Source organism: Arvicola amphibius, chromosome 2 (genome assembly GCF_903992535.2).
Source record: "Arvicola amphibius chromosome 2, mArvAmp1.2, whole genome shotgun sequence".
NCBI lineage: Eukaryota > Metazoa > Chordata > Mammalia > Rodentia > Cricetidae > Arvicola > Arvicola amphibius.
In genome coordinates this window covers 106,266,489-106,406,666 of record NC_052048.2, presented here as the reverse complement: position 1 = coordinate 106,406,666, position 140,178 = coordinate 106,266,489, and the positions used below count along the sequence as shown (strand labels likewise).

Here is a 140,178-nt window from a genome sequence, read left to right as displayed (position 1 = left end):
AGTTTTTTCCACAATGCTTACATGCATAAGGTTTTTCTGCACTGTGGTTCCTTTCATGTTTGTTACAATTACTGGGTTGGCTGAAGGCTTTTCCACAATGCTTACATGTATAAGGTTTCTCTGTGCTGTGGCTCCTTTCATGTCTGTTACGATGACTGGGGTGGTTGAAGGCTTTCCCACAATGCTTACATGCATAAGGTTTCTCTCCAGTATGGATCCTTTCATGTTTTCTAAGATGACTGGGGTGGTTGAAGGCTTTCCCACAATGCTTACATGCATAAGGTTTCTCTCCAGTATGAATTATTTCATGAAAGTTTCGAGATGTAGGACTGTTGAAGTTTTTTCCACAATGCTTACATGCAAAAGGTTTCTCTCCAGTATGAATTCTTTCATGAATGTTTCGATAAGAAGAACGGGTGAAACTTTTTCCACAATGCTTGCAGGCATAAGGCTTTTGTCCAGTGTAACTGCTTTCATGACTGTTATGATGATTGAATTGGGTGAAGGTTTTTCCAAAGTGTATAGAAGCATAAGGCTTCTCTCCTGTGTGAGTTACTTTATGTTTCTCAAAACATGTTGCATATTTAAATGTTTTGTCACATTCCCTACAAAGGTACCTTTTCTTTTCAATATGACATTTTTCATGGTTGGTAAGGTCACTGGAATCAATGAAGGATTCTTCACAGACATTACATACAAATTGTTTCTTTTTTCTATAGGTTCCTTCATCATTCTGGCCAGATGAACATCTCATTAAGACATCCTCATTGAGTTTATTTTCAGTCTGAGTTCTCTCCTGAGGCTGATCAAAACAGAGACTCCTATAGGCTTCATTACATTGTTGAATTTTACAGGGTTTCTCTTTAGGAGAAGTTTCAAGTACTTGAAGTGATTCAGAGTAACTGCTCTCTTTCCAATGTTTCTGATGTGTAAAAGCTTTTGCCACAGCTCCCTTATACAGTTGTGGTTTCCCTCTAGTTTTTTGTCTAAGATACTCAGGTAAGGATAAATGACTGATAATGTTTCTTACATGTAATGGAGTCTGATGAGCTCTCACTCTGGAAGGCAGGTCTTTATTGATCATACTGTCTGGAATAGATTGCTGGTTTTTATCACACTCAGTATGACATTCATATCTATGGTGTTTCTCAATCCCCTGAATTCTGAAAAAATGAAAAAACAACCAATACTTTAGCCAAGAGAAATATTGGAGGCTCGCCTGTGTGGAACACAACAATACTATCTCAGAGGGAATAGAATAATGGTTTCAATGTCAAGGACAATATTTATGATGTGGAAAGACCCTGCCATGTGTGAAGAAGTAGAGTACCAACTTAACTTCTTTAAGAATTATGAAGAAGCTGTATCACAGACTTGGAGGTTAAGAACAATTCTTAATCTTTAAGAAAACCAGATTTAATGACAAGTATTCATGTGAAAAGCTCACAAATTCTGAGACACTTGATATTATGGATGTCTTGCATTTTCTACCGTCCACAAATGTTTTTGGCAAATATGTTGTAAAAAATATAAGTCAGATAGAACGATATATAAAATAATTAAGAGAAATGAAAGGAGTGAACAGGAAGGAAAAAGTCCTGGTGTTTGTAGAATAATAACAAGCATATGAAGTGGTGTACCACTGTGGCATGTCAGCATTCTAAATACTCGGCCAGTGTGGGTTGGTCATCAACTACACCCATCTATGGTCATAGGATAGGGTCCCTCAACTGAGAAAATCCCTCAATCAGATTGGCCTGGATACAAAATCCACTAGAAACCCTTTTTCCTGGGCTTAGTCTCACATGATATATTTGTGATATTAATAGATTACACACAAGAAATACACAAATATTGAATGTCACAATTCAATGATGCATTACAGGAATTTCTGTAAAATTATTATTTTTTTACTTAGGTATATTTGGAGCATGTTCTCAGTTGTCCCTTGAGTCACAAAAGCATAACAGAAATTATTTTCTTCAGAATATAAATTACCCCATATTTCTGCTGACATCTGTAGAGTCCTCTTCAATATTTTCTTCTAGTGCTTTTTCTAGAACAAAATCCAGAGAATACATTATGACCCATTCATATTCAACATAAAAATTATTGCAATCTAGTTCTTATGATATGGGTATGCACACTAAATTCACCACATTTTCACTTCAAGAATTCAATACCAAAATGACATGCATAAGCAGGACACACAGCTCTTTACTGACTGAATAAGCAATGGGAGCATGTAGTACTTTTTACCTATGGAGATCAGGTTCAAAAATGTTTCCTTCATCACATCTCTGCAGAGCTTCTTTTGACTAGAATCCAGCAATGCCCACTCTTCTGAGGTGAAGTTCACTGCCACATCCTCAAAGTTTATTGGCTCCTATGAGTACATATATTAATTAGGATGTTTATTTTCACTGACAGACCAACAGGATACATAATCATCTTGCATGTAAGTTTCTGAAGAAATCTCTAAATTATTATATAAATAGAATTTATTGAAGAATGTCCATGGGATGCTATCTTGATTACTTGATGACCCACTGTCTCATTTACTATTCCTTAGTGTGTCACTCACTAGCAGCTTCACTAACTTCTGAATGGCTCAGTGGTTAACAGCACTAACCGCTCTTCTAGAGATTAAGTTCAATTCCCAACAAGCACATGGTGGTTCACAATCACCTATAATGGAATCTGAAGAAAAACAACTAAACACACTGAGCCAAAACTAAATAAGTTATTTAGTAGATGATCCAAAGTCAGAAATGAAAAAGCCTACCTAACAGACATTGATTGGGAAGGTTCCTTGGGAAAAGACTTGGTCAGTAAGTAGAGAAAGGGTTATTACTGTGGTATTATCATCAAGAACATGACTTCATCCTGTTTTATCAGAGTACTTGAAATAAACATGAATATAAAAACTGTGGAGTATTTTGATAGAGAGACGGAATGTGAGCAAGCTAAATTTCTAAACAAAATGAGGAGTTGAAATTGACAACAAGATTAGTACTATGTACCCAGACAATAATGAAACAGATAACATGGGGAAAACTTTGCACCCTTGAAATCTAAACCACAGTCTGAATTTAGAGACAAAACATATAAAGGACCAGTGAAAGAAATACAGTTTGTCCCTGAATCTAGATCCACATCTGTCCCTGATCTACTGCACATGAAACCAACAAATCTCTGAACAGAAATCCAACCAATCCCTGACCACTTAATCTAGCAAATCTGAGCTCAAGAATTTTCAGTTCCAACCAATTCCTATCCTTAAAATCTACTCCTTGGAAAAACTCCACCCCTAGAAAGGAAGAAGTCAAAGTACCATTATTTGCAGATGATATGATAGTATATACAAGAGTCACCAAAAATTCTACCAGGAAACTCGTGCAGCTGATAAACACCTTTAGTCAGGTGGCTGGATAAAAGATGAACTAAAAGAAGAAGAAGAAGTTGCTCTTTTATACACAAATCATAAACAAGTTGAGACACAGATCTAGGAACTAGCACCCTTTACAACAAGATCAATTAATCGTGATGTAACTCTAACCAAGCAAGTGAAAGACCTGTACAAAAAGAACTTCATGTCTTTCAAGAAAGAAATCAGAGAAGATATCAGAGGAAGGAAAGATCTCCCATGCTAATGGATCAGTAGGATTAACTTAGCAAAAATGGCCACCTTGCCAAAATCAATCTATACAATCAATGCAATCCCCACTAAAATCCCAGCTTAACTTATTCTTACCTACTTTGAACGAAACATGCTCAAGAAGTTCTACAAAAAGCTTGCAGAAAACCAAACAGACTGGATCAAAAAATAAAAGTCACCTCCCCACATAATAATCAAAACACTAAACAGACAGAATAAGACGTTACTCCCAGAATGCCTAAGGCAGAGGAAGGTGAGCTCTGAGTTCAAGGCTAGCCTGAACAACACAATGAGTTCCAGGACTACAGTGTGAAACACTGTCACAAAAAAAAAAAAAAAAAAAAAAAAAAAAAACCCAAACAAAGAAAATCAGGAAAGAAATAATGAATTAAAAATAAAATGAAAGTCAACATAACTACATACACACAACAGTAATAAATGTATTCTAAATATAATCAACACTCAAGTTAACTTTCAAAAAAATCATTATTTAGAAAACACACTAATCTTTCTCTCAGATAAACATTCTAAAGTTTCCCGACTGGATAGAAATTACTTTCTCTGCAAAAATCAACTCTCTGAGATTAAAATAAGAAATGAAATATTAGTATTTTTCTCAGGTACTGCAAAACTGTAAATTACTAAGAATTGACACTCCTAACCCTTTCTGTTTAAAACAGCCTACAGCAAAACAAGAAGCAGCAACAGAAATGCAATGCCAATTTGATTACACTCTTGGCCAGTCTCACTGGCATTTAAACATTCTGCAAATTTTTACAATTGTAATTTGGGCCTCACTGCAAACAAGTAAAATGTGAAGCAAATTTAAATTTCTCTGTCTTCAGACCTGAAATTTTGAAAACTAAAGTCAAGAGAAAAAAATCTCCTACAATATTGTTGTTAAAAAACAGGGGGAAGCGGGGGTGGAGAAAAATAAAAAAAATCAGAGGATTTCTGTAGGACCCAGCCATGATAAGCTCAATATGAACAGATCACCTAAAGGAAGCTCTTTACTTCCAACCATTATCACCTGCCAGAGTAGGGCTCAGCCATTGATAAGTTTAATGGGGCCTGAGTTTCAGTAGTTTACCGGAAAGAAGTACCTGGTTGCAGGAAGGACCATAATCTAAGATTACCTGAGCACCACCCAAGAACAGACCATCCAAAGGAAATGCCCAACATTCCAAGCACTGTTGGAACAATTTCTTTTTTAAAAAAAAATATTTATTTATTTATTATGTATACAATATTTATTCTGCCTACTCATATGCCTGCAGGCCAGAAGAGGGCACCTGACCTCATCATAGATGGTTGTGAGCCACCATATGGTTGCTGGGAATCGAACTCAGGACCTTTGGAAGAGCAGGCAATGCTCTTAACCGCTGAGCCATCTCTCCAGCCCTGAACAATTTCTTGATAGGACTGGATTCTCCTCTTTGTGGAGCCTTCTCTAACAGGGGTGTGGGGGACACACTTTGGGATGATCAGGTCGGGGAGGGGAGAAAAGGAGAGAAAAAAGAACTTCAAAGTGATGGAGGGAAAATCTGAGGGAAAAATCTAAGTCAGTACAAACAGAAGCACAAGAGAAGGAAAATGGCACAACCCACCCCAGGCCCTACACATAATCCCCTGGACTCAGAATTACCAACCGCCAGTCATGCAAAATCTGTGTAGCACTGGTTCGCTGGCAAGACCTCACCCACGAGTTCTGGAGAAAACATGGGGTGAGCAGTAACTGGAGAGAATTAAGACTGAGGGTGAGGAGATACAACCTTTATTCATTGATTCTGTCACTGTAAAGACAGAAATTATAAAAAACCTACATTCTCTCTTCAAAAGGCAAAAGGAAAGAATGACAGAAAGCTGTACAAATTTGTCTTCTTATACCACAGCTACCATAACTAATGGGTTGTATTAACTTCAAACAATTGAAATTTGGTTACTTATAAAATAGTTCCACAATATCTGTGAAGATTATGCCCTGTGGTAGAGTTTTCTGAAATTACTATGGGATTCAGCTTGCTTCTGGTTGCTGTGATAAATGCCACACTCAAAAGTAACACAGTCTAAGCAATGGTTTATTTGGCTTACACTTCCATGTCACAATCTAACACTTTAGAAAAGCCAAGGCAGGAAGATGAAACTATGGAAGAAGCTGAGAAGAGGTCTCCTGTTGACTGGATTATGATTAGATTAACTTTCTTATTTAGTTCAGGACAACCTGGGAAGGGATGGTGCTGCCCACTGTGTACTAGCCCATCAATCAAAAGACCCCTCACGGACATAGCCATAGGTTCCTCTGATCAATACAGGCCTAAAATGAAGCTCACTTCTCCAAGATGATGCAAGATTTTGTCAGGTTGGCAATAAATTTTACCAGTACACTCTGACACCAAACCCATTCATTTCTTGAAGCCTAAGTTTCAAATACGGAGTTTGCAACCATTTACTTTTGACACCCTAAAGACAACGAGTTATAAAAAACACTTTATACAGCTAACAAGATCACTACTCATTTCCACCATGCTTTCATTGTCAGAGACTGAACTAAAGTACATGTCTCCTCTGAGTGACAATCGGTTGTCCTGTGACCTCCATATTTATGCTGTGACACACATGTGCCTAAATTTACATTGACATGCATTCTCATCCTCTCGCCTCCCCTTCCATCACCTCTCACAATATTAAAGGAAAGGAGTGAATTATCCTTACAGTTGGCTCACTGTAGGAGCCAGAGACTCTTGGTCATTTCCTCTCACACATGTTCACGTGCCTTTCTACCGTGGACTGTGCAGCACAAAGGACATCAACAGAACTAGAACAAACTGGAGTTTATAACAGAAAGAAGCCATAGGAATTAGGCTGCCATTCTTTTTAAGTAATAGTAATAGTGATAATATTAATTTATTATTATTATTATTATTATTATTGTTATTAGTGTGTGTATGTGTGTGTGTGTGTGTGTGTGTGTGTGTGTGATTCTCTAACGATGGAGTTAAATGGTGGAGAGATACCCAACATGGGTGCTGGGAAATGAACTTGGGTTGTCTGTAAGAACATAAGAAGAGCACTTAATTGCTGACCGATTTTTCCAGCTCCATACTCATGTTCTTGGTAAGTTCATCTTTCTGCAGTGTCCTCATGAACACAAAGTTCTTAGACATCCTGAGAATTATCATGGCACCACGACTGTGAACAGACATTGCTGCTATAGTTGCACTCTGAAGGCTGAAGCACGGGGCATCTTCAAGGCTAGCTTTAGGGAAAAAGAAACTCAATAGCCAAAAAAAATTCAAAATGAAATTTATTATCGATATTGAAAATATTTAAGGATATAACCACATAGAAAATGGGAAATGCGCCAGGCGGTGGTGGCACACACCTTTAATCCCAGCACTAGGGAAGCAGAAGCAGGCATGTCTCTGTGAGTTCAAGACCAGCCTGGTCTACAAGAGCTAGTTCCAGCACAGGCTCTGAAGCCACAGAAAAAACCTGTCTCGAAAGTGAGAGAGAGAGAGAGAGAGAGAGAGAGAGAGAGAGAGAGAGAGAGAGAGAGAGAGAGAGAGAAGAGAATGGGAATTGAGAGCAAAAGGAAACCTGGCAACTGATTAATTTTCTAGAGATTGAATAAATCAATAACACAATACAGCAGATACATGCACTCATGGTCATTGCTACTCTAGATACAATAGTTAAAAAAGAATCAGCCAAGATGTCTGTTAGCTGATGTCTGGACCATGGATGTGTGGCACATGTCCTCATTTGAATCCCACTCAGAAATAAAGAAAACTGAAAGGAAGTTTGCAGGTAAATGGATATTACTGGAAATGTAATTATACAGTATATATATGAGCTCCAGGATTACACAAAGAAACCCTGTCACCAAAAATGAACAACAAAAAAAATCAAGAAAAGATATAGTGATATCTTAACTATAACTTAACAAAATTAAAATTAAAGTAATTATACACACAAGAGTAATACATATATTATAAATATTTCCTTACTCAAGTCAATGTTCAAAAAAAATTTTTCTATTGGGTAGAAAGCACTCTTTTTCTCTAAGATAAACATTCTAAAGTTTCCCCAGTAGACAGAAATTATAGTATCTACCAAACCCACCTAACTAGAGGCTAAAGGAAAGAGAAGAAATATTAGTATTTTTCCCAAGGGCTACCACACTCTAAGTTACTTGTTAGAGGATTGACACTCCCAATCCCTTCTATCTAAATCAGCCTACATCCAAACAAGCAGCAGCAACAAAAATACCAAGCCACTACCATGAAACTCTAAAAGTCCCGCAGACCTTTCCACATTCTGCAGCTTTACAAAATTCTAATTTGAGGCTAAAAAAATGCTGCAAAAAATTGAACGTGAAGCAAATTTAAATTTCTCTGTCTTCAGACTGATAATTTTGAAAAAAACTGTAGTCAGAATAACAAGAAAAAAAAATCCTACAATATCATCAAAAAGAAACATGCAAAATCTATGCCGAATATGGTGATATGGAGTTAGACACAACTTTGTGGCAAACTTCATTCACACGGGGAGGCATGGGTAACAATTCTGAGGCAGACTAGAAGAGGGAGGGGAGTGAAGGAGAGAGGAAAGAACGCCAGTGTAATACCCGAAATCCTAAATCAGCCCAAACACAGGCTCAAGAGGAGAATGAAACTATGAAAAACGCACGACCCTACACAGTACAGCCTGGACTCAGCATCACCAATCCGCCAGTGCTGCAAAATCTGTTTGGATGCATGTCCTGCATGGATGCCCCCAAGATGGCTGACGACTGAAGGGAAGCAGCTTCTCCAGGACAGAAAAGCAGGAGACTATGGCCTCGAGGCTGCCTGTGGGCTGCACAATTAAACAGTTTTGGCATAGGCATTGCTGGGACAGAATACCGCCTTCCACTGGACTGCAAAGCACCAGGGGAAAATCTCACTGCTGGAGCCACAGAGAAGCTACAGTCCCAAACTTGCCAGGCAGGATTCCACGAGCCCAATGTGCACTCACCATTTCGTACTTCTGATGGGTCTCAGTTTCCTCCCCAGAGGACTGCAGTCAGAAGAACACAGGGCCGCCCAAAATGAGTCCTCACAAGGATTCCCTAGGCTGGCCACACTTTGAAAATGTTTTCCGGGAAGCACACTATCACTATCCAAGCTACTCATTGGACAGTTGATTCCATTTAGTGATGTTGTTCCTGATTGGCGAGCTTACTCACTCCGCCCCTTCAGCCTAAAGTGTCTAAATTTTTAGGAAACAGTAGTTTCGAACATTTGATGCCAGCATGCTTGAGGAAAGCAGAATTCAATGAATTTAAAGTCATTGCGCAATACAGTGAGACCATGACTCAAAGCCAAACGAACTTTGCAGACATGGTGGCAGACATTTTTAAATCCAGAAATCCCGAAGCGTAAACAAGAAATTCACTAGAGGCTCACCTAGTCCAGAGCGCTAGTTCTAGGGCAGCGAATGCTAACCAAAGAGAGCTACTCTGAAAACCAAAATCAAAAACCAACCAATGACCAAAAACAATCAAGCAAAATAAGAAAACAGGGAATAAATTTTAAAAAAAGCAATAAACACTTTAAAATACTTCGTTCTGGGATAAACCTATTTCATTTTGGGATTTCTTGGCATGGCAAGAACCTAGTATCTAGGGTTCCCTCACTTCTTTGTATATCTGTCATTCCTCACCTGCATTTTCCTTCAAGTTAGATCCTGAAATTTGTTCTATAAACTTGAATCCCTTGCCCCTAAAGAAAAAAACTGGACATCAGGGTAGGAGTAAGGCCCATGGAGGTAAGGTGCAGAAACCACATATAGGATTGATAGGAAATCTCAAAATTTAGGGATGAAGCAAAAGACGAGGACTGACTCACAACCTATGTTTCAATGCATCCACTTTTTTATTAATACAATTAAAAGACACCAACATGGAAATGCAATTGCTCAGTGACACGCATGCCATGAGTACCCCACTAAGGTTCAGAGTTATGAACAGCATTTTTTGTTGGTTTTTTGGTTTTGTCCAAGTTCATGAAGAAAGCCTTCACTCATTACATTAAATACTCCCATTTATCAGTGTCACTATGAGTGCTAAGAAGGAAGCCACAATGGTTATTCTCAAAATAATGATGCAAACCTTGGGACTTCATCATACCTGCTATTGCTTCCAGGGTCATAAAATGATTTAACACCATGGTATTCACTAGAATAAAAATGCCAGTCAAATACACACTAACTTTTATTTATTTCATTTTCATGATAATGAGTGTTTTTCTCACATACACATCAGTGTGCCTATGTGTGCCTGTCACCATGGGAGGCCAGAAGATGACTGTGTATCCCCTGAAACTGGATTCACAGACTGTTTGGAGCTGACCTACAGATCCTAGAAACCAGCCAAGGTCCTCTGGAATAGACGTCTCTGGTATCATCTGCTGAGCCATATATCCACCTCCTATTCAGATTACGATTTTAACAGAAATAAACCGTAACATTCACCAATACTTCCTTTACATGTCTACCCTGGTGTGTTAAGATAATTTAGCCATTAAAAGCTAGGCTCACAACTAAATTGCATCTCTGAACATGACCATCACATATGTTCTTCATATGACAGTGACTGTTTTAACTAGTCTTAGTCATGATGTGTCTTACTGTCCTCACAGCTAAAGAACCCCCATATTGGTAAGTTCCAAAATGTTCCCTTGAAGAAGATGATCACCTCTGGGCTTATTGACCATGTATAGCACATATACAGGGATAGAGGAAGGCAGAAACTTCTCAGCTTCTCACCATGTATCAGTCCACAGATAAATATCTCCTGAGAAAGCCTGTCTCCCAAGACTTGTTCGGGGAACAATGCCTGAGAATAACATGAACAAGTTCTCCTTTTGGTAAGGCCTGGGAGAATTTAACCCATTTTTGTCAAGGGTGATGGATAGTTTGCTGCATATTTGGGGCATGACCCAGGAGCATATGTGCTACCTGCTCACCTTGCTTTCCTTACACAAATCATACTGCTGGCTGCCTCTAGATTCACTTTCTTAGAGCCCAATAGATGAGATGGCTATTGCATTTGGAAAAACTTTCTCCTGATGACTCTCTTCTGGATCAGCCAAAGGGAATGTTGTTAAAAACGTATAGTGAACCTGATTCATCCTCTAAACTCTCTGATGTTTCAGATGTCACTATGAAATCAGGATTCTCAGGGACAGAGTGTTGCCTGCACAGTGCATTTTGTGACAAATTTGAAATAGTCACAATACTTCAGGATATTACAAATTTGCATAATTGTCCTGGAATGAACAATCCTAACTACGAGACTCTAAGACAAATGCAAATAAATAGATGAATCTAGAGTTAATGAGATAGTCTACGAACAGGGAATAATGATGCAAAATCATAGAAACCCACAGTGCCCCGAATTTCTAATAACTGTGCCAATAATGTAGGACTCAATATTTTTGAAAGCTGAGAAATTTGAACTTGAGAACAAGAGATAAACAATGCCAACTTAAAATTAAGTTTCTAAGTTATGTAATCTACAGGATGATAGGGAAAAACCTGGTATATCGTTCAAAGGAGATACAGACATATAGAACATAGAACAAAGTGATTCAGCCTTGGCTGATGAGTTGATTGTGAGAGTTTAGATTTCCCTACAGCTAAATATTAACCGCCAATGCTAAATTTCTTTTTTGCTTTGCATAACCCTGTAACTGCAAAGACAGCCAACTGGGCACACTCTTCTCCCTGTAGATGTGCCTAGTTAGAAAATGTCCTTTGTTGCTTACTTTACTGCTTATGCTTGTGATATTAAAGTTACAAATCAAGTAGGTAATGATTACCAGTGGGGAAGTTGAGGAACAAAAAGAGAAGGAAGTAAGGGAACAAACTGGCAATGATTTTAAGTATTATTAGAAACTTAAGGAAACAAATGTGAGTGTAAAACTGTTCATGCAAACTATTGAAAATATGAATAAAATGGCTCATGCCATCTGGGGCCACAGCCACTTGTTTGCAACAGGTGGTCACAGTTTTCTTTCTATCACCGACTTCATAATCCATCCCAGGTCATGGGACCCATTAGGAGCAAGGCTCCTAGCAGCCTGAGTCTCTTTGGTAAATGATTTCCAGAGGGAGAGACTGCATAGCAGGGTTTCCTATAAGAAGTTGGTGCAATGTCCTCATTACAAAGCCCGTCCCCATCAGCCCTATGAAGGGTCTCTGCTCCCTTTCTCCCATTGCACACCTTCCCTGCATAGCAGCAAAGTAGGTGCTATTTGAGAATGAGCTCTTTGTCTTCTGAGATCAGAATCTGGTAGCTTTCCTGCTTTTTGTCTTCTGTACCCCGAAATCTAATACTATTGAAAAATGCTATTTTTGCCTCCAAAGAAGCTTATCCTGTAAAATGATTAATTCCTGATTAAATATTCCTTCATGCAATTCCTTCTACTTGGAGAAGCCTAGAGCAAAACAAGCAAACAATGCAATACCAAGCCCTTCACTCTCCTCACAGAGCTCCCAAAGGGCAAGCCTGGGAACACTTTTCAAACATGCCAATTTTGCTTCAGAATTGGTAGTGAAAAGATGTCTAATTTAAAACTCTCTTGCTCCGTGACTGGGAATTGTGACAATTGTGACACACTTTTACAGAGTAAACCATTTGATCATTGATAAACATGATCATTTTTAAAGGCTAGAACATACAGAGAATGATCAAATTTGCTTGGGCAATCCAGTCTAACACCCAAGTATTTTTTTTTGACTTATGCAATGCATGGCTTACGGTTCAAAACTAAGAAAAATATAAAGTCATAAAGGTGCTGACAGGAAAATTCTAAAGCATCACAGACATAGCTCTCAAGGAGTCTACCAACAGAGTACACACTCACCTACATTCACACATGTGGGAGCCCACGGAAGTGAATCCATTCCACCTTAGCTGAAGGTCAGAGAGTCCAGAGCTCCTCCAGCTCTTTCAAGTTTATACAACAGAAAGTTTTGACCTAAGGTGTGGCTACAGGATGTTTTGCCTAGACAAAGGATATTTCATTCTAGGGTGTGGTTACTTGATGTTTAGAGATGTTAGGAGGTAATTACCTTATTTGTTCTCTGTACCATGGTAAAGAAGTCTTTCACCTTCCCCCACTTTTGGATTGTATTATATAAGGGAGATGAGAAATAAATTTGGGCAGATCACAGTATTCACTGGATGCCTCTCTGATTCTACCTGCTGTCTTGCCCTCCCTCAAAGTACAGACGAACATGTGAACAAGTGGAGTGGAACACTGAGAGACACCACAGTCTAGAGCAAGTGTCACCAACTTGGAAGAACCCAAAGTCTGAGGTGGCACAGGTTCCAGGTCCCTTTTCACCACAGTCAGAAAGTAGCCTGGGACCCAGTAGTTTCCCTGGTACAGATCAGGTGTGGAGACCTTGTGCACAGCTCTGGGAAGTGTGAAACCAATATTGGAATCGAGCACACATCCTTCTGGACATGGCCTGGGTACATCCAGGCAGCAGCCCCACAACATCTGCAATGTCCCAAACAGAACACACAATTCCAGAAGTCCTGAACACACTCATCCTTTCCTGCTTCTGAATGATCAAGGTGTCCTCCCAATGAGCCTAAAATCAGCAGAAAACAATGTGGTACAGGTCCAATACCACACACTTCAGCATCTACACAGGACTGAACTCAATGGCAATGGTGAGGCTTTGTGAATATCCAGGCAGCTCAGTGGGTGTTTAATGATGGGAAGTAACCGTATCTCTGCATGATGAAAGACATGCTAGGTCTGGATATTCCAGATTCAAGATCCTTAGGACAAAACCAGCAAGGATGGAATGAGGTCAACATGTTTATCGTTTTCAGTTTAGGATTCAACCTGTCCAGTTCCTTTTTTAGTTTGTATGTTTCTTTTTTTTAACTATACAAAGAATTTTTTTTATTGATCTCTACATTTTTCTTTGCCTCCCTCTATGGCTCTCCCCTCCCCTTAAACCTCTCTCAAGGTCCCCATGCTCCCAATTTACTCAGGAGATCTTCTCTTTTTCTACTTCCCATGTAGATTTGATATCTATGTATGTCTCTCTTAGGGTTCTCATTGTTGTGTAGGTTCTCAGGGATTGTGATTTTTGAGCTGGTTTTCTTTGCTTTATGTTTAAAAATCACTTGATTACATGTGTTAATTGTCTTTCTGTATCTGGGTTACCTCACTCAAAATGATGTTTTCTAGCTCCATCCATTTTCCTGCAAAATTCAAGAAGTCATTTTTTTCTGCTGTGTAATACTCCTTTGTGTAAATGTGCCACATTTTCTTTATCCATTCTTCAGTAAAGGGACATTCAGGATATTTCCAGTTTCTGACTATGACACAATGCTGCTATGAACATAGTTGACCTTGTGGCATGATTGAGCATCCTTTGGGTATATACCCAAAAGTGGTATTACTGAGTCTTGAGGAAGGTTGTTTCTTAATTTTCTGAGAAATCGCCACACTGACATCCAAAGGGGCTGTACCAGGTTGCATTCCCACTAGCAATGCAGGAGTGTTTCCTTTTCCCCACAAACTCTCCAGCATATGTTGTCATCAGTGTTTTTGATCTTGGCCATTCTTGCAGGTGTAAGATAAAAATCTCAGAGTTGTTTTGATTTGCATTTCTCTGATTACTAAGGATGTTGAACATTTCCTTAAGTGTCTTTCAGCCATTTCAGATTCCTCTGTTAAGAGTTCTCTGTTTAGGTCTGTACTCCAATTTTTTTATTGGATTATTTGTTCTTTTGATGACCAATTTCTTGAGTTCTTTGTATATTTTGGAGATAAGTCCTCTGTCTGATTTGGGGTTAGTGAAGATCTTTACCCATTCTGTAGGCTGTTGTTTTGTCTGGTTGACCGTGGCCTTTGCTTTACAGAAGCTTTTCAGTTTCAAGACGTTCTATTTATTAAATGTTTCTCTAAGTGTCTTTGCTGCAGGGGTTGTATTAAGACGTGGTCTCCTATGCCAAGACATTCAAGTGTACATCCCACTTTCTCTTCTATAAGATTCAGTGTGGCTAGATTCTTGTCGATGTCTTTGATCCATTTGGACCTGAGTTTAGTGCATAGTGATAGATATAGGTCTATTTTCATTCTTCTACATGTTGATATCCAGATATGACAGCACCATTTGTTAAATATGCTTTCTTTTCTCCATTTGATATATTTTGCTTCTTTGTCAAAAATCAGGTGTTCGAAGGTGTGTGGATTAATATCTGGGTCCTTGATTCAGTTCCATTGATCCTCCTGTCTGTTTCTATGCCAGTATGTTTCATTTTTTTAAAAGTAAGCTTCTCTCTATTATGTACCACAGAGTTTGATGAATGAAGTGCAGGTGAACTATAGATCTCAGTCTCTCAGTTGCCACTGACATTTATATGTTCATCTGACGTGGAATCTTCCTGTACACTGTGCAAATTATGCTCTGATTGGTTTAATAAAGAAGCTAGCTGACCAATGGCCAGGCAGGATAAGGCTAAGCAGAAAAACCAAACTTAAGAAATAAAAAAGGGCAGAGTCAGAGGAGATGACAGCCTGTTGCCAAGCAAGTTTGACACCTAGAATACAAGGTAAGAAGCCATGAGCCACATGGCAGAACATAGAACCATGGGTTAATTTAAATGTAAGAGTTTCCTAGTAATAAGTTTGAGCAATTGACTGAGGATTTATAATTCATATAAGCCTCAGAGTAGTTATTTTGGAATGGGCAGTCTGGAGAGAAAACTTCTTCCTATATTCATCCCTAGAACCTCCTGCAGTTTCTAATTTTTCTGGCTCAATTCCCCTGTGAGTGTTGTGATCCTTACAAGCTTAAGGGGCTAAAAGGATTATGGCCAATCACCACTTAATTACGAGCAAAATAGTACCATATTAGATTTATAAAACACAAGTAGATATAAAAAGTACCTTTATACAAAGAGTTAATAAAGATAATTTTTAAAGCTAAGGAATTGCATCATTTCTCAGTTTTAAGTTAATCTGTTGATTAAATCTTATTTTAAGAGTCCCATGGTGGTGGTGGCACATACCTTCAATTCCAGGATTCAGAACGAAGAGGTAGATTGATCACTCTGAGTTCAAAACTACCCTGAACTACAAAGCATGTTCCAGGACAGCCAGGGTACTTACAGCGAAACTCTCTCTTGACAAACTAAAAACATACAAACAAAATATCCATATTTTGCCTGCATTAGAAATCTTTAATCTAAAGCTTATTCTTTTAAAGCTATGGTTGTAATCTAATAAGAAACTTGAGTGTCCAAAACATAGAGCCTAATCTGATTATTGGTAAGCCTTTAAGTAGTCTGAAGAGACATCATGAGATTAGCATTTCAGTCATTTTTATTCCATTTATTTTAATTTGATAACAATCAAAGTTTGGGAAAGTCATTCTTTTAAGAGGAGAGCATGATCTTGGATAGGTAGGATAAACATAATAAAAATGGCAATACTACCAAAAGAAATCTAGAGATTCAATGCAATCCCAACACAATTCTTCACAGACCATTAAAGAATAATAATCAACTTCATATGGAAAAACAAAAAACACAGGGTAGCCTAAACAATTCTATACAATAAAGAAACTTCTGGAGGTATCACCATTCCTGACATCAAGCTTTATTATAGAACTACAGTAATGAACACAGCTTGGTATTGTCATAAAAACAGAGAGGTTGACCAATGGAATTGAACTGAAGATCGAGATATTAATCCACACACCTATGAATACCTGATTTTTGACAAAGAACTTAAAATAATAGAATGGAAAAAAGAAGGCATCTTCAACAAATGGTGCTGGAATAAGTGGATGTCATAATGTAGAGGAATGAAAATAGATTCATATCTATCCCCATGCACAAAACTCACACCCAAATGGATAAAAGACATCAATATAAATCTGACCCCACTAAATCTGATAGAAGAGAAAGTGGGAAGTAGCCTTCAATGCATGGGCACAGGAAACCACTTCATAAATATAACCCCAGTAGCACAGACACTGAGAGTAACAATAACTAAATGGGACCTCCTGAAACTGAGAAACTTCTGTAAAGCAAAGGACACAATCAATAAGACAAAAAAGTAACCTACTGATTGGGAAAATATCTTTACCAACCCACATCAGAAAGAGAACTGATCTCCAAAATATATAAAGAACTCAAGGAATTAGACATCAAAATCCAAATAATCCTATTTTAATGGGGTTAAGAACTAAACAGAGAATTCTAGCCCTACTTTGTTGTTTAGTGGTGCTAGCCTCATCTTTCCACCAGGATCCTTCACTTGCTTGGTTAAAGTTACCTACAATATTTTATATTATTTGAGGCTGTAGTGAAAGGTGCTGTTTTCCTGATTTCTTTCTCAGTCCACTGGTTATTTGAATATAAGAGAGCTACTGATTATTTATTAATTTTGTTTCCAGCCACTTTGCTGAAAGTGTTTATGAACTGTAGGAGTTCTCCAGTGCAATTTTTAGGCACACACACACACACACACATATAATAAATATATATATATAATATATATATTATCTGCAAGTAGAGATACTTTGACTTCTTCCTTTTCAATTTGTAGCCTCTGTCTCCATCAGGTGTCTTACTGCTCTGGCTAGCAAATTAATGTACTATATTGAGTAGATAGGGAAGAGTGCACAACTTTTATTGGTTCCTGATTTGTAGATGGAGCAGCGGGGCTGCATCCCACCCCCCCCCCCAGCTAACTTTACATCCAAAATAATTACACGGAAACTGTATTCTTTTAAACACCGTCTGGCCCATTAGTTTCAGCCTCTTATTAGCTAATTCTCACATCTTGCTTTAACCCATATTTAGTAATCTGTGTAGCACCACGAGGTGGTCGCTTACCAAAAGAGATCTTAACCTGCATCTGTCTTGGAGAGGAGAAGCATGGTGACTGCCTATGGCGACTGCCTGAAGCGTCTGCCTGACTCCCTTTCTTTCTCCCACAATTCTGTTCTGTCTACTCCGCCTACCTAATTTTCTGTCCTATTAAAGGGCCAAGGCAGTTTCTTTATTAACCAATGAAAGTAACACAGACAGATGACCAGCCTCCATCACTGATTTTAGTGGAATTGTATCTCTTACCATTTAATTTGATGTTGGCTATTGGTTTCCTATAAAATGCCTTTATTATGTTTTGATATGTCCCTTGTATCATTAATCTTTCTTGGACTTTTACCATGAAGGGGTGTTGGTTTTCATAAAAGCGACATCTAATGAAATGACCATGTATTTTGTTGTATTTTGTTTCCATTTTGTTTATAGGGTGCTATGTTTATTTTGTATATTGAATCATCTGTGTATATCTGGTATGAAGCCTGCTTGATCATGGTGGATGATCTTTTTGATGTTCTCAAGCTCAGTTTGCAAGTATTTTACAAAGTATTTTTGCATTCATGTATAAGTGAAATTGGTCTGTAATTCTCTTTGTTGGATCTATATGTGGTTTGAGTATCAGGACAACAGTGGCATAATAAAATTAAGTGGGCAATATTCCTTCTATTTCTCTTTTGTTGAATAATATGATAAGCATTGGCATTAACTCTTCTTTGAATGTCTGGTAGAATTCTGCACTAAAACACTATGGTCCTGGAATTTTTTTGAGAGGTGGGAAATTTTTAATGACTCCTATTTCATGAGGGATTATATTTAAATTGTTTATCTGAATTTGGTTTAACGTTAGTAAGTAGTACCTATTGAGAAAATTTTCTGTAACTTAGATTTTCCAATGTGGTGGAGTACAGGTTTTTAAAGCATGTCCTTATGAGTCTCTGGATTTTCTTGGTGTCTGTTGTTATGCCCCCTTTTCATTTTTCTTTCATTTTTTAAAAAAAGATTTATTTATTATGTGTACAGTGTTCTGTCTGTCTGTATGTTTGTAGGCCTGAAGAGGGTACCAGATCTCATTAGAGATGATTGTGAGCCACCATGTGGTTGCTGGGAAATGAACTCAGGACTTATGGAAGAGTAGTTAGTGCTCTTAACCTCTGAGCCATCTCTCCAGCCCCTTTTCTTCTCTTTTTGTTAATTCAGATATTCCATCTCTGCCTTTTAGTTACCTTGAATAAAGGTTTGTCTGTCTTGTTGATTGGTGGTGGTAGTGATGATATGTGTGTGTGTGTGTGTGTGTGTGTGTGTGTGTGTGTGTGTATGTATGCATGTGTGTTTCCCTTCTCTTGATTTTTCTGGTCTGAGATTACTTATTTCCTGTGTTTTCATGGGTATAGTTAACCTCTAACTGTTGGAGTTGTACGTTTAGACTTTCTGTACTCTTAGATTTGGAAGTAAGTATTGGTTAAATTTGACTTTATCAAAAAAATATCCTATTTCATCCATTCATGGTATTTGGAAGTTTTGCTGGGTATAATACTGTAGGTTATCATCTGTGATCTTTTAAGAGTTTACAGTACCTCTGTTCAGGCTCTTCTGTTATTTCCATTGAGAAGTCAGTCTTCCAAATAGGTCTGTCTTTTATATGTTACGTGGTTGTTTTCCCTCGCATCTTTTAATGCTCTTTCTTGTTCTGTATGCTTAGGGTTTTGATTATTATGTGCTGAGGGGACTTTTTTTGGTTTTCAGAAATAGGGTTTCTTTGTAGTTTTGGAGCCTGTCCTAGAACTAGCTCTTGTAGACCAGGCTGGCCTCAAACTCACAGAGATCCAACTGCCTCTGTCTCCTGAATGCTGAGATTAAAGGCATGTGCCACCAGTTTCCAGTAGGACTTTCTTTTCTAGTTCAGTGTACTTGGTGTTCTATATGCTTCTTGTACCTTTATAGGCATGCCCTTGTTTAGGATAGGATAATTTTTTTCTATAATTTTGTTGAAAATACTTTCTGAATCTTTGACGTGGTATTCTCCTTCCTCTATTTTTATTTTTCATAGGTTTGATCATTTTGTAGTGTCCTGGATTTCCTGGATGTTTTGTATCAGGTGTTTTCTAAATTTAACATTTTCTTTGATGAATGTATCCATTTCTTCTGTTGTCTCTTCAACACCTGAAATTCTCTCTTCAACCTATTGCCTTCTGTTGGTGAAGCTTGCCCCTGTAGTTGCTGTTCATATTCCTAAATATTTGTTTCCAGAATTTTCTGAGTTTGTTTTTTTTTAATTACTTTTATTTCCATTTTCAGATCTTCAAAATTTTAATTAATTTTCTTCCTCTGTTTGTTTGTGTTTTCTTGGCGTTCTTGAAGGGATTTATTCACTTCCATTTTTAAGGACCTTTTAAAGTCTTAAAGTCTGTTTCTTGTGCTTCAACTATGTTGGGATATTCAGGACCTGTTGTAGGATAGCTGGGCTGTAGTGGAAACATACTGTCCCGAATGTTATTGTGTTTTTATGCTGGCATCGAGGCATCTGAGTTTTTGGTGAATTATAGGTCTATGTACTGATTTCTGGATTTATCTTTGTTGGATGAGTGTTTTGTTCCTTGGTGTCTGTTTCTCCTCTGGGCTTTCATAGAGTCTGATGGCTATGTGTTGCCTGGTAGGCAATTGTCATTGGATCTGATAGTTGTGGCCACTGGGGGTTCCAGATAAAATGTGTTTCTGGGTGTTGAAGCTGACACTTAGGAATGGGGATAAGCCAGGGGTCCTTTGGGGTTCACAGGAGAGAGGAGAGCAGAATGTTCAACCAGGATTGCCTATTTCATCTCCTTGGAATGGTGGGGAGACAGTGAAGTCACAAAAAGGGTTCATGCGCAATGTGCTACAAGCTGCTTGGAGGTGGAATGGACCTGCTGTTTCCCAGAGTTGGGGTGCTGACCATGGCTGCAAGAGCTAGAAGTAAATGGACCTCTGGCCGTGTCAGAAAGCTGAATGGGTAGGGGCCAATAGCCAAAGCTGAAACCTTGGTCCTGGCCATGTCTGCTTAACATTTTAAAAACTCTCCTAGTCAGAAAATTATTACCGATACACAATAAAGACAAATTCAGACAAAAAAGAAACCTCTAAAAGGATCACTGTGTGTTTAAAATGTATGTAGGCTTAAGAAAGAAAATGGATATAGGCAGTTATAGAAATAAATAATAGTCTTAAAAAAACAAAGTCTTTAAAGGGTCACTAAAAGTAATATTAAAAAAGCCACATAATGATGGAAAATACAGAGGGTCTAGATTATGTATACTATTGTTTTCTTTGACCTTTTTGACAATTAATGAGCTAACTATGGAGAGACATTTGATTGTGGGGGCTGCTAAGCTTAACCAATGTAAAGATATCTTGACTTTAAAATTTGGGTCTAAGGATATGTTGTTTGGAATAAGAGGTCTGCTTTTGTTTTCACAGTTGTAAAGCTGTGGGTTTCTCCCAGGTTAATATTGTTTGATCAAGTAAGATCCCCTGAGAGGTGCCTCATAGGAGTAATGGCCCAGGTGACCCAACATCCAGAACAACTTCAAGGCAACTAACTGAGATGATTCAGCCTCACAGACTACTATAGCCAAGATTTAACCATAATTCTAAATATTCTCAGGATCTCCATAAGATTACCAGTGCCCCCAGTGAACAGGAAGTAGTATAGACAACTATACCCTAATTCTCAAAATATTGTTTCTAAATAGTTTTCATTTAAATGGGGTTGGATTAAATGGTTAATGGCCATACTCAATCTCTTTCTAAAAAAGGAGTGATAAAATATAAAAATGATGGAGAAAAGGGTAGATTATTGAATCTACTTCAATCTAAAATCAACTATTACTCTCAAAATACATTGGTATAGATTTTTCCTTATTGATAAAAATTTGAGGTCAATTTTGTTATATTGCATATATATTTCTAATCTTTAAGGCATTGTTTATGCAGCTCATTTAAAATGTAATGTATAATTAAAGATACAGATTAATAGTCATCTATAATAGTCAAACTTATAGTAATATTAATTAGGTTTTCTAGGCATACAAAGATATTTTAATTAGGTAGGTAATCTACAAACACTTCAAAGACCTACAGAATATGACATTTAAAATGCTTTAGGAACTTTGACTTTTCTCAACCGTGAGACTCATCTTCTCCTGACAGCATCACCCTGACCTAAAGAAAACTGACTGCTGAACTTGCCAAAATAAGATGGGATAATCCCTCAGGGATCCTGCTTCAAGAAAGAGTCTGCAAGACATTCTACAGGGCACAACGGAAGATAACTGACAAACTGCCAAAATAAGTGGGACTGATTCAAATTTCCTCCTTAACAGAGAAGTCTGTCAGACACTGCAGGCCTATAGGCTGAAGGTGGTTGCAGAAAAACTTTGGGTGACTCTCCAAGCAGGCAGATATCTCTGTCATTTCTAGAGTTTTAGAAATTGCTTACAATGCATTTCTTGTTTACTTAGGTAATGTTATATCCTTTTGGAGTCTTTGATGGAGTTGAAGACTAGTTATATAATTGTAGCTTTCTTTAGTTATGATAAAAGATAAAAATAGAACTTTAGACACAAAGATAGGATAGACAGTATTTTTTTAGCTTTGCCAAATACAAATAGACTAAATAATATAACTGTAATTCTTTTTTTTTTTTTTTGGTTTTTCGAGACAGGGTTTCCCTGTAGTTTCTAGAGCCTGTCCTGGAACTAGCTCTTGTAGACCAGGCTGGCCTCGAACTCAGAGATCTGCCTGCCTCTGCCTCCCGAGTGCTGGGATTAAAGGTGTGTGCCACCACTGCCCGGCTATAACTGTAATTCTTCCTTGATACCTCTTTTGTTATATATAATTTTACAATGTTAAAATTAAAACCTTCCTTTTAAACTAGACAGAAAAGTGGAAATGATATGGCAGGCTCCTCTGTATGCTGTGAACATATTTTATTACTACTGGCTAATAAAAAAGCTGCTTTGGCCTATGTCAGGGTAGAATATAGCTAGACAGCAAATCCAAGCAGAGAGAGGGGGAGAAAAAAGTCGGAGTCAGAGGTACCAGCAGTCACTGGCCAAGTTAAGATGTGAGGTAACAAGCCATGAGCCTCATGGTAAATTATAGAATAGAAATGGGTTAATTTACATTGTAAGAGATAGTTGATAATAAGTCTGAGCTAATAGGACAAACAGCAATTATAATTAAATCTCAGATGGTTACTAGGAAATGAGGAGGTTATAGAAGAGAAACCCCCAGTTACATCTTCCTTCTCACATCCTCTCTGATCTCTGATCAGTAGATTTAGCAGAGTTGTAGGAAAATTAAAGTTGTCCTGTATTCCCACGAGACTGATAATAACTAGAGGTATGGTCCAAAACATTATTCTTTTGATCCTTTTCCACATTTGTATCAGTTTCCAAGTACGGATGTTAATCACCCAGAAGGACAGTTAATCAAGTATTGAAGAAACTCTGTTTGAAACTTGGAATTGTTGGTGCTACATTCAGTGATGATGCAGGGTTAAGAGAACTTACTGCTCTTACCGAGGATAATGACTCAATTTCTAGCAACATTTGCTAGCTTACAACCATCCATAATTTTAGTTCCAAGGATCTCCCACCATCTTCTCACTTCCATAGGAGTGGAGCATAGTGAGCATACATAAATGCCTGCAAAACATTCTTACACACAAAATAAGATATATACATCTAACAGGTTTTTAAAAGTAAAATATTATTTGTCTAATATATATAAAACACTTGGTTCAAGCTTGACAAGGAAAAATGTTTAAATAAATGTGACATAAGGCTCTATTTGTTAATTGGCATTCTGACATATTTATTTGAAAACATAAGCAATTATTTTGAAGCAACAATATTTGGGGACATATTTTTAACGTAATAATTACTTACAGAACCCTGAAATAAAAGGGGTAAATTATTTTATCAGTCTTTACATTTTAGGAAAGGCAGAGACTAAAGAATCCTTTCCAAGATGAGAGCCTTGCTCATGATAATAAAGATGTGCCCTGGTATAGAAGGTATTCTGTCTAGGGAGAAGCAAGGACATTTTAAACTTATAAACTCAGGGCTGAGAGGATGACCAACCACATACCATATTGAAGGATGTTCCATCTAACTTTTACTAAATAGGCTTAAATTACACTATAAAAGAAATATAGGTCAATTTGGCATATTTAATTAAAATAGCAGTTAATTATAAGCCAAGTTGTACAATGAAAAAATATAAAATTACAAGAACATGCATATAATACATATATGAATCAGTAGTAGGAAGGTCATCTTAAAGACAAAGAAATATCAATTTTCACTTTTAGATTAGGCTGCTGATTAGATCTTAGATCACATTTCACTAGCATTAACAATCCTTAATCTGAACCTTGTCCTTTTAAAGATATGACTGTAATCTAAGTAGAAAACCTTGGATGTCAAAGACATAAAGCTTAAACTTTTGGGAAGACTTTAAGGAGGCTGAACAGACATCATCTTGGTACTTCCTTTAATTTTTTCCATTAGTTTAAATTGGACACAATCAAACTTGGGAAAATGTATTATTAAAGAGGAGAGCTCATGTAGACAGGTCATCAACCATATTTTCTACTGTTATAAGTTAAATGTTATAATTGATATGATAAGGTGTCTTAGAACTATGAGATATTAATTATTACTATTTTAGTACTTACCAGAATAGACAATTTTATTTGTATAGAATAAGCATATTTAGATTTTAAATGTGACTCTTGGTTGGTGTTGTATGTCCTATCAACCTAATAAAGAAAATAGTATTTTATATAGAGAGAGCAAAGTTGGCCTCCATGAGCACAAGACATGCACATGAGGCACAAATATGCAGGTCAAACATACATATACATGAAAAATAAAATTAAAAAATTATATAAAAATATTTTTAAAAAGTAATCCATAGCATTTCATCCAACATGGAATCACTGTGTATATTATCCAGCGTTATCCCAAAATGATATAAAACAAATTTGACTTATTAGTTACTTATAAAAATTGCCATAAATGAAAGAAAATTAAAAATCTCTCAACATAAATTACTGTTGAAATTTCTGTAACAGTCTTAACTCATATCTCAATGAAAACTAGTTTTCAGGATCAAAATTATATTTCCTTTATAGAAACAAGTAACATTTTAAGATATTATAAAACAGTTAATAGCACCCTAAATATCACACCACAGGTGTCAATAGTTGCAAAGGTTGGAGACTAGGATCTCCTACTTATCTAAGACCCAGTAAACTTAACAGTAACTGAGGCAGTTTAAATATTACAAAGAGACTACAATGCAAACAAGTTATTGCATTGGTTGATTCCAGTTAAGTTGGCTATAAACAAGGCCCAAAGGCTTACTGAGAATTAGAACAGCAGGATATCCACTGAAACCCAGATTTACTGTACTCATCCAGATTCCCAGTCAGAAAGTACAGATCCACAAGGAACCTTTACTTCCAAGGTTTAAACTTGACTTTTTCTAAGACAAAAATGTAATTTGTTCTAGCAGATAGGTCATTAATACTTTATTGACTCTGGAATGATTGGGGGAAATGTAAACATGTGGCCACAATATTTGGAAACAGGGTAAACTAAGTTGGCTATGTAAGGTGAAATGGCTGTGAGACAAAAGAACCCACTCCGGAGGTCTAGTGTTCCCTTCTTTAGCTCTATTGTATGGGGATATTATTATTAAATGACTGAAGGATAATCTACAAGTCTAATATAATCATAAGGATTACTATTTAGATGTCATGGGTAATTTTTTTAAACACTAATATCAATAAGTGGTTACTATTTGATGATTTTTAACATCAGTATGAAGATAGTCTGGAGTCAGTGCAACCCCTAAAGGACATCTTCCCTGAACTTCTATCATGGTTACAATTTTCCTTAGTTGCATGACATTTTGTTCACAGTGTACACCAGGGAATGGAACTGTCTGTCAGTCATCAATAGCACAACAGAGGGATTAATGTGCATCCATTTTTTGTGTTGAGACTTGGTATTACATTCAATTAACCCATTCTTTCAATAAATAAGATTAAAAAATTATATAGCTCAATAAAAAAATTTTTGAAGATCATGTCAACAAACTAGGTGAAAATATGAGGTGAGAAGAAATTGGAAAGAGGTGTGGGAAGTCCTTTTGTCTATGCGTTGCTTTTATTAGTTAATAAATTTGTTTTGGACAGTGACTTAGCAGAATAGAGCTAGGCAGGAACTCTAAACTGAATGCTGGGAGAAAGAAGGCAGAGTCAGTGAGAAGCCATGTAGTATCCGGGGACTGATGCTTACCTTGGAGTTCAGTAGGTCATGACCTTGTGGTGATGCACAGATTAATGGAGATGGGTTAGTTTGGGATGTAGGAGCTAGCTGGGAATATGCTTAAGCTATTGGCCAAACAATATTGCAATTAATACCAATTTCTCTGTGATCAATTTGGGAATCTGAGCATCTAGGAAACGAACAAGCAGTTTCCAGGCAACAGGAAGGAACTAAGAATGAGGAGGAACCAGATACAACTTTTATTCATTGATTTTATCACTGTAAAAATAGAAAGTATCCAAATCTGCATCCCCCCCCTTTCTTCAAAATGCAAGAGGAAAGAATGAAACAAGGCTGGAATTGTCTGCTTGCTCTAGAGAGATTATTTAAGAAATGGTATGGGCTAAAATTCTGTGAGTATAAAAATAAGTTTTAAGAATCTGGAATGTTGGCAGAAGTAGGTCCTCTAAAACCCATAATATCACTACCCTCATTCATTGGTTACATTTCTAGTACCAGGCACAATTTCCTTCCTGTTGGACAGGCCTAAATATATACAGTAGCTGGTCACCAACAAGACAGGGATGACACTATTGTGCCTGTGTTGATATCTTGCCAGACTGATCACTGTTTGGGTTCACTGGGTTGTTATTTTCCTATTGTTATTTCCTATTTCATGACCAAAATAACTTATGAAAGAAAACATTTTTGGAACTCATGGTTCTAGAGAATAGAGCCCATAATTATCATCACAGGTAATATGGCACAGGTAGGCAAGCACAGCAATGGACACTAGCTAAAAAGATCTGAAAGCTGGAGCCAGAGAGAAAGAGCTAACTTGGAACAATGTCACCATTGAAGCCTTAAAGCCATCCCATGACTAATGCTCTGCAATCAGGTGACATCTTCTAATCTTTCCCAGCAGTTCCACGAACTGGTAAAAAACCATTCAAATATAGGGGCCTTTGGGGGCCATTCTCATGCAAACCACAACAAAAGTCACAGTTGGGGAGGGCTATTGACAACTTCTCTCACTTGGCAAACTGAATTGTACCTATGACTATGACAGACTAATGAAGGTGATTTTGGTGTTAGATCCAGCTCAACCTTTTCTAGTCCTGAATTCCAAGTATGGAATGTGTCAGCAAATACGGGTTAACTTCAACCTCTCAAAGATGACCAAAGAAAAGACTATTACTTAAATTGCTTGGAAAATTACATGGACCATCATGAACAATGCAAGTGGAGATTTCTTATGCCTGGTACTGTTGTTTTTATTAATATAGGGTTCCTGGAGGAAGGGACTGTCATGCCAAGTGATATAATTTCATTTAATATATAAGTGTGTGTTTGTGTATCCATGAGTATGTACATACTCTTGTATTGACACCTGCATTATATATAACATATTATTATTTATAATATTGTATAATTACACTATACAAGGTATATATATCACACTATACAAGACATAAAATTTTGTATATATACAAATAACTACTTTTTTATTATTGTTTTATTTTATTTTTGGTTTTTCGAAACAAGGCTTCTATGTAGCTTTGGAGCCTGTCTTGGGACTAGCTCTTGTAGACCAGACTGGCCTTGAACTCACAGAGATCTGCCTGCCTCTGCCTCCCAAGTACTGGGATTAAAGGCATGTGCCATGACTTCCTGGCTCCAAAATAACTACTTCTTAACCATTACCAAACAACATTGGCATTAGTTCCTCATTCTTCTCCCATATTGGCTGTTTTCATTTCATCCCTAATTAGAATCTCCTCCTCCACGGTTTTCAATTTTTCCTCTTCCTGTCAATCACATCCAGCTACTCTCCTCTCTAGTCTCTCTCCCAATTACCAATGGCATACTATTCAGGCACACACACACACAAATCTTAAATCAGAAAATGGTTTGGTAAATGGAATCAACTACAAAACGTGTGCTAAGCCAGACTCAGAAAGATAAATCCTAGCTCCAAATCTTTAGATACGAGATAAACTGAAGTAAACACAGAAACCATACCTTGCCTTAAGGAAAACATAATGCAAAGTAAATCTCCTGTATAGAAATGAGCCAATAATAAAAATGATCAATATGTGAATGTACTTCTTTCAAGCTGTTTGTTTCTAAAGTCTTTGGACTAATTTCCAGAAAGTATTTCGTTTATTGTTGACTTAAGTATATGAAAAAGTTTCACAACTGTTATTTAAAATGACAATCAGATTTTTCAGTTTTGCAATGAAAATTTCTTACTGGATAGTTTTTTCTTTTCTTTTTTTTTCCTTTGGTTTTTTGAGACAGGTTTTCTCTGTAGCTTTGGAACCTGTCCTAGAACTAGCTCTTGTAGACCAGGGTGAGCTCAAACTCACAGAGATCCACCTGCCTCTGCCTCTCAAGTGCTGGGATTAAAGGTGTTTGCTTGGATTTGGTTCTTTTTAAATCCAAGGTGGATATCTGAATATCCTTTTCATAGCTGTGACAAATTCCAACTAGTAGAGAAACGTTTAGAAGGAAGTGTTACAATGGGCTTGACGCTGCAGAGTGTCAGGATCTCTTCAGGAGGAGCAAAGGTGTCAGGACTCACATGATAATATACAATCAGGAGGAGCAAAGGCCCGGTGTCAGGCCTCACATGATAACACACAATCAGGAGGCAGAGGGAGTAGACTACCGAGTGTCGTGTCTTGAAATCTCAAACTTGCTGAGAGTGACAGATATTCATCACAGGCCATACTGTCTAATTGTCCTCAAACTGTTCCACCAATGGGAACAAAGTTTCAAAATTATTAGCCTACTGGGCCATTCCCAAGCATACCACTACTATACCTGTTTTCAAAGGTACTACCATAGCCACAGTTAAAAACAGAACCAAAAACCAAAAACAACAACAAAATACAGGTACTGCTCATAATGCAAGTGGTTTGCATGCTACATATAGCAAAATATTGGGCATTAACATTACACTTTTGCAGGTCTCACCATCTGTATCTTTCACATTAAAACACCGTATTTGTCAGTTATGCCTCTACTGCTATGAACATGTCATTATTTCTTTACTCACTTGTATTTTTCTTGATTCTCAGAACACAACTTTCAGGAACTGGGTCTCTATTTCCACCATGCAAGGTCCAATGAGGGAACTGAGATAATCACATCTTCTGGCAAGAACCATTACTAGCTGAGGCATCTCATGTTCCAATCACATTCTTCTTCCATATCTCACAATGGAAGCAATTTGACCAATGCACTGTGACAAAGTCTGCACATTGCAGCTTTCACTGTGAGATCATTTTGGGTTTGACCATAGGTCTGAAACATGGAAATTCAGGAACAGATTGTTTAAGAGGATAGGGTTTTTTAAAAACTGTGAACATTTTTCCCACATTTATTAAAAACATAAAAGCTTTCCCCAGTGGGAAAAAAACTGACTATAAGAAACTTATGAAGGCTTTTGACAATATTTGAATGTATACATGCATTAGGCCTCTTTCCTGTGTAAATTCTTACATGAGGGTTACAGAAACTGGAAGTGTTGAAGGCTTTCCCACATTGCTAATATTGGTAAGGTTCCTCACTAATGTGAGATAGTTTATATTTGATAAAATAAGAACAAAGAAATAGTTTTCCAAATCTTTATGAATAGAGGGTTTCTCTCCAATGTGAATGTTTTTATTACTCTTGGACAAAGTGGAAAGAGTGAAGGTTATCCACAGTGCTAACCAGCAGCATTAGGGTACCGACTAGTGTGAAGCATTTCATGTCTGGTAAGATCACCAGAGCAGCTGAAGGCTTTCCGACAATTCTTACATGCATAAGGCCTGTTTTTTGAGTGAACGCTTTCATGCCTTTTAAAATCACTAGACTAAATGAACCCACATGTTTTAAACACAGAAGGTTTCTCTCCAGTGTGATTTCTTTCATGCAAGTTAGACCAAGCGGAAGTGTTGAAGGTTTTTCCACAATGTTTCCATGAGTTAGGCTTGTCTCTAGTGTAAATCATTTCATGAATGTTCAGATGACTGTAGCGGGTGAAGGCTTTTCCACAACGCTTACTTCATGAGGCTTCTCTCCATTGTGGAGTCTTACACAAACTGAAATTGGTTTTTCAACAAGGCTTCCACACATAAGGCTTTTCTCAAGTGTGACGCCTTTCATGTCTGTAACGACTACTGGAGTCACTGAAGGATTTTCCACAATGCGTACATGCATAGGGCTTGTCTTTGGAGTGAACTCGTTCGTGCTTGTTAAGATCACTAGACTGAATGAACAGTTTCCCACATGTTTTACAGACAAAGTCTTTCTCTCCAGTGTGAATTTTTTCATGCAAGTTTCGACAAGTAGAAGTTTTGAAGGTTTTTCCACAATGTTTACATGCATAAGGCTTCTCTCCAGTGTGAACTCTTTCATGAGCGTGCAGTTGATTGGAGCGGGTAAACGCTTTTCCACAATGCTTACACACATAAGGCTTCTCTCCAGTGTGAACTCTTTCATGACCTTTACATGAACTAAAATTAGTGAAAGTTTTTCCACAATACTTACATGTATAAGGCTTCTCTCCTGTGTGAATCCTTTCATGCCTGTTACGTCGACTGGAGTCACTAAAGGCTTTCCCACAAAACTTACATGCGTAAGGATTCTCTCCAGTGTGACTCCGTTCGTGTCTGCTACGGCGACTTAGGTCACTGAAGGCTTTTCCACAATGCTTACAGACATAAGGCTTTTCTCCACTGTGAATTCTTTCATGAATATTACAATAAGCAGAACTGGTGAAAGCTTTTCCACAATAGTTACAGGCATAAGGCCTTTCTCCAGTGTGAATTCTTTCATGAATGTTTCGGTAAGAGGAACTGGTGAAGGCTTTTCCACAATGTCTACATGCATAGGGATTCTTTCCAATATGACTGCTTTCATTATTGTTATGATAACTGTATTGTGTGAAGGCTTTTCCAAAATGTTTACAAGCACAAGGCTTCTCTCCACTGTGAGTTAATTCATGGTTTTCAAAACATTTTGCATAACTAAATGTTTTGCCACACTGACTACAAATGTACCTTTTCTCTCCAATATGACTTTTTTCATGGCTGATAAGGTCACTGGAATGAATGACTGATTCTTCACAGAGTTTACATATAAATGGTTTCCCTTCTTTATTGATTCCTTCATCATTCTGGCCATATGTGCATCTTGTTAAGTCATTCTCATTGAGTTTATCTCCAGTGTGAGTTCTCTCCTGAGGCTGATCAAAACAGAGACTCCTACAGGTTTCATTACATTGTTGACTTTTACAGGGTTTCTCCTTAGGAGAAGTTTCCAGTTCCAGAAGTGATTCAGAATGACTGATGAGTTTCCAATGTTTCTGATGTGTAAAATCTTTTGCCATAGCTTCCTTACATACAGATCGTATCCCTCTAGGTTGTTCTCTGAGATACCCATGTGAGGATGAATGACAAATGATGTTTTTTACACGCAATGGACTTTGATGAACTCTTACTCCTGGGTTCACGTCTTTAATGACGACAGTCTCTGTAATAGGTTTCTGGTTCTTATCACACTCACTACTGCATTCATATCCACAGTCTTTCTCAATCACCAGAGTTCTGCAAAAAATGAGAAAAACATTAGTGTAGCCAAGGGAAATATCAGAGACTGTGCGTGTGAACCACTGCAACTATACTATCTCAGGGGCAACAAAAGAATGCCATCAATATTAAGGACAATATAGGCCACATATAAAGATCCTGTCATGCGCAAAGAAGTAGAGGGTTGACTTTACTTATATAGTCTTTCAGCGGATTGGATTTTGATGATCAGCATTCATGTGGAGGGCTCACAAGTTCCTGTTACTCTTGATCTAAAGGATCTCTTACTCTTCTGCCTTCCACAAATGTTTTTGTCATGCAAGAAATCATACACATGGACACATAAAGTAACTGAGCAGCATAAAAAAAGTGAATATGGAGGCAAAAGTTCTATTGTTGGAAGACAATCATAACAATCACATAAAATGCTGAAACACAGTGGCATTCTAAATACTCAGCCAGTATTGGTTGGTTAGTTATCAACTAGATCCATCTAGGGTCATCTGAGAATAGAAACCCTCAATGAAGAAAATGGCTCAATCAGCTTGGCCTGTAAACAAGTCTGTGGGAGGATTTTCACCTTCCTGATTGATAAAGGAGGCCTCTGACAATGTTGGGTAGTGTGCCCACGGGCAGGAGTGCATGAGGTGTGTAGGAAAGATACCTGCTGCTTAGTTTTGTTCAACGTTACACAAACTGGGACACACATCTGAGAAGAGAGAACCAGAAAGGAGAAAATGCCTTTATCAAGTTGACATTTAGGTCTATCTGTGTGGGCATTTTCTTGATCACTGATTGAGGTAGAGTACCCCAGTCCACTGTGGGTATTGTCCCCCTAGAGATGTGGGCCAGGGCTGAATAAGGCAGAAGCTAAGTATTGGATGAGGAGCACACCAATCAACAGAATTTCTCCATCACCTCTGCTTCAGTTCCTACATCCAGATTCTTGCCATGTTTGGACTCCTGCCTTGACATTCTTCTATGATTAGGCTGTGACAAGGAAGTGTAAGTAAAAATGAGCTCTACCTCAGAGTTGTGTGGGTTTTTTTTTTGTCACAGCAAAAGAGAGAAAATAAATGACAGTTCTAATATGAAATGACAGAATAATATATGTAAAAAAAGTAAATACTTTTGGATATGAAGGTAAGTTTTGTGTAATAAGCCACCAGAAAAGCTCCTTCAGAGCTTAATGTCCATGACGTATTTATGATATTAATAGATTACATAGATGGGATACTCAAATATTGAATGGTAAATCAATGCTCTGCTATAGGAATTTGTATAGCATCGTTTTTCACTTAGGTTTACTTGGAGCATTTGGCGGGATCTCAGTTGGTTTATGATTCCCAAATATTTGACATAAACTCTTGTCTATTGAATATAAATTACCTTGTATTTCTGCTGAGATCTTTATAGTCCTCTTCAATATTTTCTTCTAGTGCTTTCTCTAGAATAAAATTCAGAATACTTTATGACATTCATATTGAACATAAAAAATTATTACAATCTAGCTCTTATGACATGGGTAGTCACACTAAATTTACCACATATTCCCTTCAAGAATCCAAATCACAACACTACACACCTAAGCAGAAAACAGTTGCACTCTAACTGAGTAAGCAATGGGAGCACTGTAAATTTTGGTCTCTGGCCTCCACCTTTGGAGGCCCCCGCCCCTGTGCCTCTTGCAACTTGACATCTCGCTGAGGAGAGCCTAGGAGGGTCAAGATAGCCTGCCAAACCTTGACCCCTCCCCAGAGGAGGTCAGGACCACTTCCCTAGTCTATTTAAACTGCTCCCCGGAAAGTCAACATGTGGTCATGTCCCGCCGCACCCCCCGCCCTGTCCCCGAGTTTGTTTTGATTCAGCATGATTGGGATTTTTGCCTCGACAGAGCTCGTGTTAGAAAATATTCCTAACAAGCACGTTTGTTTGTTTGTTTGTTTTTTACCTATGAAGATCAGGTTTAAAAATGTTTCTTCCATCACAGCACTGTAGAGCTTCTTTTGAGTAGAATCCAACAATGCCCACTCTTCTACAGTGAAGTTCACAGCAACATCCTCAGAGGTCACTGGCTCCTAAGAGTTCATATATTAGGATGATTAGCTTTATCTGACAAGCTGACAGGATACAGAATCATCTAGCATATGTGTTTCTGAAAATACCTCTAAGTGATCCTTTAAATAGGATTAACTGAAGAATACCTATGGGAGGCTATCTTGATTACTTATCTAATTAATACAGGAAACCCACTGGCTCAGTTACTATTCGCCTGCCAAAAGGAAACATTATCAACAAGAAATTATTATAAAGGAAAGCATTTAATTGGGGCTTGCTTCCACTTTTAGAAGGTGTTCAGTTAGAATCTCCAGTTCAGTCTCTTTCCTCCCTATCCAAACCCTGTCCTCAGAAAGACCACAATAATGGTCCATTTCCACATTGCTGGTGATTATAGTGGCCAGAGGCAGCCAGCTCCCCAAGTCCTCACCCAAAGTATAATTGGGCATGAAGCCAGCTTGTGGAGAATGGATCATAGCTCTGTGCCTACAGGTTAATTTAAGCCTGCTGCTTTAGATCTGTCATGTGATTTCTCTCCTGCCCTTTTCCCTTGAGGTTTACCCAGGAGCACTTGCAAAAATAAATCTGGTCTTTTACTTATAATTCAGCTTGATTTGGTTTACTATGCTGGCAAAAATTTATTATCAGATTACAGAAAACCCATTAGAGGGTCAGTCAATGACTACCATGATGGAAAGCAGAAAGGCATAGAACTGGAATAGTAGCTGAATATTTTGCAGCAAGCAAAATCATGGTCTGGCACGGCCTTTTAAAACCTTAAAGAACATCCTTATTGACACACCTCCTACAATACGGCCACATTTTCTAAAATTTTTACAAACAGTTCCACTAACTGGTGACCAAGATTTTAAATATGTGAGCCTATGGAGGTCAGTCACATTTAAGACAACACACACAGTGGCTTGAGAGGCAGTGTTTTGTTAACTGTATAGGGCCAGATTATATCAGTGGAAGGCGGGAGCTGACAGACAACTACACTTTATTCCTAATTATGTTTGGTTTGAGTAGCAGCTTCAGAGTTCTGCATTTTATGGACTGTGCCCTTTAATTGTGATATGAAATAAACTCCTGTCTTAAGTCACTTTTCTGAGTAATTTTCGACAGCCAGATGAAAAATCTAATATAAATGAATATATTTAAGGGTTGGCAACATGGGTCAGTGACTAAGGGAACTGGTTGCTCTTCCAGAGGTCCTGAGTTCAATTCCCAGCAACCACATGGAGGTTCACAAGCAACTACAATGGGATCTTATGCTCTCTTTTGTCATGCAGGCATACATGCAAATAGAGCCCCCATATACAGAAGCAAATACATCTTAAAAAAAGAAATACATTTAAAAGAAGGTGGACCCATTGCGAAGAATGTGGCTGCTTTTTATTCTTGTCCTAATTGTCTGCTTGAAGCTAAAGTTTAGTGTTTTGGGTTAATTGCACTTGCAGAGGGGATTTCACAACAGCCAAGTATGAACGGTGTCATGTAGTTGTTAGTGGCCATACTTATAAAGATCTATAATGAGAAGAAAGAAGCTGAGCAAGGAATGTTACAAAATGTACAGCTTGAAGAGAAAACCAACAACAGGCAGCAGAATAGAGCTAAACCCTATGTTCAAAGAGATAAACAGATTACAGACAGATCTTAAATGGAATAAAGGAGGAGGGTATGGTGACCTCATGGCAAGATCCCACCAAACTAAGTTTCCAACTTGTGAAAAGAAATTAAAGAAAAACTCAGAGCCCAGTGTGGTGCTACAAACATTTAATCCCAGCACTCAAGAGGAAGAGGCAGGTGGATCTCTGACTTCAATGCCTGCCTGATCTATAGAACAGGTTTTTAAGCAGTGAAGGAAACCAGTAAAACCAGGAAACTAAGGAGGATGTAATTAAATGAGGGGACATGCCCCAGCCCCAGTAAGCAGCAAAATTCGGCAGTTCAGCCACATGGTTCTGGCTTTAGAACCAAGGATAGAAGAAAGGGATTATGTAGTCTTCTGCCATGACTAAGAAAGTTGGCTGAGGACAGGTGTGTTTAAGGGGTGTCACTGAATGGAGGCCTAGAGAGGCCACTGTGCAATGCTGTGAATGTGAGCCTGGATTGCTTTGGAGACACCGAGATGCTGGACATGCCAGAGTCATGGGATATCTGCAAAAGAGAGCCGCTAACAGGGAGTGAAACCTGCCCAAGAGAGAAAAGTGTGTTGCAGACAACAAAGCTGGAAGTAGTTAAAGATCTGACGAGCATTTCACATCAGACATGAGGATGTGGGAGTTTGCAGTTTGCTCAGCTGGTCTTGCTTTGGTCCAGTATTTCCTCACTCTGCTCTCTTTCCAACCTTTTGGAACAGTAATGTATGTCCCATACCATTATATGCTAGAAATATGTGATGTATTTTTTATTTGTATTTTATATATGGGATTAAAGTTAAGAGACTGAGAATCTCAGAAGAGACTTCGACTTTTAAACACTGTTCAGACTTTGATAGTATATAGGGATATTTGAAGCTATAATAAATGCATTTTGCATTATGTTATGGCTACAAATCTATGGGGGATAGGGAGTAGAATGTGGTGGTTTGAATAGGTATGGCCCCCAAGGACTTATGTGTCTAAATGCTTGGCCCACAGGGAGTAGCGTTAGGAGGAGGTGTGGCCTTGCTGGAGGAAGTAGGTCACTATGGAGATAGCCTTGAGGTCTTATACGCTCAAGCTATGCCCAGAGTGGCACCTGGTCTCCTTTTGCTGCCTGCAGATCAAGATGTAGAACTCTCAGTTCTGCTTCTAGCACCATGTCTGCCCACATGCTGCCATATTTCCTGCCATGTCAATAACGAACTAAGCCTCTCAAGCTGCAAGCTATCCCTAATTAAATGTTTTAATTTATAAGAGTGACCATGGTCATGGTGTCCCTTCACAGCAATAAATCCTAAGATATCCAGTTGTGGCAGGCTTTCTCTTTAACCACCAAACAGTACTGAAATCATGAAACAGACACTTATTATTAGGTATGAAAGTTTGGCCTTATCTTATGCTTGTCCCACTAACTCTTATAACATATCTGATGTGGGATTTTCTTCTGTGTGCTGTGATTACCATTAATGAATAAAGAAACTGCCTTGGCCTGCTGATAGGTGGGCAGGAAGGACTGGACTGAATGCTGGGAGAAAGAAGGGCAGAGTCAGAGACACCATGGAGCCGCCGGAGTCAGACATGCTGAATCTTTGCTGGTAAGCTACTGACATGTGGCAATATACAGATTAATAGAAATGGGTTAAATTAATATAAGAGTTAGCAAATAAGAAGCTAGAGCTAATAGGCCAAGAAGTATTTTAATTAATACAATTTCTGTGTGATTATTTCGGTTCTGGGCGGCAGGAACGAACAAGCAGTCCTTTCTACAACACATATCTTAACGTGTTTTTCTTCAACTATATTTTGCCTCAGGGCTTCTGACCTTTTTCATACTGTATATCCCACTTTCACTGCTTCCTCCCTCTCTGTCTGTCTGGCAGTTGCCTGGATGTCTTGTCTCAGGCATCTTGTCCTCCCTCATTCTCTCTCCAGCCTAGATTTCTCCTCTTAGTTATTCTCTCTGCCCACCAGCCTTGCCTATTTCTCTATTGCCTAGCTATTTTCTGTTTGGCTTTTTATTAGACCAATCAGGTGCCTTAGTAGGCAAAGCAACACATCTTTACATCGTAAAACAAATGCAGCATAAACAAATGTAACACATCTTTACATAGTTAAAGTATGTTCCCAAACATCCAGTAAACCCACCTATTTTGCTTGTCGAATGCCCATTTGAAAAGCTCCTATTCCTGTCTTCCTCATAACTAATGCTTACCTCTCAAATGAGCCCTTAAGAGGAGACAGCCCATACACACGAATAAAAAGCTTGCTTTAATTAATTTGGCATCGGTGACTTGGGTCAGTGGTTTTTCTCCTTTCATCTTAGTTATTAACACAGGTAGAAAGCAAAACTGTCTTTTTCACATATGAACTTATTAAAGCTTTACCAACAGTCAGAAATTATACTCCATACAAAAACCAACTAGTTGGAGGATAAAGGAAAGAGATGAAATGTTAGTATTTTTTTCAAAGATTCCAATCCTAAAAATCACTGATTCCAGAGTTACATTCCCCAGCATACAAACAAAAACAAGGAGCAGAGAAAAACATACAATGTCAATCCCAGGAAGCTCTTTGCCTGACTCACTGGCCTTTTCACATTCAGCAAAGTTTCAAAGACGTTTCAAAATTCCAATTACAGCCTCAAAAAGATCACTGCAAACAAATAAAAAGTAAAGCAAATTTAAATCCTCTCTTTCTTTAGACTGTTAATTGTGAACAAGTATAGTCAGGAAAAAAGAAAAAAATATTGCAATTATCCTCTAGAAAAGAAGGACAAATGGAAAAAGCTTACTGAAAAAGCTGTTAGGGGAAGAGACACTGCTCTGCGGGTAAGTTTGCTAACACCAGAAGGCATAGGGTGCAATTCTAGAGGAGAACTGAAGGGGCATGAAAAATCCAATAGAGTTTTAAAATGTTTAAGTAAATTCAAAGGGTTACTAATTTTCAAGATTGTTGTCTAAATATCTAAATCTCTATGAGTTAGACTGATATGGAGCTGAGATAAAATATTAGAGCAAGGCACTGACACCCATTTCTTTTATTCCAACAGAGACAGATGGATCACTAAAAGATAGTTGTTTCTAAGGTCTAGAGTCACAGTGAACATGGTGGGGGTAGCGAACGCATTTGATCCCACCATCCAGGGACAAAAGAAAAATACAGTTCTTAAATGGTATGTTTTTTTTTTTTTTTGTTTTGTTTTGTTTTGTTTTGTTTTTTTGTTTTTTTGTTTTTCGAGACAGGGTTTCTCTGTGGCTTTGGAGCCTGTCCTGGAACTAGCTCTTGTAGACCAGGCTGGTCTCGAACTCACAGAGATCCGCCTGCCTCTGCCTCCCGAGTGCTGGGATTAAAGGCGTGCGCCACCACCGCCCGGCTCTTAAATGGTATGTTTGCAAACTAGAAAAATCATTATAAAAACCCCCTGCTGGGTTACTAAAAAGGCAGTCTGAATTTCAAAGCAAATGTCCTTTGTGACTTAAATAAAATACACTATTAAAAGACTGAGTACCAAATAAAGGCAGACCTATTGGGATGACTCACTTCTCAGTGGAGACTCTAAAGCCAGAAGGGCCTGGCCAGATTTTCTGTAGACTTTAAGAGACCACAGATGACGCTACATAGCACAACTTTTAAACACTGTACATGGAGAAAACAAGATATTATTTGATAAAGCCAAATTTTAACAATATCAATCTATAAACCCAGTCATACAGAAGGACTAGAAGGAAGACTTCAACCTACTGAGGTTAACTACACTCATGAAAACACGGGAAATAAATATTCTCAGACCAGCAAAATCAAAAGAAGGGAAGCACACTCACAAACACACACCACCAACAACAAAGTAACAAGTACCAACAATCATTGGTCACAGATATTTCTCAATATCAATCATCTCAAGATCCCAATGAAAATACACAGACTACAGATTCAATGCAATGCCCATCAAAATCCCAAAAAAATTCTTCATAGACCTCGAAAGAACAATACTCAACTTCATATGGAAAAGCAATAAACCCAGGATAGCCCAAACAATCCTGTACAATAAAAGAACTTCTGGAGGCATCACAATCCCTGACTTCAAACTCTACTACAAAGCTACCGTACTGAAAACAGCCTGGTATTGGAATAAAAAGAGACAGGAGAACTAATGGAACTGAATAAAAGACCCAGATATCAAGCCACACATCTTTGAACACCTGATTTTTGACAAAGAAGCAAAAAATATCAAATGGAAAAAAGAAAGCATATTTAACAAATGGTGCTGGCATAACTGTATATCAACATGTAGAAGAATGAAAATAGACCCATATCTATCACCATGCACAAAACTCAAGTCTAAATGGATCAGACCTCAACATAAAGCCAACCACACTGAACCTCAAAGAAGAGAAAGTGGGAAGTACGCTTGACACATTGGCACAGGAGACCACTTCCTAAATATAACCCCAGCAGCACAGACACTGAGAGCAACAGTTAATAAATGGAACCTCCTGAAACTGAAAAGATTCTGTAGGGCAAAGGACATGGTCAACAAGACAAAACAACAGCCTACAGAATGGGAAAAAATCTTCACTAACCCCACATCAGACAGAGGTCTGATCTCTAAAATATAAAAAGAACTCAAGAAATTGGTCATCAAAAGAACAAATAATCCAATAAAAAATATGGAGTACAGACCTAAACAGAGAACTCTCAGCAGAGGAATCTAAAATGGCTGAAAGACACTTAAGGAAATGCTCAACATCCTTATTCATCAGAGAAATGCAAATCAAAACAACTCTGAGATTCCATCTTATGCCTCTAAGAATGGCAAAGATCAAAAACATTGATGACAACTTATGCTGGAAAGGTTGTGGGGAAAATCGAACACTTCTGCATTGCTGGTGGGAATGCAAGCTGGTACAGCCCCTTTGGACGTCAGTGTGGCGATTTCTCAGAAAATGAGGAAACAACCTTCCTCAAGACCCAGTGAAACCACTTTTGGGTATACATCCAATGGATGCTCAATCATGCCACAAGGACATGTGTTCAACTATGTTCATAGCAGCATTGTTTGTCATAGCCAGAAACTGGAAACAACACAAATGTCCCTTGAGTGAAGAATGGATTAGGAAAATGTGGTACATTTACACAATGGAGTACTGCACAGTAGAAAAAAATAACATCTTAAAATCTGCAGGAAAATAGATGAGCTAGAAAACATTATTATGAGTGAAGTAACCCAGACACAGAATGACAATTATTACATGTACTCACTCATAGGTGGTTTTTAAACATAAAGCAAAGAAAATCAGCCCACAAATCCCAATCCCAGAGAACCTAGACAACAACGAGGACACTAAGAGAGATAATAGATCTAATCTACATGGGAAGTAGAAAAAGGTAAGATCTCCTGAGTAAATTGGGAGCATGGGGACTTTGGGGGAGCGTTGAAGCGGGAGGGGAGACGCAGGGAGGGGAGTAGAGAAAAATGTAAAGCTCAATAAAAATCAACAACAAAAAAGAAAGTACACAGACTAACAAAATGGTTGTGAAAACAGGATCCATCCTTCTGTTGCATCCAAGAAACATACCTCAATACCAAGCACAGATATCACCTCAGGGAAAAGGATTGGAAAAAAGATATTCTAAGTGAATGACCTAAGAAGCAAGTCGTTGTAGCCATTTTAGCATATAACAAAATAGACTTCAAACCTAAACTAATTAAAAGACAGAGGGAAGGATCAGTGGGAAAACATACCAAGATGACATTTCCATTCTTAACATCTCTGTGCCCTCTGGATGAACTAAACAAGGCCTATGTGAATTCACAGACTGAAGCAACAAGTCTAGGGGCCTACATCGATCTGAACCAGGTCCTCTGGGTATATATTATAGCTTTCGGTTTAGTAGTCTTATGGGACACACGAACATGTGAACTTGTGGGTCTCTTTTCCTCCGTGAGGTTGCCTTGTCCAACCTTGTTGTGATGTTTTCTGTTTTACCTCATTACATTTTATTTTGTCATGTTTGGCCACTATCTCTTAGAAACCCGTTCTTGTCTAATGAGAGACAGAAAGGGAGTAGACCCAGAGGGGAGGGCAAATAGAAAGAAACTGGGAGAATAAGAGGGAAGGGAAACAATAATCAGGATATGTTGTCTAAGAATAGAAACTATTTTCAATAAAATGAAAATATATAATAAAGAATCACTACAAACAACATACGAAGCAAATTGAAATTTATCTTTCTTCAGACTGGTACTTTGGACAACTTCAGTAAGGAAAACAAGAAAAAAAGCCTTGCACGTTATCATTTTGTAAAAATAAAGCAAAACAAGGGCTAGAGAAGTGGCTCAGCGGTAAAGAGCACTTGTTGCTCTTGCAGAGGACCTGGGTTCAGTTCCCAGAACCCACAAGGTGGTTCACAACCATCTGTAACTCCAGTTCCCTGAGAACCAAAGGCATCACCAAGCATGCGAGTGGTACACAAACATATATGCAGGGAAGCACACACACAAAACAAAAAGCATAAATCTAAAATAAAATTAGAAATATTAAAGAAAAACAAAACAAGAAAACTAAAGGGAAAAAAATCCAAAAACCACACTAAATGGAGTGTTAAGGAGAGACAGTTCTGTGGGAAACTTCTCAACCACCAGGAGGCATGGGAAACAATTCTGAGGCAGACCAGATGACGGAGGTGAGGGAAAAAAGAGAGAAATGATATCCGAGGTGATAATGGAGAAAACCTAAATCAAAGCAAACAGAAGCACAAGCGAAGAGAAACTGAACAGACCACCCAGGTCCAACCCACCAGCGCCGCAAGGTCTAACCTACGAGTGCTGGAGATTGCGGGGAAGCAGCTTCACCAGGACAGAAAACTGGGGCACTAGGGGCTAAAGGTTTCCGTAGAGGGCACACTGCATGCACAGGTGGGCACAGGCATTGTTGAGCCAGACTCCGCCTAGCGCCAGGGAAGACTCCAGGTGCTGGCGACGCAAACCCAACTGTCCCCAAGATTCCAGCGCCCCGGGCACACTCACCATTTCTGATGTGTCTAGGTGTCTTCTCAAAGAGGACTGGAGTCAGCCGAACACAAAGTGTGTCCAGTCCAGACCCTCACAAGGATCCCCACCCCCAGTAGTAAACGAAGCGTAAAAAATGACTTCCGGGACGCGCGCTGCAATCATCCACGCCCCTGATTGGACAGTTCAGTGTCTTTTAGTAATATGGTCCCTGATTGGCGAACTATACTCAGTCCGCGAAAAGTATCAAAACAATTTAGGAAAGCTCAGCTGCAGGTCCTGACTGCCTGCTCCCTAGAAGAAAGCGAACTTCTGTGTATTCAAAGCCGTTCAGGGCTACATGGTCAGACCCCGACCCAAAACGAAACAAAGAAGCCCGGCATGGTGGCTGGCATTGCTAATCAAGATCTCTAAGTGGAGGCTAGCCTGGTCCAGAGAACTAGTTCCCGGACAGAAAATAGTACCAGAGAAAAGCTGTCTCGGAAAACCAAAACAAGTAAGGAAGCAAAAATGAACAACAAAACAAATTTAAGAACAAAAGCTCTAACATATTATCCGTCCCGTGTGGAATGAACCTGTTCCATTTCGGGATTTCACTGCATTGTAAGACAACAGGGTCTGGGATTTGGGAAGCACTCACTCACTGCCTCGCACACCCAGTATTAGCCACCTGCCCTTTCCACAAAGATGGAGCCTTAAGTTTGTTCATTCCGTTCCAATCTTTTTTCCCCAAAGGAAAACAGGTCTTCTGGGTAGAAACAGACCCCTAGTAGGTTCAAGCACAGGGAACACATGTGGCGCTTGATAGGAAACCCCATAAAGATTACGGATGAGGTAAAGAAAAGTTCATGACTTTCTCACACTTCATGTCTAAGTGTATCCCTTTGTTGTCAATATAATTAAAACATACCAACAAGGGACTACAATTATTCAATGGATGTATAAAATAGACACACATACTGGGGGTCCTTAACTAAGAATTCAGAGATATGAAAAGAAACCCCTGAATTTCAAAAAAGGTAGGTTTTGTTGTTGTTGTTATCGTTTTGTTTTGTTTTGTTTTTTTACCATGACCATGAAGAAAGCCTCCATTCACTAAAGTATATACCCCCAAACCTCTGGATCTCACAGACTACTAAGAAAGAGCCCCACACGGGCAGTCTCTAATGATGATGCAGACACACCAAACGATTTATCTTTAGAAACTTACCTTGCCAGCTATTGCTTCCAGAGCCATGAAATAATTCTTTCAAAACTAAGATAATCGCCAGAAATATAAGGTCACTCACACCCACATTAGATTTACCTATTTTATTTTGTCATTATGGTGGAAGGGGGAGACTCTGCAACTAAATGGAAGCTCTCATCCCTGCTGGGGAAGGCTTTCCAGCACTACTATGCTAGTTCTGAAATATATATAATAATTTGTTGGAATGACTTAGATGCTGCACTCTAGTTGTGGATGGAAAGTACAAAAATCTAGTAGTTACTCACACCTATGAGGCTGGGTGTCTCAGCTGGCCTCTGTATATGCTGGAATCCCAAAGAAGTAGACTTCAATGCCAGTGAAGAGATGGGTGTGCTGACAAGCGAGGACAAGCTGGCAAAGAATAGACACATCCCATTCCTTCTTCCCTTGTCTTTATATAGGCTTCTGCTGGCGGCCAGCACCAACAGTGAACAGGTCCCAGAGAGGATGGAAGGATCAGACAAGGGGAGCGTTGAGTCAGACACCCAGACTTTGTAACTCAGACTGACTAGCAATCAGAAACTTTCTTATTTATACCGATTTTAAAGTAATTCATCATTTCTCAAGAGACACAGATCACAGCATTTTGTTTCGGGCATACGTTACTAGCATGCCCAGGGTTACAGGTTAGGCACAGACAGAATAGATTTTATCAACAATACATATCCCTAGTCCTAGAATTTTACAGAACATTTCAGCTTAGGCAAGCATAATAAAGCAGCCAGTTCTCAGGCTGGCAACAATTTGAGGTTTCAAGATGTTTGAGATACTATCTGAATCAGCGCAGGTAACTCCTCAGGCTTTGAGCAGAGTGTTGTTAGCTGTTGGTGGTCAATCCTATTACTTGCAAATTAGCCTAAGCCTGACTTAGGAACCATTGTAGCTGATATTCAACCTTTGTAGTATTTGCAATCATAACCTTATAAGAATTTGTTAAATAAAATAATTGTCAGATGCCACGCCTCTCCTAAGTTAGTAGATGCCATGACTCTCCTCTCTGAGCGAGTTGCCATGAAGCCAGCCATGAAGGACAGACATGCTGGATATTTCCTGGTAAGACACCACTCGTGGTGTTATATACATTATTAGTTATGAGTTAATCTAGATGCGAGTAAGAGGCTGAAAATAATTGACCAGGCAGTATTTAAAAGAATACAGTTTGTATGTTGTTATTTCGGGGCACAAACTAGCCAGGTGGCCAGGAGCCAGGCAGGACGAAAAGCAGGCCCACTCCCAATTACTACAGAGTGGCGCCCAGACGTGGATGGCTGAATCCACAGAAAGCTTGGGAAAGCTTGGGAAGGAATGGAGTGAAGCATGTTTTCTTGGTAGCAGCAATTTCTCGGGTTTGGCTCTGCTTACTAGAGGTAAGCAGGCACTCTCATCTAAGAGAGGCTTCCTGACTCAGCTTTAGCTGCAAAACCATGCAGTTCTTTTAAGAGGTCCTGCCATGAAACACTTAAATGGTGTTGATGATGAAAAGCTGAACGCGTGCTTTTCGGTTTTCAGCCGTAGCAGGAAAAAAGCTGTGCTGTTTTAAAATGCCATCTTTCTGGGTCATCCTGCCAGGTCAAACTCTGACTCTTTCAAGCAGGTGGTCCTGACTACGGAGCTTTTGAGTATTGAACAACACTACCCATATTGCTCAGTAATTTAAAGGCTCATATGGTCAGAAAAGGAGAGAGAGAGAGATACAATAAAAAGAGATTCAAAAACAAAGAAAACCTCTAAATGATTTACACTGTGTTAAAAATATATGCATGCTAAAGGTTAAAGTTCTTAGGGTAAAAAAGGAAGAAAGAAAATAGTTGGGTGTGGTGGTACACACCTTTAATCCCAACACTTGGGAGGCAGAGATAGATTGACCTCTGAGACTTCAAGGGGCAGAGGTAGATTGAACTCTGTGATTTCAAGGTGTGGTAGGACACACCTTTAATCCCAATGCCTTGGAGGCAGAGACAAACAGATCTCTACGAGTTCAAGGTGTTGTAGCACACACCTTTAATCCCAGGCTGAAGCAAGTGGATCTCTGTGAGTTCAAGGACAGCCTGGTCTACAGAGTTATTCCAGGACAAAGATATACAGAGAACCTGTCTCAAAAAGTAAAAGTAAAAATAAAAGAAATAAAGGTTAAAATAAAGCCACATAAAGATGGAAAATACACAGAGAATCTTGATCCTGTATGCTATTCTGCTCTCTTTGGATTGTTTGAATGCTGAGGAAGGAGCAACAGATGCTAAAAGATATTTGTTTATAAATGCTGCTGAACTAATCCAACATAGATATTTTGAAAATACCTTGACTTCAGAATTTGAATCTAAGGATATGATACTTTGGAAAAGAGATTCTTTTGTTTTTACAGAAAATGAGACTCTGTGGATTGCTTCTATCCCAATATGGTATGATAGACTACACCCTCCTGAAAGGTTGCTGTGAACACCCTCAAAAAATTACTTCACCCAACTGATGACTGAGATGAATCTGGCACACAGGTTACACCATGAAAGATCTGATTAATAGCGTCCCCATTCAGCAGGAAGCAGTTTGGAGAGAAATAACTGCGCCCACATTCCCAAATATTGTTTATAAATGTTCTTTTACATTTAAAGGGGGATATGATATAGATATGAATAACTTGCATTGATATGGATTTTGCTTTAGTGATTTAAACCTGTTATATGTATATGTATTTCTGATATTGATTAAGGTATTGTGATTGTGTAGTTCATTTTAAAAATGTAATGTATAATTAAGAAATATAGGTTGTTAATGGATAATCATCGATAATAGTAAAGCTTATAGTCATGTTAGTTAGATTTTCTAGATATACAGAGATATATTTAAGTTAAATAGGCATTCTTCATATCTTTCAAAGACTACAGAATATCGCATTTTAAATGTTTTAATAACTTAGGGCTTTTCATGACAATGAGACACATCTGCTCCTGGCAGCACCAAGCTACTTCAAAAGGAAGATGGGCATCGAAGAGGCTCCTTATGGAGTTTTATAGCCATTTGGGCAAGAAACTGCTCTTGCCTGGACTGATGCATAGACTGGACACAAAGAACCTGCAGAGAGAGGACTGCTGAACTTGCCTAAAGGTGAGATGGTCTTTCGGGGTTCCTGACTCATGAAAGAGTCTGTGAGAAATTCTGCAGGACACAGCAAATACTGACTGAACTGCCTTTGAAATTTCCTGCATCGTGGAAATGTCTGTTGGAAACTATGGGCCTAAAGGCCAAAGATGGATGCCCCAACGGTACAGAGGAACTTTGGGTGACTGTCCAGGCAGCAAGATGTCTCTGTGATTTCTAGAGTTTTGTAAGTTGCTTACTTCTCATTTACTTAGGTAATATTATATCCTTCTGGAGTCTTTGATGGAGTTGAAGAATAGATAGTTATAGTTTTCCTTAGTTATGATAAAAGATAAAGTAGATATAAATACTGTAACTGTAATTCTTACTTGATAACTGTTTTGTTATATGTAATTTTGCTATGTTAAAGTTAAAGCCTTCTTTTTATTGTTTAAACAGAAAAAGGGGAAATGATGTGGGAGAGTCTTCTGTTTGAGTTGATTTCATTGGCTAATAAAGAAACTGCCTGGCCCATTTGATTGGCCGGCCCTTATGTGGGTGGAATAGACAGAACAGAAAGAAGGAAGTGAGGTAGATGGCTCAGCCGGACCACCATGCCTCTCCTCAGGGAGAGAAATGCGATGAAGCCAGCCACCAGGTCAGACGTGCTGAATCTTTCCCGGTAAGACACCATTCGTGGTGTTACAAAGATTATTAGATATGGGTTAGTCAAGATGTAAGAGGCTGAAAATAATGGGTCAGGCAGTGTTTAAAAGAATACAATTTGTGTGATGTTATTTCGGGGTATAAGCTAGCCCAGCTTATACCTGGGCAGGATGAAAAGCAGGCCTGCCCGCAGCTCCTCACTACAACCCTGAAAGCAGGGGGTAGTATGTTCAGGACTTTTTCAGGGGGATACAGAAACAATTTTCTCAGAAAAGACACAGGTGAACTATTATGCTAGTAGCTCCCCAAGAGTATAACACACAGATATTCAAACTGAAAGTTAAGGGCATCAGGTAGTATTTGGCTCAGCTTTCCTGGAACTTTGTCAAGCAGCTATGCTGCCTTCATGACTTTCACGATTCCCATAGGAGATGGCCGTGCCAGGTTTCCAGCAGAAGGTGTGGCCCAGAATAAAGATGTTTCTTCCAGCCTCAAGGTCTGAATTAAAGGTGTGTATCAACCATCAGCCTCAAGAGCCAAATCAAAGGTATGTTGTCTTCTTGCCTCAAGATCCAGATCAGAAGTGTAACCTCCATTTCTGGATTATAGTTCATTTCCGATATGGTGCAGCTGATAACCAAGATTAGCCATCACATTTTTCTAGATTGATACAATGTGAACAGGTGATGGCTCAAGGACCCTGTCATTTTTGTAGCATAAACTGTCATAATGGAGTAATAACCATTCTGTCAATTATTCCTCTCCATATATTCCCCAAACACCTAGGGAAACAGGCTCTCTCAGATCAGAGCATTTCCTTCATTTCCTTGACTGGCTATGTGGCCTGACAGGACTCTATATTTGTAAAGATTATGAGTCATGACTCCTACCAATAGATAGAACTCTTAGCAAATTCCCATTTAAACAATAAGTAAAGCCCAATCCTTCACTGGGTTTACATTTTTATATTACTTTATAAATAATTCTCTATTTAGATCTGTACCCCATTTTAAAAAAAATGTTTTTTTAATAATAAAACCACATCTTATTATGTGGTCTTATTATGTAGCACAGAATGAAATTTGAAATTTATGCCCCGGCAATGCTGAGGCATGCATGGGCAGCCCATATACGACAGTTCTGTTGAACTTGTCCATAATGGATTTCATGGTCTAAGTTGATGAGGACGACTGACCAGGTCTCTTCCTCAAGAGGGCACCAGATTGCATTACAGATGGTTGTGAGCCACCATGTGGTTGCTAGGAATTAAACTCAGGACCTTTGGAAGAGCAGGCAGTGCTCTTAACCTCTGAGTTATCTCTCCAGCCCTAAAAACTTGTTTTTATTGAGCTATATATATTGTATATTTTGGATATTAGCCCTCCACCAGATGTAGAGTTGGTGAAAATTTTTTCCATTCTTTAGGCTACTGTATTGTGCTATGGATAGTGTCCTTTGCTTAAAGACGGTTTTCCATTTATGAGGTCCCATTTAGTAACTGTTGACCTTAGTGCCTACTACAAGTGTTCTTAGGAAATTGTCTTCTGTATCAGTGTGTTCAAAACAATTCCTTACTTTCTCTTTTATCATGTTCAGTGTATCTGGTTTTGTGTTGAGATCTTTGATCCACTTGCACTTGAGTTTTGTGCAGGGTGATAAGTATGAACCTATTTGCATTCTTCTACATGCTGACTTTGGGTTAGGTCAGCACCATTTGTTGAGGGTGTTGTTCTTTTCTCCAGTGTGTATTTCTGGCTTCTGTATCAAAAACTCCATATATATGTCTATATATGTGTGGATTTACATCTGGGTCCACTGGTTAAAGTGCCAGTTTTTATACACATATCATGCAGGTTTTATTATTATTACTGATGGAAATCAGGAATAGTGATTACTCTGGTAGTTCTTTTATTGCCATATTCAGTGTCTCAGACTAATTCCTATTGTCTGTGAGTCAAGATGTAAGAATTCACAGCTCTTCCTCCAGCATCATGTCTGCCTGCATGCTGCCTTGCTTCCAGCCATGATGATGCTGGACTAACACTCTGAACTAAATTAGATATTTTCCTTTTTAAGAGTAGCCATGATCATGGTGTCTCTTCACAGCACTAAAAACTGTAAGACACACCTCTAAGTGATTACGTACATATGTCTAACTGAAGACGACCTGTGGGATGCTATCTTGATAACTTGATGTAATATAGGAAGACCCACTGTCTCCATTACTCTCTAATGCTGTGAAAAACTATCATGACAAACTAAGAAGTATAAAGGACAGCATTCAGTCAAGGCTTGCTTATAATTTCAGAGGGTCAGTCAGTGATTATCATGAAGAGAAGCAGGCATGCAAGGAACTGGAGCAGTATCTGAATACATAAAGGATTTTCCTAGCAGAATGTTTTAAAATTAGAAACCCAGACTAGCTTCATGTTCCCAGAAAGATAGTGGCCTTCCCTTTCCCGCTCCCACCAGGGAAATTCCAAAGCACAAGGGTGCCTGGCCACCTGGTGATAAAGATGCCCCTGAGTTTTAAAAACAAAGAACAAGCTGACTAAACAGGATGGGAGAGAAAACAAAGACCTTGCCCCCCGTGCCAAACCCCCAGGCTGCTTGTGGTTTTTGCCTTTAAAAAACTAACCCCACAGAGGAACTCTTAACTCCTCTCTCTACCGCGCTGCGAAGGGGTGTTGAAGATGAGGGTTCCAAGCGGGCCTGAAATTAAACCTTGTTTTTGCAGTCTGGTCTTTTCTGGTTTCTGGTGGCCTCTCTGGGGGTTGTAATCTGGGCACAACAATATAATCTGACTGTTGTATAACACTTAGCTAAAGTTTGACAGTTAAAGATTTTTAAATAAACTTAAAGACTCAATTTCTTGTTCCCAGCCCCCAACTCTGGTGAAGGCATCTGCTTGACCTGAGGCTATGCCAACCACCAGGTAGACTGCCATCCTGAGTAACTCTCTACACTCTACCCCCAACTTCTGCAGAGGTGCTCTGTACAACCAAAGCCACACCAGTCAGAGAATTCCGGTAGGCAACCTCCCCATGGACCACCCCACACTCTCACTGCCCAGGCACACTACCCTCAACATCCCTCCCCTCCTCATCACTGGGTCCCAGATCCAATTGGGGTGTAGGCTCCCTGCTTGACAGGCCAGCAGAACTACAGGTAGAACACCAACCCACTGAACCCCTCCATTGTACCCACTGACCCTGCCCTCAATCCTCCCTCCCCTCCTCATCACTATACTCCAACTCCAATCTCAGGTTCAGACATCTGCTCAACCAGAGGCCACACTTGCTGCCAGAAATCCAGGTAAGCCACCCACCCACAGAACTCCCCCACATGCTCAGTGCCCACAAACCTTGCCTCCAATCCACCATCTACTTCCAGTAGCCTTGTTTGGGCCTTAATTCAGGCAGAGGACACAGGCTTGATCAGAAACCATGCCAGTGATAGGCAACCTGCCAGTGAGCATCCTTCACTCTCTGGGTACCTGTCCAACCTATGTGATGTCTCTCTTACCACTCCTTATCACTATATACCTGTCCCTACATTTTAAACAGAGACCAATTGTTCAACCAGAAGCCATACTGGCCACCAAAACTCCAGGTAGGACACCAACCCTGAGATCATCCTTACTCTCTTGGTTCCTCCCAACACTATACCCAATCCTCCTACCCTTCCTCAATGCCATGTCTGTAACCTCCTCTCGGACAAAGACCCTTTGCTCAACCACAGGCCACATCACCAGAAGACCAGAAAGGAAACAGAAAGCAAAATATACATCCAACAAAGACATACTCATAAATCAGCACCTAGACCTCTTACACCATAAACCCAGATGCACAGATGCTAGTGTAAGATCAACAATAAATGCAGTATGTTACCACCAGCGGCCAGCTATTATAGTACACTGAGTTGGGAATATTCCAACATAGCTGAAACACAAGAAAAACAAATTAAAACCAACTTTAAAAATGATAGAGGTCCTTAAAGAGGAAATGAATAAATCCCTTAAAGAAGATAAGGAAAAAGCCTACAATAAATTGGAGGAAATAACTAAATCCTTCAGTGAAATACAAGAAAAGGTTCTTAAAACTGACTATATGAAAATGATAAAGGTCCTTGAAATGGAAATGAATAAACCCCTTAAAGAAAGCAAGAAAACAAACAGTGGAAGGAAATGTAGTAAAATGTTTAAACCTGAAAATGGAAGTAGAGGCAATAAAAAAACATAAGCTGAAGGAATTTGGAAAATGAAAGACTTAGGAATTTGAACAAGAACTATGGAGGCAAGCCTCACCAACAGAATATAGAAGAAGGAAGACAGAATCTCAGGCACTGAAGATATGAGTACATGAATAAGTTAGATTGAATAAAGAAAATGTTAAATCTAAAAAGCTTCTGACACAAAACATCCTGGAAATCTGGGACACTATGAGAAGACCAAACCTAAGAATAATAGGAATAGAAGGGGAAGAATCAGTTAAAAGTCCCAGAAAATATTTTCAAATGAAACCATAGAAGAAAAATTTCCTAATCTGAAGGAGATGACTGAAAAGGTAAAAGAAGCTTACAGAACACCAAGTAGATTGGACTATGTTACATGTAGCAGTTTAAAAGAAAATGGCCCACAAAGAAAGTGGCACTATTACGAGGTGTGGCCTTGTTTAAGTAGGTGCCGTCTTATGTGGAAGTGTGTCACCATGGGGATGGGCGTTGAGATCCCTTTTGCTCAAGCTTTGCTCAGTGTGATATAGAGGCCATTCCCTGTTGCCTGCAAGAGTCAGGACTCTCAGCTACTTCTCCAGCACCATGTCTGCCTGCACACTCCCATGCTCCCCATCATGACAATGGACTAAACTCCTGAGCTGTAAGCTGCCACTTCAATTAAATGTTTTTCTTTACAAGACTTGCTGTGGTGGTGGTATTTCTTCACAGAAATAAAACACCCTAACTAAGACATCACATAATCAAAATACTAAACATACCAAGCAAGATAAAAAGTAGCAAGGGAAAAAGAACAAGAAACATCAAAGGCAGACCTATAAGAATTACCCTTGACTTCTCAATGAAGACACTAAAAGACAGAAGCCTGGACAGATGTGCTCAGCTGCAGACTCTAAGAGACAACAGATACCAGCCAGGACTACTACACCCAGAAAGACATTCAATCACCATAGATGAAGAAAACAAGATATTTCATGGTAAAGTCAAAATTAAACAATATCTATTCATAACTCCAGTCCTACAGAAGGTACTAGAAGGAAAGCTCCAACTGAAGGAGGTTAACTACACTCAAAAAATATGGGAAATAATGTCACACCAGAAAAAAAAAAAACAAAAGAAATGAAACGTACACAGACACATACAAAACAACAGCAACAAAACAGGAATTACTAATCATTGGTTATTGACATCTCTAAATAACAATGGTCTCAATTCCCCAATTAAAAGACATATACTAACACAACGGATGCAAAACCAGCGTCCATCCTTCTGCTGCATACAAGAAACACACCTCAGCAGCATCAAAGACAAACACCACCACAGAATAAAGACTTGGAAAAAGATTTTTCAAGCAAATGTACCAAAGAAACAAGTTGGTGTAGCCATTCTAATTTCTAACAAAATAGACTTCAAAAGAAAATTAACCAAGGTGGAGGAAGGACACTTAATATGCATCAAAGGAAAAATCCAACAAGATGATCTTTCAGTCCTGAACATTTATGACCCAAACACAAGGGCAAACACATTTCTAAAAGAAAAGGAACCACATGATCATCTCATTAGATTTAGAAAAAACCTTGTAGAAAATTTAATACCGCTTCATGATAAAAGCACAACTATAAGGAATACACCTCAACACAATAAAGGCTACTTAGAGCAACCCTACAGCCAACATCAACTTAAATGGTGAGAAACTCAAAGCAATTACACTAAAAGCAGGAACAAGACAAAGTTTTCCATTCTCTCTTCACAGCAATAAACACCCTAACTAAGACATCACAGAATATTTAAAATACTAAATATACAAAACAAATTTATTTCCATATCTACTCATTATAGTAATTGAAGCAATAGGTAATTGACAGCAATAAGACAACAAAAGGAGATCAAAGGGATACAAATTGAAAAGGAGGAAATCCAAGTTTTGCTATTCTAAGATGATATGATAGTATATGCAAATGACACTAAAATTTCGACCAGGGAACACCTTCAGCAAAGTGGCTGGACAAAGATTAACTCAAAATAATCAGTACAAATAACAAAGAAACTGAGAAAGAAATTGGGGAAACAACAACTTTCAAAATAGTCCCAAATAATATAAAATATTTTTGGGTAGCTCTAACTAAGCAAGTGAAAGATGTGCATGAGAGCAAGTCTTTTAAGGAAGAAATTGGAGATGTCAGAAGATATATCTCTCATGCTCATGGATAGGTAAGATCAACATTGTAAAAGTGGCCATCCTACCAAAAGCAATCTACATATTCAACACAATCCCCATCAAAATTCCAACATGATTATTTATACACCTTTAAAGAACTATATTCAACTTCATATGGAAAAACAAACAAACAAACAAAAAACTAGGATAGCTAAAACAATCCTGTACAATAAAGAAAGTAACTCGGGAGGCAGAGGCAGGCGGATCTCTGTGAGTTCGAGGCCAGCCTGGTCTACAAGAGCTAGTTCCAGGACAGGCACCAAAAGCCACAGAGAAACCCTGTCTCGAAAAACCAAAAAAAAAAAAAAAAAAAAAAAAAAAAGAAAGTAACTTCCTGAGGTATCACCATCCCTGATTTCAAGCACTACTACAGAGAAAAGTAATTAAAAACACATGGTATTGGCATAAAAAACAGACACATAGATCAATGGAATCAAATCAAAGACCTAAATATAAATCCACACACCTATGAACACCTAATTTTTGATAAAGGAGCTAGAAAGACATAAAAAAAAAAAGAATCTTCAATGAATGGTACTGGTATAACTGGATGTCTACATATAGAACAATGCAAATAGATCCTGTCTATTACTGTGCATGAAATTCAAGTCCAGTTCACTAAAGACCATAATATAAAGCCAGATACACTGAACCTGACAGAAGAGAAAATGGGGAATAGCCTTGAACACACTGACACAGGAAACAACTTCCTGAACAAAATCCTGGTAGCACAGGCACTAAGATAGACCTTGTGAAGCTAAAAACCTTCTATAAGAAAAGGACACCATCAATAGGACAAAACAGCATCTTACAGAAGAGGAAAATATTTTCTCCAACTCCACATCTGATAGAAGTCTAATATCTAAAACAAATAAAAAACTTAAGAAACAAGACATCATCAAACAAAATGATCTAAATGAGGTCCAGATATAAACAGAACATTCTCAATAAAACAGTCACAAATTGTTGAGAAATACTTAAAGATATGTTCAAGAACATTAGCCTTCAGGGAAATGCAAATCAAAACAATTCTGAGATTCCATGTTACACCTGTTAGAATGGCTAAGTTCAATAAAGAAATTGACAGCTCATGCTGGCAACGATGTAAGAGGAACATTTCTTCCTTGCCAACAGGTGTGTAAACCTGTACAACCACTATGGACATCAATATAGAAGTTCCTCAGAAAACTGGAAATCAATCTACCTTAACACCCAGCTATACCTCTCCTGGGCATATACCTAAAGGATGGTCCATCCTATAAGAAAGGCACTTGCTCTGCTACATACACAGTGGGTTTATTCATAATACCTAGAAACTACAAACAACCTATAAGTCCCTCAACCAAAGAATGAATAAATAAAATGTGGTACATTTACAAATGGAGTATTACTCAGCTGTTAAGAACAACGACATCATGAAATTTGCAAGCAAATGTATTGAAATAAAAAAAATCATCCTGAGACAACCATGACCCAGAAAGACAAACATGGCATGTATCCACTTAAAGGCTCAGAAACAAGGGTGTCTCTAACAGGATGAATGGTCCTTCCTGGGAAACACAAATAGAGCATATTTTGCATGTGGACTGAAGACAAGCAGGAATGGGAATGGGAGTGATCACGTGGTAAGGAGAGGGCTGGAGGGAGAGACAGACTTAGGGGTTAATCTGATAACTGGTAAACCTGTAAAGAGGCCGATGGACACCCCCAGCTTGAGATTAAAACTACTTTTTTTTTTAACTTTCGTTTAATTGGACAAGATCAGAACTTGGAAAAACCAGTTATTTAAGAGGAGGGCATGGATAGATTGGCTATCAGTATTACTTTTTAATGTTATAGGTTAATATTTTTCTTAGAAATATTATTTTAATACTTTACAGCATAACTAATTTATTCCATTGCAAACAACTGATTTCTTATTGACTAAATACTATATCAGTTAAAAAATTAATAATTGTCTATGCTAAATATTAACATCATTTTATGGAAGGTCAATGGACAAGGACACAAGGGGAATGAATGCTATCATCAAGAAGGAGCTCAATTTCACAGAAATATTCTAAAATATTTGTATCAAATTCTAAAATCCCCTAAACACATTAGATTATGTCAGTGAAATTACTAGGCAGAATGGGATTGGTCCTCATGAAGACACAGCTAGCTACAAAGGCTTTGGCAGTTGATGGTCTCGGGGAAAGGCAAGTTATTTTCTTCAGGGATATGGCCACTAGTATGTAGCCAGTGTTCTAGTATCTGTTCACACACATGTGGACAGCACTTACTGAACTCAGTGGAAAATAAATTTAAAAAAATTAAGAATTAGGTGTACTGGGGATGTAAGCACTAGATATGATAAAAATACATCACTTAAAGGTAAATGTCCCAATAATAAAAGTAAATTTTAAAGGTTTGTTTGATTACTTAATAGCAACAATAAAATAGATGTCAACAAGGTTAGGATATAGGTAAGAAGGTAAAAAGTAGCAGTGGAAGCCTGAAGACTTCAAACCCTATCAGCGATGTGTGTAAAAGTGAATGCTTACTCACTGTTTGTGGGAGTTTAAACTGCTAAAATTAACAAGCAAATCAATGTGAGCTTGCTTCACAGAGAGAAAAGTAAAAATACTATTTCATCAAGCTATCCATTTCTCCACATATAATACACTGCAGCATATAATACATATCATACACTACAGCAGATACATGCACAGTCATCATTGCTGCTCCTGTTCCAATAGCCAGCAAAAGAATCAGCCTGGATCTCCATCAGCTGATGTCCACAAGATGGAGATGTGGCACACAAGCACAATGTTTCCCCTTCCGCAATGAGAAAAACTGAAATAAAATTTACAAGCAAGCTCTTTCCTTTCTGCCACCGCCATGCCATCCAGACTGAGGAAGACCCTGAAACTCCGGGGCCACGTGAGCCACGGCCTTGGCCACATCGGTGAACATCACAAGTATCCAGGAGGACACGGGAACGCTGGAGGCATGCATCATCACAGGATCAACTTCGACAAATATCATCCAGGTTACTTTGGGAAAGTTGGTATGAGGCATTACCACTTAAAGAGGAACCAGAGCTTCTGTCCGACTGTCAACCTGGATAAACTGTGGACGCTGGTCAGTGAGCTGACCCGGGTCAATGCTGCCAAGAACAAGACCGGAGTTGCTCCCATCACTGATGTTGTGCGATTGGGCTACTACAAAGTTCTGGGGAAGGGAAAGCTCCCTAAGCAGCCTGTCATCGGGAAAGCCAAATTTTTCAGCAGAAGAGCTGAAGAGAAGATAAAGGGTGTTGGAGGTGCCTGTGTTCTGGTGGTTTGAAGCCATTCAAGGGAAGCCAATTAAATGCTAACATTTTCCAAAAAAAAATTACAAGCAAATGAATGTACCTGGAAATATAACTGTACTGAGACACGTAACCCAAGCACACACATTTCTCTTGTATGAATTCTATATTTGACTTCTTTCCTGCTGCGGTCCAAGCATTATACAGTGAGAGTACAGTTGACAGTCTCTAGACTAACACCTAATTTGCAAGGCTTTCAGACCTGTCTTTTGAATAGTTGTCATTTCTGTAGAACTCTTGTTCATAGCACTCTCCTTTCCATAGTGGGATTCATTCCAGATAAACCCTATTAATTATTGGGTATTACTTCTTTCTGTACTGGTAACTGGATGATTTTTTTCCCAAAACTGTGGGGCCCTGGTGTGAGAGTATTCACTCAAAGAAACCTTTGTTCTCATAGTGAAATCTACATAAAGTTAGCCCCCCACAATTATCCAACAAGGAGAGGAGCCTTGCAAATAGACCATGTAAGAACCTCAAAAGACAGGAACTGAGTAGAAGTTGTGCTGGTTACCATGGCTACCACAAATGCTGTGTTCAGTTGCTGCAAGAATAGAAGTACTCAGAGAATACACAACATTGCAGTTTTTCTTCCCTTTATCTCTATGGTTATCAATGATAACCTTCTAGCTTAACCAGTCACACTTAAGAAATGTAGTTAGTACACAACCCTCCCCACTTTGTTCCCCTTCTTAAAATTCTGTACTGATTTAAAGCCCCATCCTTTAGTAATTAAATCAATAATACGTTTAATTATTATAATTTATGACAAAATTTGGAGATGCTATGTTTTCTTCAAAATATGAACAACAACAAAATTCCAAAGAACTCCAAATTTTTGGTGCGGTGCATGATCTTAAATATTGAACTGAAGATGCCCACAAGCTAATATGTCTGCCGTGTTCTCCTGGTAGCATTCATCATGACTGAATCTGTGGTACATGATAACAGGGGAGAACTTCCATTTGGGCCAGACACTAACGAAAGCTTGGTCTTCTTGTCAACATCTGGATGACTGCTCACTGGAAAGACTTTCCATAGAACAGTTTCTGGCTCTGTAGATGCCAAACCATGATTCTTCCCTACTGTTCACATACTTCCCCGGCTGTGAGATGTGGACCCTAGGGATAAAATTTATGCCACTGAGTTAAGGACGTAAAGCCCCATCCTTAATTAACCATCCTGGTATCTCCCAGGGAGCTCCACCGTCAGGCCCCCTCTGAGACAGTAGTAAGCTAACTGGCACCTGCTTTGTCAGAATTCTTGGTTTTCGTGGTTCTGTGAAAGGCATCCTTAGTACCATTATTACTGCCTGTGGAACTGCTAATTGTGCCTGTCTGCGTGTATCAACTGTCCCTTGTGGGACTGAGAGATCATCGAGAGAGCATTGAGAACATCGAGAGAGAGCATTGGGGAGAATGTTTGAAAACTAAGGGGACATGATGACAAGATGTTCATGAGCTGTTTCGTTTCCCTTCAGACCTTTTAAAACTACCTTTCACTTGCCATAGTGTTACTTTTGGATCCTGAGAGGTTTAGTGGGTTGGCACCCTACATAAACCTTGATATTTTGGCATCTGAACAGGATTATCAGAAAGATAATTTTTGGAAACTGTCCTGGCAGAGACAGCTTTTCATGGGGGAACATATTTGAGGTCTCCCTAATCAATCAGCCATAGTAAGATCTCACCAAGAAGGTTGCTACAAAACCCGAGATGCTGGAATCTAGTAGGCAGTGAGCAAAGAAAAATCCCCTAACTGCCTGCCCCCCAAAGGACCCTTCTGGAAGTGTCCCAGAGACCCTTTCGAATTGACAGCTCTTTAAAGAGTCCTCACCAGTGGAATGTTACTGGTTCAAAGGAACTTAATGCTTTGTTAAAGATGAGCAATCTTTTCCCACCAACCCTCTTTCAATGCTCTCTTTCCTATCCTAATTGGCGTTCTTTGTTCACTTCTAACTAAGCGTTCAACAGGACTGCCTGAGAATGTAAACAAGGGTCAATAACATAACATCTGCCAAGGTCTCCCTCAGTCTTACGGGCTGGCAGCTCAGATCCCTGCCTGTCCAGATAGGCTTTCTTTACTACAACTCACTGGAAGCTAAACGGTTAAACTCGAGCTTTTTAAACTCGGAAACTGCCTTGCAGCCAGGAGCCCTGGAGCCCAGGTGCTCCTCCTTTAAATAACAGAGCAAATTTCCCTGACAGGATGACAATGGGTTGTGAGAAAAGACTATTTCAGCTGCTTTAAAAACTCAAATGATGACTTCCCAACATTCCATAAACTATTCCTACAGCTTTTCTTCCTATCTTCCTACACTAAAAATCTGCTTTTCGCTCTTTACGGATGAGGCTATCCCAGCATCTGGTTTGTTTACAAAAAAAAAAAAAAAAAAATTACGTGGCCACGTGCAGGAACTTCCGGTTACCCATCCAAGACCAAATCCTGGAGACAGGATACTGTCTCCGTGATTTGTAAAAATTTTACAGGGCTTCTTGGTTTACTTGGAAACGTCCCAGTGGACTGCAGAAACATTGATTCATAAAGCCTACTCTCTGTGTCTAATCGCCTACACTCTCCCGCGTGACTGTGTCTCTGCCCCACACTCCAGCTCCTGGCTCCTTTCACTGGCTTAGATCTCAGTAGCCTGATACTTTCCTGCACTTCCTGGGCCTCCCAGCCCGCCAGCCTTAAAAGGCACGCTGCTACTGCTTGCTTTTTATCTTATTCCAAAAAATTTCTTAGCTCTTTCTTCAGCTTCAGCTGTGTTTGTCTCCTTAATAAATACCTGAATTTACATATCCGCTGTTATCTTCATAACAGTTTAAAATACACTTTTTCCCCTTCTTCACCCCAGAGCAGCTGTTTTGATCTTTCTACTATGCCTGATTTGACTCATGATACATTATAAAGGATTCATCATTACCAATCTTCTTGTATATTGTATTTCTGATTAAAAATCTCCTTATATATTGTACTTCTGGTTGAGAGCCTTTGCCTCCACATTAAAATAACTTCATTATTATTTATTAGGCTAAATTTAGCAGCGATAAAGATCAAAGTTTCAAGCCTGTAAGACTTATAAACTATAAACAATAACTTTACTTAAATCATAAACTATTAAAGATAATTAAGAAATACAGCCTAATGATTAATTATCTAAATTGTTTGGATGACTTATTTAATTACTGTAATATTATTTTATATGTGTATACATGTATAATATATATTTATATAACATACAATATATATACATATATAATAAATTCAGATAAAAAATAAACTGTTAAAGATAATTTACTTTAACTATAAACTATACAACTTACTACAAATTTACTTAAATTATAAGCTATTAAGAATTCAAAATACAGATTATTGACAAATATTTAAATTTTATTAAAATATATTCAAAGATTATTTGAATATATTCTCTTATATATTTTAAACTATTTATAAACATATTATTGATATGAATAATTCCTTACTTATATCCCTACCATTTAAAATGTTTAAACCTCTCATATAAGCAAAACTATGCCATGTTCTAGTTTCTGCTAAGGCTCAATTTTAATTATGTATACTTTGGAGTCAAGTGCCTTCCTTAATCTACTAAAAAGACAAGGTCAATTCTCCAAATTACTCCTTTCCAAAAATAATCTCAAAACCTAAATTCAACATCTATAAAACCAAGGCTAGATATACTGTCTAGTCACAAGCTTAGTATTTCATATTCCCTTTATTTTTTAAATATAAAATGTAAAAATTCTCCTGATTTTAGCTGAGCGGTGGTGGCACACACTCGGGAGGCAGTGGCAGGCGGATCTCTGTGAGTTCAGGGACAGCCTGGTCTAAAGGGCTAGTTCCAGGACAGGTTCCAAAGCTACAGAGAAACTCTGTCTGGAAAAACTAAAACATAAATAAATTCTGATTATGATGGGGATAGCTCTTTAATTTACATACATACAGTCTTCTAAACAAGGATGTGGATATTACTGCTTTTAATCAAAATTATTTTTAGGTTTCCAAACTTCTACTATGACTCAAAAAATGAGTCACTTTGCCTCTTCTACAACATGGATCTCAATATAGACCACAAATACTAATAATGTCATATATCTGACATTTTTGCCTCTTAGGTTTTATGAGCTCATAAGAACCTTGTGTTTATAAGGTTCTTACGAGCTTCAAGAGATCAGTCTCTATCCACCACATCATCACAGGGAAAATGAACTCAAATGTGTATTACTTGTCTACAGTTTGTCTTCTCCCCTGCTTATTTCTTTGGGGAGAAGGGAGAGGACTGTCCTTCTCTCCCTGGCCTGGAATGCCCTCTCTCATCTGCCAAAACCTTGCACTTCAAAATTCCAAGTGTGCACCCAAGAGAAAAAGCTTCCTCTTTAGGATTCCTTAACTTCACGCTCTGCCATTAACATCTACTTATTCCAGCAGATTTATAATCATTTTAGAAGTGTTCCAGTCTTCTCTTCCTCTGACCACTGCAGCTGTCCTGGCAGCTCCTCTACGCCCCGCCCCCTCACTCTAGGAGGATCTATTGCTTGTTCTCCAGACACAGATGGCCCCAAAGCTGCCTGCCTGTCTTACAGAGTTGGAAACAGCCTGATCTTCCCGGGTTTCCACTGTGTTCCAGCCTTCAAGACAAGACCCCCAACTCTGCCCCATATCAGCAGGAAGCAACCACGAGAGATCTCTACATCCTGTTCCCACCCTGAACTCTACAGCCCAGGGACCGCACTGCCTTTAAAAAACATTCTATTACTAATTGCACAGATTCTTCCCATGACCCTGTAGGTTAGTACACAAAAATCTCCTTTTTCCCTTTTTAAAATTCTGTACTTATTTAAAGCCCCATCCTTAATTAATCCTCCTTTTATCTGCTGGGGAGCCTCAGTCATGGTCCCTCACCATGCAGCACACAGCAGAGTGAGCCCTGTACCCGACCTGGGCACCACGCTCAGCTGACCCAGCTGTCAGCAGCACTGGTGAGCCGGCCTTGAGACCATGAGAGATACAGAGCTGATCCTGCCCATCCCTGGCCCATGCTGCTGCAGGGGCCATGGTATCATCTGGACCAAGGCTGTGGCTGAGGGCCAAGTCTGGGTCCATGCCCTGCCAGACCCAGGGACTGTGTTGATGTCTGTACCTTATGAGAACATCGAAAACAGAGTCATTGTCGGGGTTCTGGGTTGTCACCTGAGGCCATGTTGATTTCTGAGGGCCATACTGCCACGCGTGGGTGGGGTGGGGATGCATACTGATGATCTGAGTGACCTGCACGACAACCTGGGCCCATGGTGACATCTGGGCCAGGGCTGCTACTAAGGGCCATGTCTGGGTCTGTGGCCCTGGAATAGCCAGGGTCTGAGTTGATGTCTGTGACTTCTGTTACCAAAAGAGCTCAGCAGATGCCCAGGGTCTGAGACTCATGCTACCATTAGGGCTATACCGACCTGGGTGCTCTGTGTTGCTTCTGGGCCATGATGACATCTGGGCCTGAGCTGCTGCCCAGGGCTGTATCTGAGTCCATGGTCTTCCTGCAGCTGGGGTCTGTGATTAAGTCCACGGCCCATGTTAGCACAGGTGCTCACTGGAGTCATGCTGTGTTGGGCCAGCCCCACCCACTGTCCCTGGTTGGTCCCACCCTCACTGGATACTGCAGCTGGAGAGCTGGCCTTATCCCCTCAGGGGAGAGTTCGCCCCTGCACTTGGGAAAGATGGCCCTACCATTCCCCCTCCCCACAGGCAGCACAGTAGATCTTACTGGGGAATGCTGGTAAGATGGCCCTGAGGGTGAGAGAGCAGTAGAGCTGACCCTGACCCCCTCTTCTGTCAGGTGGTGGCATGGGTGACCAAAAGATGTCCTCCTGCCCCCACCCATTACCTCCTGTGACAGCTGAGAGCTGGCCCCGGGGTTATGAGAGTGAGATAACTAGCCCCGCCCCTCGCCAGCTGCAGCACACAGCAGCACACACAGCCCTATACCCCACGTGGGCAGCAGTCTCAGCTGACTCTGTTGCCAGGGGCACAAGCCAGCCAACCTTGAGGGCATGAGTTCTGAAGAGCTGATTTTCCCCCTCTCCCCACCATATGCCCTTTACAGCAACTGGGAGGGAGGGCCCTGGACCTTGCCTGGGCAACACTATAGAGCTGGCCCTGGTGATGTCTGGGTGACCCAGATCTGAGGACCTGAGAGCAGAGCTGGCCCTGCTCCGTCTCCATGAAGCAGGCAGCACTGGGTAAGCTGGTGGAGGCACTGCTGGAGAGATCACCTGGGCAGTGACCACAAGGGAGCGAACACTTGCAAGACAAGAAGAATGGACTAAAGGGTAAACTATGACTCAAGGGACCACACTACAGACAGCTTTTGAGGGGGAGGCAGCAAGGGCCGAGGACAGATGGGAGGAGATGGGGAAATAAGTGGGATCAGGATGATGTAAAGTCCACAAAGAATCAATAAACGAAAATATTCAATCTCCTTTAAAAGTACAAGTCTTTCATCTGTGGCCTCCGTTAAAAGTCAAAATTAAATTAAATACGTTCTTCAAGAGAGAAAAACCAGGGCACCCGCACAATCTGAAGAAAGCAAAACCAAACTCCAACAGTGTAAATAACTCAATGTACGATTAATTATCTGAGATTCACTCACTATCTTCTGGTCGCCTCCAAAGGGTTTGGGTTCCTCATCCGGTTCTGCCCTCTGCAGTACACACAGTCCATCTTCCGCACTCTGGCTGACTCCACCCCGCTGCAGCTACTGTTGTTCGTGATCTTCTCATGGTGCTGGCATCTCCAAGATGCTGGGGTCCCTTGCTGCGACTGGGCTGCACTTTCAGTGACAACCTCACTGGCTCTCTTCATGATGCCGAGCCTCAATTTCTATGCATGGCCCCTTCAGTCCTGAGCCTTCAAATGCTCCTGAAGCTGCACCTTCACCAATGGGCTCTTCTTGTCACGGTGCCAAGTCACAACTAGTCTCTACTATCCCTCCACGGCTGCAAAACCAATACCACCTTGGTGAAGCTTACACATTACCAGGTCCTGCTGCCAACACAAGGTACAGCCATGGCCATCTCTGAAACACAGCTTTTCTCTGCTGTCAGAAAAAAAACTTCCCATTAGATTTTACCAGGGACACGGGTCTCTTCTTAATCACTTCAGCTAACAGCATCAATTGTCCTAGTAACAAAGAGATTTCACTTTAGTGCTTCTGCTATTTTGTTAATCACAGCTGATTTCTCAGCCCCAGCTAACCAGAACCACAGAATCTTAATTCAAAGTAACAAATGGCCCTGACAGCCTTTAAACTTCCCTCTGGAACTCCCCAAGCCGGCTTCCATTCTCTCAGTAGTGCTCTCAACGTTCTTACCTTCCAGGTTTTCACAGAGCTCTTAACACTCAATGAGATGGCTCTTCTAGCCCAAAGCTGCAGAGTCTTTCCAGAAACCTCCCCCAAATCAGTGTAGTGATGTCCCTCTGTGCTGGCACCAAAGTGTCTTAGCGAGGGCTTCTATGGCTACGACAAAACACTATGACAAAAAAGCAGGTGGGCGAAGAAAATGTTTATTTAGCTCACTCTCCCTCATTGCTGTTCATCACTGAAGTCAGGACAGGATCCACAGGCAGGAGTTGATGCAGAGTACATGAAGAGGTGTTGCTTATTGGCTTGCTTCTCCTGGCTTACTCAGCCTGCTTTCTTATAGAACCCAGGACCACTAGCCTAGGGATGGTACCACCCACCATGGGGTGTGTCCTCCCCCATTGGTCACTAATTGAGAAAATGCCTTAGAGCTGGATCTTGTGGAAGCATTTCCTCAACTGTGGTTCCTTCCTTTCTGATGATTCTAGTTTATATCAAGTTGACCCACAAAGCCATGTAGTACAAGCCCTATATGTGGTTTTTTTGTGCTTGAATTTAAATAGGCCTGCACCTACAGTGAAGTCTTGGTTTTTCCCTTTGGGCCATGAGTTTGGAATGTATAGAGTAAGCTTAAGGCTTAAAGGCATTTCTTAATAGAATAGGGACAGGTGAATACTGGGTATGAGAAAAGGGAGCTAATGCACTCAAAATGATAGCGAATGTTGTCCTACAATGCAATGACATCCCTAGATTGAAGAGGTCAATTTAGAGCTCAATACTAATGTTAATGATTTTGTTTAGCTTGTTTTTTGTTTTTGTTTATATTTTACTTGCTTCTTTCTCTTCCTTCCCTTTTTTTCCTTCCTTCCCTCCCTTCCTCCTTTCTTCCCTCCCCCCACTTCCTTCTTGTCTGGTGGGAACATCCAGCTCACTCACTGAGCTACGGCTTGAGCCAGAAAGCCCCATTCCTGTCTCTGAAAACCCCACTGATTCAGAGAATCTCTGAACAAAGGCAAAGCAACAAAAAGCCCAGTTCCACATCCTTCAGGGATGAGGCAGCTCCTCCCCTGAAGTTGCCACTGCCCAAAGCCCCCACTAAAAAATTCAGTTTTTGACCATACTTGGGCATAAACCCAGCTTGTGGCAGACACGCATCACCCATGCCTACAACCTATATCCTGTTTTAGTTCTGGAATGTAACTTCTGCCTCAATCTCCTGCCTCAGGCTGGAGAACTAATCACACAAGAGTTGCTCTGCTCAAATAACCATGTTCTTTTACTTTTTAATTCGGCTTGATCTGGATTATCGTGTCAGTGGGGGAAACCTATTTATGGGGTACAGAAAATCTATTACTTTCTTTTTCTTTATTTCGGTTTTTCTAGACAGGATTTCTTTTGTGTATTATTGGCTGCCCCTACAACTAGATCTCTGGAACAGGCTAGCTTCCAATTTATTGATTATCCTGCTTCTGTCTCAGGAGTCAAAGATTAAGAACAGCGGCCACCATGCCTGGCATCTGAAATTGGTTTTGAGTCAGGGTCTCACCATGTAGCCACGAGTGGCTTTGAATTCACAGTTCACCTTTCTTGTGAGTGCAGAAATTATGGGCTTGCACCTGCACTTTCCTACAATGTTTTGATACTATAGGCTGGCACGTGGTACGGTTACAGTTGGCAAATCAGGGACCATACTAGTAAAAGGAACGAACTTTCCAACCAAGAGCATGAATGGTCTTAGTGTGCTTCCCCTGCAGACATTTTTTTTTAAAGCTTTCTTTAGCAAAGTCACCCCAGGACCTCTTTCGGGCAAATGCGTGTTCTGCTGACGGCAGGCCTCTTTGGGAGGACACCAAACACATCACAAGGACAAAATGGTGGGTGCGCCTTCAGCTCCTAGGAACCAGGGGGCCAGTTTGGGACACTAGCTGAAGTTTGTAATGGCCTGTGAAGTCCACTGGAAGTTGGCCTGTGGCCCAGCAATGCCTCTGCTCATGTATATTTATCTCGCAGGCAACCTGTAATCCCACATCCCCCACACATGGGTCCTGCGGCAGCTTGGCCCTCAGATACTAACAGGGCCCCAGAACACAGGGCCATGCGCGGCATCCAACAGTGACAGGAGCCACGGTCGTCAGCACGTGCCCCCTTGGCTGTTCCAGGGCCCTGGACCAAGACCTGGGCCTTATCCACAGCCAATGCCCAGACATCAGCAAGTCATTCACGACAGCCCCTTCCTCAACACTCACCTCTCCAGATGCACCTCTCTCCCCAGCCCACCATCCACTCTGCCTCTCCTTCTCTTCCACTTCCCCACCATACCCTCTCTCACAATGGTACCCAAACACCCTACTCTGGGGTTCTAGGCAGGGTCGCAAGTGGTGCTTGATTGAATCCTAACTGCTCAAGCCACTAAGCACGGTGCAGAGCTGTTGCCTTTCCTCTCTCCCATGCCCAGGCCTAGAAACCTCAGTCAGCACTTGGTAGGATGCCCGATCAGAGGCTGCGGGCAGTTTCCTAGGTGATTGTGTCCTGCCTAGACCAAAAACTCTAGGGAGAACCATCTTTGTCCTCCACCAATTCAAGTCTTGTCAGGGGCCATGAGAAGCAGGTGGCAACTAGTGTTCAGATGTCAACCCACCAGAGGCATGGTTACTGATGGAGGTTAATCCTGTCCAGACAAGGTCTGCAGGACCATCGACTCTGAAATCTTTTGCTCATTTTTAATGAAGCAGCTTGGTGTCTCCCCAATACCTGCATTGTAGTGTGTAATCTCATGTGATGTGTATATGTAATCTCATGATTGCATCTCAATCTTATGGGCACATAGGTCTGTGGGTGGTGGCCAGGAGGATGACTTTTCATTTGGTTGTGTAATTTGATATATAGAATATATACTGGGACTTGCTTCATAACTGAATCTGTTTGTCCCACAAGGACTGTGGACATTTAGAGGCCTGCCTTGTTCTTTTGCTTTGATGAGAGAATTTAGTCACCAGCCAGAAGCCTTGGGTCCCACAGTCAAATCTCTACTTTGTTCCCAGAAATAAACATGGAAGCCAGTTAGTTCCCTGGGACTAACTTCTATCTGGAAGGACATTTGGTCAGGAGAGGAGTCCTTCAAACACATCATGTTCCAGACCTTCAAGACAGCGGTGGCACGTCCCAATTTCTTTGATTCTCACTTTGTCCTAATAAGGAGACTGGGTATACCAAATTTACCTACAGCCGATTTGAGAAAGTGCTAACTTCAGTTAGCCTCCCCTTAAAAAAGCTACTAACTCCATACACCTACCTTCACTTGAGTATTATTGAGACAGGATTTTAATGTAGGAACGTAATATCATACGCCAACTCCCTTCCTCCCTTCGTTGAATTTAAAACCTCCTAAATCAGCTTTTTGCCTCTTAGCACTGCTCAGGTGTCCTTCTAGCCATGTCTCCCTGGGACCACAAAGGTGCTGACAGTGTTGCAGTGATATTTCATTTGTATTTTAATAAATAAAGCTTGCCTGAAGTTCAGAGAGTAGAATAGCCACACTGGTCAGCCTTACAGACTGGGCAGTGGTGACACACACCTTTAATCTCAGTAGCCACACTAGTTTGCCACAGAAACTAGGCAGTGGGAAAGCATGCCTTTAATCCCAGCACTAGAGAGGTTTATAAAATGGGAGGAGACAGCTCTCTCACACAGTCTCACAGTCTTGTTCTGAGATTCCTGGTGGCAGGATCGCCGTTTCAAACTGAGGTAGAGGTAAGAGCCAGGGGGTCGCTGTTTTTGCTTTTCTGACCTTCAGGTTTAACCTCAATTTCTGTCTCTGGGTTTTTATTAATCATGCTACACAGTGTCACTCAGGACAAGCTTTTATCTGCTTTTTGATCCTGAGAAATTCAGGCTTCGATAATTGCCTGTGTATGTGTTTGTATATAAGCTGGAAACAACTGTGCAGCACAAGGGAGCAGAAGAATGAAGAAACTAATATGAAAGAGTACACAGTGGAGAGTTCATTTTGCCCTCAGATTGTTTATCTAAGTCCTGTTCTTGTTTTTTTTTTTTGTTTTTTTTCTCTCTTTTTTTCCTCTCTGAACCCTGAGGGGACACTGAGGTTGTAACTCAGAGGCTCCTGATACGGTCTGATTGGGGCCAGCTGATGCTGGTTGATTGGGCACCACACAGACCAAGAAGTCTGGGGGCAGCCATCCGTGTCCTCTCGCAATTCAGGCCCAGGTTGAGATTTGATATTTTGAAGAGACTGAAATTCTAATGTGTTTGAATTTGTAAAGACTATGAAACTTTTAAGATTATTTATGATTTTTATGCGAGATCTTGGGGATGGATAAGAAAGGAAGGGTTGTGACTTAATAGTGAAGAGTTTGCGTGTCAAGATGACAATGAGTCAGTTATCCTGGTTGGTTCTGTTTGTCCACTTGGCACAAGCTAGGATCAACAGAGAGGATGGAGACTCAGTTGAGGAAATGCCTCCATGAGATCCATCTGTAAGACATTTTCTCATTAGTGATGAATGGGGGAAGGCCCAGCCCATGGTGGGTTATGCCTGAGCTAGTGTTCCTGGGTTCTATAAGAAAGCAAGCTGAACAAGCCAGGGAAAGCAAGTCACTAAGCAGCTCCCCTACATGGCCTCTGCATCAGTTCCAGCCTCCAAGATCCTGCCATGTTTGAGTTCCTGTTGTGACTTCCTTCAGTGATGAACGTCAATGTGGAAGTGTAAGATAAATAAACCCTTTCCTCCTCAACTTACTTTGTGTTCATGGTGTATTTTTGCAGCAATAAAATCACCAACTAAGACAGGGCATGATAGAAACAAAGACCAGGGATGAGGCAACAGCCCATGACTATGTCACATCTGATATTTCACTGTATCCATTTTCTGCCAAGAAAATTAAAAAACACCAACAAGAAGATATAATTCATCAGTGGGTGGATACAACAGATTTATATGGCAAGATTACTCCACTAATGAGTCAGTTATGAAAATAAACCCTTGAACTTCAGGAAATATTTTCTTTATCTAAGATCATGAACAAGGTCTCCATTCATTACAGGAGATACTCCTAAGCATCAGAATCACACAGAGTGTCAAGAAACAATGGTCATTCTCTAGTCACAATGAGAATAGACCAAAGGATTCATTACAGGAGATACTCCTAAGCATCAGAAATCACACAGAGTGTCAAGAAACAATGGTCATTCTCTAGTCACAATGAGAATAGACCAAAGGATTCAACCTTGGGACATGACCATGCTTGTTAACGATCCCAGAATTTTGAAATAATAACTTCAACACCATGATATTCCCCAGAGTAACAAATTCACTCATTTATTTTAGTTCTTGCATTTGGATTTTTTTTTTTTTTGGCATGTACATCAGAGCACATCATATGTGATTGGTGTGCTAGGAAGCCAGATGATGGTATTGTATCACCTAGAACTTGAGTCACAGACTGTTGTGAGCCACCATGCATATGCTGTGGTCCTCTGAAAGAGAAGTCTGTGCTCTTAAATACTGAGCCATCTTTCCATCCCTTCACATCCCATCACAGTGTCCATATAACAGAAGTAAAGAGTAAAATTCACAAATATCTTATTCAGGAGTCTAATAAATTTGGTCTCTAAACATGACCATCAAAGATGTTCTTTATATGAAAATGTTTTGATTAATCTTAGTCATGTTTTGAGAGACTGTCCTTCTAGCTAAGCGATTTCCCTCCTGGGGATTTCCAAAGTGCCCCCATGAAAATAATAATCACAGCTTGACTTGCTGATCATTTAATCCCCACATGGAGGGATGGAGGAAGGCATGAAATTCTCAACCATTATGGGTCAGCCCAGAGAGGAATGTTTGCTGAGAAAGTCTGTTTCCCAAGATAACCTGTCTTCCTTGGACAAATAATTTCAGTAAGGAAGATGATCCAACTTCCTCACTCCCATGCCCCTCCTGTAAAGGTTCAGGTGACTTTCTCCCATTGCACAGCTTCCCTACACAGCAGGAATTTAGGTGCCACTTGCTATATATCCTAATGACCAGTGTCCTCTGTTTGAAGTTAAACTCTGGCCTCTTTCCAGACTTCTGTCTCCTGCACCCTAAAGACTAGCAAATTGAAAACAGTATTTTGGGGGCTCCAAAGAAGTCCATCCTGTAAAATAATTAATTCCTGATTAAGTACTCCTTCATGCAATTTCCACTACTTGGAGAAGCTTAAAGCAAAAGAAACTACAATCTCACGCCCTTGGTCCTTTGTAGGACTCTCAAAGCACAAGCCCAAGAGAGCTTTTCAAAAAGTCAGGTTTTTTTTTTTTTTTTTTTTTTCCTCAGAAATGGTTAGTGCAAAAGAAAAATCTAATTTAAAGTTTGCCAAGTGCTGTTGGTTGCAAGAGGTCATGGGGATATACAGCGATGACAACCAGTGTTTAACAAGCTGACCTACCTGAAGAGCCCCACTTGGCAAAGCCATAGGGTTGATTGTAAATGATTGGTTGTCTTCTGTCAATAACTTTCTCGGGTACCACTACTATACCTTCCTAATAAGAACAGTTGTGGGGTTCTTTCCACAGCCCTTTGGTGGTATGTTTTACACTTATGGGGCACACATATAGCTGTGGATTGCCAGGAAGATGACTTCTGCTTAATCTATATAATTTTGATGAACAGAAATAATAAGATAGTTTACATTACTCAGACTGACAGAGGAGTCTCAGTCACAAAGACAGTCTTTTACACAAACAGCTAAATTTGGAATTTAGAGTAGATTCTAAGAAGGCTAGTTGCCCTTAGAGACGAATATTTGGTTGCTGCTAGAGACAAACACATGAAGTCATTTTCCCAGCTGTCTTGCTGATTAAAGGTCAGGAGAGAAGCAACTTTATTAGACATAACTGTCTCAGTAACTGATTTTCTGCATAGTCCCAGTCTCAGGCTCACAGTTCAGCCAATTGTTTACCATCCGGGAACCCTTACCAACTTAGAGCTACATGCATGGGTCAATGCACCATCACTAGCCTAAAAGAAATTACGTGACTTACTTTGTATTGGGAGAATGGGCCGAGCCCTGAAACTGTAGGTTATCACTGTCCTGAGTCTGGCTGTGAGAGGAGCCGTGGTAAGGAGAGAGATGGCTGTGTGGAGCTCTGAGAGAGCTGCTGCAAAAGTGAGCCAAGTGTGTTAGTGCTGCCCTCAAGAGAGACGAAGAAGCAGAAGTGTGAGGGAAAGTGGGGAGTGGGAATAGTGGAGAAGTATGTGTGAGAGAGCTATGAGAAGAGCCGCTGCTACATAAGAAGCCATGTGAAGAGCTGTGTGAGAGAGTATGAAGGAACTGTGCGAAGTGCTGTATGGTGAGAGAGCTGTGTAAATGAGCCGTGTGAATGAAGTGTACACCAGTGTAAACGACATGTACAGCCATGTAAATGAGCTATGCAAATGAGGTGTACAGCCGTGTAAATGAGATGTACAGCTGTGTAAATCAGCTATGTAAATGAGGTGTACAGCTGTGTAAATGAGGTGTACAGCTGTGTAAATGAGATGTACAGCCATGTCAAAGAGATGTATAGCCGTGTAAATGAGATGTACAGCTGTGTAAATCAGCTATGTAAATGAGGTGTACAGCTGTGTAAATGAGGTGTACAGCTGTGTAAATGAGATGTACAGCCCTGTCAAAGAGATGTACAGCGTGTAAATGAGATGTACGGCCATGTAAATGAGCTATGTAAATGAGGAGTATAGCTATGACTAGGTGGAGATTTGTATATGTGTGAAGACAAGGAAGAGGAAGCTGTACAGAAAAGAGATGTAACAGAGAAATGTATGTAATAGACAGATGTGTAGCCATGTGAAAATAGGTATGTATGGCCGTGTAGGAGAGATGTATGGATGTAAAGAGAGACGTATATCAGTGTATGGAGATATGTAGCTGTGTGCAGACAGAATGAGTCAGAGAGCATTTTTAAGACTCGTTAAAAGAGAAAGTTACCATCTGAAAGTGTGTTTCCTTCTTTTTCCCCTTAGATAGAAAAAGTCTAGCTCTCCAATAGATACTTATTTCTAAGGACCCTAAGAGAAGAATATCCCTAAGCCCTCACTACTCTGAGGCATTTTTTTTGTTACGCTGGAGCTGGCCTCCCCTGATCTGTTAAAAATGCTCTCTCTGTGATGAGGAATTTTGGCCCACTCTCACAAAGGGAACAATCTAATTCTCTCATATCATCCTTTTAAAAACATCATCACGTGTTAACCAAACACACACACACACACACAATGAGGAGTTTTTTCTTGGGGAATATAGCCTAATGCCAAAGCTTGTATTGACCTTATGTCAGGCATTGCGTAGGGTTCTGTACTAAGACAAATATAAGATCACAAATGTGATGACAGATCCAGCTCCAAAGAAGACTACCAACAACACCCTCCGCAATCCTCCATACCAGTCTGGACTCAGTGTTACCAACGTGGCAGCTCTCCAAGTTCTGAAGAGGTGCAAGTTCCATGTGCCTTTTCACCACAGCACAAACATGGCCTGGGACAGAGTTGTTTGCCAGAACAGTCCAGGGTGGGGGACCTTACGCAGCACAGCTCTGGCTCTGTGCACAATGACAGTGCTCTGGGAAGGAGAAAAGCAACACGCCGCCAGGGGAACGTCAAAGCTGCAGAGGCACAGTCTCTGCTATGTCCCAGTTAACAACTTAAAATTCCAGGAGCTCTGGATACACTCACTCTTTCCCGCCTCTAGTGGATCAAGGTGTCCTGTGAGACTAAAATCAGCAGCAATGAATGTCGGATGGGACCAACACTCTCTCAGCTTCTACACTGGGTCCAAGTCCAGCTGCAATGGTGAGGCTTTGTGAATCCCCATGCACCTTGGTGGACATTTGATGAAAGGGAGTAAAAGAATCCCTGATTGATGAAAAAGACATACAGCTTGGAGATTCCTGATTGGAGATCCTGAGGCCCAAATCAATGCAGTTGGGGTAGAAGGAATTCTGCATTCTCTCCAGATCCAGGAATGAGAAGGAGGGCCTGGTATGCAAACACAATAGTCTGGAATGGGACGTTTTCACACCTTATACTTAAACCTATCCATCTCCTTGTTTGGCTGTGTGTTTTGGTTTTTTGAATCAGAGTCTCTCTATTATGGAGCTGGACTAGCCTAAAACACACAATGTAGTCTAGGCTAGCTTGGAGTTCATATCACATACTCCTGCCTCCAAAGCATTGGGATAAAAGGCTTCATCTACCATGTCCTACTCAACCATTTTATAAAAAGAAAATTAGAATACCAACAAGAGAATACAATTACTAAATGCACAGAAAATAAAGTTACATGGCAGCAATACTCAATAAATTATTCAAGAGCTATAAAGTGGATACTAGATGTTAAGCAAAGTATAGCCAGACTACAATCTGCAGCTCCAGAGAAGCTAGGTAACAAGAAAGACCAAAAAGGAATGCACGGATCACCCTGGGAAGGGAAATTAGATGAGATCTCCTGGGTAAACTGGGGGCAAGGTGGGGCAGTAAAGGGGAGAGAAAGGGGGATGAGAACATAAGGGAAGAATGGTCGAGATCTGGGGACAGAGTGGGAGAGCAATTAAAGAGATATCTTGATAGAGAGAGCCATTATGGGGTTAGGGAGAAACCTGGTACTAGAAAAACTCCCAAGAATCCATAAAGATGACTCCAGCAATAGTTGAGAGGGTGCCTGAACTGGTCTCACCCTGTGATCAGATTGGTTAATATCTAAAGAGTCATCACAGAACCTTCATCTAGTAATTGAGATCCATAACCAAACCAATCAAGGAGAGGGAGGAGGGAATATATGAGCAAGGGAGGTCAAGATCATGAAGGGGAAATCTGCAGAGACAACAGAACCAACCTTGTGGAAACTCACGAACCCTAGATTGACAGATGTCGAGCCTCCATGGGATCAAACTAGAACCTCTGCATGTGGGAGACAGTTGTGTAGCTTGCTGTGAGGGTCCCCCAGGAGTGGGGCCAGGATCTATCCCTGGTACATGATCTATCAGGCTTGTTGGAGCCCATTCTCTATTGTGGAAGGTCATGCTCAGCCTTAATGCAGGGGGAAGGGTTTGGTTCTGCCTAACTTAATGTACCAGACTCTATTGACTCCCTATGGGAGGCCTTACCCTTTGGGAGAAGTGAATGGGGGTTGGGCTGGGGTGGGGAACAAGTGGCGGGTAGTAGGAGTGGTGGGAGGGAGAACTGCTTAGAATGTAAAATGAAATTAATAAAAAAAAAAAGATAAATGTCCAGACACTTTCTAGAAACCAAAAGAAAAGAAATGAAATTCTTCTCTCACACCAGAGATAAGAAACTTTTTGGCCCCCAAACAGGAGGGATGTCTACATACACAAGAAAAACTCATTCACAAGCCTCAAAGGCGGAACTGACAAAGAGGTCCTTACCTAGTGATGAGGTAGAGACACCTAAGAATTTAACTCTGGTAGCTCACCATGCCTGCTATTGCTTCTGCTGTAAATAAAGTTTACAACACCTTTATATTCACCAGAGGGACAATATTATCTACACATGCATTAAGGTACAATAAGCGAGGTGACCTGAGTCTGCAGGGCAGACGTTTCTTCTAGGCTCTGGTGTGTCTTTATCTCCTATACAATCTTGTGTAGACTTTACATACACAAGAGGGAGCTATGGAGCAGCCTGAAATGCAAGCCGTATCTCAACAGTGAAAAGGGGCAGGAAAGGGGGAAAGGTGCTCAAGGGAAGGTGTTATAGGTCATTAACTTAGCATCAATCTCCAAGATCTAACTGGGTTGATGTAAGAGTGCTCACTTGAGTGAATAAAACTTCTGCGTGTCAAAACTCCCATTCTCTCAGCTGCCACTGCCTTTTATACGTTGACCCCGAGGACCTCCTGCAGTTTCTAGCTTTTGTCTGTCTCAATTGCCCTGTGGTTCTACAAACACTACTGGGGCTGCAGAAGGATTATGAAAAACTGTTTCCTTACTTATGGCTAAAATAGTACAGAACTACGAGAAACTGTCAAAACAAATAAAAGCATCCGTAAAAACGGAAAAAGAAAACTCCAATTCTTTACTTGAAGAATACTGAGAAGTACGAACTGCAAAATTTCCACGAATGTAGTTGATGAGGGGATGGTGACTGTGTAAAGGTTAAAGGCACTTCCTGCTCTTCCAAAGTACTGAAGTCTGAATCCTGGTACTGAGCCCACTCACCTCACAACTGCTTCTAATTCGAGTTCCTGGGGATCCTGCACCCTTTTCTGACTCCAGGTTCTTACGTGCATGGGCACACAAACACAACAGACTGACAGAAACTATAAACTTTAGGGGAAAAAAAGTCTACGTAAATGATAACCAGAAAATGCTTAGTCACATAAGTCTAATTACCTAGAAGGCTTTTCTACCATATGTATGCTTATGTGTGTGTGTGTGTGTGTGTGTGTGTGTGTGTGTGTGTGTGTGTATACTGTTCAATATGACAACTCTTACAAAAGTTAAATTACTAGGGCAGAAAAAGGATTTTTCACAGTGCTTACATGCATAAGTCTTCATTCTTGAGTGAATTCTTTCATGGCTGGAATGATCATAAAGTTGAAGGAACAGTTTCCTCATGCATTACATGGAAACACTTTCTCTCCGGTGTGAATTCTTTCATGAGTAATATGGTAAGACGGACTGATGAAGGATTTTCCACAGGCTTTACATGCATAAAGCTTCTCTCCAGTGTGAATTCTTTCATGAGAGTTGCACCAACTGAAATTGGCAAATGTTCTCTACAGTGTTTACATGTTTAAGGTTTCTCTCCAGCGTGAGCCCTTTCATGCTTGTTACGATAACCAGAACTGGTGAAGGCTTTTCCACAATGCTTACACGTGTAAGGCTTCTCTCCAGTGTGAATTTTTTCATGACTGTTACGAGAACTCAAAACGGCAAACGTTTTGCCACAGTGCTTACATGCATAAGGTTTCTCTCCAGTGTGACCCCTTTCATGAGCACTACACCAAATAGAACTGATAAAGGCTTTGCCACAATGCTTACACACATAAGGCTTCTCTCCAGTATGAAGTTTTTCATGAGTGTTACGAGAACTCAAAATGGCAAAGGTCTTGCCACAGTGCCTACATGCGTAAGGCTGCTCTCCAGTGTGAATTCTTTCATGAATGTTACGATAACTGGCTTGGGAGAAGGCTTTTCCACAGTGCTTACATGCGTAAGGCTTCTCTCCAGTGTGACTTCTTTCATGAGTGATAAGAGAACCCAAAATGACAAATGTTTTGCCACAGTACTTACATGCATAAGGTTTCTCTCCAGTGTGAATTCTTTCATGAACGTTACGATAACTGCAATTGTTGAAAGCTTTTCCACAGTGTTTACATGTGTAAGGCTTCTCCCCAGTGTGACTTCTTTCATGAGTGATACACCCAGTCAAACTGGCAAAGGTTTTGCCACAATGCTTACATGCGTAAGGTTTCTCTCCAGTATGAATTCTTTCATGAATGCTACAAGAAGTGGGACTAATGAAGCTTTTCCCACAATGTTTACATGCATAAATCTTCTCTCCAGTGTGAATTTTCTCATGACAGTTACGAGACCTCAAGATGGCAAAGGTTTTGCCACAGTGCTTACATGAGTAAGGTTTCTCTCCAGTGTGAATTCTTTCATGAATGCTACAATAATTGGAACTTCTGAAGGCTTTTCCACAGTGTTTACACATGTAAGGCTTCTCTCCATTGTGACCCCTCTCATGAGTGTTGCACCAGCTAGAACTGGTGAAGGTTTTTCCACACTGCTTACATGCATAAGGCTTCTCTCCAGTGTGAGTTACTTTATGTTTCTCAAAACACGAAGCATACTTAAATGTTTTCCCACACTGTTTACAAATGTATTTTTTCTCTCCAATATGACTTTTTTCAGGGATGATGAGGTCACTGGAATCAATGAAAGCTTCTTCACTGTGGTTATGAGGAAACGATTTCACTTCTGTATGGATTCCATCATCTTCTGCACTACATGTATGTCTCCTTAATATTTTCCCATTGAGTTTATCTCCACATTGTGTTCTCTTGTGAGGCTCATTAGAAGGGAGATTCTTAAAGGCTTCCTTACATTGTTGATTCCTATAAGACTTCTCTCTGGGAAAAGTTCCAAGTACCTGAAGTGATTCAGAATGACCGGTATTTTTCCAATGTTTCTGATGTATATAAGACTCCTTACAGTGAGATTGTTTCCCTCTAGCTTGGTTTCTGAGATATACACGTGAGAATGAATGACCAATGATGCTTCTTACATGCGATTGGCTTTCATATGCTGTTATTGCAGGAGGCATGTCTTCATTAACCATATTCTTTAGAATTGGCTGAAGGTTGTCATCACACTGACTATTATATTCATATCCACAATCTTTCTCAACCAACTGAGTTCTGCAAGAAATGAGAAGATGATTACTATTAAAAAAAAAAAAAGGGAAACGCTGAAGGCTAGTTCATGTAGTCTGCTACAACTTTAATATTAGAGAGGCTGTAGCATAATGCCTCCAATGTTGAGGACCGTGTAACCACTTGTGAAACCCATCATCTGTAAAGAAACAGAGTGTTGGGCTGGAGAGATGGCTCAGCGGTTAAGAGCATTGCCTGCTCTTCCAAAGGTCCTGAGTTCAATTCCCAGCAACCACATGGTGGCTTACAACCATCCGTAATGAGGTCTGGTGCCCTCTTCTGGCCTTCAGGCGTATACACAGACAGAATATTGTATACATAATAAATAAATATTTAAAAAAAAAAAAAAAAAAGAAACAGAGTGTTGACTATGAAGGTGGCAGGATGGTGGTGGTGGTGCACACCTTTAATCAAGCACGAAGGAGGCAGAGGTAGGCAAAATTCTGTCAGCTCAGTACCAGCGTGATCTACAGAGCTAATTCCAGGACTGCTAGGGCTAAAAAAGAGGAACCCTGTCTCAAAAAAATCAAAACCAAAAACCAAAACCAAAGAAACACATGCAGAAGCTGTATCATAGTTTTGGAGGTAAAGAGCAATTCTTGCTCTTCCAGTAGACTAGGGTTTTATGACCAGCATTTATGTGGAGAACTCACAAATTCCTGTTACTCTTGAGTTGAAGGATCTATTGGGGGTCTTCTGGCCACCACAAATCTTTTTACCACAAGAAGTGTACAACGTATACATATGCATACACTTAAAATAATTAATGGATATAAATAGAGTAAACATCCAGTCACAGGTCTTGGCATTAAGAGAAAATTATGACAATCACATAAAGTTGTGGAACACTGTGGCATTTGGCATTCTATGTCCTCAACCTGTGTTGGTTAGTTTGTAATCAACCAGAAGCATCTAGGGTCATCAGAGAATAGAGACCCTTCATTGAGAAAATAACTCAAAAACACTGGGCTGTAAACAGGTCTTCGGGAGCATTTTCTCAGACCTGATTCATGAGGGAGGGCTTAGAAAATAGTGTGCCCCTGGACAGGTGGGTATGAGTTTTATAAGAAAAATACCTCAGGAATCCATGAAGAACAAGCTAGTAAGTAACATTCCCCCATGGTCTCTAGTTCCATTCCAGTCTCCAGGTTCCTACCAACTCTGAGCCCCTGTCCTGCCTTTCCTTGTTGTACTGTAACATGGAAGTGTAAGTCAAAACAAACCCCATTGCTTCCAAAGATGACTTTGGTCACGGTGATTATCACAGGAACAAAGAGGACTCTCAGACAGAAGTTGGGTACCAGGTTCATGGGGTATTCATTTACCAGAGCTGACCACGTGGCTTTTAGGTCTGTGAAAATGTCTGGAAACTTAGGTTAAATGACCTTAGTCACTGAGTCTGAGGATAAAAAGCTGTCCCAGGAGCTCAGAGGCCAGGAATGCCGACAGGAACGATGGAAGTCTGACTTCTATGGTTTTAGGGATGGTGGAAGGTACCTCAAAGGCTCTACTGGGGCAGTTCCTGTGATGTCTCATAAGAATCTGTGTTTTCCAATGTTATAGTGTGATTTGTATTGTGAGACTGAGAGTATTTAGGAAGAAACAAGCCATGAACGGTTCTAGATTAATAGTGTGTGGTGTGGTGTGTGTGTGTGTGTGTGTGTGTGTGTGTGTGTGTGTGTGTAATGTTGGCAAGAGGTGAAGGGGGTCTAGTTAGTTTCCATCAGCTTGATAGAAGCTAGTACACACATCTGAGAAGAGGAAACACCAAAGGAGAAAGTGGCTTTGCCAGACTGACAGTTAGATATGTCTATGGAGACATCTCTTGATTACTGTGAGTGTTGTCCCCTAGAGAGTGGGCCGGGGTTGAAGGGAGGTGGCTGAATAAGGGATGAGCACACAGTACACAGCATCTCTCCATCACCTCTGCTTCAGTGCCTGCTCTGCTTCCTTTTATTATGGAACTATGACAAGGAAGGGTAAGTAAACATGAGCTCCACCTCAGAGTTGCTTCCTCTCACAGCAAAACAAAGGGAACAAACACAGCCCTTTCTATTCAAAGCCTCAAAAGAGTATACAGTATGATTCTAGATAATTTTAAATATGACAGGAAGATTTTGTGTAGCAAACTCTTGGAAAAGCTCTTTCAGATTAATGTTCTATCACATGTTAGTGATATTCACAGATTATAGATGGTACAGATTACACAAACAGGGAATGAGACAATTCAGTGCTCTGCTATAGGAATTTGGGGTTAGAGTCAATGTGTAATTAGATAGCTATAGATCATTTAGTAGGTTCTCGGTCATCCTCTCACTCGTAAATGTTAGATATAAATTGCTTCCTATTGAATATAATTTACCTCAGACTTCTGCAGAGATCTTTGTAGTTCTCTTCAGTGTTTTGTTCTAGTCCTTTTTCTAAAAGTAAACCCAAAGAATTCATTATAACATCTTCAATATTAAAAAAAAATTACAATCCCACTCTTAAGACACGGGCATGCTCGCTAAATTCACCACATGTTCAATTCAAGGATCCAAATCACAACACTACACACACAAACGGAACAGTTGCTCTCTGACTGAATAAGCAACGGGAACAGGTTGTGTTTTTACCTATGGACATAAGGTTCAAAAGTGTCTCCTCCATCACATCTCTGTAGAGCGTCTTTTGACTGGAATCCAACAAAGCCCACTCTCCTGAGGTGAATTTCACAGCCACATCCTCGAAGGTCACGGACTTCTGAAACAGAGCACATATTATATGGTTACCTGTAACTGACAGGCCGACGCTATACAGAATCACCAAGGACTGCGGATTCTGACGACACTTGTGAGTGATGATGTCGATAAAGGTTAATTCCGAAACACCTGTGGAATGCTATCTTGAGTTCTTATTGTAAGAAAGGCAGATGCACAGTCTCTGTTATGATTCTGCTGCTGAGATGAGAGCCCACGATCAAGGCAGCTACTATAAAAGACATCATCTAATCTCGGCTTCTTTACCCTTTTAGAGTGTTAGTCCATGATTACAACAGGAAGCAGACAGGCATGGAGCTAGAAGGGTGCCTGCATGTTTTACTCCTGGAAAAGGCAGCAGACAGAGACAGACAGAACGCCAGGAATGAGCTTTTACACCTCACAAAGAACACCTCCTACACTGATACAACATTTCCTAATAGTTTTCAATGAGTTTCACTAAGAACTAAAGTTTCAAATGCATGAGCCTATGGGGCGAGGCACACACACACACACACACTTGAGATGAAGCACTTTGTGAACTATATAGGGATTACATTAGTGGAAGGAGTGAGCTGAGAAACTACACAACTACACTATTTGTGATTGTGTGTGATGTGACCAGCCCCTCCACTGTTGCGCCTTTAATGGACTGTACCTTTCAGTTCTGCTTTAAGTCACATTACCCAGAGTCATTTATGACAGCCAGATAAAAAGCCCAATACAAGAAGTAGATTTTTTTAAAAACTTGAACCCTTGTTGTAAGTAAAACTAAGAGGTCCTCTGTTGGCATTAGAACTTGTTTTGGAAGGAACATGGAAGAACCGGCAACAAAATCCTCTTTAGACAAAAATAAAACAAAACAACCCGAAAACACATAGAATACAAAGCTGAATGAATCAGTTAGGAAGACACTTACAGGACAAAACTGCTAAAATAAATGCCTACAGCAGAGACAAGTGTCAGGAAGGTTCAGTGGGAAGCAAGGATTTAGTCAGGAAGTAGAGTAAGAGCCGTTCCTGTGTTATTGAATTCAAGAATATAACTTTGTTCTTCTGTACATCAGAGAGCTTGAAATGAACTTGAAAGCAAAGATTGTCAAGTACTTGGTAGAAGAAAAGAATGTAAGCAAGTTAAAATTTTCAACAAGGAGAGCTGCTATCAGAGATAAGATTAATAGTAGTCATTGGGACAAGTGTAGAGCAGGCAGCTGAGCACATGGATTGAGCAATGACCATCCATTGGCATGGTCTCTTCACACAGTCCTCTCTGAACAATGAACTTAGGGATCTGTGGGTATCCTTCACAGAAGAATTATCTTTGGTGTGTTGTGTCTATGTCTGCTATAAAAATAGCAAGAAGTTACTTCTTTAGTTATGCCTCAGTAACTCCTCATTGCATTCAAATACCGTTGGAAAACATAGGATATATGGGAAATAAGCTGATTTGAAATGAAGTAGTTTGAGGTGTATGTGCAATAGCGCAAAGTGTTCTCAGGGGAATGCTCAAGAAGAATTTTTCTTTTAATGTTTTCACAACTTCCTCTTCTAAATAACTGGGCCTGCACAGTTCTATGGTGTAGGGGGTCTGTCTTTCTGTCTATGTGTTGCATTCATTGGTTAATAACGGAACTGCTTTGGGCCTATAGCAGAGCTATAGGGGAACACAGCTAGATGGGAAAAACTAAACAGAATGCTGGGAGGAAGAAGGTAGAGTCAGAGAGGGATGCCATGGAGCCACCAGAGTCAGACATGCTGAATATTTGCAGGTAAGCCACTGCCACATGGCCATATACAGATTAATAGAAATGGGCTGAATTAATACAAGAGTTATCCAGAAAGAAGCTAGAGCTAATGGCCAAGCAGTGATTTAATTAATGTAGTTTCTATGTGATTATTTCAGGTGTAAGCTAGCTGGGCAGCCGGGAACCAACAAGCAACCTCCCTCCAACAGTTTTAAACTCAGATAACTATGGGAAATGCATGCTCAGTTAACAAGGCTTACCAAATGTAATCCTGTTGGTTCAAACATAGAATCTTTTTGCATGCTGTGTCTCTTAGCAACCAAATCCTTCTTCTTTCAAAGCCCCAAGTATGACTGATACCTTTGAATACCCTCTCTCATGAAGCCTGTGGACACCTTTCATCGCATATTTTTGTTCTGTAGTACGTCTTTGCTTAGAATAAATTTACCCTTCTCTAAACTAGAATGCCATGCCTAAACCCCAACAACCAATTATAAATTCGGTAAACAGTCACATGGAGGAAAATAAATTCTCCTCTCTAACTGTTAGAAATTTCCCTAACGATTTTCTGCCCAATTCCTGTTATGACCCATCAAACCAATTAGTTGGGCCAAAAACAATCACCAACCTGAGGTTTCCATGTATTACAATATAGGTTAATAGAGGATTCACCATCTCTGCTTTGTTTTTCACCAGGGATGGATAATAAATCAATAGAAAATACAAGAAAAGCAGAATAATAGGTGACCCTGCCAAATCACAAACAATGTAGAACTCCTCAGTTTCAATTTAACACAGGTACTCTGGCCTAAGTCTCTAGCCATATAGAACTCTTGTGATGTGTTTAGGTTTTCCCTTCTCTCTTGCTTTCTTTTTCTTCCTGTGTGAACTAGATCAACATTAGTTGGAAAGAACTTATTTCTTATTAACTTTATACCATAGCAGTTACATGAATAGTAACTGTCTATGTTAACCATAAACATTATAGTCTTATAGAAGGCCACTGAACAAAGACACAATGGAAAAAAAAACAGTACTATTATTGAGATGGAACCCACTTTCCCATAAATATTCTACAATGCACATATAAAAATTTAAAAATCCCACAAGCATTGGATTGTGTCAGTCAAAATTTGGGCAGAATGGGATTGGTCCTCAAGAAGGCCACCCCTAGCTAAGAAGGTATGGGCACCTGACAGCTTTGTAAAGATGAAGCGTCATTTTTTTCTCAGAAATGTAGCCACCAGTAGGATGACCACACCCTTGGGATGGCCATACACATTTGCATAATACTGACTGAACTCTGTGGATTATAAAACAAAATAAAACAAGTGGCAAATGACTCATAAAAGAAATGTGTGCTGGGTGTGTTAGTAAGGATGAGATACGTTTAAAATACATCACTTACAGAGAGGAATTTCCCAATAATAAACATATTCAAAAGTTTATTTGTCTTTTCGTAAGCTACTGGAGGCATGTGAGTGGTCAGAACCCATTGCTAAGGACCTCCAAAGCCAGTCTCTTCTCATAGTACACTGTTAACTGCCATAAGAACCAGACCCAGCTCTGCCTCAACTTGATGTGCCATGCTGTTCAAGCCCATAGGGTGGGGGTTCCCCTTTCTGAATGGAGACTGAGGAGAAGTGGGTGGGGAGGGAGGTAAGAGGGAGGTGGTGGGAGGTAATAGATGAGAGGAGGAAGGAGAAACTGTGGTCAGTATGTAAAACAAATAAAAAAATTGTTAATTAAATAAAATTAAAAATAAAGCACCTGACCGGTGGTGGCACACTCCTTTAATCCCAGCACTTGGGAGGTGAAGACAGGCAAATCTTTGTGAGTTCGAGGCAAGCCTGGTCTACAGAGTAAGTGCCAGGATAGCCAGGGCTGCATAGAGAAACCCTGTCTCAAAAAACTAAAAGAATACAGTTGACAGATCCCTTTTACCCATTCAAACACAGAACATAAAATCATCTTTAGTTGATATGTGCACACTATACATTCCATACTTGTATTAATGCAGGTATGTATGTTACAGTCAAAAGTTTGCATGTTTTCCAAATAAAAGGACCGAACATCAATGAAGACAAGACAATTATCTCAGGTGATACAGGCTCACAAATGGCTCTATTGCAGTTTTCTCAAAAATCTGCACTCAGAACAACTTCAAAGCAGCTAGCTGAGATGGTCTAGTCTTACAGACTTCAGCCAGGACTTTACTATACAGAGACTGGACATAGAAATGATACAGCTAACTCCCCAGGACTTAACCATTATCCATTTTTCTCAGGATCACCTAAAGATACCATTGCCGTCAAATGACAGGAATTTTAAGAACATGACACTCACATCCCCAAGATGTAGAATTAGTGGGTTTTGGTCTTTTGGTGCGTTATGGACGCTTGTCATTGCAAGCTGTTATCAGTTATAGTCAGGAAAAACTAAACAATGGAGGTAAGATTAAGGGATCTCTCTCTCTCTCTCTCTCTCTCTCTCTCTCTCTCTCTCTCTCTCTCTCTTTCATCCATCCTTCTTTCTCTCCTATCTAGTGAAAAAATAAGGAGGCAGGGACTATAGGAATGACAGGATAAAATGGTAGATTATTGAATTTAAATCTACTTTTATGCTTAAAAGCAACTACTAGTCTCAAATATTTTACACCGGTATGGATTTCTGTATATCTATACAAATTTAAGGTTATTTTTGTTATAATATACTGTACATATGTTTCTACTCTTCTTTAAGGTATTGTAGTATGCAGCTTATTTTGAAATGTAATATAAAGTATAAAGTCCTTGAAAGCTATTATTACAAACTGTTTAGGATTATCAAGAAATGCAGGTTAATCGTTATTCATCTATAACAATCAAACATATAGTCATGTTAGGTGTGTTTTCAGGGTTAAACAGAGATATATTTTAGATACATGGGTGGTCTTCAAACACTTCAGAGATATACAGAATATGGCATTTAGGATGTTTTAATAACATAGGGCTTTTTATGATAGTGAGATATGTATGCTCCTGGCAGTACCAATAATACTTCAGTGAAGATGATGGACATTAAAGAAACTCATATGGAGTTTGCTTTCAACATGACAAAGGTAGACACAAGGCAAGAAACTTTCCTTGCCTCAACTACTGATAGTATGTCTAAATTGGACAAGCAGAACACAATGAAAGTCTACTGCTAAACCTAGCCAAGACAAGGTAGCATAGTTCCTCAAAATTCCTGCTTCACAGAACAGTCTGTCAGATTGTCTAGGTCTATAGGTTAAGATGGATGCCCCATGATTGCAGAGGAAACTTGGGTGACTGTCCAGGCAGCCAGCTGTGTCTGTCATTTCTATAGTTTCAGAAGTTGCTTTTTCTGCACTTCCTGTTTACTCAGGAAATAGTTTAGCCTTCCCTGGTCACTGATGGAGTTGAAGACTAGATAGTTACAGTTTTACAGTTTTCCTCATTACCAATCAGAAAAGAAACAAAAGGGAAGTAAAGTTCATAAAAGTTAAGAGATATAGAAGTTTGTTTATCTAAGAAAATGTTTTTAGGTCTAAAAAGGTATTTTAGGTTGGTAATATAAGTTATGGTAGAAAGTGGTTTAGGTACAAAAGTTTGGACTCACCAAGATAGGATAGATAATAGAGTACTGTTTCCAAAGTTGTCAAATAAAAATAAACTGGACATTGTGAATGTAATTCTTACCTGTACAGTATACAGTTTAAAGCGGTTAGAGTTAAAACCTCTCCTTTTTTATTTTAAACAAAAAGGGGAAGTATTGTGGGTATCTGATCATACTATATGTGAAGATGTATCTCTCTGTTCTTCCTTACCTGCCTCAGGCACTTTGGATTGGTTTAATAAAGAGTTGAATGGCAAATAGCTAGGCAGAAGATAGGTCGAATTTTCAGGCAGAGACAGGAACTGTGGAAAGAATCTGAGGGGTGGGGGATTCACCCATCAGACGCAGAGGAAGTCAGACATACATACTGAGGAAAGATAACGAGCCACATGGCCGAATGTAATTAATATAAACAGATTAATTTTAAGAGCTAGTTGGGAACAAACCTAAGCTAATGACAAGCTTTCATAATTAATAAGAAGTCTCTGTGTCATAACTTGGGAGCTGGTGCACCAAAGAAAGACCAGCTAAAGGCACAGGTACACATCAGAATCCCACACAGCAGAGAAGAAAACCAAAATGGAATTTGCAAAGAAAGGGATGTAACTGGAAATGTAATTATAACGAACCATGTAACCTAAGCACGCAAAGTTAAATGCTGTCTGTATCTCCTTTATATGGTTCTATGTCTGATCTGTTATCCATATGTTTCAAAACTGGATGAGTATCTATAGAGACCACGGAAGAGAAGCATTTCATGAGATCTGTGGGTGGATGGGCGTGGTGCAGGGGCAGCAGAATGCATGGTATGCATAGATAGTATGGTGAATATAGGACTGAAAAGGAGAAAACAAGCATGGGAATGAGGGGAGGAGTTTTGAATATCAAGGTTTAGTTATAAAGTGATTTCCAGCCCAGCCCTCTGTTACACAAGTATCCCTGGCAGCAGGGAGGTGTAAGCCTGCCATCCCAGAATATAAGAGGCAGAGGAGGAGGAGGTGTAAGTGCAAGGCTAGCCTAGTGTGCACCAGGAGTTCCTGTGTTATACAGGGAAACCCTGTCACCAAAAGCAAAATGAAATAAAGAAATGACAATAAATATTACATATAAATTAAAAGGAAAATCAATGTAAATGCACACAAAAGTGTAATAAATACATTATAAATGTAAAGCACACTGAAGTCAACTACACAGCACAATCTAGACTCAGCATCACCAACCCAGTGGCCCAGCAAGATCTGTGTTGAGACAAGTTCGTGGCAAAGACTCACTTAAGAGTGCTAGGGATTACAAAAAAGCCGCTTCACAAGGACAGTGGCTCAAGGCTGCCTGCAGGGTGCGCACTTCAAGAGCACATGGGCATAGCACTGCTGTCTCAGACTCCACCTCTACTGGGCTGCATAGCACCAGGGGAAACTTCAGGGGCTGGCGAGAAAGGCCTCCAAAGCAGCTAGTGCTGCAAATCACATGCTAGGTCTCAAACCCTGGAAAAATTGCTGAAGTGTCTATTAACGTATCCAAGAGAATGCTGGCTGCCAGTCCACCTGTTACAGCGTTCCTCTGGACTGGCATACTCCACTCCTACCCTAAATTCTGTGACCCAGTGATTAGCCTGGGTTTTCCTTTCCCCAGCTTCTCTGATTCTATATAATTCAGCCATTTTGGCTACTCTTGGCCACTTGGTACCCTGCTCTCCTTCCTCTCTTCTATTTGTCTCTTGCTTTCCCTACTCTCTCTCCTAACATCATCTAGTAAATTCTGGATCACTCCAGATGCCCCTGGTTGTTCTCCCTCCCTCCTTCTCCTCTACCATATATGGGAGCAGTCATGTCCTCTTCTATCTTTAATTCACCCGCCCCCCTCCCAGGATTCCAGAAGCCCAGGGCACACTCACCATTCTGTGCATCTGATGTGTCTAGGTGTCCACCTGAGGATGCCAGAAGTCAGCAGAACACAAAGTCACCCAAAACAGGTGCTCAGGAGAATACCCTTTTCTAAGAAAAAGAAAACAAAAAATAAAGCTCCAAGTAGATTCCAACACAGCAACAATATATAGGGCTTGATAGGGAACCTCAAACATTAGGGATGAGGCAAAAGTCAATGACTTTCTCTCATTTCATTTTCAATATATTCATTCTCTGCCAATATACTTAAAACACACCAATGAGGGAATACAATTACTCAACGGATGGACAAAATAGACACACATGGTAGGAGTACTCCAATTGGATTCTGAGTTATGAAAAGCATCTCTTGAATTTCAGAAAAGGTTTTCTTTGCCCAAGGTCATGAAGAAAACCTCCAGTCACTAAATTACACCCAATCCTCAGGATCTCACAGACTGCTAAAAGTAGAGAAAAAAATAAAAATTCACAATGGCATTCTTTAGTGATGATACAAAGATACCCTTGGGACCTCATCCTGGCTGGTATTGCTTCCAGGGCCATGAAATAACTCCTTCAACACCACAATAGCCATTAGACAATGTCACTCACATGAACATTAAAAGTTATTTCATTTCATGTGTATGGATTTTTTTTTTTTTTTTTGCAGGTACATCAGTGCACTTCATATGTGTTTGGTGCCAAGGGAAGACAGAAGACATTACCTTCCCTGAAAGTGGAGTCATAGACTGTGTGAGTGGATTCTGGGAATCAAACATGGCTCTCTGGAAAAGAAATCTGTGCTCTTAACTGCTGACCCATCTCTCCATCCCTTATTCTTGTTAAGATTTTAACAGAAATAAACAGTAAAATTCACCAATACTTTCTTTAGGTGTCTATCAAATTGGGTCTCAAAACATGACCATCATAGATGCTCTTCATATGAGAGGGAATGTTTTTGGCCAATTTTAGCAAAAATGTGTATGTGCGCACATGTGCACACACACACACACACACACACACACACACACACACACACACACACACACCAAAACTACCACTACCATCGAAAAAACAACAAAAACAAATTAAAAAGAATTAACAGGGCTGGGGAGATGGCTCAGAGGTTAAGAGCACTGGCTGCTCTTCCAGAAGTCCTGAGTTCAATTCTCAGCAACCACACGGTGGCTCACAACCATCTGTAATGAAGTCTGGTGCCCTCTTCTGGCATGCAGGTGAAACATTGCATACATAATAAATAAATAAATACTTTTTAAAAAAATCAACAAACACTGCTGGTTGATATCAATGGTCTGAATTTCCCCAATAAAAACACACAAACTAACAGGATGGGTGTGGAAACAGCGTCTGTCTCTGCTTCCAGGAAATGCACCTCACAATCAAGGATAGACATCACCTCCAGGAAAAGTGATGGAACAGATTATCCCAAGAAAATGGACCCAAAAGTAAGCCAGTGTAACCATTTTAATATCTGACAAAATAAACTTCAAACTAAAACTAATAAGAAGAGACAGGAAAGGACACTATATACTCAAAGGACATTTCTGTTCTTAACATCTATTTTCCCAAAACAAGGACATCTAAGTTTGTTTAAACAAACAAACAAACACAAACACTGCTCCAGCTTAATTGACCTATTGACTCTCACACAATAATAGTGAGAGACTTCACTATTCCACTCCCACCAAAACACAGATCATTCACATAAAGCTAAGCAGAGAAATGCTGGATCTAACTCACAGTATAAACTAAATGAACTAAAGAAATACAAAACATCTCACCCAAATACAAAAGAATATACCTTATACTCGAGACGTCATGGAACTCTGCAAAATGACTACATATTTAGGCACAGAGCAAGTCTACTGAGAAACAACAAAACTGAAATACAATCCTGCATTTTATCTAAGCATCATGAAGTGAAACTGAGTATCAACAAGAAAAACCACAGAAAACTTTACTCCATGGAATGTGAACAACTAACTAAAGAGTAAACAATTATATGGATAAAATTATACAATTTACATTAATAAAAATAGGTCAAGACAGAAATTCATAAATGAAAGACTCTCTAGAATTGCATGAATAAGAGAATACACAAAATGCACAAACATAGGGAAGGCAATGATGGCATTTCTAAGATGCACATTTATCACACAAATTGCCTACATACAAAAAAAAAATCAAACAGATCTCAAGAATAACTTAGCAATACACTTGGAATATCAAGAAGAAATCATACTCAAAATGAGTAAAAGACAATATGTAAATCAAACTCAGGACTGAAATCAATAAAATACAACCAATAAACAATACAAAAATCAGTAAAATAAAGTTTTCTCACTGAAAAAAAAATGAGATTGGCAGACCCTTGTCCAAATTAACTAAAAAGCACAGAGAAGAATCACATTAACACAATTAAAAATAAAAAGGGATTCAAGAAATATCTGATAAAATCCAACAACTCTTCATTGGGGTGGGAGGTCCTTCTGTCTATGTGTTGCTTTTATTGGTTAATAAATAAACTGCTTTGATCCTATAGCAGAGCAGGGCAGAACAGAGCTAGGTGGGGAAAACTAAACTGAATGCTGGGAAAAAGAAGGCAGAGTAGGGAGAAGCCATGTAATCCTGCTGAAGACAGACACTGGAACTTTACCAGGTAAGCCACAGCCTCATAACAATACACAGATTAATAGAAATGGGTTAAATTAAGATGTAAGAGTTAGCCAATAAGAAACTAGAGCTAATGGGCCAACCAGTGATTTAATTAATACAGTTGCTGTGTGATTATTTAGGGAGTCTGGGCGGCCTCCTACTGCACTTCACAATAAAAATCCAGGAGAAATTAGGGATTCAAGGTACATGCTCAACATAATAAAGGCAGTTTACAGTGATCCCAGGAGCAACGACAATTCTACTACCCAAAACAAGACAAGGTTGTTCACTCTCTATACACCTATTTTATGTGGTCCATTTTTTTAAAACTTATTTTATGTGCATTGGCGTGAGTGTGTCATATCCCCTGGAACAGAGTTACAGACAGTTGTGAGCTGCCATGTGGGTGCTGGGAACTGAACCTGGGTTCTTTGGAAGAACAACCAGTGCTGTCAAGCCATTTCTCCAGTTCGTGGTCCATTTTTCTTTTAACTATGTTGTTTGAGTTTCTGATATTTAGTTGCTTTATTTTTAATTTTATATTCCAGCCACAAATCCTCTGTCATATGTATACCTTACAAAGATTTTCTGTGGAATGCCTCTCTTCTCAGTTCCTTTCCTTTGTTGTCCAGAAACTTTTCAGTAGGTGGTGACTTCAGTAGAATCTTGCAAAACAGGATAAATATATATATGCATATAGCCAGTGGGGATAGTACTGTTTATGTGATATGAATGCACAAAGAGGAAATACTGGAGGCTGAAGGTTTAAATATGGGTGAAAACATGCATAAGTAGGGTTAGGAAGTGGGTTAAAGAAAGCTACATATGTATTTTAAAAGCCTTCTGAAACACCACTAGCTTGTAAGCTACTTAAAAATACCTTTATGGGGGAACAGCAGACCATCACTATGAAGCCCTGGCTCTCCTGGAACTCTGTCTTTCTGTGTAGACCAGATTTTGAACTCTGCATGTAGGAGAGCAGTCTAACCACAAACCCACAAAGCTCTGAACAAGAAGCTATCACCACACATTAGAGAAAAAGCTGGTTCCCAAATCCATGAGTGACTAAATAAAATGTCAATGTCAGGCACAGATCACTGGTCAGAGAGGGTTCCAAGGTACATGAAATGATATAGCCTATTGTTATTGCTGTTGGTTGCCCAAAAAAGTAAGATGATAAAATCCTATTGCTAAAGACACAACACATGTTGATTGCACGGCACAGAGCAATCAATGTCCCAGGTGCTCATCGTTCATAGTGTTGAAATATACTATGAAACCAGGGTATCCTGAGGTAAACCGGAATGCTACAAAATAGATGCCAGACAAGATATGACAATAGGAAAGAATGTTGATGGAGCTAGGCAACTGTTGCCAGTAAGATTTCAGGCCTGTTCCACAGAAGGGAAAACATACCTGGTACTTTAACAGAGTCAAAACCCATGGCTAGGGAAGTCATAAATTCTCAGAGAGAACCTACTAAGGTTTTTCTAAGTGGTTGTGTCGACACATTGCCTTCTAAATATTTGTGATTCATCCATAGATTTCTGCTGCTCACAACCTGGCTCAGAGAAGCTCCTTACTGTAGTAATGGTAGTTTATACAGAGATGCATTGCAATTTAAACTGTAAAAACGAGCAACCGTGACTACTCAGCAAACACGTGACAATTCTATCTGACCCCTAACTCTGAAAGCTCAGAAAACATTGCAAAAAGGGGAGCAGAAGTGTGAAATGCTGGGTTCTGCATGTGAAACAGCTGCTGCACACCTGAATTCACAACTGCTGTAGCCACACTCATAAGATCTCCATGTGATCCCGGCTGTGAAAAACTCCAGCAATGCACAGAGGTGGACTTTGAAGCCCCAGCCCTTACTAAGATGCTAGATATGGTTGATGGACTCTAGGGAAGGGAGAGTCACTGTTCTTTAGGAATGTGGCCCCAAGCACACTTAAATAAGGGCTGCAATAATTAGACTTAGTGGGATATAAGTACATTATTTAAAAAAAATAGGCGCTGTCTCAATACTCCGGTTTGTCGAACACTAGCGTAACCTCTGTTATTCTAAGAATAGTTCCTCGTTTCTTTACTCTTTCTACACCACTCTTGGCAGCTGCTAGGATTTCAATCATGAGCCACTATGACTAGCAACACCTAATACTTTTCTTCCCTTCAATCACAGTCTCACAACTGTTCTACACAATCCCTACTATGGAGCTATTTTTCCTGTAGAAGAAATAACGTTGGGTCATATATTCTACTGTTCTGTCACTGCCCGCTAACCGGTGTGTATACACACACACACACACACACACACACACACAGCACTCTCAAGTAACTGACCTTTAAATTGAAATTTGTAATTACAGTTTGTAAGCTTTTATGTATAACACTTTTATTGCAATAAACTAGGTTTTGCTTAATTTTCTTTAAGCATTATTTTAATTAAAGCAATATTAATTTCAGAAGAGGAAAATATCTGCTGAGTCAGTCGTCCGTCTCCCTTGGGCAAATGATTCCAGGAGGGAAGGACTACATACAAACACAACCCAGGAAGCTGCATCAACTTCCTCATTCCCAAGTCCCTTCCCAGATCCTATAAAGGGTCCCAGAAAGCTTGCTCCCAGTGCACAGCAGGAAAATCAGTGTCATTTGCTGTCTGTGCTCATGACCAGTGTTGTCTGCTGAGACCAGACTCGGGTCTCTTTCCACCACAACACAGCTCAGCTTCTACACAGGATTCAACCCCAGTGGCAGTGATAAAGCTTCATGAATATCCATGCACCTCAGTGGACATTTGAAAAAGGGAAGTAACAGCACCTCTGACTGTCTAAAGACACATAAAACCTGGATATTCCTGTTTCAAGATCCTAATGCCAAACTCAATACAGTTGGTAAATGAATATCCTTAAAAGGGATAAGGGTAGAGGAATAATGGGATTGAGGGAATCCCTAGGTCTGTGCAGACACAGAACAGAAATGGGCCTGCTATGCAAACACAAGGGTGAACACATTTGAGGTTTTTTTACACCTCAAGCTTCAACTTATCCATTTTCTAATAATTTTTAATTAAAATATAATTTAGCTGCTGTATACTTTACTAAACCTTGAAAGTGAATGATTTTAAATAAACTTAAGACTTGATTTTTTAATTAGAGAGATGTATCTACTAGAAACTATAAGCAATTATTTTGAAGAAATGTAATGCCTGAGGTTTATGTTTTAAGGATATTAATTACTTAAGGAAGTCTGAGATCACAGGGATAAGTCATTTTCTCAATCTTTACATTTTAGGAATCACGGAGACTAAAGGATCATCTCTGAGGTGAGGGTCTTGTTGACAATAATGAAATTGTACCCCTGTATAGAAGTTACTATGTCTTAAAAGAAACAAGAACATTTTAGACTTCCTATAGCGTCAGATCTGAGATTATGACTAACTTAATAACATATTGACTAATGGTTTATCTAACTATAATAAAAAGGAAGCTCTAATTATACTATGAACTAAAAGAAACTTAGGCCAACCTGGAAGTTTTAATTAAAAGATCACTTAATTATAAGCCAAATTGTAGAATGGAAACTATGTAAAAGCACAAGTACAAGAAAACACTACATATACACACATATCTCCAAGATCATTTTAAAGACAAAAATATTGTAATAGTTTTCAGTTGTAGCTTAGGCTATTGTTTAGATCTTAGATCATATTTTATTAGCATTACCCATTCTGAATCGAAAGCCTGTCCTTTAAAAAACATGGTTATAATCTGAGTAGAACACCTTGATGTCAAAGATGGGGATAGAGCCTAATCTCATAATTGTTAAGGTTTAAGTACACAGAACAGACATCAGCTTTCCATTTAAATTATTTTTTTCCTGTTAATTTAAATTGGACAAGACCAGAACTTGGAAAAACCTGTCACTAAAGAGGAGCCTTACTTTTTATGAGTTAAAATTTATCTTAGAAATATTAATTATTGTTAGCTTAATACTTAAGAACATAGACAATTTTATTTAGTTAGAAACAACTGATTTCTAGTTGATTTGATACTACATAATTTAATAACTGCCAAAGACAAATATGAACATTGCAGTTTTCTAGAAGATCAATGGGTAAAAGACACAAGGGGAAAGAGAATACCCTTATTGAGAAGCAGCTCAATTTCACACAGTATTCTACAATGCATTTATCGAACTCAAAATCCAGCACTTCAGATCATGAGATCATGTCAGTCAAAACACGGAGCGTAATGGGATTGGTCTTCAAGAAGCCAGCCCCCCACATCAGCAACTGGTGACTGGATGGGGGAGGGGGGCGGGGGGGCAGAGTTATTTTTCCTCTGGAATGTGACCACTAGTAGGTTGTCCATTCCCTGTGGATGGCCACACACACTTGGACAGCACTAAGTGAACCCATGAGTTATAGGAAAGAAAGAAAGAAAAAGAGGAAAGAAGGAAGGAAAGGAGGGAGGGAGGGAGGTAAGGAGGGAGGGAGGGAGGAAGAAAGGAAGGGAAAGGAAGAAAGGAACAAATAAATGCAGACAACAAAAACAAAAGACACGCAAAATTAAGATTCACGTATGCTTAGGGTGTACAGGCTAAATATGATTAACATATATCACTTATATGTAGGACATTCCCAGTAATAAAAATATATTTAAAAGTTCCCTAAACCCTGTCTCGAAAAACCAAAAAAAAATTAAAAAAAAAAAAAGTCTTGCTCGGTTTTTTAAAAACAGAACAACAAAACAGATGTCCACAGAGCTAGAAAACAGTCAAGCAGGTGAAAAGCTTGCCCTGCAACCCTGAAGACCTCAAACCCTATTGAGGATGTGTGCAAAAGTGAATACATACTCACTATTAGTGAGAGCTTAAAGTGCTGGAACTAATAAGCAAATCAACGTGTGCCTGCCTCAAAAGTGAAAAATAGAAATTGCATCTCACCAAGACAAACCTCTCTGGGCTTCTCCTGAAAAGAGACCACACACCACAACAGATACATGCACACGCATGGTGATTGCTGCTCTAGTCCCAGTCAGTGAAAAAAGAATCAGTGTGGGCCGGGCGGTGGTGGCGCACGCCTTTATCCCAGCACTCGGGAGGCAGAGGCAGGCGGATCTCTGAGTTCGAGGCCAGCCTGGTCTACAAGAGCTAGTTCCAGAACAGGCACCAAAGCTACAGAAAAACCCTGTCTTGAAAAATACCAAAAAAAAAAAAAAAAAAAAAAAAAAAATCAGCGTGGATCTTCATCAGGTGATATCTGGATAATGGAGATGCGGCGCATAAATATAATGATTGCCACTCAGCAATGAAGAAAACTGAAATGAAATTCCCAGCAGATGGGTGGTAATGGAAATGTAATTACACCGAGTCAGGTAACCAGAGCCCACAAAGTAAGGCACGGTGATGCAAGCCTTTCTTCTCAGAATGCAGGAAGCAGAGAAGAGCGATCTCTGAGTTCAAGGTTAGGCTAGTCAACACAAGGAGATCCAGGGCTACAGAAAGAAAACCCTTACTGCCAAAAACAAAACAAAACAAAACAAAACAAAAAAAACAAAACAAAACAAAACAAAACAGATCCTAATAGCCAGGCAGTGATGGAGAAACCCTGTCTCCAAAAGAAAAAAAAGAAAAAGAAAAACATTAATTACAAATTAATTGAGTATCAAAATAACTACACATAATAAATATAAGTGTATCCCACACTCAAGCCAATGTTCAAATAAAAAATATTTTCTCTACTAGGTAGAAAGCACACTTACTTGTCTTTCTCTCAGATGAATATTCTGAAGCTTCCTGAATGGTCAGAATTTACACTACCTACATAAACCAACTATCCAGAGGCAAAGGGAAGAAGATGAAATATTAATTTTTTTCCCAAGGACTGAAAACGTGGAAATAACTTGTTAGAAAATTGACACTCGTTAAGCCGGGCAGTGGTGGCGCACACCTTTAATCCCAGGGACTTGGGAGGCAAGGACAGGCGAATCTCTGTGAGTTCGAGGCCAGCCTGGTCTACAAGAGCTTGTTCCTGGACAGGCTTTAAAGCTACAGAGAAACCCTGTCTCGAAAAACCAAAAAAAAAGGAAAAAGATTAAAAAAAAATTGACACTCTCGCAATCCCTTCTGTTTAAAGCAGCGTACAGCAAACATACAATGCCAATTCCATAAAGCTCTTTCCGAGCTTCACTGGCCTTTTCTGCAAAGTTGGAGAAAGCTTTTCAAAATTCCAAAATTTCAAAATTCTTAAAAGACCACCGCAAAACAAAAATGAAGCAAATTGAAATTTCTCTCTTCAGACTGGTAATTCTGTCCATTTGCAGTTAGGAGAACAATTAAAAATTCTCACAGTTATCATTTTAAAAAATGGAAGAAAAGAGCAAACACCATACAGGTGTTAAGGCAGTTTGGTGGGAAACTTCTCTGATAGCAGGAAGCATGGGAAACAATTTAAGGGAGACCAGATGGGAGAGGAAAGGGAAGAACTCCAAGGTGAAAACGTGCAAAAAACAACAACAACAAAAAAAAAAAACAACCGAAAGAACAGACAAACAAACAAAACGTAAATCAGCCCAAACAGACGCACAAGAGAAGGGAAACTGCAAGGACCAAGCAGGTCCCTACACAGCGCAGTCTGGACACAGCATCACCAACCGCCAGCGCTGCAAAATCTTTGGAGGCGCAGGTTCACTGTAAGGACTCACCCAAGACTGCTGGGATTGCGATGAAGCAACTTCACCAAGACAGAAGAGCATGAGACGCGGCTCCAGGCTGCCTTCGGGGTGCACACTTCATGCACAGGTGGGCACAGGCATTGCTGAGCCAGACTCCGCCTTCCACTGGACTGCACAGAACCGGGGAAACTCCGGGTCACGTAACTCCAAAGCAGTTAGAGTCCCACCCCCGCCCCCCAGGATTCCAGCAGCGCAAAGCGCACTCACCATTCCGTGCTTCTGACGAGGCTAGGTGTCCTCCCAAAGAGGACTGCACTCATCAGAAAACAAACTCACCCAAAACAGGTCTCCCCAAGGATCCCGTATGTTAAGCTAAGCGTAAAAAAAAAGGGGGGGGGGCTTCCTGGACTTACGCTCTGACTATCCGTGCTCCTCATTGGACAGTTTTTTCCTTTTAGTAATATGGTCCCTGATTGGCGAACTGTGCTCCAGCCAGCCGCTCTGTCAGCGTTAAGTGCTAAACATTTTAGGAAAAGTCCGGCGAAAGCTCTACTGCCAGCGCTTTTAAGGGAGGCAGAGTTTTGTAGTGACCCTGATTCAAACCAAACAAATATGATAGACATGGTGGTAGGCATTTTTTTTTCGTGGCGGGAGTTCGCTTGGTGTATCCCCTTGCCTCTGCCTCCCAAAAGCTGGGATTAAAGGCATTCATCACCAAGCCCAACGAGTGGCAGTATTTTTAATCCCTGAAATGTTGAGGAAGTAGCAAGAAGATCACTAAATTGGAGGCTCACTTTACCCAGAGAACTTCAGCACATACTACCTAAAAATATCCTGTCTAGAAAAAAAAAAACAAACTTATTTTAAAAACAAGCAAAAAAAAAAAAACTAATAAACTAAATAAACAAAAACCACATTAACATATAGGTCTTGTGCTCTGAAATAAACCTATTCCATTTGAGGATTTCATTGCTTGGTAAGAACATGCTCTGAGATTTTGGGTGCCCTTACTCACTTGCAGTATTCTGAGAATACCCAGTATTCCCCACTTGCTTTTTCTGTGATGCTGGTCTTTTCTTTTCTTTTCTTTTCTTTTCTTTTCCTTTCCTTTCTCTCCTCTCCTCTCCTCTCCTCTCCTCTCCTCTCCTCTGCTCTCCTTTTCTTTTCTTTTCTTTTTCCTGTACATTCCAATCTATTGATGCAAAGGGAAGAAACAGAACTCAGGATAGAAGCAGGGCCAGGTAGATTCAAGCACAGAAACCCCAAATAGGGTTGACAGGAAACCAAAAAGTTTAGGGATGAGGCAAAAGCCCATGACAGCCTCACAACCTATGTTTCAATGTATTATTTTCTACCAATGTGATTAAAACACACTAGTAAGGGAATTTAATTGCTTACTGCATGGATAAAATAGACATATATATCATGAGTACTCCACCAGCATCCAAATAGTGGCTCCCAACAGTCTGTGAATCATTTCTAGAGTGTACAATGCCATCTTCCGCCCTCTCAGATTCAGAGTTATGAAAAACAATCTTTGAAAATAAAAAAATTTCTTACCCAAGTCCATGAAGAAAGCCTTCATTGACTAGAGTAAATACTCCAAAACCTCAGGATCTCACAGACTGCTAACAAAGAGGCCCACACTGGTCATTCTATTCTCTACTGATTATGCAGAGATACTAATGATTACGCTTGGGACCTCAGTATGCCTGCTATTGCTTCCATGGTCACAAGGTAAGTTCCTTTAACACCGTAATATTCCTGAGAATAATAATGTCACTCACATACGCATTAAAGTTTATTTAATTTGTCTCATGTGTACCAGTGTTTTTCTTGCATATACTTCAGTACGCTAATATGTGCTTGGGTCACTGAGAGGACAGAAGATGATATTGTATACCCTAGAACTGATTCACAGACTTGTGGGAGCCACTATTTGGATGCTGGGAATCAAACATGGCCCTCTAGAGAAGGAGTCTGTGCTCTTAACTGCTGAGTCATTGATCCCATAATCACATTAAAATTTTAATAAACAGTATTTCACAAATTTTTTTTTCAGGAGTCTACCACATTGGGTCTCTCTTAACATGACCGTTACAGATGATCTTCATCTGTAAGGGACTGTTTTGACAAATCATAGCCTTGATGATGTCACTGACTGTTCTCCTAGCTAAGCAACTTCCATATTGAGAAGTTCTGAAATACCCCCTTGAAAAAGATTGTCACAGCTGGGCTTGCTGACCATTTAAACCCCACAATGAGGAATGGAGGAAGGCAAAAGTTCTCAGTCATTATGAGTCAGCCCAGAGAGAAATAACTACTGAGAAAGCCTGTTGCCCAAGATAGCCTGTTGTCCTTGGGCAAATGATTTCAGAAAGGAGAGATTGCATGTCAGGGCTTAACATAGAAAATTGCTTCAATACCCAGTTACCAAGACCCTCCGAGCGCTATAAAGTGGCCCACGGAGCCTGCTCCCATTGCACACCTTCCCTGCACTACAGGAAGGTAGGTATCACTTGCTGTATGTGCTAATGACCTGTGTTGCCTGCTGACATCAGATTCTGGTCCCTTCCCAGCCTTTTGTTTCCTGTACCCTGAAATCTAATACTAAAGAAAATACTATATTTTCTCCAAAGAACTTCATCCAGTAAAATGATTAATTACTGATTAAAATTTTCTTTACAGAATGTCCAATACTTGGATAAGCAGCTTAGATCAAAACAAACAAATGACAATCCAATTCTAAGCCCATTATCCCCTTCACAGGGCTCTCAAAGGGCAAGCCTAGGAGAGCTTTTCCAAAATGTCAATTTTTGCCTCAGAAATGGTCAATGCTTAAGAAATCTGATAGAAACTCTCTTCCTCTGTGGCTGGGAGTCTTGACCTTTTCTCAAAGAGGGAACAATCCAGTCCTCTCGTATGATCTTTTTCAAAATGACAAGAACACACTCCGAATGATGCCTTTTTGCTTGGGTGATCTAGCCAAACACCAAAGCCTGCATTTGTGTCCTGTCAGGCATGGCTTAGAGTTCAGCCAGTACTGAGAAAATATCAAATTACAAAAGGGATGAGAGGGAAACTCTCAGTCCCCATAACCACGGCTCTAAGATGGACCACTGAGAAAGCACACCAGCCACGACCCTTCACACCAGTCTGTACTCAGTGTCGTCAATTTGACTGCTTGGCAATTTCTGAGTATTGGAAGCTCCAGGCACCGTTTTACACCAAGAAGAAAGTGGCCCCGGAAAAAGTAGTTTCCCTAAGAAAAAATAGGGTTAGAGGCTTTGTACTCAGCAGCCTGCTTTGCACACAATTCCAGCACACTGGGAAGAATGGAGCCAGTGCAAGACTCCGGGGTATGTTCTGCACATGGCCAAGGGAACAAACACTCAGTCAGTAGCTCCACAGCCTCTGCAATGTCACAAGCGCACAACCTACAAATCCAGAAGCCCTGGACATATTCTCCCTCTCCTGCTTCCAATGGGACAGGGTGTTCCCTAAAATCAGAGAAGAGATGTGATATAATAAACACGCCTCAGCTTATACACAGGATTCAAACCAGCGGTGAGGCTTCCTGAATAGCCACGGACATTTGATGAAGGGAAGTAGCAGCGTCCCTAATTGATGAAAGAGACATAGATATTCCTGATTCAAGATCCTAAGGACAAAACCAATAAAGTAGGAATGAGGTCAACATGTTTGAGCTCTTTTCACACATGAGGCTTCCTTCTATTTCCGTTGGTTTGCTTGTTTCTTTTTGTGAATCAGCTTCTATCTATTATGTAGCACAAATTGTCCTTAAACACAGCATAGATCAGGGTAGCCTGATCTCCCATCACCTGCCTCTGGTTTCAGAGCACTGGAATAAAGAGTGTAATGTAACATTTCCTGCTACTCAATCTATTCATTATTTAATGAGAAAATAAAAATATCCAGAAAAGAATACAATTTTTGCATAGCATTGTAACTGGAGGCTTATTTCTCACCCGCCAGTTCCCAAATAACTACTCAGAGGCTTAATATTAACTACAAATTGTTGGCCCTATTATCTCAGGTTCATTATTAACTAACTTTCCAACTTAAATTAACCAATTTCTATTATTCCATATCATAAGAAATAGGTTGCAATAATTTTTATGTTGAATATGAATGTGTTATAATGTATTCTCTGGATTTTATTCTACAAAAAGCACTAGAAGAATATATTGAAGAAGACTCTAAAGATCTCAACAGGGATATGGGTAATTTATATTCAGTACAAAACAATTTATATTATACATTTGAGATTCACGGGACAACTGAGAACCTGCCAAATGCTCCAAATATACCTAAGTGAAAAATGATTCTGCACAAATTCCTTTAATGGAGCATTGAACTGTGACATTCAATATTTGTGTACTTCATGTGTGTAATCTACTAATATCAAAAATATGTCACATGAGACTGAGCCTGGAAAAAGGGTTTCCAGTGGGTTATTACACAAAACATCCGTTATATGCAAAGGTTTTACTTTCTGTTCATACTTATGAGGCTTTGAGCATCAGTACTGTGCTTTGTTTGATTTCTTTTGCTGTGACAAAAAAAAAACTCCACAACTCTGTGGTAGAGGACAATTTTATACTTCCTTGTCACAGTCCCATCATAAAGAGAAGCCAAGGCAGAAACTGAAGCTGAAGCATGACAGGAATCTGGAAGCAGGCACTGAAGCAGAAGTGAAGGAGAAATCCTGTTTACTGGAGTGATCTTCATCCCTAAATCAGTTACCTGCCTTACTCAACCTTGGCCCACATCTCTAGGGGGATACCACCCATAGTGAACTAGGCCACTTCACCTTGATGTAGGAGGGTCTTCTATCTATCTGTTGCTTTTATTGGTTAATTAATAAAGAAAACTGCTTGGCCTGATAGGTTAGAACATAGGTATGCAGGGAAGAAAGAAAAGAATGTTGGGAGGAAGAAGGCAGTGAGGCAGATGCGACGAAGCTCCGGCCCAAGATGGACGTAGGTTAGCATTCTGCAGGACACAGCAGATAGTGACTGAACTGCCTTTGAAATTTCCTGCTTCATGGAAAAGTCTGCTGGATACTATAGGCCTGAAGGCTGAAGATGGATGCCCCAATGGTACAGAGGAACTTTGGGTGTCTCTGTCATTTCTAGAGTTTGGAAGTTTCTTACTTCTTGTTTACTTAGGTAATATTATATCCTTCTGGAGTCTTTGATGGAGTTGAAGAATAGATAGTTATTGTTTTCCTTAGTTATGATAAAAGATAAAGTAGATATAAATATTGTAACTAATTCTTGCTTGATAACTGTTTTATGTAATTTTACTATGTTAAAATGAAAGCCTTTCTTTTTGTTTAAACAGAAAAAGGGGAAATGATATAGGTAGGTCTTCTATCTATCTGTTGCTTTCATTGGTTAATTAATAAAGAAAACTGCTTGGCCTGATATGGCAGAACATAGGTAGGCAGGGAAGACAGAACAGAATGCTGGGAGGAAGAAGACAGTGAGGCAGACGTGATGAAGCTCCAGCTCAAGATTGACGTAGGTTAGCATCTTCCCGGTAAGCCACCACCTCGTGGTGCTACACACATTAATAGAAATGGCTTAATCAAGATGTGAGAGTTAGCCAGTAAGAGACTAGAGCTAATGGGCCAGGTAGTGTTTAAAAGAATGCAATTTGTGTATTGTTATTTCAGGTGTAAAGCTAGCCATGCGGGAGCCAGGTGGCCTGCTTGCCTCATCACTACACCACCTCATACACTGATCAAACAAAGCTACCAGAGACATGTCTAAATGTCAATCTGATAAAGCCATTCAAATGTGGGTTTTAATTTGTGTCAAGTACATCAAAACTAACTAGCACATACATTTCATACGCATTCCTGATCTCCTGCCCATGGGCACAATGGCAAACATAGTTAACCCTCCTTAATCGGGAATGTGAAAATGCTCACACAGATGTTGTATCCAGGCCAATCTGGTTGAGTCATTTTTTAATTAAGGGACCCTATTATTCTACAACCAGAAAGCTTTTACTAGATTCAGAAAGCTTTTACTAGATTCACTTGGTCCAAGAGTAAAAGCATTCACACTAGATGGAAACCTAATTGTATGTAAACATTGAATATAAACTATTTCTTTGTTCTTGTCATTTTAACAAGCATAAAGATCTCACACAGTGTCTGTAATGTCGGAAAGTCTTCAGCACATCCAGTTTCTGTAACCCTCATTCACAGATCTACACTGGGAAGAATTCTAATGCATATATCCATTTAAGTATTGTTCAAAGTCTTGAGCAGTTCTTGTTGCCATGATGTTCTAAAGAATTAATACTGGAGACAGACTTTACATGTATGACCATGTGGAAAATCTTTTAGTATCTACAATTCCTACTATACTCAATAACTTTTTCACTTGTGAGAACCTTATGTTTAGAATAAATGTGGGAAAATATTCAAAGTGTTTAGAATGATTAAAACTTAAAAGTGTGTGATTTGTTAGTGTGTTCCAGAATTTTTGTGTTTTATATGTGCTAGGAATGATTCTTCCCAGGAAATGTGATTATGTGCATTCTCTCCCTGGATATTACATGGTGGAAATAGTGTATCATTTTCTGAAGCTGTCTTCTAACAATCATATGTACTCTTCCTAATGAACACATGCACACACACACACACACACACAGAGAGAGAGAGAGAGAGAGAGAGAGAGAGAGAGAGGAGTAAAAAATAACATATCCATAGAGGTGGAGACACAATTAACAAATACAAAAATTTAACATGGAATAAAAGAGATTATGAAATGTGTAAATTTGTAATTTAATTCCTAATATTTACTCTAAATCCAATAATCCCTGTCATTTTTCCTTTTTCTTTTCCTTTTTAAATTATGGCAAGTGCAATAGCTTTGAAAAGAATTGCAGTAGTGGTTCACTTGAAAATGGCCCTTAGGCTGTTTGAAACTTTGTTCTCTTTGGTGGATCTGTGTGAGGATGATTAAGAGCTTTGGGCTGTTGGTGAATATCTGTCATTCTAGGTAAGTTCTGAGACTTGTAGTGTATTCTCTTACACTTCTTGATTGTAGATTTTCATGTGAGCTCTCAGTTGCTACTGCCGCCATGGCTTTGCTCCTCCACAACCCACTCCAATCCTCTGCATCTCCAATCCCAATACAACACTTCCCTTTCAAAGATGCTTTACTAATTGTGATGTGTCATGGATACAGAAAAAAACTCAGATAATTACCCTCACTTGTTAAAGAGAATCAAATGTAATCAAAAGAAGTTTTTTTATTACAAAACTATGAAAAAGCTGTTTTTTGTTTTAACAAATATTAATGTTGTGACACTTTTGATGTACTTGAATCTTATATCAGAAATAAATTAAATACTTTCTGAAAATCCTTTCAGCATTTTTAGAAATGAACTGCTTGAAGAAAGCACATTCAAATTTTGATAATTTTATTGTTGTCCCATTCCTGTGCAAAAGATTTACTTTCCATTATGTTTTTATTAGGAAGGCAAAATGTGGGTTCTGTGATTACTCCAGGTTGACTTCTTACATGTGACGATTTCTCTCTCAATGAGAGAGAAGAAAAGATTTTTCATTCTGAGTCTGTGTTAACACACTTGTTTTCTGGTTGATTCTATTGACCAAAACATATTTTAATATAAGATTTTTTTGTAGATGGATAGCATTCCATTGGTAAGTCTGGAAGAGGCTAGAAAGAATAGCTGGATAGGATTGAAGGGGTGGTGTGAAAACTGAAAAAGGTGATTTCTAATTAGTGATGAAATGAGACATTCTATACCAGAGAAGTAGGGGGGAAAATACCAGTGTTATTCGATAATGGTTAAGAAGTGGATACTGGGTAAATACCAAAAAGTATTTTTGTTAATGTATATATCATATCTAATATTACATATATGTATTATAATGCTGTGGAATAATACTTTTGCACAATGGAAGGATTTGTCACTCAGATTGATTTAATGGAAAGCCGATTGACTGGTAGCCAGACAGGAAGTATAGGCTGGAGAACCAGACTAAGGACATTGGGAAAAAGGGCAGAGTCTGTGAGTCACCAGGAAACTCAGAGGGAGTAAAACACACTGATGAACAGGTAAAGCCACGAGTCACTTGGCAATGCATAAGATAATAAAATTGGCTTAGTTTAAGTTGTAAGAGCTAGATAGTTATAAGTATGAGATATCAGTTGAGTATTTGTCATTTTTATGCTTATATTTTCATTAAAATCAAAAATTTGCATCTATTTTACATACCAACCACAGTTTATACTTGCTCCTCTATTGCTGGTAACCCCTCTGCTTCCCATCTACCCTCCCATTCCTCATAAACATCCTCTAAGGCATTATAGAATATTATATATAACATATTACTATGTTCTGCCCTATGTGCAATGTCTTCCCCATGCACAGCTAATAAAGCAGGCTGAAAGTACCTGGAAAGAGGACTGCAGAGTTCACAACGTACCTACAAACACTCAGATGTCCTCCAATATACCCAAGTTTACTTCCAACCACCATATTTGGTGAGTTACACTGTAATTTTGCACATTGTGTACATGACTTATGAATCTTTTCTTGCCCCAGGAGTCATGTACATACACATGGCAAACACACACACATGCACATACACAAAAACACACAAGACTTCCACTCACACTACGTAAACCTAAGTAGTTTAAAAACTTCGCATATGTGTTTTCTCTTTGGAGGGCTTCACAAATCTGTTGAAATAGGGTGATTGATTCTAATATTCATTCTAGTATTTGAAAAAAACATATTTTTACTGACTAGTTATTGTGGTTCATTGGATTTACTGCTGGTAATAATTGAGATTTTTTTCTATCAGGTAGCAAAGTAAGGGCTTTTACTTTGGAGATAGTTATTAAAAAAAAGTTAGTGAAGTTACAACTTGATTTCTCAATGTACTGTTTGCAAACCATATGATTCCTTTACCTAAAGCTTTGAAATGGACAACAATGAATATTGGCAATAACCTGCAGTTTGAGGGAGACCTTAGTTACTCCTGGGCCAGGAAATAGTAGGAAAGTATCCCAATCTTAGCACTAATTTCTCAAACTAACCAATGGCACTTGGGGCAGCCGTGTTTATCAATGGAGAAATATCCATTGAGTCATTTATATTTTAACTATGGTTTTAAACAAGTTTTCTCTATGACATGGATTTTGTGATTTTTTTAACCACATACACAACCCTATTCTTCAAATATTACACCTGCCCTCTTTGCTTATACCTTTTAACCCACTGTTATACTCTCCCAATATTTTTGTGATGTATTCTAATACACTCTTCTTCCCTCTAATAACCCCCATCTTTATGGTCTTTCTTATACACATGGTTAACTATACATGAAAATGTGGTAGCTAGAATCTGCATTTTTCTTTCTGTGTCAGGTTCACTCACCCATGATATTTTGCAAAACCCATCCAACTGCCCACAAATTCAATAACTTAAATGCTTATAACCATGTAAGTTTTCCACTGTAAATATTTACCACATTTTCAATATCTACACATAGTATTTCTCACACCTATGTTCTAAAATAATTGAGGATAGCATTACTACACATTTACAATTTACTAAGAACAGTTGAAAACTGGAGGACGTTCCTTTGTTATCCTATTAAGATGCATTAGAAAAAGCACAGCATGTTTTGGGTTCCTCTGGGCCAAACTACTACTCCCTGTTGGGAGGCAATAACAATGCTGATTTTGTTTCTATAAGAATTTATAAATCATCTCCCTCCTTTTGCTCTTCATCTGGACCTTGGGAGCTCAGTCCATTGCTCTAATGAGGGTCTCTGTCTCTATCTCCATCCTTCACCTGAACAAGGATTCTATGGTAATATTTGAGATAATCATCAGTGTGATAGTAGGGCAAGACCAGTTCAGGCACCCTCTGCTCTGCGGCCCAAGGACCTAGCTGGGGACATCCCCATGGACACCTGGGATCCCCTCTAGAGCCAAGTCTCTTGCCAACCCTAAAATGGCTCCCTTAATATAGATATCTTCTTCCCTGCTCCTATATCTGTCCTTCTTCCATTTCCACCCTCCCACTCTACCAAGCTCTTCCCAGTATTTCTCTGTTGAAGGAGCTTCGGGCAGGCCTGCTTTTCATCCCGTCTGGGGCTCCCAGCTGCCTGGCTAGCTTATGCCCCAAAATAATTACATGGAAATTGGATTCATTTTAACACTGCCTGGCCCATTAGCTCTAGCCTCTTACTGGCTAACTCTCACATCTTGCTTAACCCATTTCTAATAATCTGTGTAGCACCACAAGGTAGTGGCTTACTGGGAAAGATTCAGCATGTCTGACCTTGTGGCTGGCTTCATGGCAACTGACCCAGAGAAGAGAGGCATGGCGATTGCCTCACTTCCCTTCTTCCCAGCATTCTGTTTTGTCTACTCCACCTACCTATGTTCTGACCTATCAGGCCAAGCAGTTTTTTTTTATTAATTAACCAATGAAGCAACAGATAGATAGAAACACTCCTACATCATTTCCCCTTTTTTCTGTTTAAACAAAAACGAAGAAGGCTTTCACTTTAACATAGTAAAATTACATATGACAAAACAGTTATCAAGCAAGAATTACAGTTACAATATTTATATCTACTTTATCTTTTATCATAACTAAGGAAAACTATAACTATCTATTTATTCTTCAACTCCATCAAAGACTCCAGATGGATATAAAATTACCTAAGTAAACAAGAAGTAAGCAACTTCCAAAACTCTAGAAATGACAGAGACAACTCGCTACCTGGACAGTCACCCAAAGTTCCTCTGTACCGTTGGGGCATCCATCTTTGGCCTTCAGGCCCATAGTTTCCAGCAGACATTTCCATGAAGCAGGAAATTTCAAAGGCAGTTCAGTCACTATCTGCTGTGTCCCGCAGAATGTCTCGCAGACTCTTTCATGAATCCCGAAAGATCATCTCACCTTTAGGCAAGTTCAGCAGTCCTCTCTCTGAGGGTTCTCTGTGTCCAGTTTATGCAATAGTCCAGGCAAGAGCAGTTTCTTGCCCAAATGGCCATCAAACTCCATAAGGAGCCTCTTTGATGCCCATCATCCTCTTGAAGTCACTGGACTGCCAGGAGCAGACGTGTCTCACTGTCATGAACAGTCCTAACTTATTAAAACATTAAATGCCATATTATGTAGTCTTTGAAAGATATGAAGAGTGTCTATCTAACTGAAATATATCTCTATATATCTAAAATAATCTAACCAGACTACAAGTCTAACTATTATCGATGATTATCCATTAACAACCTATATATCCTAATTATACATTACATTTTTAAATGAACTGTACAATCACAATACCTTAATCAAGATCAGAAATACATATAACATATGACAAAATTCACCTTAAAATCCATACCAATGCAAATTATTCATATCTATATCATATCCCCCTTTAAATGTAAACATTCATAAGCAATATTTGGGAATATGGACGTAGTTATTTCTCTCCAAACTGCTTCCTGATGAATGGGGATGCTGTTAATCAGATATTTCATGGTGTAACCTGTGTGCCAGGTTCATCTCAGTCATCAGTTGAGTGAAGTAATTTTTTGAGGATATTCATAGCAACCTTTCAGGAGCGCGTGGTCTATCATACCATATTGGGATAGAAGCAATCCACAGGGTCTCATTTTATGTAAAAACAAAAGAAGAATCTTTTTTCCAAAGTATCATATCCTTAAATCCAAATTCTGAAGTCAAGGTATTTTTAAAATATCTATGTTGGATTAGTTCAGCAGCATTTATAAACAAATATCTTTTAGCATCTCTTGCTTCTTCCTCAGTATTCAAACAATTCAAAGAAAGCGTAATAGCATACAGTATCAAGATTCTCTGTGCATTTTCCATCTTTATATGGCTTTACTTTAACCTCTATTACTTTTATTTTTACTTTTATTTTTTGAGACAGGTTCTCTGTATATCTTGGTCCTGAAATAACTCTGTTGACCAGGCTGTCCTTGAACTCACAGAGATCTGTCTGCCTCTGCCTCCCCAGTGCTGGGAATAAAGGTGTGTGCTACAACACCTTGAACTCACGGAGACGCGTCTGTCTCTGCCTCCCAGGCATTGGGATTAAAGGCATGTGCTACCACACCTTGAAGTCACAGAGGTCAATCTACCTCTGCCTCCCAAGTGTTGGGATTAAAGGTGTGTACTACTAGACCCAACTACTCTTTCTATTTTTACTTTTAAGAACTTTAACCTTTAGTCTACATATATTTTAAACACATTGTAAATCATTTAGATGTTTTCTTCGACTTTGAATCTTTCTTTTACTGTATATCTCTCTCTTTTTCTAACCACATGAGCCTTTAATTTACCAAACAATATTGGTAGGACTAAAGCCATGGCTTTGGCTGTTGGGTACAGCCCATTCCTTAGTTTTCCAGCCTCACGGCATAGGTACCGGCTGTAGCCATGTTTATCACCACAACTCTGTGGCAGTTCAAGGTCCCTGCCAGCAAGCAAGCTGCAACAGTGTTAAACAACAATCAAAAGTTCCATAGTAAGGACTGCCTGCTTGAAAGAGTCAGAATTTGCCCTGGCAGGACAACCAAGAAACAGAAAGCTGGCATTTTAAAATGGCACAGCTTTTTTCCTGCTAGGGCTGAAAACTGAAAAACACACGTTCAGCTTTTCATCAACACCATTTAAGTGTTTCGTGGCAGGACCTCTTAAAAAAGCTGCAGGGTTTTGCAGTTAAAGCTGAGTCAGGAAGCCTCTCTTAGATGAGAGCACTTGCTTGCCTCTAGCAAGCAGAGGCAAACCCAAGAAATTGCTGCCACCAAGAAAACATGCTTTATTTTTTCCCAAGCTTTCTCGGGCTTTCTGTGGATGCAGTTATCTACGTTGGGCGCCATTCTGTAGTGATCCTCAGTCAATAGCTCAGACTTATTACTAGGTAACTCTTACATTTAAATTGACCCATGTTTTTATGTTTTTCCATGTGGCTCATGGCTTTTGACCTTGTTTTCTACATGTCCAACTTGCTTGGCTGTTGTCTGTCATCTCCTCTGGCTCTGCCCTTCTTTGATTCTTTTTTTTTTTTAAATATATTAAACAATTTTTATTTTTTTTTATTATTTTTTTTTATATTTAAAAATTTCCATCTCCTTCCCTCCTCCTCTAGACAGCATCTAGGCTGTCTCCAGGATCTGGCTATTACAAATAATGCTGCTATGAACATAGATGAGCATATGCTTTTGTTGTATGATTGGGCATCTCTTGGGTATATTCCCAGGAGTGGTATTGCTGGATCCTGGGGTAGGTTGATCCCGAATTTCCTGAGAAACCGCCACACTGCTTTCCAAAGTGGTTGCACAAGTGTGCATTCCCACCAGCAATGGATGAGTGTACCCCTTACCCCACAACCTCTCCAGCAAAGGTTATTATTGGTGTTTTGGATTTTAGCCAATCTGACAGGTGTAAGATGATATCTCAAAGTTGTTTTGATTTGCATTTCCCTGATAGCTAGGGAGGTTGAGCATGACCTTAAATGTCTTTTGGCCATTCGAACTTCTTCTGTTGAGAATTTTCTGTTCAGTTCAGTGCCCCATTTTTTAATTGGGTTAATTGGCATTTTACCGTCTAGTCTCTTGAGTTCCTTATATATTTTAGAGATCAGACCTTTGTCAGTTGCAGGGTTGGTGAAAATCTTTTCCCAGTCAGTAGGCTGCCTTTGTGTCTTAGTGACAATGTCCTTTGCTTTACAGAAGCTGCTCAACTTCAGGAGGTCCCATTTATTCAATGTTGCCCTTAAAGTCTGTGCAGCTGGGGTTATGCGTAGGAAACGGTTCCCTGTGCCCATTTGTTGTAGAGTACTTCCCACTTTCTCCTCTATCAAGCTCAATGTGTTCAAATTAATATTGAGGTCTTTAATCCATTTGGACTTGAGTTTTGTGCATGGTGATAGATATGGATCTACTTTCATTCTTCTACAGGTTGACATCCAGTTATACCAGCACCATTTGTTGAAGATGCCCTCTTTCTTCCATTGTGTACTTTTGGCTCCTTTATCAAAAATCAGGTGTTCATAGGTTTGTGGTTTAAGATCCGGGTCTTCTATACGATTCCATTGGTCAACTTCTCTGTTTTTATGCCAATACCAAGCTGTTTTCAATACTGTAGCTTTGTAATAGAGTTTGAAGTCAGGGATGGTAATGCCTCCAGAAGAACCTTTATTGTATAAGATTTTTTTGGCTATCCTGGGTTTCTTGTTTTTCCATATAAAGTTGATTATTGTCCTCTCAATCTCTGTGAAGAATTTTAATGGGACCTTGATTGGGATTGCATTGAATCTATAGATTGCTTTTGGTAGAATTGCCATTTTTACTATGATCTTCCCAATCCACGAGCAGGGGAGATCCTTCCATTTTCTGGTATCCTCTTTAATTTCTTTCTTCAAAGACTTAAAGTTCTTGTCAAATAAATCCTTCACTTCCTTGGTTAGAGATACTCCCAGATATCTTATGCTATTTGTGGCTATTGTGAAAGGTGATACTTCTTTGATTTCCCTCTCTGCTTCCTTAACCTTTGTGTATAGGAGGGCGACTGATTTTTTGGAGTTGATCTTGTAACCTGCCACGTTACTGAAGGAGTTTATCAGCTGTAAGAGTTCTTTGGTGGAGTTTTTGGGGTCGCTTATGTATACTATCATATCATCTGCAAATAATGAAAGTTTAACTTCTTCCTTTCCAAATTGAATCCCCTTGATTCCCTTATGTTGTCTTATTGCTATTGCTAGAACTTCAAGCACTATATTGAAGAGATAAGGAGAGAGTGGACAGCCTTGTCGTGTTCCTGAATTTAGTGGGATAGCCTTGAGTTTCTCTCCGTTTAGTTTGATGTTAGCTGTCGGCTTGCTGTAAATAGCTTTTATTATATTTAGGAATGACCCTTGTATCCCTAATCTCTCCAAGACCTTTATCATAAAAGGGTGCTGAATTTTGTCAAATGCTTTTTCAGCATCTAATGAGATGACCATATGGTTTTTTTCCTTCAGTTTATTTATATGATGGATTACATTGATAGATTTTCGTATGTTGAACCAGCCCTGCATCTCTGGGATGAAGCCTACTTGATCGTAATGGATAATTTTTCTAATGTGTTCTTGGATTCGGTTTGCCAGTATTTTATTGAGAATTTTTGCGTCAATGTTCATGAGTGAGATTGGCCTGTAATTCTCTTTCTTGGTTGAGTCTTTGTGTGGTTTAGGTATCAGTGTGACTGTAGCTTCATAGAAGGAATTTGGCAGTGACTCTTGTGTTTCTATATTATGAAATACCTTAAGGAGTATAGGTATTAGGTCTTCTTGGAAGTTCTGGTAGAATTCCGCATTGAAACCATCTGGTCCTGGGCTCTTTTTGGTAGGGAGGTTTCTGATAACAGTTTCTAATTCTTCGCGACTAACAGGACTATTTAGAGCATTTATCTGGTCCTGGTTTAACTTTGGAATATGGTATTTATCTAAAAAACTGTCCATTTCTTTTACATTTTCCAATTTTGTGGCATACAGGCTTTTGTAGTAAGATCTAATGATTCTCTGAATTTCCTCTGTGTCTGTGGTTATGTCCCCCTTTTCATTTCTGATCTTATTAATTTGCGTGTTCTCCCTCTGCCGTTTGATTAGTTTGGCTAAGGGTTTGTCAATCTTGTTGATTTTCTCCAAGAACCAGCTTCTTGTTTCATTGATTCTTTGGATTGTTTTCTGTGTTTCTATTTTGTTGATTTCTGCCCTGATTTTGATTATTTCCAGTCTTCTACTTCTCCTAGGTGAGTCTGCTTCTTTTTTTTCCAGAGCTTTCAGGTGTGCTGTTAAGTCACCAATGAGTGCTTTCTCCGTTTTCTTTAAGTGGGCACTTAGTGCTATGAACTTTCCTCTTAGCACTGCTTTCATTGTGTCCCATAGGTTTGAGTATGTTGTGTCTTTGTTTTCATTAAATTCAAGAAAGACTTTAATTTCTTTCTTTATTTCTTCCTTGACCCAGGTGTGGGTCAGTAGTTGACTGTTCAGTTTCCATGAGTTTGTGGGCTTTCTGGGGGTAGCATTGTTGTTGAATTCTAATTTTAATCCATGGTGATCCGATAAGACACAGGTGGTTACTAATATTTTTTTGTAACTGTGGAAGTTTGCTTTGTTACCAAGTATATGGTCAATTTTCGAAAAGGTTCCATGAGCCGCAGAGAAGAAGGTATATTCTTTCCTATTTGGGTGGAATGTTCTATAGATGTCTGTTAAGTCCATTTGGTTCATTACCTCCATTAAGTCTTTCAATTCTCTGTTAGGTTTCTGTCTGATTGACCTGTCCATTGGTGAGAGAGGAGTGTTGAAGTCTCCAACTATTAGTGTGTGTGGTTTGATGGCTGCCTTGAGTTCTAGAAGTGTTTCTTTTACATAAGTGGGAGCTTTTATATTAGGGGCATAGATATTCAGGATTGAGACTTCATTCTGATGGATTTTTCCTGTTATGAGTATAAAGTGTCCCTTTCCATCTCTTCTGATTGATTTTAGTTTAAAGTCAATTTTGTTGGAAATTAGTATGGCCACACCCGCTTGTTTCTTAGGGCCATTTGCTTGATAAACCTTTTCCCAACCCTTTACTCTGAGTAGGTGTCTGTCTTTGTGGTTGAGGTGTGTTTCTTGTAAACAGCAAAATGTTGGATTCTGTTTTCGTATCCAGTCTCTTAGCCTGTGCCTTTTTATAGGTGAATTGAGTCCATTGATATTAAGTGATATTAATGACCAGTGGTTGTTAACTTCAGTCATTTTTAGTAGTAGAGTTTGTGTGTTTCCCTTCTTCTAGTTGTGCTGGTGAAGGGTCGCTAGAAGCCTGAGTTATTGTGGGCGTTGTTGGACTCCTTGGTTTGTGATTTTCCTTCTATTACTTTCTGCAAGGCTGGATTTGTGGCTGCGTATTGTTTAAATCTGTTTTTGTCCTGGAATATCTTGTTTTCTCCATCAATGGTGAATGCAAGCTTTGCTGGGTATAATAGTCTAGGCTTGCATCCATGTTCCCTTAGTGTCTGTAGCACATCTATCCAAGCTCTTCTGGCTTTCATGGTTTCCATTGAGAAATCAGGTGTAATTCTGATAGGTTTCCCTTTATATGTTACTTGACCTTTTTCCTTTGCAGCTCTTAATATCTGTTCTTTATTCTGTATGTTTTGTGTTTTGATTATTATATGGCGTGGGGATGCTTTCTTTTGATCCAGTCTATTTGGTGTTCATTAGGCTTCTTGTACCTTCATAGGAACATCCTTCTTTAGGTTGGGGAAGTTTTCTTCTATAATTTTGTTGAATATGTTTTCTGGGCCTTTGAGTTGTAATTCTTCTCCTTCTTCTACCCCAATTATTCTTAGGTTTGGTCTTTTCATGGTGTCCCATATTTCCTGAATGTTTTGTGTTAAGAATTTGTTAGATTTGTTTAGTTCTTTAATCTGTGAGTTTATTTCCTCTATTCTATCTTCAGAGTCTGAGATTCTTTCTTCCATCTCTTGTATTCGGTTGGAAATACTTGTCTCTGAAGTTTCTGTTCGTTTACTCAGAGTTTCCATTTCCAGTCGTCCCTCAGATTGTGTTTTCTTCAATACCTCCATTTCATTTATCAGGTCTTGTACTGTTTCCCTTACCTGCTTGATTGCTTTTTCTTGTCTTTCTTGTTTTTCTTGGGTATCTTTGAGAGATTTATTTATTTCCTCTACCTTTTTGTTTGTCATCTCCATTTCTTTATGGCAGTTTTTTACCTCCTGTTTAAGGTCCTCTATTATTTTCATAAAGTACTGTTTAAGGTCGGTTTCTTCTATATCTTCTGGGGTAGGGTATTCAATTCTTGTTGTTTCGGGATGTCTGGCTTGTGGTGATGTCATGTTGCCTTTCATGTTGTTGGAGGAGCTCCTGCATTGGCGCCTGCCCATCTCTTCCTTCAAAAGGAGCCCGGAGGCGTTTGGTGTCCTAGACCAATCTTTGCTGTGACTGAAACTGGTTGGATCTCCCCAGTGCCAGAGGAGGACCTATTCCTTGCGTCACAATCTGAAGAAGCCCGCACTCCCTTGCAGGAATCCTCAGACCTGCCTGGAGGCCAGAGTCTGATCCTTTTGGGTGGATGGCCTTAGAACAGGAGCAGGACACCTGAGAACACTAGGGAAAGCTTGGGAGACACAAGCCTGCAGAGGGAAGTGGGGGTAGGGGGTCTGTGCTCTCTTCCAGGGCAGGTTGCCCCAAGGTCCGCATTCACTCACCAGTTCAGATGGAATGTCAGGGCACAGGATCAGGGATTCCAGGCAGCCCAGGGTCGCAGCCCAGACAAAAGGGCCAAGGTGGGGGCAGGGCGGGATGGAATACCACACAGCGAACCTGGCAGCACAATCTGAAGGAGCCAGCACCCCTCCGCAGGAATCCTCAGACCTGCCTGGAGGCCAGAGTCTGACCCCTTTGGGTGGATGGCCTTAGAACAGGAGCAGGACACCTGAGAACACTAGGGAAAGCTTGGGAGACACAAGCCTGCAGAGGGAAGTGGGGGGTAGGGGGTCTGTGCTCTCTTCCAGGGCAGGTTGCCCCAAGGTCTGCATTCACTCACCAGTTCAGATGGAATGTCAGGGCACAGGATCAGGGATTCCAGGCAGCCCAGGGTCGCAGCCCAGACAAAAGGGCCAAGGTGGGGGCAGGGCGGGATGGAATACCACACAGCGAACCTGGCAGCACAATCTGAAGGAGCCCGCACCCCTCCGCAGGAATCCTCAGACCTGCCTGGAGGCCAGAGTCTGACCCCTTTGGTTGGATGGCCTTAGAACAGGAGCAGGATACCTGAGAACACTAGGGAAAGCTTCCCCTTCTTTGATTCTTATGTTGGGTTTTCTGCTTAGCCTTATTCTGCCTGGCCATTGATCAGTCAGCTTCTTTATTAAACCAATCAGAGTATCATTTGAACACTGTACAGGAATATTCCATGGCAGATGAGCATAAAAAAGTCAGTGGCATCTGAGAGACTGAGATCTTTAGTTCACCTGAGCTTCATTCACCACAGTCTGTGCTACATAATAGAGAGAAGATGATTCAAAAAAAATGAAGTCTACAAACCAAAAAAGGAAATGGATGGGTTGAAACCTAAAATGAAAATGATTCAAACAGGTTTACCTCATTCCATCCTTGCTGGTTTTGTCCTAAGGATCTTGAATCCGGAATATCCAGACCTAGCATCTCTTTCATCATGCAGAGATACTGTTACTTCCCATCATTAAATACCCACTGAGCTGCTTGGATATTCACAAAGCCTCACCATTGCCATTGAGTTTGAGTCCTGTGTAGACGCTGAGGTGTGTGGTGTTGGACCTGTACCACATTGTTTCCTGCTGATCTTAGGCTCACAGGGAGGACATCTTGATCCTTCTGAAACAGGAAAGGGTGAGTGTGTCCAGGTCTTCTTGAATTGTGAGTACTGTTTGGGACATTGCAGATCTTGTGGGGCTGCTGACTGGACATCTCCCAGGCCATGTGCAGAGGGCTGTGTCCTAGATTCCAATTTTGGTTTCACACCTCCCAGGGCTGTTCACGAGGTCTCCATACCTGTTCTGTACCAGGGAAACTACTGGGTCCCAGGCCACTTTCTGGCTGTGGTGAAAAGGCACCTGGAACCTGTGCCACCTTAGAATTTGCAGTACTTTCAGGTTGGTGACACTGAGTCAAGGCTATGGTGTCTCTCAGTGTTCCTCCCAACTTGTTGTCCATACTTCAAGGGAGGGTGAGAAATAATACAGAGATAGACAAGAGACAGCACGTAGAATCAGGAAGGCATCCTGTGAATACTGTGATCTTCCTAAATTTATTTCTCATAGACCTTATATACCCCAATCCAAACGAGGTTGAGTGAAGGTAAAAGTCTTCTTTACTGTGATACAAAGAACAAATATATGCAGTTACCTCCTCACATCTCTGAACATCAAGTAACTACACCCTAGAACAAAATATCCTTTTTGTCTAAGCAAAACATCCTGTAGCCACACCTTACATCTGAACATTTGGTTGTATAACCTTGAAGGAGCTAGAAGAATTCTGAACTTTCTGACCTTCAGCTAAGGTGTAATGGATTCACCTCTGTGGGCGACCACACATGTAAATGTCCCCGAGTGCTGTACTCTGTTGGTAGACTCCATAAGAGCTATGTCTGTGCTGCTTTAGATTTTTCCTGTCATTGTCTTTGTGATTTTGTATTATTCTTGGTTTGAACCATAAGCCATACATAGCCTAAGCAAACAAATGCTTGGGTGTTAGACTGGATCACCCAAGCAAATTTGATCACTCTGTGTATGTTCTGTACTTTAAAACTGTTCATGTGAGAGGATCAAATGGTTTGCTCTCCAAGAGTGTGTAACAACTGCCAGTAATGGAGGAAGAGAGTTTTAAATCAGACATTTTTTCACTACCAATTCTGATGCAGAAATGGGATATTTAAATCTTTCCAAGGCTTCCTCTTTGGGAGCTCTTTGAGTCGATCAAAGGCTTGGTATTTCACTGATGTTTGCATGTTTTTCTCTAGGCTTCTCCAAGTAGAAGAAATTGCATGAAGGAATGTTTAATCAGGAATTAAGCGTTTTACAGGATGAACTTTTTTGGAGGCAAGAATAGAATTTTCAGTAGTACTACATTTTAGGGTACAGAAGACAAAAAGCAGGAAGGAGAGTGGATTCTGACCTCAGAAGACAAAGAGCTCATTCTCAACTGGCACCTACTTTGATGCTATGCAGGGAAGGTGTGCAATTGGAGAAAGCGAGCAGAGATCCTTCATAGGACTGATGGGGACGGGCTTTGCAATGAGGACACTGCACCAACTTCTTATAGGAAACCCTGCTCTGCAGTCTCTCCCTTTGGAAATCATTTACCAAAGAGACTCAAGCTGCTAGGAGCCTTGCTCCTAATGAGTCCCATGACCTGGGATGGATGTGTGAAGTCGGTGATAGAAAGAAAACTGTGACCACCTGTAGCAAACAAGTGGCTGTGGTCTCAGATGGTGTGAGCCATTTTTATTGATACTTTCAATAAGTTGCATGAACAGTTTTACACTCATTTGTTTCCTTAGGTTTCTAATAGTAATTAAAATAATTGCCAGTTTGTTCCCTTATTTCCTTCTCTTTTTGTACCCCAACTTCCCCACTGGTAATAATTACCTACTTGATTTGTAACTGTAATATCACAAGCATAAGCAGTAAAGCAAGCAACAGAGGACGTTTTCTAACTAGGCACATCTACAGGGAGAAGAGTGTGCACAGTCGGCTATCTTTGCTGTTACAGTGTTATGCAAAGTGAAAACAAAATTTAGCTTTGGCGGTTAATATTTAGCTGTAGTGAAATCTAAACTCTCACAATCAACTCATCAGCCAAGGCTGAATCTCTTTGTTCTATGCTCTATACTTCTTTATCTCCTTTGGAGGATACACCAGGTTTTTCCCTATCATTCTGTAGATTATATAACTTAGAAACTTAATTTTCATAGTTGGCATTACTTATCTCTTGTTCTCCAGTCCCTGTCTTCTCAGTGTCCTACAGTGTTGAGCCCTACATTATTGACACAGTTATTAGAAATGAGGGCATTTGGGTTTCTGTGATTTTGCTTCATTTTTACCGTTCATAGACTGTTCTCATTAACTCTTGATGTCATCTATTTTATTACATTTGTCTTAGACTCTTATGGTTAGGATCCTTCTTTTCAGGACGATTATGCAAATTTGTACTGTCTTGAACTATTGTGGCTCTTTCAATCTAGTCACAGGGTTTGCTGGGCAGGCAACATCCTGTTCTTGGTAATCCTGAATTCATAGTCACACCTGAAGCATCAAAGACTTTAGCAGCTGTATCAGGTCCAATGTACATTTTTAACAACATCCACTCTGGCTCATCTAGAGGAGAGTCATCAGGGGAAAGTTTTCCCAAATGCAATAGCCATCTCATCTATTGGGCTCTAAGAAAGTGAATCTAGAGGCAGCCAGCAATATGATTTGTGGAAGGAAAGCAAGGTGAGCAGGTAGCACATATGCTCCTGAGGTCATGCCCCAAATATACAGCAAACTATCCATCACCCTTGCCAAAAATTCGTTAAATTCTCCCAGGCCTCACCAAAGGGAGAACTTGTTCATGTTATTCTCAGGCCTTGTCCACCGAAGAAGCCACATAGCTCCTGACAGTAGGCTGTCTTGGGAGACAGGCTTTCTCAGCAGATATTCATCTGTGGACTGACATATGGTAAGAAGCTGAGAAGTTTCTGCCTTCCTCCATCCCTCCATATGTGCTATACATGGTCAATAAGCCCAGACGTGATCATCCTTTTCAAGGGAACATTTTGGAACTCACCAATATGGGGGTTCTTTAGCTGTGAGGACAGTCAGTCACATCATGACTAAGATTCGTTAAAACAGTCACTGTCATATGAAGAACATCTGTGATGGTCATGTTCAGAGATGCAATTTAGTTGTGAGTCTAGCTTTTAATGGTGAATTATCTCAACACCCCAGGATATCAATCTGAAGAAAGTATTGGTGAATGTTACTGTTTATTTCTGTTAATCTTCCTTTGTTTTTTTTTTTTTTTCCCCCTTTGGTTTTGCAAGACAGGGTTTCTCTGTGTTGCTTTGGAGCCTGTCCTGGAACTAGCTCTTGTAGACCAGGTTGACCTCGAACTCACAGAGATCTGCCTGCCTCTGCCTCCTGCGTGCTGGGATTAAAGGCGTGCTCCACCACCACCCAGCTCACCGAATGGCTTTAAATTCTTAAAACTCTGCCTTCCCCAAGGGTGCTTGCAACAAATCTTTGAAACTGCTATTTCCTAAACGTTTACATACTTTACGCTTTAGGGGCGGAGTGAGTAGAGGTACCCAATCAGGGACAGCTTCAGTAAAAGGAATGAACTGTCCAATGAGTTGCGTGGATAGTCACAGCATGCTTCCGGGAAAACCTTTTCAAAGTGTGGTCTAGCAGAGGTAATCCATTTGAGGATTCATTTTGGGCTTTTGTGTCTTCTGCTGACTGCAGGCCTCTGGGAAGGAAACTGAGACCCATCAGAAGTACGAAATGGTGAGTGCACATTGGGCTCCTGCAATACAATCCTGCCTGGCTAGTTTGGGACAGTAGCTTGTTTGTGGCTCCAACAGCTAGATTTCCCCCTGGTGCTTTGCATTCCAGTGGAAGGAAGTATTCTGTCCCAGCATGCCTTTGCCTAAGCTGTTTAATTGTGCAGCCCCACAGGCAGCCTTTAGGCCAGTCTCCCACTATTCTGTTTTGGTGAAGCTGCTTCCCCTCAATCGCCAGCCAACTTGGGTGCATTCATGCCGGACATGCATCTAAAAAGATTTTGTAGCACTGGCCGATTGGTGATGCTGAGTCCAGGCTGTACTGTGTAGAGTTGTGCGTTTTTCATGGTTTCGTTCTCCTCTTGTGCCTGGGTTTGGGGAGATTCAGGTTTTCGGGTATTACACTGGCGTTCTTTCCTCTCTCCTTCACTCCCCTCCCTCATCTAGTCTGCCTCAGAATTGATCAGCATGCCTCCCCATGTGAATGAAGTTTGCCATAAAGCTATGTCTAACTCCCTATCACCATATCGGTGATTTTGCATGTTTCTTTTTTTCTGATGATATTGTAGGAGATTTTTTTTCCTTTTTCTTCTGACTGCAGTTTTTCAAAATTATCAGTCTGAAGACAGAGAAATTTAAATTTGCTTCATGTTTTCTTTGTTCGCAGCATTTTTTTTTTTTTTTTTACCTCAAATTAGAATTTTGTAAAGCTGCAGAATGTGGAAAGGTCGGCAGGACTTTAGAGTTTCATGGAAATGGCATGGTATTTTTGTTGATGCTGCTTGTTTGGATGTAGGCTGATTTAGATAGAAGGGATTGGGAGTGTCAATCCTCTAACAAGTAACTTAGAGTGTGGAAGCCCTTGGGGAAAATATTAGTATTCTCTTTCCTTTAGCCTCTAGTTAGGTGGGTTTGGTAGATAATGTAATATCTGTCTACTGGGGAAACTTTAGAATGTTCATCTCAGAGAAAAAGAGTGCTTTCCTTTAGGTCATTTTTTCCTTCTTCTATGTTTGGGTGTTCAGGTCTTGCTGTTTTATAGCCACTAGTTTTTGTTTGTATCACGACTCTCTTTGTGCTGTGGAGTGTGTTCTTACCTTGTCTTCCCATCGGTTCCTCTGACTGTTGTAGGTGCAGCTGTGTATCTGGTGGTCAATCTTCCAGGTGTCAGTGGATTCAAGGCTCAGATGGTTGATCCTCATGGTGCAGTCAGGGCTACAGGTTCCAGTTGTTGGGTCCAGTGGGGTTGTTCAAAGATGAGAACACCACCAAGTCTAGTAAACCTAAAGCCAACTTTATTTGAGAAACCAGATTCCAGGAAAACCAGGAGCAAACTTAATTTAAAAAAAAAAAAAAAAAAAATACCATGGGGCAAAGAAGCTTATCAGGTAGCTGAGACCACAGCCAGTTCCGGCTTCTGACCCTGTGGCATAGACTAGTTTATGAACCTACCTTTTATATTAAGGACACCAAACATTAGGTCTGGACAAAGGGATTTTTACGACGTTCCCTGACCAGTGAGTTAGTCAAGGAAGACTCTAAAGAGGGGAGTGAATTCTTATGTCAATTGGTAACTAGGCAGCTGTCATGAAATATGTTTCAGTTGAGATTACAGAGAAAGCACTAAATGCAAGAAAACAGATGTCTTTAGCAATTAGTCAGAAGCTGGGAGGTGTTGGCACACGCCTTTAATCCCAACACTCTGGAGGCAGAGGCAGGTGGGTCTCTGTGAGTTTGATCCCAGCCTGGTCTGCAAGAGCGAGTTCCAGGACAGTCACCAAAGCTACAGAGAAACCTTGTCTCGGAAAAAAAAAAAGACGAAAAACAAACAAACAAAAAAGGCAATTAGTCAGGAAAGGAACTGCTAGGTTAATAAATTAGGATTAATTGGTTTTTAGGCTGAGAATTTAGAAGATAGAAGAAAGGTTTTCACACTATCTCAAGGTTAAACTCAGATACTGACTGCCATACTTTACATCCTCTATTATCAGCGCTCATTAATTAAACAAGTGTTTGTACTTGTCCACTGTCTCCTGGTTCCTCCTGGCAGTGTGTTTCGGAGTCCCATGCTTCCCCTTTGATGGCACCAGTTTCCCATAACAGAGACAGTGCCTAACTCAGGCATCATGTATCTCTGTCTCCTAAAAGTTAACTTAGTTCACATCTGTAGTTTATCAAGGATGATCAGGACACTACTCTTAGCTTGCAGGGAGAAGCCCTGGCCTTTTAAGTAGAACAGCTAGTTGGAAAATGAAATGACCTAAGCTGATGGAGGCTTCCCAAGCATCTGAGAAAATCACTCCCTGTGAATGATTGATCCTTGATCTGATGAGAAAGTTGTTGATCTGATGAGAAAGTTGTTATCTGATGAGAAAGTTGTTGGTAGTTTACTTAGGTTTATGACTTTGTATGTCTTTCTTCCTATATTCTAAGCTTCTATATTCTAATCTTTGCTGTCTATATTTCTATTTCTATATTTTCATTCTTGTGTCCAGACCCTTCACAGTCACCCAGAGATCACTTGGTGTTCCCGGAGGTTGTGTGGGACTGCTCCTAAGGAGATTGCTTGCTTGGGGCTGCTCCCACTGAGGAGGCTGACTCAGGCCTGCTCTGGAGGTGGTTGCTGGCTCAGGCCTGGTCCCTTGGAGGTCCTTGACTTTCACCTGGTTCTGTAGAGGTCTCGGGCATAAGTCTGCTCCCTTGGTGGTCACTCCCTTTTACCTGCTCTTGTGGAGGTCATGCCTTAAGCCTGATCTAGAGGCGCTCACTGGCTCAGGCCTGTTCCTGCAGATGTCCCTGGCTTGGGAGTAAAGTCTTGAACCACCATGCCTTACATTGATTAAACTGGCTCTTTATAGTTACATGTCTAGTTAAGTCAATGTGTCTGCAGATTTCATTTCAGATTCTTCCTTGCTAAGTGGGAATCTAAGTGTGCATGAGCCACATCTTCATTAGCAGCAGCAGCAGCAGCAGCAGCTGACAAACATGCTGGCTGATTTTCTTCTAGCTACTGGGACCAGAGCATCAATGACCATGAGTGCATGTATCTGCTGTAGTGTGTGGACTCTTTTCCTTATATGTGGAGAGATGTGTGATGGGTGAAGTAGTTTGTCTTTCCTACTTTTGAGACAAATTCACCCTGATTTTCTTCCTAATTGCGGAAGGTTAAAGCTCCCAGCAGTGGTGGGGAAGTATTCAGTTTTTCTACTCTTCTACCTTCAAGTATGAGATCGTCAGGCATGCCTCATTAATTTTCACCTGTTTACCTGTATCCTAGTCCTGTATACCGCTGTTTTATTGTTTTCTCATTAAAAAGTCCAACAAAACTTCTTAAGTATATGTTTATTATAGGGAATTAATCACGATGAACTTATTTTATCTAGTTCTTTCACTCCCAGCACACCTGGCTTATAATTTCTTTTTCTTTTCCTTCCTTCCTTTCTTCCTTCCTTCCTTCCTTCCTTCCTTCCTTCCTTCCTTCCTTCCTTCCTTCCTTCATTTTGTTTTCCTTCTTCCTTCTTTTCTTTTTCCTTCTTTTCTTTTTTACAACTGAGTTCATTTAATGCTGTCCAAATGTGTGTGGCCAACCACAGGGGCATCCTACTCATGGCTGCCTTACTGCAGAAAAGTGACTTTCTTATCCCCTCCAAGCCACCAGTTGCCAATATCTTCTTAATTAAGGGTTACTTTCTTGACTCCAGTCCCGTTCTGCCTAAATTTTTTACTGACAGGATCTAACATGTTTGAGGCATTTTAGAATTTGATATACACATTTTAGAATATTTTGTGAAATTGAGCTCCTTCTCAATAAGGACACTTTTCCCCTTGTGTCTTTGTCCATTTACCTTCTACAAAACTACAATAATCATATTTGTCATAGACAATTATTATTTGTGTAACTGGTGGAGTATTTAGTCAGACAGAAATGTGATGTTTCCAACTGAATAAAATTAACTATGCTATTATGTATTAACATAACAATAATTAGCATTGCTATGATAAATTTCAACTTACCACATTTTTTTTTTTTTTTTTGGTTTTTCGAGACAGGGTTTCCCTGTAGTTTCTAGAGCCTGTCCTGGAACTAGCTCTTGTAGACCAGGCTGGCCTCGAACTCAGAGATCCGCCTGCCTCTGCCTCCCGAGTTTTGGGATTAAAGGCGTGCGCCACCACCGCCCGGCCCTCAACTTACCACATTAAAAAGTAAGACTGATTACCCGTCTATTCATGCCAACCTCTTTATTAACAAGTTTTTCCTAGTTCTGTTCTTGTCCAATTTAAACTAAAAGGAAGAAGTCATTGAAATACCAAGCTTGTGGTGTCTACTCAGCTTGCTTAATGTCTGCCCAATAATCAGATTAAGCTCCAAGTCTTTGCTTCCATGATTTTCTTCTTAGATTAAAATCATATTTTCTAAAGGATAGGCTTTAGATTTAGGATGGCAAATACTGGCAAAATATGATATAGGAGCTCTTGAACAGCTGACTATAAAATGGGAAACTGGTACAATATCTTTGTCTTTAAAATGATCTTCATTTACTTAAGTAAATTGGTATTGTTTACATGTGCTTTTTTCTCATTGGTTCCATAATACTTTTTGTCCAATAATTAAGTGATGATATTAAATTTAATTTAATTCAAATTTCCAGGTTGACCTTAATTTCTTCTAGATAATAGTCTAAATAAATCTTATTTTTATGAAAGTTAGATAAAACATTGATCATTATGTTTTTGGTTAATCATCTCAGCTCTGAGTCTATAAAGAGTATAAGATCCCTATTTCTCTCAGGATACAACAACTTGATGGAAGGGTACAATTTCAGTATGGTGAACAAGGCCATCATCTCAGAGATGATCCTTTAGACTCTGCAATTCCTAAAATGCAAATATTGAGAAAATAACTTTACCCTATTATTTCAGATTCCCTGTAGTAATTAATATCCTTAAAATATTCTGCCAAGTATTATGCTTCATCAAATATTTCCTCCTAGTTTCCACTAAATATGACAGATCGCTAATTAACAAATTGAGTCTTAAATTAGGTTTATTTAAAAATCTTTGTCAGTCAAGATTTTAAAAAGTTTTTATATTCAAGTTTATTTATTTCTCTCATATAAGACAGGATGAAGATATGTTCTTGATGATAATACCACAGGAATGACCCTTACGCTAGTTACTGACAGAGTTCTTATTCCCATTGAACTTCTTTGATCTTTGTCTGTAATATAGACTATAGCATTTTTGTTGTTGGAACATCTATTCTCTTTTCCTCTCTTTTCCAAGCCTGTGCAAATATTTTAAATACACCCTCTTCTTGTTTAGAGGTCTTTTATATCTGAGTCAGTGCTATTGTGTATCTGAATTCCTTTTCTGACTAGTAGTGTGTTGGCAGAAGTCACAAATAATTCCACACTGGTTCAGAATTATCAATAATAAAGGGTTATTTATTTAGGGGAGACTTACTGATCACTGTCCTAGATCCTAGTTCTCTGTACAGATAAGAAACAGGAACAGAGTCTAGCAGCCAGAGCTATATTTGGAAGCAAGAGGGCAAGCACAGGCTTTACAGCTGTATTAATAGTATAAGAGACTATGCCCAAGTTGGCTGGTATCTTAAAGGATCTTGGTTGAAGGAGCAAAAGGAACTCACACAGAACCTATCCCTTTTGTTTAAATAAGAGAGTTCCAAACCCAATACAAAACTATATACACTAGAAAGATATATCATGTATAATATTAGAATTACAGCAAGCATAAACAATATTAAGCAAGGAATGTATGCTAAATGTTTTAATAAATATTGTATTCTAAGGAATCTAAGTCTTGTATTGGAAATGGCTTGGGTAGTCATAAGAGGGTAGTAACTATTGCTATCTAATCTTCAACCTCATCAAAGGCTTGAGAAGGGAGATTACATTACTGGAGTAGGCAGGAAGTGCAATCAAGCAGCTTCCAAAATGTGCAGTAGATGACAGAGACAACTGGCTACCTTTAGCAATTACCCAAAGTCTCATTTGCAATGCTGAAGCCACCAACTTTGGCCAAGGCCTAGAGTAACTGACAGATCATTTTCAGAGGCAGGAAAATTAGCAAAACCATCTTACCCTGTCTTGACAAGATTTGACAGTCTTTTTTTCTTGTATCCTGCTTGTCCGGTCTGGACATCGTGCACTGTCAGTGGTTGGGTGATGGGCAGTTCCTTGACCAAAGGTCAGCTGAGCCAAGAAAAAGACAAAATTCCTAGTAGAGTGTCTTTGGTGCTCAACACTCTCTTGGGGGTAGATTGGTGCTGCCAGGAGCAATCATGCTTCATGTCAACAGAATCCTAAGTTATTTAAATGACATATTCTACAGAACTTTGAGGTGGTTGAAGGTTACCTGTCTATGCAGAATAGAATCTCTATGTATCTTAAGAACCTAATTAGTCTGGCTAAAAGAATAACAAATATGACTTATGACCGATGATACTTAATAATTATATAACTGAAGGGTTAAAACTTCATATCTGAATATTAAAAATCTTTAAACTGTGCAGTAAGTGACGATATTGACATCAGATGTAAATGATATATAAATATCTTAATCAGAGGTAGAAATACATAATGCAATATGATAAATATATCCTAAAATTGTATCAATACACAGAAAATCTCGAACAGGTAGAAACATGCATGCGTACAATTACAATATGACAAAATAACTTTGCAAAGTATGCAAATATTGTAAACAGAACTAACAAATATAATTTGAAGTTGTATCAATATGCAAGAAACTATACTAGTGTAAATTGCATATAAATAATAGCTCACAAGTATTTATTACTCACTTTTATTACTATTATTAGTGTGAGTAAGTATACACTAAACTACCTATTACCATTATCTCTAGGCGTACATAATTTCCACTCCAACCCTAACCCTATACGAGTAATAGTCAACCCCTTAATGGTGTCTTTAACCATGAGGACAAACTTTGTTGTGAGAGGGGATGTTGCTTTCTAGAATTGCTTCCTGCTGTCATGGGGGAGATTTTTTTTCTATGGGATCCTGTAAAAGTAAAATGATGTTTAAGTTTCAACATTGCTGTTTTGTATAATAACAAATGGTCTTTAGTAGATAGGTTGTTTTGTTTTCTTAAGACAAGGTTTCTCTGTAGCTTTGGAGCCTGTCCTGGAACTAGCTCTTGTATACCTGGCTGGCCACAAACTTACAGAGATCTGCCTGCCCCTGCCTCCCAAGAGCTGGCATTAGGGGCATGCGCCACCACTGCGCAGTTACTCTCTTTTTTTTTTTTCTTATTTTATTTTAAAGACTTTTTCCTTTTCTCTCCCAAGACTACTTATATTTTTAAACACACAGTAAATGGTTTTGTGGTTATATTGGTCTTCGAATCTATCTTTACTGTATAACTCTCTTTTTCTGAACACATTTGTCTTTAATTAGCTAAGTGATGTGGCTAGGATGAAAGTCTGGGCTTTGATGACTGGGTCCAGGCCATTACTAAGCTTTCTGAGATTCCAGCCTCATGGGGGAGATCCCAGCATCAGTCATATTTATTGCCACAACTCTATGGCATTTCAAGGTCTCTGCCACCACCACAAAGCATATGGTCAGCTTTTCCTCAACACAATTTGTTTCCTGGCAGGACCTCTTAAAAGGGCTGCAAAGTTTTCAAGCTAAAGCTGAAACAAGAGGCTTCTATTAAATTGCACACATTTGCCTCTAGCAAACAGGGCCCACCCGAGAAATTGCTGCTACTAAGAAACCATGCTTAACTCTATTCTCAGGCTCTCTCAGGTTTTCTGTAGATGTGCTTTCCCCATGTTTGGCGCTGTTTGTTGGTGGAAGTCACAAAATAATCCCACACTAGTTCAGAATTATGAATAATAAAGGGTTATTTATTTAGGGGAGACCTACAGATCACTGTCCTAGGTCACAGTCCTCTGCATAAATGGGAAACAGGTACAGAGTCTAGCAGGTGGAAGCCATAGCTGGAAGCAAGAGAGCAAGCACAGGCTTTACAGCTGCATTTATAGTATAAGAGACCACGCCCATGTCTGCTGGTATCTTAAAGGCTATTGGCTGAAGGAGCAGAAGGAGCTCCCACAGCAGGGGTGTTTTGTATTGTTTTGTTTTCTTTTATGGTAAGGAGTATGGTTGCTGAAGCCCTGGATGCTGACTCCCCTCTCTCAGCCTTTCAGTATGGTGGAGGCACATTTACCAGTAGCTCTGCAAACCATGTTCACCACCCCAGCTCCAGCAAGCACTTGCTGCAAGCTTCTCACAAACCCCATAAATGCTCCACAGCAGGACCTCCCGAAAGAGCCAGATCCACTCCTGACACCAGCGTGATCCAGGAAGCCAGGTATTAAAGGAGAAGTGTCTCTGATGCCACCAGCAAGCAGAGGCTCTCTGAAACATTGTGGCTACCAAGAAGCTCCAGTTGACTCCTGCATTTGTGGGTCTAGAAGCGCTTTTTAAAGCTTTCTTAGGCTGCGTGTAGATGTATGTGGACAAACACTGGGCACCATTGTGTAGTTACAAACATTCTCCATTCCTCTGGTCCCCTGGACCAGGTTCTCTCCACCCACCTGGTCCCACTCAGTAACTCCTACAACTGCTTAAGAAATAATCACTCTGAGGCCTAATGTTAATTATGTACTCCTTGGCCTATTTGCTCAGCCTTCTTATTAGCATACTCTATATTTTAAATTAATCTATTTCTATTAATCTGTGTATCCCCTGAAGGTGTGGTTTACTGGAAAAGTTTTGGCATCTTTCTCCTTCAGCAGCTTCATGGCACCTCCCTGATTCTACCTTCTTTCCTCCTCTATCTCTGTTTGGATTTCCTGCCTTGCTATTCCTTATATCAGGCTTTTCCTCTGGCTGTCACAGATTATTCTGAGAATGGTTACTTAAGGCAGAAGCAGTTTATTTCATATCACAATTGAATAGTCCAGTTCATGAAATTCAGAAGTGTGAAGCTACTAGTGAGTGACACACTAATGAATAGTAAATGAGACAGTAGGTCATCAAGTAATCAAGATAGCATCCCATGGACATTCTGCAGTAAATCCTATTGATATAATAATTTAGAGTTTTCTTCAGAAACATATATGCAAGATGATTATGTATCCTGTCAGTCTGTCAGTGAAAATTAACCATCCTAATTAATATATATACTCATAGGAGCCAGTAAAATTTGAGGATGTGGCAGTGAACTTCACCTCAGAAGAGTGGGCTGTGTTGGATTCTAGTCAAAAGAAGCTCTACAGAGATGTGATGAAGGAAACATTTTTGAACCTGATCTCCATAGGTAAAAAGTACTACATGCTCCCATTTCTTTTTCAGTCATTGAACAACTGTGTCCATGATGTGGGCGTCCCCTCTGTGTGCTGTCATTACCATTACCAAGTAAAGAAACTTCCTTGGCCTATTGACAGGGCAGAACTTAGGTAGGTGGTGAGGACTGGACTGCATGCACACTGTGAGAAAGGAGGGTGGTGTCAGGTGGACTCCATAGATCTGCTGCTGGACGTAGTGTGCTAAAACTTTGCTGGTAGGCCATTACCTCATGGTGATATACATATAAGTAGAAATGGGTTAAATTAAGAGGTAAGAATTAGCCAATCAGAATCTAGAACTAATGGGCTAAGCAGTGATTTAATTAATATCGTTTCTGTATGATAATAGTGGTTCTGGGCGGTCTGGATGAACAAGCAGCTCACTGCATGCAACATGTCCTGCTTATGCTTATTATGTTGGTATTGAATTCTTAAATTAAAAATGTAGTTATTTAGTGTGCATATTATAAGAACTAGGTTGCAATATTTTTTGGTTGCAATTCTTATGTTGGATATGAATGTGTCATAATGTATTCTCTGGATTTTGTTGTAGAAGAAGCACTAGAAGAAAATATTGAAGAGGACTATAAAAACCTCAGCAGGAATATGGGGTAATTTATATTCACTAGAAAATAAATCATATTATACATTTGGGACTCAGGTGACAACTGAGAACATGCCAGGTGCTCCAAATATAACTAAGTGAAAAATGATCTTACACAAATTCTTATAATGGAGCATTGAATTTTAATATTTAATATTTCAGTATTTCATGTGTATAATCTATTATTATCGCAAATATGTCACTTGATAATGAGGCTGAAAAAAGGTTTTCACTGGATTATTACACAAAACATCCAGTCATGTGCAAAAGGTTTTACTTTCTGTTCATACTTATGAGGCTTTGAGCATTGTACTGTGCTTTCTTTGTTTGCTTTTGCTGTGACAAAAAAAAAAGAATTCTGGGGTAGAGGTCAGTTTCAGATTCCTTGTCAGAATACCATCATAAAGGGAAGGCAGGGCAGGAACTCAAGTATGACAGGAATCTGGAAACAGGCACTGAATCAGAATTGATGGGGAAATCCTGTTTCCTGGAGTGATCTTCATCCCTTAATCAGCTACCTGCCCTCTAAGGGATACCACCCATAGTGAACTGGGCCACTCCACCTCATACAGTGATCAAGACAAAGCGGCCAGAGACATGTTTAAATGTTAATCTGATAAAGTCATTTTTTACTGTCTATTTCATTCTTCCAAAATGGGGGTTCTAGTTTGTGTCAAAACTAATTAGCAGATACATTTCATACACTGAGCCTGAAATCCTGCCCATTGGCACATTACGCAACATAGTAAGCCCCCCTTAATTGGGAATGTGAAAATGGTTTCACAGACTTGTTTCCAGACCAGTCTGATTGAGTCATTTATCAATTGACAGACCCTATCTGCCATGACCATTTTTCCTTCCTGTTCACTCGTTTTTTTTTTTTTTTTTTTTTTTTTTTTTTTTTTTTTGGTTTGCCACACTTTCTGTTTTTTAATAAATTATAAATACTTTATCCACTTATCAAAGTGCATCAAGGAGCTTCCAAAATATGTAATCTTCTTCATTCTTCAGGGATTTTTTTCATTCACAGTGTAGGCCATCGCGTCATATCTTAAATCCCAGCGCTCGCATGCACTCCTTGTGGGCCTCGATGAGATGGCCACAGTGCTCTTCTCCTTTCTCGATGATGCACGCATCGCGGGCCTTCTTGGTCTCCCGGCAGGCGCAGCAAGGCTTCAGAGGCTTCTTCTCCTGAGCCTCAGGAGGGGCAGGGCTGGCGGCGGCCAGACCCGGCATCTTTCCAGCGAGACGCAGCAGCGAGCGCACACGCACGAAGACCCCAAGCGGCAGCGATCTGCACTCCTGTTCACTCGTTTTGTACAATTATTTTATATATCTTTGTATCTGAGTTGTGTTTTTATACAAAAACTTTGTGGAAGGCAGAAAATGCAAGAAATTCTTCAAGTGTATCAGAATTTGTGAACTCTTCACATGAATCCGTGTCATTAAGTCTGGTTTGCTGAAAGATTGAGAATTGTTCTTAACCTCCAAGCCTGTGATACAGCTCCTTTAAGTTCTTACAACAGTAACATTAGTCCTCTACTTCTTTACACATAGCAGGGTCTCACCATGAAATACATGTTGTCTTGACGTTGATACCATTATTCTATTCACTATGAGATTCTATAGTTGTGTTCCAGACAGGCTAGCCTTCAATATTTCTCTTGTCTAAAGTATTGCTTTCCTCATTTTTTGCAGAATTCAGAGGATTAAGAAAGACCATGGAAATGAATATCATAATGAGTGTGATAAAAACCAGCAAGCTAGTCCAGAGAGTATGATCATAAAAGATATGCGTTCCAAAGTAAGAGCTCATAAGACTCCATTGCTTATAACAAATATTATTGGTGATTTATCCTTACATAGGTATCTCAGAGAAAAAGGTAGAGGGAAACTACCACTGTATAAGGGAGCTGTGGCAATAGCTTTTAAACATCAGAAACACTGGAAAGTAATCAGTTATTCTGAATCTTTTCAGGTACTTGAAACTTCTCCTGAAGAAAAACCCAGGAAAAAACAAAGTAAAGAAGCCTGTAGGAGTCTGTGTTTAGACCAGCCTCAGGAGAGAACTTATACTGGAGATAAACTCAATGAGGATGTCTTCATGAGATACACACATGGACAGAATGAAGAACAAAACCATAAAGAAGTGAAACAATTTGTATGTAGTCTCTGTGAAGAATCCTTCATTGATTCCAGTGAGCTTACCAACCAAGAAAAAAGTCATAGTGAAGAGAAAAGGTACATTTGTGGGCAATGTCGCAAAACATTTAAAGATGCAACATGTTTTGAGAAACATAAAGTAACTCACACAGGAGAGAAGCCTTATGCTTCTATACACTTTGGAAAAACCTTCACCCAATTCAGTCATCATCACAGTCATCAAAGCAGTTACACTGGACAAAAGCCTTATGCCTGCAAGCATTGTGGAAAAAGCTTCACCAGTTCTTCTTATCGAAACATTCATGAAAGAGTTCACACTGGAGAGAAACCTTATGCATGTAAGCAGTGTGGAAAAGCCTTCAACCACTCCAGTAATTGTAAGAGACATGAAAGGAGCCACACTGCCGAAAAACCTTATGCATGTAAGCACTGTGGAAAACACTTCGCCAGTTCTTTTTCTCGAAACATTCATGAAATAATTCACACTGGAGAGAAACCTTATGCATGTAAGCATTGTGAAAAAGCCTTCAGCAATCCCAATAGTCGTAACAAACATGAAAGTAGGCACACTGCAGAGAAACCTTATGCATGAGCATTGTGGAAAAGCCTTCAACAAATCCAGTAGGTGTAACAGACATTAAAGAAGCCACACTACAAAGAAACTGAAGACTTATACATGCAAACATTGTAGAAAAACTGTTTCTGGTGTAGGCATCTGAACATTCATGAAGTAATTCACACTGACAAAAGCCTCATTATGTAAGCATTGTGGAAAGTCATTCAACAACCCCAGTAGTTGTAATAGACATGGAAGGAGTCACACTGCAGAGAAACCTTTTTCATGTTGGCATTGTGAAAACGCCTATACCAGTTTCAGTTCTTATAAAACTCATGAAAAGAGTTCTCATTAAAGAAATTTGTATACATTTAAGCAGTGTGAAAAAGTGTTTACCTGCTCCAATCACCTGAACATTCATGAAAAGATTCACACAGGGGAAAAGTCTTGAGCATGTAAACATCTTGGAAAAGCTTCAGTGACTTCAGTCGTCATAAAATACATGAATGAAGTCACACTTTAGAGAAGCCCTATTCATGTAAGTATCGTGCAAAACCCTTCATCAATTTCTATTCATGTAAAGTTCATGAAAGAGATCATACTGAAGAGAAGTGCTATGCATATACGCATATGGAAAAGCATTTACCCGCTCTAGTCAGCTGAACATCCAGGAAAGGGTTCAAATTGGAGAGAAGGCTTTTGCATGTAAACATTATAGGAAACCTTTTAACACTTCAATTTGTCCTCATTTGCATGGAAAACAATTATACTGGAGAGGAACTCTTGGTGTGTAAAAGATGTGGAAACTGTTCATTCTGTAGACTGTAACAGGCATAAAATAGTTCACTTGATAATAAAGCCTTATGCATATAAGAATTGTGGAAAAGCCTTCTGCTGCTCTTGTGATCATAACATATCTGAAACTCTTAACACTAGTCAGTAGCATAATGCATGTAACCATTGTCAGAAAGTCCTTAGTAGATTCACTTGATCCAAGAGCAAAAACATTCATACTGGATAGAAAACTTTTGTATGTACACATGGTATAAAACTATTTCTTTGTTCTTGTGATTTTTAACAAGCATAAAGATCTCACACAGTGTCTGTAATGTGGGAAAGTCTTCAGCACATCCAGTTTCTGTAACCCTCCTGCACAGTCTGAAGATAGATTTACATGTATAACCATGTGGAAAATTGTTTTTAGCAATCACAGTTCCTACTATACTCAATTACTTTTTCACTTTTGGGAACCTGTATGTTTAGAATAAATGTGGGAAAATATTCAAAGTTTAAAATGAATAAAACATAAAAGTTTTATTTTTTTGGTAGTGTTTTTCTGGAATTTCTGTTTTACATCCCTGCTGAAGTCCGTAGTGATCTCACTGTGAAAAGAAGTACAGTGTGTAGAACAAATACCAGTAATAACTCTGTAATGCTGTGTTTTTAAAATCACTTCTATTGTGATTAATGGAAGAGGAATGGGCTAGGAACATGAGATGTATCAGCTAGTCATGGTTCTTCCCAGTAAATGTGATTATCTGCATTGTCTCTCTGGATCTTATATGGTGGAAATAATGTATTAATTTCAGATGCTGTCTTCTAAGAATCACATGTACACCTCCTAATGAACACAGAGATAGAAAGAGAAAAAGGATGAGAGAGAGGAGTATGGAGTTCACTTTCTTTATGCCAAAAGCTTTGGGGAAAATACTGTCCTTACCTCAATTCCTGGCATTATACTGTCCAGACTGGATCAGTAGGATACAAATAAAAGCAACTGCTAAACTTTCCCAAGATATGACAGTCATTCAAAATGCCCTTCCTCACAAAAATTTCTGTCATATATACTAGCCTATAGGCCAAAGATGGATACCCCATCATTACAGAAGAACTTTGAATGCTTGTTGAGGTAGCGTGATGTCCCTGTTGTTAGGCAAATTTTACCCTTTGGGATCTTAATTGAGTTAAAGTTTAATAATTAGAATTAATTTCTCTAATGGTAAAAGTAAATTAAATATAAAACTTTAGACTCCCAAAGATAGATAATTAAACACATTCTCTAATTTTGTCAAATGCGAATGGACTGGGCATTCTAAATGTAATTTTTACGTAATAACTTTTTGTTGTATATAATTTTACTATGCTGAAGTTAAAACCTTTTTAACCTTTAATGAGACAAAAAATGAGAGATGCTGTACACTGTGATGATTTTTCACTCAGATTGGTTTAATAGAAACCTGATTGGCCAGTAACCAGGTAGGAATTATAGGCATAACAACCAAACTAAGGACACTGGGAAGAAAGGTGGAGTCAGAGAGTCACCAGGATACAGAGGGAGTGAGACATGCTGAAGGAGAGGTAAAGCCACACGCTATATGGCAATATATAAATTAATAGAAATGTGTTGGATTCTAATGGAGTCCTGGCCTTCCTACTCACCTTCCCTGTAGATTAACTTTCTTGCCCTTGTTCTTCTTGGTTTCCGAGAAACTTGCAAGTTTCCTGCTCTCAGAGTTGTTTACCAACCCTGCTTCATGAGTACACATTTTCTTGGCTCTAACCCAAGGATCTGGTGATAAGGTGTCCATCCTGTTGGCCTATCTGTCTGGGTTAGGTATAACCCCCCCCCCCTTGGTGATGTACAATAAAGGTTTCTAATTCTGCAACATCCAAAGTGTCTTTTCCATTAATCCTGATGTCCTTCACTAGGATTTCGCAGTAACTGCACTGGTATGACAGAAATGGGTTGTAAGAGCTAGCTACTAATAAGCCTGAGCTATAAGCCAAGAATTTAAAATTTAAAAGTGTCAGTGGTTATTTAGGAGTGGGCTTATTGGAAACAAAAACTCTGTCTACATTATAATTGTGATATATAATGTGTATACTTATAAATTTATACATACGTAAGTATGTGTGTATATGTATGAAGTTATACCTGGCTTGACAGTTCCTAAACCAAAGAACCTGACATTCATAAAAAACAAACCACCAATATCAGGCAGAATAAATCTTTATTTGAGTTGTCTATGATAGTTATTTAATTCCCTCAAAAATTTAGGGTAATTTTTTTTCTTTTGGTCATCTCTGTGAGGCTGAATGTGAGTCATATTAACTGAAACCACTGCACATTTTGAATCCAGGGTGAAACAGTTGAGCTCGAGAGAAAACTAAACCCACCTTCATTCATTCTAACTTTCATAGAAAGTTGCTCAGTGAGAGAAGCAGTCACTATCCCTCGTCAATTTTTAACTCTTTTGTGGTTTGATTAAGAATGGCCCCCGAGGATCATGGTGGCACATCAATCTCTTTGATTGCAGGTCAAAGGCATTCAATGTTTCCTGTAGACTTCAGAAAACACAATCTGTTAGCTCTGATAATGTACTGATACATTTTTATTGTCAACTTAATTCAAAGTCATATCACCTTGGAAGAAGGAGCTTTAATTTAGGAACTATCTTGCACAGATGGGCCTGTTTCCATGCCTGTGAAGGATACTTTTAATTGATCTTGGAGGGCCTAGTCCAGAATGGTCAACACCATCACTACAAATGTGGATCTGTCTTATATAAGAATACTAACTAATCATCAGTTAATCCATACTTCCTGCCATGTCTTCCATCAATGATGGTATGTGACCTGAAACAATAAGTTAAATGAATACTTCCTTGCACTCAGTTGCTTTTATTCATGATACTTATTACAGGAACAAAAAGCAAAAAAAAAAATACATAGTAATTCATAGACATATACTACATCACAGAATATTCAACAATATTGTCAGAGCATTTAAAATGATCAAATACCAGTTTAATTGAGAAAAACCAAATGAGAGTTTTGGTATAAGAAGGAACATTTGTAAAGCCACTGTTCATTCTTTTTTCTGCTTACAGTTTGAGGAGGGGGGATGTAGATTCAGAGACTTTCTAAATTTAGAGTGATTTAATCGATGGATAAATGTTGTATCTGTTCCTCCTCAACCTTTTAAAATGTTTTTTTCATTTTACATACCATTTCCAGTGCCCACTTCCTCCCTTTTCCACCATCGACCTCTGCCCATCCCATCTCCCATCCCCTCCTCAGAAAGTTGTAAGCCTCCCTTTGGGAGAAAACAATGTCTGGTATACCAATTTGAGACAGGACCAAGATCCTCCCCCTATATAAATCTGAGCAAGTTGTTCCACCATAGGGAATGGGCTACAAATGGCCCACTCATGTACCCAGGGTAAGTCCTGGTCCCACTGCCATGGGTTCCCCAAACAGAACAAGACACAACTGTCACACACATTCAGAAGTCTTAGTGTGGTCCCATGTAGAATCCTAACTGTCAATCTTGAGTCCACGAGCTATGACTAGTTGGGTCACCTGTCTTTGTGGTTTTATCAGTGATGATCTTGTTGCCCCTTGCTCAGATGATCCCTCCTCCTTCTCTTCAACTAATCTCCAGGAGCTCAGCCCAGTACTCCACTCTGGGTCTGTGCTTCTGCTTCCATCCGTTAGTGGATGCAGGTTCAACTATGACAATTATGGTAGTCACCAATTGGATTATAAGGAGAAGGTCAGTTCAGGTACCATCTCCACTATTTCTAGGAGTCTTAGCTGGGGTCATTTTTGTGAATTCCTGGCAATTTCCCTAACACCTGGTTTCTCCCTCACCTTCTAATGGCTTGCTCTTTCAAGATAACTCTTTCATTGCTCCCTCTCTCCATCGCTTCCCCAACTCAGCCATCTCAAGTCCTCATGTGGCCATCCCCCATTCCTTTCCTTTTTCCCTTCCATGTCCAGTAAGAAGATCTTAACTATTTTCCTTTCCTGGGACCCTCCATGTATATCCCTCTTATGTTTTTTTAATCTAATTTCACTGGGGTTGTAAATTGTAATCTGGTTATCCTTTGCCTTATTTTTAACATCCACATACCATGGTATCTTTCTGGGTCTATGAACATAGTTGAGCAAATATCTTTATGGTATGAATGTGCATCCTTTGGGTATATGCCCAAAGGTTATATTGTGGGGTCTTAGTATATATTGATTCCCAATTTTCTGAAAAACCACCATATAGATTTCCAAAGTGCTGTACAAGTTTGCAGTCCCATCAGCATTGGAAGAGTGATCCACTTACTTTACATTTTCTCCAACATGAACTGTTGTGTAGTGAGAGCTGCAGGCAGGCCTGTTTTTCATCCTGCTTGGCTCCCACATGGCTAGCTTAAAACCCGAAATAACAACACACAAACTGTATTCTTTTAAACACTGCCTGGCCCATTAGTTCCAGCCTCTTACTCACATCTTGACTAACCCATATCTAATAACCTGTGTAACACCACGAGTGGTGTCTTTCTAGAAAAGATTCAGCACGTCTGTTTTGGTGGCTGGCTTCATAGCATCTGTCTCCCTGAGGAGAAGCACAGCAGTCTGGCTCAGAGAGGCGAGGCATGGCGATTTATCTCACTTAGGAGAGGCGTGGCATCTCTCTGAGCCATCTACCTCACTTCCTTCTTCCTGTTCTGTCTACTCCACCCACCTAAGGGCCGGCCAAGGCAGTTTCTTTATTAAAACAGAAGACCCTCCCACATCACTGTTGTCAGTGTTTATGATCTTAGCCATTCTGACAGGTGTAAGGTGGTATATATAAAAGTTGTTTTGATTTGCATTTCCCTGATGGCTGAGGATGTTGAATAATTCCATGAGTGTCTTTTGGTCATTTGGAATTATTGAGTTAAGAATTTTCTGATTAGATCTGCATCCCATAATTAATTGGATTATTTTGTATTTTGACGTCTAGTGTCTTGAGTTCCTTACATATTTTGGGGATCAACTCTTTATTAGAACCAGGGTTGGTGAAGATATTTTCTCATTCTGTTCACTGTCCTTTTGTCTTATTCACCATGTCCTTTGCCTTACAGTAGCTTCTCAGTTTCAGGTCTCATTTATTAATTGTTGTTCTCAGTGTCTGTGCTACTACTGTAATATTTAGGAAGGGAATCTCCTGTTTTCATGTATTCAAGGCTACTCGTGACTCTTTTATACTGTTCGGTATAACTGAATTCATGTTGAGGTCTTTCATCCATTTGGATGTTGGTTTTGTTCATGGGGATTGGCCTCAGCCAAAGTTGGTTGCCTTAACATTGCTAACAAGATTTCGTGTGGTTGCCCAGGTAGTCAATTGTCCCTGTCTTCTGTTGCACATTTTGGAAGTTTCTTGTTTGTGCTTCCTGGTTGCTTTAGTAATATTACTTCCCTTCTCAGATCTTTGATGGGGTTGAAGATTAGATAATTGTAGCTACCTTCTACATTATTTAGACTTCCTGAAGTAGAATGTTTAGTAAAATTTTTTGTTATATGTTCCTCGCCTAATATTGTTTGCTTCTTGTAATTTTATATGATCTATTCCCATTGTATATAGTTGTATTTGGTTTCTGAATCTGCCTTATTTAGACAAAAGGGGGAGATGTTGGCACAGCTGGCCCAATCCCTGCTTTCAGGGGCGTGGCTGCCCCAGGGGAGAGAGGTACCTTTAAAAAGAACCGGGTTGGGGATAGCCGCCCTGTTTTTCCTGCGTCATCCTCTGCTTCACTGGAGCCTTGGCTTTGTAAGTGTCCCTCTTTCTCCTTTTATTAAAACTGATTTATTCCAAAAGGACTAATTTTGGTTATTTCAAATCTCTCGCATCAACCTGCAATCCACATGGATAAGCCATTGTGGAAAGGACCAATAGAGCTCTTAAGAAGCTGTTCTCCAGGACTCTTTCACCAGAGGCTAGGAGAGATCCTCATCTGGCCTTAACAGAGGTCCTTTTCCATATGAACTTTCTCAGTTTTGATGGCAAGGGGCTCAGGCCAGCTAACAAGCACTGTGTATCCCTGTGAAGGTTCACACCAATGCTCCTGTTCAGATGGAGAGATCCTATCTCCCTCTACTGGCAGATGCCAGCTCCCTGCTAAGCCATGGGAGAAGGGAATGCTTGTGCTTTTCCTTAGACTGCCACAAAGCCAATATGGGTTCCAGTAAGAGATGTAAACCCAGGCATGAATCAGCATACTTCCACTAAGGAGGGAATAACCCAAGATGGATAATGCATGTATTCCTCATTCTTGCTCTCACTGGCTTATTAAGGGCAGAGGTTATGTAATTCAACTACTCATTTTTTGAAAAGGTTTGGAATAATATAAAATGACTATTGGATCCTTCATAGATGGTCACATATGCCTTAACTGGTATTGTTAATCTTTAATGCCTTTAAATGTCTCATGCAGC

General features: G+C 39.7%; 4 protein-coding genes across 4 annotated transcripts; 1 reads left to right on the top strand and 3 right to left on the bottom strand.

Annotated features, from left to right (window-relative positions):
• Positions 1–29,251: 29,251 nt before the first annotated feature.
• LOC119807280 (zinc finger protein 439-like) lies at positions 29,252–66,622 on the bottom strand. Its single transcript, XM_042054543.1, is given in 7 exon segments — positions 29,252–30,058; positions 30,060–31,479; positions 32,851–32,908; positions 33,413–33,539; positions 63,632–63,736; positions 64,352–64,458; positions 66,589–66,622. Coding segments are annotated over 7 exon segments (2,016 nt in total). The 3' UTR covers positions 29,252–29,893.
• On the top strand, positions 56,496–56,942 carry LOC119806440 (60S ribosomal protein L27a-like). Its single transcript, XM_038318171.1, has one exon. It carries the CDS (start codon positions 56,496–56,498, stop codon positions 56,940–56,942), a length of 447 nt encoding a protein of 148 aa, XP_038174099.1.
• Positions 63,637–97,512, bottom strand: LOC119808265 (zinc finger protein 791-like). The gene is made up of 7 exons (XM_038320694.1): positions 97,391–97,512; positions 97,154–97,293; positions 87,782–87,881; positions 80,403–80,529; positions 80,150–80,207; positions 75,889–77,772; positions 63,637–64,078 (listed from the first exon to the last, which is right to left on the bottom strand). Exons 3-6 carry the CDS (start codon positions 87,791–87,793, stop codon positions 76,143–76,145), a joined length of 1,827 nt encoding a protein of 608 aa, XP_038176622.1. The 5' UTR covers positions 87,794–87,881; positions 97,154–97,293; positions 97,391–97,512; the 3' UTR covers positions 63,637–64,078; positions 75,889–76,142.
• Positions 97,513–131,109: 33,597 nt separating this feature from the next.
• On the bottom strand, positions 131,110–131,473 carry LOC119808269 (cytochrome c oxidase copper chaperone-like). The gene has a single exon (XM_038320699.1). The coding sequence runs from the start codon at positions 131,439–131,441 to the stop codon at positions 131,250–131,252; it is 192 nt and encodes a 63-aa protein (XP_038176627.1). The 5' UTR covers positions 131,442–131,473; the 3' UTR covers positions 131,110–131,249.
• Positions 131,474–140,178: the final 8,705 nt, after the last annotated feature.

Bases quoted from the DNA above. Each gene is read 5' to 3' on its own strand.
- LOC119806440 (XM_038318171.1), top strand. From the start codon at position 56,496: ATGCCATCCAGACTGAGGAAGACCCTGAAACTCCGGGGCCACGTGAGC.
- LOC119808265 (XM_038320694.1), bottom strand. The intron at 80,208-80,402 runs GTAAAAACACAA...GTTTACTTTTAG, and splicing joins TTTGAACCTTATGTCCATAG to AAAAAGGACTAGAACAAAAC. The intron at 77,773-80,149 runs GTAAATTATATT...CATTTCTTGCAG, and splicing joins GATCTCTGCAGAAGTCTGAG to AACTCAGTTGGTTGAGAAAG.
- LOC119808269 (XM_038320699.1), bottom strand. From the start codon at position 131,441: ATGCCGGGTCTGGCCGCCGCCAGCCCTGCCCCTCCTGAGGCTCAGGAG.